Source organism: Benincasa hispida, chromosome 6 (assembly GCF_027475165.1).
Source record: "Benincasa hispida cultivar pf3 chromosome 6, pf3_genome.v1.1, whole genome shotgun sequence".
NCBI lineage: Eukaryota > Viridiplantae > Streptophyta > Magnoliopsida > Cucurbitales > Cucurbitaceae > Benincasa > Benincasa hispida.
The window spans coordinates 3,220,845-3,364,509 of NC_143483.1; the positions used below are offsets into that span (position 1 = coordinate 3,220,845).

At 34.4% G+C, this 143,665-nt stretch overlaps 2 protein-coding genes and 1 pseudogene across 3 annotated transcripts; all 3 read right to left on the minus strand.

The window, feature by feature from the left end:
* Positions 1-16,203: 16,203 nt before the first annotated feature.
* LOC120079314 (TMV resistance protein N-like) lies at positions 16,204-58,426 on the minus strand. Its single transcript, XM_039033466.2, is given in 9 exon segments — positions 16,204-17,019; positions 17,929-18,246; positions 18,249-18,653; positions 19,173-19,335; positions 19,887-20,497; positions 37,968-39,077; positions 39,849-40,124; positions 40,673-41,762; positions 56,164-58,426. Coding segments are annotated over 9 exon segments (5,028 nt in total). The 5' UTR covers positions 56,709-58,426; the 3' UTR covers positions 16,204-16,509.
* LOC120079315 (uncharacterized) lies at positions 42,898-54,837 on the minus strand (annotated as a pseudogene). Its single transcript, XR_016530113.1, has 2 exons — positions 49,753-54,837; positions 42,898-49,512 (listed from the first exon to the last, which is right to left on the minus strand). The product of XR_016530113.1 is annotated as an uncharacterized LOC120079315 (transcript).
* A 47,458-nt stretch (positions 58,427-105,884) lies between the features above and the next one.
* Positions 105,885-132,546, minus strand: LOC120079909 (TMV resistance protein N-like). Its single transcript, XM_090314693.1, has 8 exons — positions 131,920-132,546; positions 123,731-124,820; positions 123,171-123,446; positions 121,904-123,013; positions 115,477-116,087; positions 109,237-109,402; positions 107,528-108,250; positions 105,885-106,563 (listed from the first exon to the last, which is right to left on the minus strand). Exons 1-8 carry the CDS (start codon positions 132,456-132,458, stop codon positions 106,054-106,056), a joined length of 5,025 nt encoding a protein of 1,674 aa, XP_090170819.1. The 5' UTR covers positions 132,459-132,546; the 3' UTR covers positions 105,885-106,053.
* Between the last annotated feature and the right edge of the window lie 11,119 nt (positions 132,547-143,665).

The window sequence follows — 143,665 nt, forward strand, 5'->3', positions numbered from 1 at the left end:
TCATACTAGCTGTTCCGAGCCCAAACTTCTTGACAATATTCTTGGCATATTTACTCTGGGGGATAAAACTACCTTAATTCAATTGTTTAATCTGAAACCCCTAGAAAATAGGACAATTCTCCTACCATGCTCATTTTGAATTTCGTCTGCATTTGTTTCACAAAGAGTTCTGCTATCTCTTTTGACATTCCTCCAACCAAAATGTCATCAACATAAACCTGGACAATGACAAACTTATCTTGGGATTTTTATTTATTTATTTATTTATTTATTTTACAAACAAGGTCTTATCAACGCCTCATCTACTATAACCATTGTTCACAAGGAAATTAGTTAAATGTTCATATTAGGTTATATGTGCCTATTTGATGGAATACATAAGCATGAATGGAAGCAAACAGAATCAATAAGCACTCTAATTACATTTAATTTGAGTTCTAAAGCATGCTATTTTAGAGAATAGAAGAGAGTTTCAAGATGAACATACATTTGATGATATCTCTCAAATCCAAGCTACTCTTTACTACAAATCAGCTCCAAATTGACAATGAACACTAAGAGATCTTCTCTACTATTCCCAGCCTCGAATTTGAGTGGCAAAACTCAAGTTTGGGTGAATTTGGTGAAGGAAACTGAAAGAGTTAGTGAGGAAGAAATTGAAGTAGTAGAAAACTACTTTCAGCACAAGTTACACATTTTCTTCTTTAAATTTGAGAGTTTTTATTGAATCTCAGCATGCAACCACATTCAATCTAATTGATGGCCAGCAACTACTTCCCAATTCAAGTGGGAATTGTGTGCACAAGCACCTCATGCTTGAGAAATATGGGAAAAACTCACTTTCTCAAATTTAAAATTTAATTTCAAAAAATCTAATTAATTCTAAATTAATTAAATTTAATTTGATTTATACCTAATTGAAAAAATTCAACATGTCAATATTTTATTTCTCAAATTGAATATTAAAATTTAAATTAATTTTATTTTTAATTAATTAAACATATTTAATTATATTTAATTAATTAATAATTTAATATCAAATATCAAATTAATCACACATCTAATTTTCAACATGAATCCTATTCATACAATTAATATTTAAACCAATATTTAAATATTATAAACTCTCAAATTTTGTTTAATTTCAATAAATTATACGTTAATTGTATCGAATATAATTAAACAAACCCTAATTTGATTTTGAACTTATTCAAATTCAAACCTTAATTCAATTTGAACAATTCAAATTGATATCATTCTAAAACCACTCAATTTATTAATTCAAGGTGTACATGTTTTACGAGCTAGTAAAGTGACCTTATGGACCTACAAATCATGAACTCCAACGATTAAGATTAATTGGTAAAAATCTTTAGACCTACAAATCATGAACTCCAACAATTCAAATTGGTCTAAAGATTTTTAGCCAATTAATCAGTATTCGTTAAATATTAAGTCACACTACAATAGCTTGATAGTTGCACTCTCCTCACTGTAGATATAATTGTGTCCATATGATTTAACCATAACCAGTAAATCGACCATTCATATGTTATTCGTAATAACGGCTAGGTCAATATGTTGTTTTACCCCCAATATTACGTCTTGTTCTTTAAATTCCTATTGATTCTCTAATGAACATTTGGTTTATGATCTAATCACTAAATCGGATCCCTCTTGGGCCAGAGAGAGGATGGGACCCCTTGTTCAAAACCTGGATTCAGTACTTAAGAAAACAACCTTTCACCTATTCTTCAATTGGGTAGGCATGAATTTCGTCTTGCATCCTATATCCTCAACTATCTACCCAGTCTTACCCCTGAAATGGGAAGCTTATTGAGCCGACCCCGTTGAGCCAACCCTTACCCTTGAAAATCTAAGGATAATCCTGAATAGACAGGAGTTCGTAGTTAGCTCAGGATTAAGATCGAGTTACCTAGGTCATCTAAGCAAAATAGTCAGTCTTAAACAGTAAACAACATTATAAAGTAAGAGTGACTTATTTCTTGGTCCGATCTTTGCTGATCCATTTACAAAGGCCCATCGAGCGGAAGTACATATTAGGCCCTCTCGGCTTGATACTGTTTACTGTTTAAAACAGTAAACAACAAATGGGCCTTTGGAAGTAGTTCCTAATACTTTAGCGGAGAGGGCTACATATTTGGCAAAATAGTCTGTTGTCACAATAGAGGGTGATAGGTAAGTGCATATTAGGAACTACTTCTAGGTCAATCAAAAACTTTGTGAGCCATATAGCTTATTTTGCTGCTTCACTTACAGCTACATACTTAGCTTCCATTGTGGAGTCAGCAATACAGCTTTGCTTGATGCTTCTTCATACAACTGCTCCTCCATTCAGAGTGAATACTGACCCCGAAGTTGATTTCCTAGAATCAATATCGGTTTGAAAGTAAGAATCAATGTATCTAGTAAGGAACAAATCCTCAGCACTATACACGAGCATATAATCTCTTGTTCTCTAAAGATGTTTGAGAATATTCTTAACGGTAGTCCAATGATTATATCCAGGATTGGACTAAAACCTACTGACTATTCTAACTGCATAGCATATATCGGGACTAGTACATAACATTGTATACATTAAACTCCCTACTTCTGATGCATATGGAATATGTTTCATATCCTCAACCTCTTGAGGTGTCTTAAGACTTTGTTCCTTAGACAGAAGAATTCAATGTCTGAAAGAAAACATTCCTTTCTTTGAATTTTGCATTTTATATCTAGACAACATTTTTTCTATATAAGATGCTTGAGATAGTGCTAAAGTTTTTTTTTTTTGTGGTTCCGAACTATTTGGATCCCGAGAACATACTGTGCTTCTCCTAAATCTTTCATTTTAAATTGTGTAGCTAGTCATCTCTTAACATTAGCTAGAAATTCTACTTCATTTCCAATGTGTAGAATATCATCAACACAAAACACCAGAAAGGCGACAGTTTTGTTAACGATTTTATTGTAAACACAAGGTTCATCAACATTTTTTTTGAAGTTATAAGATTTGATCGCAGTGTCAAATCTCATATTCTAGGATCTAGATGCTTGTTTCAACCCATAAATGGAACGATTAAGCTTGCAAACCTTTTTCTCTTGACCCTATTCAATAAACTCTTCTGGTTGAGACATATAGATAATCTCTTCAAAATAGCCATTCAGAAAGGCTGTCTTGACAACCATTTACCGTATTTCATAATCATAAAATGCAGATATGGACAAGAGTATTCTAATCGACCTTATCATGGCAATCGGAGAGAAGGTTTCTTTGGGTAAACCCTTTTACCACAAGTCTAGCTTTATAGCTTTGTACCTTTCCAGCTTGGTCTCGTTTTCTCTTGTAGATCTATTTGCAATAGATGGGTCTTATCCCTCTAGGTTGATCTACAATATCCCATAAAAAATTTAAATATATAGATTCTATTTCAAGGTTCATGACTTAATCCATTGGTCTTTATCCACATCATTTATTGCTTGTTTAAAAGTGAATTGATCCTTTAAGCCATCATTTGGTATGATGACTTAAGTTTCAATTAAACCCATGTACTGATCAAGTTGTTGCACAACCCTCACACTATGACGAGGCATTCTCAACTCTTGAAAAGGATGTGAAGTACCGGTTTCATCAACAACTCTTATTGATGGACCTGCACATTCAACAACTCTTGTTGATGCATTTTTCGTTTCTCTAGACATTTCTTCTATTGCTATCTCACTGCGAGGTTGATGATCATTGATGTGGTCTTCCTTCAGGAAGGTTGCATTTATCGATATAACTACCTTGTCTTCCCGAGGATCATAAAAGAAACCACCCTTCGTTTCTTTAGGGTACCCTACAAATAGGCATACTTTTGAATGACGTTCCAACATCTTAGGATTTTGCACCAACACGTGTGCTAGAAAACTCCAGATTCTGAAGTGATGTAAACTTCCTTTACGTCCTCTCCAAAGCTCGTAAGGTGTTCCAAAAAAACTTTTCGATGGTACTATGTTCAAAATATACAATGTTGTCTGAATCACATAAACCCAAAAAGAATTGCGTATAACTTATCATGGAACGAACCATATCCAACAAAGTTCTGTTTCTCCTTTCTTCCACACCGTTTTGCTGAGGTGTGCCAGGGGATGTGAGTTGAGACTGGATTCCATTTTTATCAAATAGTTTTGGAATTCCAAGACCACATATTCACAACCTCGATCTGATAGGAGTATTTTAAGCTTTTTACCTAATTGGTTTTCAACCTCAACCTTATATTCTTTGAACTTTTCAAATGTTTCAGACTTTTTTGCATTAGGTAAATACGCCCATACCTAGAATAGTCATCAACGAAGCTAATGAAATATTCATACCCTCCTCTAGCTTTAATATTTATAGGACCACAAAGATCTGAATGTATGAGTTATAAGGGTTCTTTGGCTCTAAGAACTTTTCTAGAAAAAGATCTTTTAGTCATTTTACCCTTAAGACAGGATTCGCCTTATTCTTGAGACTGGGTTACATAAATCTCAAGATGAATTGTCTTCTAAATCATTTAAATGACCTTTCTTAACCAATCTCTCAATCTTCTTGAGAATTATGTGACCCAGTCTCAATAGCCAAAGATACGCATCTAGAGAGACTTTCCTTCTCTTATTATGAGTTTAAACTGTTTTAAATACATCTATGTTCAAACGGCCTTAACCTCAATCGGTTTTAACAAATACAAGTTATTTTCTAATTTTGCAGAACAAATTTGTTTTCTTCTTGTCTTGATGAGCACTTCATCATTTTCATTTTTTTTTTTTTTTTAATTTTGTTCTAGCAAACAAGAGATAGATATTAGATTCATTTTCATAGAATGAATGTAATAAAAAATTTTCAGACAAATATACTTATCTCCTATAAATAACTTCATATCTCCCACTACTTTAGCTGAAACAACCACCTGGATCCCTACCTTAAAGATTGTTTTGCCTTTTGTCAACTGTCTCTAGGAACTTGTTTCATGTGAGAAAGTACATACATGATTAGCGGCACCTGAATCAATTATCCAGGTTTTATCATTTTCCACTAAATATGCTTCGATAACAAGTAAATCATATTTATCTTATTGTTCGAATTTTGCATTCTCATCTATATTGTTCAAAACTTTAGATGAGATGTGAGATAGAGGACAATCCACTATTAAAACTCTTTTACAACCATTAACAGCTAGTAATTTGTACGTTGATTCGATTTTTCCGTTAGTTAATTTGAAAGTAAGTATTTTAGAAGAATTCAACATACTGAAAAATTTAAACAAATTCTAATTAGAAAATTGCAACTAAATCCAATGTCAAGTTTCAGTAAAACATGTAGCAATGTACCTATAATCATTATTTATTTACAACGATACTATAGTGAGTCAGATTATGTGCTACCGAGGGGCATTCAGATACTCCTTCACGAAAGTAAAACAATTTTGACAAAACACTATCTCCATAATAACTCTTATTCCTGTAGTCGTCTAGTTATCGTTTTCGGTAAAAAATTACTAACACTTTAGTAATTCTGTAAGTGTAACCCTTCATTTTCAGACGTCAGAGATCGGCCCCAACTATGCTACCAAAATGGAAAGTCAAGGCTAGGAATGAACTTAAGAAATCTTATCCATTTATGGAGTTTGAGTCTTGATCTTATGTTACAACCCTCCAAGGGGATAGTCATCGCTAAACGACTAACGAGGGCCGCCTAAAACAAACCAGCAGGCTCAACATAGGAATCTCACGGTCCAAACTAATGGAAGAGATTGCAAGATATGTTGACATATATCCTTCACCCACTTACTATGAACTACTTCCCTCGTTCACCTTGTTATTGACTCATATAAACACTTTCCGAATGGAGCAGTCGAGGTAGAATCGACATGAAGCATTGTATGACTCTCACAGTGTGAATTTTGTAAGAACGTGAAGGTTGTAATCAATATATCTTATATTTGATTTTATATTTGAACAACTTCCCTTTATTCACCTAAATCTTGATTTATGCAAATACTTTTCGAATGGAATAGTCGAGGTATAATCAACACAAAATATCGCATGAATCTCGATTGTGAACTCTTAGGAACACGGGAGATAAGAATAACGTATGGTATATGTTATTGACCTCCCACTGAAGTGTTCTACTATTAATTTGGGTATATTTATACTTAGATTTATTTCGGCTAATTTAAACAACCCTAAGTCTGTGGTTTATCGAAGTAAAACACTTATAAATGGATTTAAACCTACGATGTCTAGGTGATAAATCGTTTTATTACCTCACAAAGCTCACGTATGCTTATAAAATCGGTTAACAACGCTCAATTATTCGGTCATAATCTCCAGGTAGGAGGTGTTCCGTAGACCGTCAACTTAAGTACCTTCTGCCTTAGACAGGATTATATACTGGTTGAGTTTCGAACCACGTTTTATAAGATGTTGACCTATTTTAACCTATTTAAAATGGGTGATTAATTTACGTGAGCATGCAACTTATCTTAGTCATGAATTTTAACAGTTATATTAAATAACTAAAACGCTAAACATACATTTTATACATTATAACAAATTATAGCATATACATAATTCATGTAACATGTTTCCTATGGTGGGTTTTAAAATCTAAATGGCATACTATATGGACAAACATGTTTAAATTTAAATACAACATACATCACATGCATAATTATTTAAATAATACTGATATGGTTAACATTTGGCATCCTAGGCAAGCATAATAACTAAATTATTACATAACTCGTTCAGAAACAACTTCAAAATGGGGTAGAATAGCTTGAACCGACCCAAACATGACTGAACCGCTCGAACCGGACCTCCAACACATCAAAATTGGTGGAACTAGTCCAAAGATGGTTGAATCGAACCAGATTGGGGCTGAACTAGATAAGAACTAAAGAAAACCAGTCGAATCGACCCTCTTAGATTGTCCTCGCTCAGTCAAACCATTCAAACTTGCTAATCGACCAAAACCTCGCTCGTTGTTCGAAATCTCGCTGGCTCGCTCGAAATCTGGCTGACTCGCTTGATAACTCGCTCGAAATCTCGCTAGAAACTTGAAATCTCGCTGGCCCACTTGAAAACTCGCTCCTCGACAGTGGGTTGAAGGAAAACTTGATCCTCACTTCCTCGACGATACTTGATCCTCGCTCAACTATGAACAGCTTCACGCGTCTCAAGGGCAACGTTGCAACGCTGACTGGACAAAAGCTCACGATCCAATTTTCTTTGACTTGACCTTCTTCACTTCTTTCTTCAATTACAACTTAATTTTCGACTCTAATGACTCGAAATAAATTACAGATTATTGAACACACATACAAGTTCATCAAACAAGAGCCAATAACAAATTTAACTTGGAAATCAAAGAGGAATCTAATGCCAAAACTAGAAAACCATGAATATCAGTCCAAAACATGCAATATCAGAAATACACCCACAAAAACTCAATTTAACATTAATTGAGTGTTTAAATCACGCTCTGATACTAATTGATGGAATACATAAACATGCAACAGAAGCAAACGAAATCAATAAGCACTCTAATTACATTTAATTTGAGTTCTAAAGCATGATATTTCAGAAAATTGAAGAGGGTTTCAAGATGAACATACCTTTGATGATATCTCCCAAATCCAAGTTGCTATTCACTCCACATCAGCTCCAAATTGACAGTGAACTACCAAGAGATATTCTATACTATTTTCAGCCTTGAATTTGACTGGTGAAACTCAAATTTGTGTGAATTTGGTGAAGGAAATTGAGAGAGTTTAAGAGGAAGAAGATGAAGTAGCAAAAAACTATTTTCAGCTCAAGTTCCACACTTTCTTCTTTAAATCTGAGAGTTTTTATTGAATCTTAGTATGCAACCACATTCAATCTAATTGATGGCCAACAACTACTTTCCAATTCAAGTGAGAATTGTGTGATTGTGCATGAGAAGCACCTCATGTTTGAGAAAAATGGAAAAAACCCACTTTCTCAAATTTAAAATTTAATTTCAAAAAACCAAATTATATCTAAATTAATTAAATTAAATTTGATTAATTCATAATTAAACAAATTCAACATTTCAATATTCGATTTCTGAAATTTAAATTTAAAATTGAAATTAATTTGATTTTTAATAATTAATTTAATATCAAATATCAAATTAATCACACATCTAATTTTAAATATGAATCATATTCATGCAATTAATACTCAAATCAATATTTAAATATTATAAACACTCAAATTTCATTTAATTTCAATAAATTAAATGTTAATTATATCAAATATAATTAAACAAACTATAATTTGATTTTGAACTTATTCAAATTCAAACCATAATTCAATTTGAACAATTCAAATTGATATCATTCTAAAATCACTCCATTTATTAATTAATGGTGTTCATGATTTATGAGCTAGTAGAGGGACCTTATGGACTATAGATCATGAGCTTTAACGATTAAGATTAACTGGCTAAAACTCTTTAGACCAAATTAATCAATATTCGTTAACTATCAAGTCACACCATTATAGCTCGATAGTTGCACTCTCTTTACTATAGATATATTTGTGTCCACATTATTTAACCACAACTAGCAAGTCGACCCTTCACAGGTTGCTCGTAATAACGACTGGGTCAACATGCTGTTTTACCTCGATATTACATCTTGTTCCTTAAGATTCTACTAATCCTCTAATGAAAAATTGGCTTATGATCTAATTACTAAACTGGATCCCTCTCGGACCAAAGAGAGGGTAGAGCCCCTTGTTCAAGACTTGGATTCAGTACTTAAGAGAACAACCTTTCTCCTATCCCTAAATCGGGTAGGCGTGAATTCTTTCTTGCACCATATGTCTCCAGCTATCTATTCGGTCTTACCCCTGAAATGGGAGGCTTATTGAGCTGGCACTATTAAGTCAACCCTCACCCATGAAAATATAAGGATATCTCAAATAGACAGGAGTTAATAGTTAGCTCAGGATTAAGATCGAGTTACCTAGGTCATCTAAGTGAAATAGTCAGTTTTAAACAGTAAACAACGTTATAAAGTAAGAGTGACTTATTTCTTGGTCCGATCTTATGTAAACTCATTGCAGGATGCCCCTACTCTTCATGTCAATACATGAGCGAATCTGGATCACTTCGTTTGTACTATCTTTACAATAACTTGTAACAGTTACAGAGTAGGCCGCATCCAATAGTGTTACTAGAATAAGGTACCCAACTTTAATCATATACTATAGACTGTTTTGGCTATTTACTCGAACTTGATCCATCTCTATGTCTCTACATAAAGTTCAAGTATTCAATAATAACCATGGATCTTAGTTTATTAAATTTAGACTTTATGAATGTAATTAATAGATCCAATACCTTTATTGAAGAAATGTTGAATAGCATCTTTATTGATAATAAAATATGTTTAATTTTTTACAAATTGCGAGTTTTAGGACATAAAACCCAACACTATTTGAGTCCATAAAAGGCCTTGTTGAGTCTGTATACATAATCAGGATGTTAAGGATTCAAAAATCCTTCGGGCTGCTCAAATACACTTCGTCATTCACCGTTCAAAAATGCACTCTTTACAACAATTTGATACAATTCTTATTTCAGAAGACAAGATATTCAAAGAAGAAGTTTGATAAACTCTAGGCTTGCAACTAGAGAAAAACTTTAATTAAAATCCACAACTTTTGTTTGGGTATACCCTTGAACAACTAATCTGGCTTTATTTTTAGTGTCAATGCCATTGTCTTTAGATTTGTTCTTGAATATCCATTTTATGCCAATCACTTTAACAGACTCTGGCCAATGGATAAAAGTCCAGACATTATTTCTCACAAATTGCCAAACACTTCTTGCACAACATTGACTCAACATTTATCCTCAAGAGCTTCTTTGACATTTCTTGGTTCAATAGGAGAGGTGAAGCAAATATTACTGATAATTTCTAGATAACAACCTTTATCTTTCTTTCTGGTAGTCACCACTTCTTCAAGCTTACCAACGATGTCACGAAGGGATGATTCTTACGAATTCCATTAGATGGATGCTTGTTACTTCTTTCAGCCTCTTCAGAAGCTGACTTGCTATCTTCCACAGGGATTTCTTTCCACAGAGATTTAAGAAATTATATCAGATGAGATGTAAGATTAGACCTCAAAGACATCTGTATTGACAAATGGAAGTACACTGGTATCTTATTCTTCCTCATTGGTAGAAACTAATAGATCAACAACATCATCAATCACAACATTGTTCAATTCCATGACACAATAAATTCGTTTATTGTAGACACGGTATGCTCGACTATTTATGAATATCCAAGAAATATGCCTTCATCTGTCTTTGAATCCCATTTTCGCCTAGCTTCTCTATCAGTCAGGATGTAACACGCGTTGTCGAAGATATGAAAGTATTTAACATTTGGTTTTTTCCCTCTACATATTTCATAAATAATGCTCGAGGAACCTAGTTGTAGAACAACTCTGTTGTATATATGACATGTTGTGTTTAGAGCTTCTGCCCAAAAATGAATAAATGTTTGGCATGTAACTCCGTTTTGCTGGGGAGAGATAGAAGCTAAAAATTCATGATGAATCCCACCTGTATTACAAAAACCAATAAATTGAGAGTTTTCAAACTCCCTACCATGATTGCTCGTAATTTGTATCACATTTCGATCTTTCTCACGTTATAATTGGAGACAAAGAGATTGAAAAGTAGGAAATGCATCTAATTTTTCATGAAGAAACCCAACCCAGGTGTATTTGGAAAGGTCATCAACAATAACTAAAACACACCATTTACCTCCCAGACTTTGATTGCATAGGGCTCATAAGGTCTAGGTGCAAAAGTTCGAGGATACATGTTAAGCAGTGTGAGATATGTTGGGATTGGTGTCCTGATTCTCCCAGAGTTTCATTGTTTTGTAAAGATACACATTGTTTAATGAATAAAATAAGTGTTATTTAATTCTAGCATTTACTCATATCCAATATACAAAGCTCCTTGGTTATCTTATGTGAACTTAAGCATGTATATGTGATATACAAGTGGATCATAACTTAAATAGGTATGTAGTATAAGGATTAAGGTGGGATACCTAATCCTTGTGACATTACGGATACGGCTCGCTTTGTAGAGATTTGCAAGTGTTGTAAACTATTGCAGATGGTAGATCTTAACCATTCACGTTGAAACGTGCGAGCGGGGAGGGGGGGTTCTATATAAAGAGTTTTATAAGACCTCGACCACGAGATGACTAGACTTTGTATATAACATTGTTGTTAATAGAGATTTGCATCTCACCTAAACGACCATAGGTGACACGATCTCAATCCTGAGTGTTTTGAGAACTCCTGCCTTTGAGGGTTGTCCTTTGATTAGTATGAGTGAGAGTGGCCAGATTGCCAACTCAACATGCCTACCTTTTTAGGGACTTGTCTGATCTGGGAGTTGGGAACTGAATCCACAAGATGAAATTTATTCATTTCCCAAAGCAGGGATAAGTAGAGAGATTGCTCTCTTAAAGGCTGATTCTAGGACTTGAACATAGTGGCAACAACTTCTCTTTGGAAGAGAGGACTCAGTCATAGTAGGACTATGATTTATGTTCATTAGAGGGATCAGTGGTACTTAAGGAAACAGATGTAACTACAAGGGCATAACGGTTATTGGCCCAACTGTACTTACGAGCAATCTGTGAAGGGTTGTTGCACTGTTGATTAGTTAAGACGGACACATAATATATATGTGGTAAGGAGAGTTCAGCTGACAGTCTTTAGTGGAGTTCCTGGCAGTTAACGAATGGTAGATCCCGTGATTAAAGATTTTAGTCAGTTATTCACATACCATTGGAGCTTCGAGATACAGGTCCATAAGGTCCCCTTGGTAGCTCAACGGATTCAGTTGAGGATCAGTTATTTGTGTTGATTTGAAATGTTCAAATAGACAAGAGGTATTTTGGTTATATATGATATAACGATATGATGTATGAGATACATCTAGTGGAGGATTGATGTAAATGAGATTTACATTAAGTACCATGGATTAGAAAAAGAACTATGGTTTATATGTTTCATAAGATGAAATATTAAAACTATAGGTTAAAAATATAATAAGATAAGTTGGTTATCATTTATATTTATAATAATATTGATTGTTGGATAACTAATTCTTTTTCTTTAATAGCCAATTGAGTGGGTGGTTATTGGATTTTCATGGTAATCGTGAGATAAAAGAAAAATGGTTTTCCTAATTTTTAGTAACTGTTGAAATTTTTTTTTGAGATTTATCTCTTGGAAAAAAAATGATCTCACCGAGTTTTCAAGTAAATACAGATTTACTAAACGACAGCTTGGGCGAGCTAAACGATCGTGCAGTGGCGAGCTAAACAATCGTGCAGTATTTCCTAAACAATCGTATAATTTTTGCTAGACGATCGCTTGCCCAAAGAAGACGATCGTGTAGGGTTTGTAGGCGACAGACACCAAGCTAAACAATTAGCTAAATGATCATTCAGTTTTTGCTAGACGATCATATAGCTTTAGTAATATGATTGGGCATCGACCTATATGATAGGTCTCCGCCATCTCCTACTTGCCCAGTCGTGTACACGATCCTTGTTTCCTCCTTCATCAGCCTCATTTCAAGTCCGAACAGAGCCCACCCTCTGGATTCTCACACCGAAAATACCAAGGTAGCCTTCTTGGTGGTGTCAAACTCAACTCGACACCGTCGAGGTTCTGTGGAGGCCGTTCGTGTTGTGCGGAGTTCGTGACCGAAGCGATCGTTGAGGACGAGCGTGAAGTGTTCGTGCTATGTTGTGGTCGTGTAGATCGAGCGTTCGAGGTTGTTGTTGTTTGAGTGGCCATGTGCGAAGGAGCATGGAGACGCATCTTCAAATATTCGTAGAGTTTTCCCTTCGTGCATTTTTAGTTATTCATGCTGTAATTTCTATATTAATTGTATAACCGCTTGTTTTTGTTCGACTGTAAATGTGTTGTTCATTCATGATTGTGATTTAGAATAATCTTGTTTCCACTGCTCATGAAAATCTTGAGTCCGATTTCTTTTAGGATATCTATTTATGTAGAATATGAGTTTGTTTTTTTTATTGACAATCACCACAAATAATTTTAGTCGAAGAAGAAAAATATGGAAGTCCAGATATAGCATTTTTGGCTAATGCCTTTTGATTAGTCTTCATGCTCACATGGCTTAGGCGTTTATGCCATAGGCTAGCTTCATTTTGATGAGAGAGATAGCAAAGCATTGTCAACATTTCATAGGTAACAATTATTAAATGTGTGCATACCTGTCATAATAAGAGCCTTAACATCGTCTGTGATAATACACTTGTTTTTGGTAAAACTCACGTTTAGACCTTGATCACATAATTGACTGATTCTAATAAGGTTGACAGTGACCCCTTCAACTAACATAACATCATTTAAAGATGGAGAGCCTAGTAATTAAGTTTGCATTTCCCAATGATCTTTCAAGAGGTACCATCTCCAAATGTGACCTTTCCCGAGCTTGAGGTCTGACAAATAGTTCTTTTCACCAGTTATATGTTAAGAGCTTTGACTATCAAAGTATTAATCTTTCTTGGCAAAAGATATGAGGGACGACAGTACAACATTGCACCTATTCTGAATATTCTTCACTCTCCAAAACCGTTTTACTTTTGATTCTCTTTGAAAGCTGTTTTCGAGAGAAGCAAGAAGACTTTCTAAAGAGTACTCAGCAATTAATAGCAAAATGGTCTTTTATGGCCCACTCTTCCACAATAGTGAAAAATCCATATTGGTCTATAAATTCGGTTGACTTCCCTTGTTGGATAGTTGGAGGATGTACCTAGAAAACTATAAGATACTGGATTCTAAGCTCTAAAAACTCAATCTTTTGCTTCCCTTTTGAGTTTAGATTGTTTATTATGCTGATTTTCACCTTTTGAAAAACCTACCTAAATTTTTCACTAGCTGTCTTTCCCTTTGTAAATATTTTATTTAGAGGCTCAGTACCAATATTCAACATTCTGACATTTTTTCATACAGAGACTTTTTCAGCTCTAACTTGATTAAGTTCTCACTTCAGATCTGCAGTAGTAGACATTAGTCTGTGATTGTTAGTCATCAAAGTCTTAATCGTTTTGCACATCGAGGACTTTCAGATCATCTTGAAATTTAATAAAAAGTGCTTGATATGAGGGATCGATAGAACCATGTTTAGTAGTGTTGTGAACATTTTCTACATACACATCATACCCAGAAATTTCACAAGACGAGGTGTCAGATGAGATGTTACTAACAAGTGCTTTGACATCCTCTTCTATGTCACTATTGTCTTCAGACTCGTCATCAGATAGAGTTAAAACATAACTTTTACCTTTATTCTTCAATAAATTAGGACATTCTTATTGAAAGTGTCCATAGCCTTCACAATCTCTACTTTTGAAGGATTTTTCTTTTTGAAAATTTAAAGCCCCTAACTTGTCAGCTTCTTTCCTACTACTTTGAATTTTGACTTGCTTGAGAGGATGAGAGCCACCTAACTTATTATTTTTAGAATTAAAATTTCAAGGCTTCATTTTAAATCGTTTGAGAAAACGATGGAATTATCTTGAGAGCAATGAAATAGATTCACAATGGAATCCTACGACTCACTGTCAGGATCATCATGCTCATCATCAACTAAGGACTATAAAGCAATTCCCTCATTCTTCTCAAACTTTCGATCCACAAGGAGCCAAATAGTTCATATAATTTTAAGGATATTATGTCTTAAGCCTCCCCGATGGCAGTAACTTTCACATCAAATTTCTTAGGTAGAGACCTAAGCACCTTCCAGATAAGTCATTCTTCTAAAATATTCTTTCCTAGAGTAGATTATTCATTTGCAATATCCAACAATCGTACATTGAATTCAACAATTGATTCATCATCATGCATTTTCAGATTCTCGAAGTTCGAAATTAACAACTGTAGCCTTGACATTTTAACTTTGAAGTTCCTTCATGAGCTACGGATGCCACCTTAGTAGAGACACACGTATTAGACGGACTGAATATATTGTAATCAACTGTATTAAATATGACATTCAATGCTCAAGAATTCCCTAATGATGCTTCATCTTTAGCTTTAGACCACTATAATTCTGGTTTCAAGACTTCCTTTCCATCATCAATTTTGGTGGTTTGATGAGACCAGCTAATTACTACAACCTTCCATGTTTTACTATCAATTGACTTCAGAAAGATAGTCATTCAACCTTTTCAGTATGAATAGTTTATTCCATCTAGACTAGGGGACGAGTGGTGGAGTCACCTTCCGTCTATGATCGAAGCATTTGAGATAAAGGTGACTCGGTCTAATACAAATTGAAAAAGCGATAGGATGGCTCGTCATTCGAAATATGGATGTTAAATCGAAAGCACTAACAAACACTGTTAGAACAAAATACTAACAACAAGAAACCAAATAAAGGTACACAGGAGTTGATAACTCAGTTCAATGATAAACCACCTACATCGGCGGGGTAGTGTGCCCAGGAAAGATAATCCACTAATATAAAGAGTTAAATAATAACAACGTAGTATTTATCTGTAATACACCGACTACTACAATGATTCAGGTAGAGCTCAATTCATAAGTCATCTAGCCTCCCCTAAATGTGATACTCCCTCTCAATTGTATTTAAGCTCCCCCTAAGTGTGATAATACTAGTGTTCAACACTTCAGCATCTAACAATGTATGAGCCTCCTATCCACTTGATTCTCTTCCTTGTAACTCAGTGGACTCCCTTCACTGAAGAATCTTAGGTCCTCTCTAAGATGGAGAAATCCTTATCGAGTATGAAGTCTTAAGCTCCCCCTAAGATTAGAAATCCATTCTATTCAACAATGCCTTAGGCTCCCCCTATGATAGAAGTTATTGAATGATTCAACCAAAGAAGTTATGCAGTGGAATAACATGAGCAAAGATCAAAACACCATGTTGTAGAAATTAACCAACAAGAAGAAAAACACTCTCCTATGATGAACAAACGTGGTAGCCCTAAATGAGAGTCATTATTCTCCTTTTAAAGACCGTGTCCAATTAAGGAAAAAAATTTCAGAAAATATTTCCCTTTTTGTCAAAACAAGGTTGCACCATAAATAAGGAAAAGATTGAACAATATACATCTGCTGAGAATTTCTAGATTCAGAAATAAAAATATTCTCGCAGATAAATTCCAGATTAGTAAAATAAAATATACTGCAGGAATTAGTCATTTCTGAGGTAGATGTTAAGATTTCTTTTGTGACAACTGCAAGACCACCAGAAACTGCTTTAGAAAAATATAGAGACAATCAACAAATCTCCTAGAAATACAAACATAATCTACATTCATGAAGTTATACAATCCATGAATGGAAGTTTCAACTGACAAACTAAAGTATTAGTACTTAATTTTGTTGCTGTCAGTTGTTTGTTTAAGAGGATGATGATTGAATGACTTCCATCAATATCTTGTCAATTATTTGCACATTTTTCTTGTATACTAATTGAAGTCCACAACATTTTGCCATCAAGTCTGGGGAATCAGCTTCAATAATAGCCCAAACATGAGACCTGTGGCGAAAAATTTCACCATATTTCTTTCTTGGGCTGTAATAGAGCCAAACAAACTGGCGTTCGTGTAGCCAAATCACTGTGTCCTCAATGATAGTATGAATGTGTAATGGGTTAATTAGTCCATTTTCAATTCCAAATTGACAAATGAGTTCATGCCTTGAAACTGAGCCAACATTGTTGAGAATTGCTGTTGGATGTTTGTTGATTTGGAAAAGTGTCCAAACTGCAAATCCCATCCAATCAGTATTAGTATACAAATTTGGAGGCAATTGGATGCTTGTATAACTCTTTGGAGATAGTTGATTAATCAGCTGAGGCCGAACGTTTCTCCTTGGAATAACGAAGTCAAATGGGGCTTCAAATCGATCCTGTGGTAAAGATAACTAATTTGATTACATAATGTATATAACAACAATATATAATTATGCACCATAATAACATCATCATCATTTGTTGATTTTTACGAAGCCTATTTTATCTCCATTTCGATCCTACAATATTTTTCATTTTTTTTTTTTTTTTACTAAAAGCTAAGAGTTGAATTCCTAACCCAAATTCCAAAATAAAAAACAAAGTTTTAAATTCTATTTTTTTTTTTTAACTTTTCAAGACTTAATTATTTTTTAAAACATTGGTGGAAAAATAGATAACAAAACAAGAATTTATATAGTGGTGGAAGAGGTATTTATAGGCTTAATTTTCAAAATCCAAAAATAAAAAACCAAATGAGATGTTATCAAACCGGACCTTAATGATTGAATGTATAAAAGTAAGAGAGAAAATAGTAATGTTCACACGAGCATAGTTCAACAACTGACTTAAGAGGGTCATGAATTTGAACATCCACTCTCGAAAAGGTATGAAATAAAAATATAAAGTGTGAAAAAAATATTTAAATAGGATTCGAAACTTTTAAATTTATGTCTAGCTACTATGTCTTTAAGCTTTAAAAAAGTGTAGATAATATAATCTGTAAACTTCCAAAATGTTGTTTATGGACCACAAAAAATAGAATATATGTAGGATCTTAAACTTTCAATTTTATCTTATGCAAAATTGAAAGTTTAGAAGGTCGAACTAATTAACCATTAAATACGGTTTAAAGTTCGATAACACAAAATGAAAATTAAAAAACTTAAATTATATTTCATCAAGATATTGACCAATGATCGAATGCATTAAGCATAAGAGAGAGAATGGTAACTAACAATGAACTGATGCATAAGAAAATATTAACTAACTAGTGAGTTACTGAAGGGAGAGAGAGAGACATGGACCTTTGAATCCTTTTGAACGAAAGAAGAAATGCTTTCCTTGAGTTGCAAAATGTGGTTCCTTTCAATATTTGAACTAGAAGTTGATGATGAATCTGCTTGAGAATTAGCATTTGAACTTTGTTCCTCTACCCACTCTTGTATTCGCAAATCTTGTCTTCTTTCCTCTTCCTTTTGCTTTGGATCATACTTATGAGAATGTACATTCTTTAACATGCCTCCAACATAAATTTGGTCATAAAATTCATACAATTCAACTGGAGAACTCAATACATTATTTACAATTGTATCCACAAATCCTTCAAGATCTTGCTTATATAAACAAGACGTGCACCACAAACAACAACCTTAAAATATGAGTTATTACATATGACCGAAAAACGAAGATGCCTCCATTGATTTAATCTATATGGATAAACAGCTCGAGGCTCGAAAAACAACCAAAGTTGATGAGAATCATGCAACAACTCTGCATTCAAGTAAAGAATTGATTCTCTTCGCATTGTATATTCATCATTGTCCACTTTGTAAGAGAAGGAATGAGATTTTGGTGAATTTTCATCAACTGAAAATACTACAAAAAAGGCCAACCCCATCCACTTCTTATCTTTATGCAAATTTGGAGGTATCTTGATTGTGATTTTAGGCTCGTTTACTTGGAAATTGAACCAACATCTTGAGATTTCTTTTTGAGGAAAAATGTAGTACTCACCATACAGCTTCAGTTCCTACATGAAGTTATATGGCAAGTTAATTTAATGAACATATGTGTAATAATTTATAGGTTTTTTCCCCTCAACTAATTAGCAATCTTTATGAGACACATGGATTATTCTTCACAATGCTTTGAGATGGAAGACGTGTTAATCGAAGATAATATCAGAGATCATAAAACCAAAACAATCATTCATTAAAAAAAAAAAAAGAGTTTGATTGAAAGAATGATAAACCCAGAGGGGAATCCCAAATATTATAATCTTATATTTGAATTACAAATATACATCCCTATATTTATCTAATAATAATCACAATCATAAAAAAAAAATCATTTTTATTTAAACTCTTTTGATAAAAACGATTTAGAATAAACTTTAAAATCGTTTCAAAAGCTTAGTTTTAAGACTTTAAAAAAATTATAGTAATTATTAAACACTTCAATCTTTTTCTAAATGATTTAATTTTAAAATTTAATACTAGAAAAATTAAACAAAACACACTATATAAAAGGTATAGCAAAGAAAGAAAACCTCGAAAGTCCTTATAAGTGTTGCCTTGAGGTTTCGTTTTAACGTGATTGAGTAGCCACTTTCAATTTCTTCACCCTCAAAAGTTGCATTCATGGTGGAACAATCCTCCATAACCTCACGTGGTGGTTTACTAGGTCGAAGTCTTGGAAATGACCCAATTGTCCTAAAACAATGCATTAATAATGTATATATTTTTAGTCGAAAAGAAGAAAGAGTAATAATAATCCTTTACTCAATGTAAAATATGATAAAAGACAACAAAACGTCTAACCATCTCAACAATGATACGATATTGTTCACTTCAAGAATTAATTTCTCATCATTTTGTTTTTGGTTTCATTTTAAAGGTTTCATATTAATATAAAGATAATTGTTCTATATTTACTAATTCTTTAGGTCTAATTGTTATATTTGTAAATGTCACATTTCCTTATTTAGAAAAACAAGCCAACAAAACCAAATTATAATTAAAAAAAAAAGAATTGAGAGTTGTGTCCAATTTGACTTATTTGAGAAAAATGAAGTAACCTAAAGTATTAGGGAGGGGAGATAGCAAAGTTTCTTTCTTTTTTCTTTGATTCAACAACATACAAAAAAAAAAGAGATTAAACTTTTGACTTTTCGTCGATAATATATATAACTTAATTAGTTGAGTTATATTCAAGTTGACAAGAACGTAAAAAAAATATATAGAAAGAGGTTTAATTGAATTACCTTTGAAATGCATTAAACCAAGAAGTCTTGTAACGAGCTCCATCATCCATCAAAGTAGAAACATTTACACGATTCCGACGATTCAAAAGATGATTGACAATGGATGTATGGTATTTTCCAGGAGATCCAAACAAGGCTTTGATAATCTTCCCAATAAAACCCCCTGCATTTTGTTCATACAATATTGAAGCACCACACCATTTGACCTTCACAAATGGGTTATCAGTCATTATTGAAACATCAATGCAGCAACATTGGTTTAACCACCTTGATATCCTTTTCATTGGAATGTAAAAAACTGTTAGTCCGATTGGGCTTTCCAATTCCACTTTGTTGTCATCAATTATAAGGGGTGATTTTAGAGGGCATTCATCTGTTTCCATTTTCACAATGAACTCACAACAAATTTTTGATTTATTATTGCTAATTTCATGTTTTTGGACTTCAAATGCAGCACCTAAAGCAATTCCAATCCTTGGATTTTCTTCACTTATGTAATCTGGAGGACAATGGGCTGTGATTGAGAATCCATATCTTTTTTCATCAAAGCATGCTATGAAGTTAGGATAGGGAATCACAAAAAAGTATTCTTCTTGTTGCCATGTCGGTACCTGCCAAATAAAAACTGGTTACTTTTTGAGTTTAAACTAATAATATAAGAGTATATTTACTATATCCCTAACTATCATGTGCTTTTGGATTTTGTGGTAATTTAACCTTATATCAAAGAACTAGAGGTCTTGTATTTAAACTTATATAGACAATGACCATCCACATGCATATCTTGATCACTATTGTATGGTATTTTTTCTAGGATAATTGAATCAGTAGCATTTTTAAAGATAATAACCCAGTGTATAACAATATTTAAAAAAAAATTGTAAATATAGTACAATCTATTAGCTATAGACATCTATCTTTGATTGACTCTTACCAATAATATGGTAAAATGTTATAATGTTATAATATATAGTATGCATGTATAGGTTTTCAAATGTTTTAATATAAAGGTTCTGTTACATGTTGAATGTCTTTGATGTATGTTATGGATGCATTGCATGTCTATTTTTGTAAGTTGTTATAAAATTGAACTAGACATTAAAATACAGAACAAAGATAAACAACATGCTCACATAGGTTAACAACTTGTTTTATTAGTTAAAGTAGACCGTTATCTTATAAAATTTGGTTACAAATTCAATCAGTTCACAATCCTGTGTAAGGCTAGAGTTATTTAAGTTGACAGTTTACGTAACACCTCCTACCTGGGGATTATGATCGAAATAACGAGCATTGTTAACCAATTTTTATGAGTTTGCGTAAGCGGTGTGAGGTTTAAAAATAGTTTTAACACTTAGACATCGTAGATTAAAATCCAAATATAAACGTGATACTTGGATAATAAACACATAGACTTAGATTGTTTACAATTAGCCATAATAAACCCAAGTTAAAGAGTACCAAAACATTTAGAACACTTTAGTTGAAGATTAACAATATATACGATATGTCATTTTTTAGCTCTCATGTCCTCAAGAGTTCACACCGTGAGATCCATGCTCAACTTCATGTCGATTTTACCTCGAGTTCTCCATTTGAATAGTGTTCGCATAAGTCAATAACAAGGTGAAGGAGGGAAGTAGTTCATAGTAAGTAGATGAAGGAAATGTGTCAATGTATCCTACGGTCTCCTCCATTAGTTTGAATCAGGAGATTCCTATGTTGAGCCTGTTGTCATTTTCAGGCGGAAATAGCTAGTCGTTAACAGCGGCGATCCCTTCAGAGGGTTGTAACATAGGATTCGGAACAACCCAAGCTTAAAAAATGAATAGGGCCTTATAGTTCCATCTTGCACATTGTCTTCCAATTCGGGGGCATGTTCATACCATTTTATAAGATATGAAAATGGCAAATCACACTTACAGAATTACTAAGTGTTAATAGATTCTTGACCAAAAACGGTAGCTGAATGACTGTCAAAATATGAGTTATTCTAGAGATAGTATTTAGTCAACAATGTCTTGCTTTGGTGAAGGAGTATTTGACTGCCTCAGGTAGTACTTATTCTAACTCACTTTAGTATCATTGCAAATAAATAAATATATATGGGTACTTTATTAGTTTTTGCTAAAACTTGATTAAGATGCATTTGATAATAGAATTTGTTTAAATTTTTCCAGCAATGTCAAACTCAATAATACAACTTCTTGCTTCTGACAAAATTAATGGAGAAGGTTGGTCCAGCTGGAAGTCAAATTTAAATATAATATTAGTAGTTGATGATATGAGGTTCGTGTTAATAGAGGAATGTCCTCTTATTCCCAGTTTGACTGCAAACTGAAGCGTTAGGGATGCTTATGATAGGTGGGTAAGGGCAAATGAAAAGGCAAGGGCCTATATCTTAGCAAGCATATCTGGTGTGCTCAACAAGAAACATGAAACCATTCCCACTACCCTTGGAATTATGGTGTCGTTACAGGAAATGTTCAGGCAATAATCATCTTCTATAGGACATGAGGCTATGAAGTATGTTTATAATTCGCACATGAAAGATGGAACCAATGTCAAGGAACATGTCCTAGAAATGATGGTTCATTTTAATGTTGCAGAAGCTCACAGGGCTACCATGAACGAAACTAGTCAAGTTAGCATGATATTAGAGTCTCTTCCTAAGAGCTACCTAACCTTCCGTACTAATGTCGTAATGAATAAAATTAATTACAATTTGACTACTTTATTAAATGAACTACATACTTATCAATCAATGATGAAATTGATAGAAAGTGAAGCGAATATTGTTTAACGACAAAAGAAATTTCTGAAGGCTTCATCATCATGAATGTTCTAAACTCGCAGTTCGTAAATGTTGTTAACGTATTCTATTTATCAATAAAAATTAATGACTATTTTATTCAATAAATTATTATTGATATTCCATTCTTTTATGAAAATCCATGGCTATAACATGAATACTTTAATTTTATCTGGCAACATAAAAGGGGATCAAGTTTTAGTATGTAGCCAAAATGGTCTATAAGTATATGGATGAGATTGGGTACCTCATCCTGGTGATACTATTGGATGCGACCCATTTTGTATATTGATACAAATGATGTGATTCGAAAATCATTCTTGTGAAGACATGAGAGTGGGGGCATCCTGTGCAATGAGTTTGCATAAGACTGGACCTCGAAATAGTCATTTTTCTCTAACAACTGTTTATTGTTAAAACTGACTATCTCAAACTTAATGACCTAAGGTAACTCGATCTTAATCCTGAGCTAACTATGAACTTTTGTTTATTTAGGATTATCCTTTAATCTGCATAGGTGAGAGTAGTTCAACAACACTGCTCAATAATCATCCCATTTTGGGAATAAGACCGGATAGATAGCTGGAGACATAGTTGTGCAATATGGAATTCACTTCTACCCAATTTAAGGTTAGCAAATAGGTTGTTCTCTTAAGCATTGATGCCTTGTCTTGAACAACGAGGGCCCACCCTCTCATGAAAGAAAGGGTGATGGTTTATAAGTTGGACTATAAATCAATTGTTCAATGAAGGACCAGTGGGATAAAACGATATTTTTTGTCCTTGATGTAAATACGAACAACTTGTGAAGGATTGACATATCGATTATGGTTAAAATGGACAGAAATATATCTACAGTGAGGAGAGTGCAACTATCGAGCAATAGTGGAATGTCTTGGTAGTTAACGAAAGCGATTAATTCAATTTAAAGAGTTTAACCAATGAATTGCAAATCTTTGGACCTCATGATCTGTACGTCTATAAGGCCCCCCTACTAGCTCATAATTTGGATTAGTAAATTGAGTAATCTTGTTGAGATTTAAAATTAGGGTTTAGAATTTGAAATTTTCAAATTCAATTAGGGTTTCTATTAATTGTATATGATACAACTAAAATTTGGATTTTAACCCTTGGAATTAAGTGTCACGCATAAGGTTGAGTTTATGGTTGAACAATTGAGAGTTTTTAAGGGTCACTACATATTGGGTAGTTGAATTGAACAATTTTGGATATTTATTTTGTATGGGATATAGCCTTAAAATTCAAATGGATTGTGGTCCAGGTAGTGGTGTTTGTGTCGAGGTCTCTTAAAGCAGAGAGGGAAGATGAAATTATTTATGGTAGATGTTGTTGAGGTGAACTACTTACTACTGGTTAGCCCTCGAGCCCAAGATGGAGTTAAGTATAAAATTGCATTTTTAAATGTCAGATTAAAATGTTTTGCCATGTCTGTTGGGTTGTTGGTGGAATTATGGAAGCTTATGTTGATACCATGGAAATTTTTATATTGTGTTGTGGCGATGTTTGATTGATGGATGGATTTTGAGACTTTTTTGAAACCTCTAAAGCATCATTTAAGACTATATTTGTACGCTTATGATTATGTTAGACTGATTGTGGTTATTAGCATTTTTATCGGGCTATGCACATCGTATGTTGTGAGCCTTCGGGTTCACACCTTATGCCTATGTTGCGGTATGTCACGGACATACTTCTCCAACCGTGCGGCACCATGATTCATCCGTGATCATAGTCAGCCTTAAAGGATGCTAAAGTCCCAATTAACCTTTTGCTAAACTCTTTGGAGCTTCGCCAGACTTTAGGCGAGGTTATTCCATCCTTAACCGAACTGAACTCATGCGGAATTGAACTTCATTTGGCCATATACGTTGCCAGTACGTGTAATTTCCCTCATATGCGACTCTAGCTAACTTGCCTCCACTCTAGGCCAAGTTCTGGGCTCGACCTTACCTATATATGAGGCTAAGGTCATCACAATGCAACATCACAACTCTCTTCGTCATCTTGCTTCCAACAACACGTCCCTTATACTTCTACATCGCTTTGAAACTTCACCAATATGAGTTCTAACACTTCCTTGGGCTAAAACAGGCTTATAACTCTTTACCTAGGCTTATTAGGTGTTTCGGACACTTATCGGGGCTTTCCAAAACATAAAAATGCTGATCGGGCTCTACCGGCCTACTTCGGCACCTATTGGGCTTCTACCAGTCTAATGGTCACCTAACGAGCTTTATCAGGCCATTACAATGCTTACTAGGGTAACTCAGTCAAGTAACGAGCCAACAGGGAACTATCTAGTCCCACTGTTGCTTTAGGATGCCATCCCGATTGTCGGAATGTCATCAGATGTCTCTCACCTACTTGGGCACGCTTATCGGGAACCATCAACAATTTACCCATGGGCAACAATCCAACTCGGGACATCTCGGACATCTATCCATCCGGACATAATCTAGACTTAGGCCCTTACAAGCACTTTTCCAATAAAAACGACATATCGATGCTACATCGAACCTCTGGCCCATGGGAAGGGGCACAATGTCGGGCATCCGTGCCGTCTGACACTGTCTATGATATCCCATTCTCGATGGAAAACACCCAAGACACTTGTCTTCTAATGCTCGCCCATGCCATGACACACACATGTGTCATGGAGTAGCTCACTTAGGCCAAAAGGCTTAAGAATGGTGGAGAGCTGACACCATACCTCTCTCTATAATGTATTCTGAACATTTTCCTATTTGCCACCATGCATATCAAATATGGTAAGTTGTCACTCACAAACGTAGAGCGCCCATCTAAACTCCGATTAATATGAAATTCAATGTGCTTGCATATCTTATCAATATACATTTAACTTTAAAGTCGCTCATCCAAACTCGCGACGGAAACCCACCTTCCTAGGTCATGGCTCGGGGCCCCATCAGGCCCCCACAAAGCTTGTCACTTACACCACCGATGACATGGTTGCTTGTCTTTCTACTTAATATTCAACATGGCATGCTGGCCCACTTATGTCGGTGTGTTTGATGATGCACCGTCCTCCTCGATCACATCATAGAACTTCTCTTGGCCCTTTGTCTTTGCCAGATATGTCGACACTCACATATTACCATTGCACTGTCTGCACAAGTGGGTCCACAATCTACTATCTCAAAGTTATATTCTGATATCCTATCCCACTTAAACTATCATTGTCCTCGATAACAAACTTGGGGGTGCAATTCACATTCATTCTCATTAGATTGCGACACTATCCCCCACTTAATCTCAGCATTATCCCGATGACGATCCAAACTCAGGTTGGCTACATAAAGAACTCGACGAAAATGTTGTGCGTCAGACCAAGTACGGAAAGTGCAACTACGTATGAGCTATCCCACATACAGGCCTCCTCGTGCCCCATTGTAGGACTTGTCCTCTTAGACTCGCAACATACACATGGCCAACCAAGTACAAATGGTATTTTCCCTCATGTGCGAATCTAGCCAACTTGCCTTTACTCTAGGCCAAGTCCTGAGGCTCGACCTTGCTTATATACGAGGCTAAGGTCACCACAATGCAATGTTGCATCTCTCTTCGTCATCTTGGTTCCCAACAACACGTCCTTCATACTTCTACATCGCTTTTGAACTTCACCATATGAGTTCTGACCCTTCCTTAGGCCAAAATAAACTGTTAAACCTTTGTCGGGGCTTACTAGGTGATTCAGATATTTAGCGGGGCTTTTCGGGACATAACAATGCTTACTGAGCTCTATCAGCCTACTTGGGCGCCTATGGGCTTCTACCGGCCTAATGATCGCCTATCGGGCTTTACCCAGCGATTAAAATGTTTATCGAGACAACTCGGGCAAGTATCGAGCCAATCAGAAACTATCGACTCCCACTAATGCTTTAGGATGCCATCCCGAATGTAGAATGTCATCAACTTTCTCTTCTGTTTGGGCACACTTATCGAGAACCATCATCAATTGACCCATGGGCAAAGGTCCAACTCGAGACTTCCCGGACATCCATCCATCCGTCATAATCGAGACTTAGGCCCTTCCGAGCCTGGTCAAATCAAAATGACATATCAAGTGCTACATCGAACCTCTGTCTCATGGGAAGGGCCGCAATACCGGTACACTCGTGCCATCCGACACTGTCCATGAGATCCCATTCTCGATGGAAGACACACAAGACACTTATCTTGTAACGCTCGCCCACGCCATGACACAAGTATGTGCCATGGGTAGCTCACTTAGGCCACAGGGCCCAAGGGTGGTAGAGAGTTGACACCATATCTCCCCCTATAGTGCATTTTGAAGATTTTCGTCTTTGCCACCCATGTATATTAAATGTGGCAAATTGTCTCTCACCAACGTATAGCACCCGTCTGAACTTTAGTTGACATGAAATTTGACGTGCTTGCATATCATATCAATATGCATATAACTCTAGAGCTGCTCGTCCAAACTTACGATGGAACCTCATCTTCCGAGGTCACGGCCCAAGGCCCCATCTAGCCCCCACGGAGTTTATCCTTAACACCACCGATGACATAGTTGTTTGTTTTTCTGCTTAATGTTCAACATGGCATGCTTGCCCACTTATTTTGGTGTGTTGGATGATGCACCGTCCTCCTCGGTCGTATCATGGCACTTCTCTTGGCCCTTTGTCTTTGCCAGATATGTAGATTGACTACATTTACCCTTCTTTATAGAAGATGTGCAATTTTTACTCTTAAGGTATAAGATGATCATTCCTATACCCAAAAGTCCAGGGGAGTTTTTCTATTCCCTCTTTCCCATTTTTCTTTTTGTACTTAGCATGAAATATACATTGAGGACAATGCATAGATTTTAAGTTGGGGGTGGGCAAAGCATGCTTCGTGTGATTGAAAATTAAATTGATTCTGTCATGGTGGATGCCTATTTTTGTTTGTTCTATTTGCTGTCTCCTTTCAATGACATATTGATGATGCACTCAACGGGTTGCTTGTTCTTAAAAAGGGTAATTTTCACAATCTTGAGCTTTTTATAAACAATTATTTTTCATGAGATCCATGTAAAATGAACCTAAGTTAAAAAAAAAAATCTGTTTTAAATCCCTTAAAGTCTTAAAAACGGATTATCTATCTCAGATTTTGTCACCTCGAAATGCCCCCTATTGGCTTAGGAGTAAATTTTAGTGTCGGAGAGTAAAACAAGATAGTATGAAAAAAAAAAAAGGCTAGTGTATCTTAAAAATAAATGAGAAATATACCAGTTGCTTTTCTCTGCTATAAAAAAAAAAAAAAAAAAAAAAAAAAAAAAAAAACTGAGGCATTAGTCGACATGCGTGCAAAGCAATTGTGTATGTATATGCATGAATAGAGGTGAAAAGAGCTACCTCTACCGTGTCTACTTAGGGCCCACGAGAAAAGAGCGATATGTTCCCGATGGTTGAGTGTGAAAGCTAACCTTCAAGGAAAAATAAATGCCTTTTATTTTGTGTGCATGAGTTTTTGGGCTTTCCTTGATAATGTTACTTTTTTATTAGCAATATCAGTATGTCTCCAACTGATGATCGTATCAAAGTAGAGGGAAGATGAATTGGAGATGGATAAAACTTTTCTAGGCACTTTAAAATTTACGGAAAAAAAATTGTGTCTTATTGTTTCATTTGTACATAGCTTTGATTGAAAAATGACCTTTTATAAAAAGTCTCAATTGAGTGATTATTTGGTTTGATTTATTATCCGACTCTATAGACTGTTGAGATTGGAGAAAGGGTTCATTAAATAGAGTGAACATCTTCTTATTAAAATACATGATTGAATTTTATCTTGCTCGAGACGATCAAGTCTTAAGTTCTGCGTGTTTGTTAGTTCTCAAAAAGAGCTAAATTTATGGCCTTAACTTCCTATATTTGGGTAATTCTTGGATTTTATTGTCTTATTTTGTAGGAGAATTAACCCTATAGAGAAAACACGTGGAAAAAACAAAGAATCGACCCAAAAGAGTGGAAAAACTTGAGTCTAAACATACAAAATCGAGTTGAGATGAAAAAGAACAATTTTTCCCTGCGCGAGTGTTGCAACGCTCATATTAAGCCTAAGTCCAACACTCATTCGACGTTGTAAGGCAGTAGCATTAGGAATAGCACAGCATCGCAACGCTGCCTCAGCGTCACAATGCTCTAGAGTTAAGACACCGCCATCGTCGCAACGCCCCCTGACATTGGAAGACAAAAGCGCAGTGTCACAACACTCCTCCAGAGCATCGCAACGCTACGAACTTTAACGGAGAATCAGAGGTGTGTGCGGCGCAACCGAGCGTCACACCCACAGTCACAACGCTTGCCTGACGCTTCCTAGAGAACGTCGTAGCCTTAAAGAATAACCACTACTCATTCAAGAACAAGCTCGAATATAGAGAAATTTGAGAGTTCTGTCCAGTTTTTTATGTTTTGAGTCATGTTGCTGAGCAATTATTGGTATCGCCAGCCTCGATTCCCTTTTCGATCATTGTATTCTAAATATGTCTTTTTTAGGCTAAATTATTTTCTTGGGATAGTTTGTATGTCTTGATTATTGAAGGTCAACTAGTTTATTTTATTCATTTGTTGTGAACCCTTTAGGGGATTTATTTAGATTTTTATCAAAAATTGGCTAACTAGGTTATTAGAATTTCTAATAGGTTGAGAGGTTTACATAATTGGAAAAAAAATTAACCAGTACCTAAAGATAGAAAATAAAAAGCATACAAACTAATCCCAAGATTTTTCCTTAATTTGATTCAAACCCTTTTTATACACTTGCTCTTGTTTTTATGCACTTGCTCTTGTTTCTTTTCTCTATTTATTTAATTTTCCTTATCAAAACTAAAACCATTAAAACCCCTTTTACTTGGAATTCATAAATTATCCTAGATTGATTCAACAGTCTCCCTGTGGATTTGACCCCGATCTTACCACTTTACTACCTTTATGGTATAAGTTTTAGACCGGTGAAAACAAATTACTTTTGTTCTATTTTGGAGTTGAGTAACGACATCGATCCCGAATCTCAAATAGTAGTATGGTAGAAAGTTGGATCGTTACAGTTGGTATTAAAGCCTAAATATTAGGTTTTGTAGACTAATTTACTAGGTGAGTCTAACTTGTCCCATCAACCATAAACAGATTCTTCGCCATCGCTAGGTATGTCTCTGAAAGGAAAGTCCTTTAGGATCATATGCATGAAACTTTACCTAAACAATAGTCGTAATTGACGAGATTTCTTATAAAGGTTTTTGTTAAAGTTGATTATGTGTGGTTATCAGAAGATGGCACCATGGACAAGAGGAATGGGCGGTCAAGGTAAGAATGTTAGTAAGAAGTAGGACCCTGAAGTACAAGACCCTCAGGTGCGAAACCCAGAAGCATAGGACCCGCCACCTCTTGACCCTTATAGGTCAATCTAGTAAAGGGTTAGAAGAATAATCGGGCCCCAAAATCTTACTATACCCCTACAAGGGTAGACAACCGTAGAGATCCTGGTCGAGTATACTGCCATGGCTGTGACAATTGGAGAAGTTGTTACGAAGGTCGTGGTACTCCCCTGCAGATTCTGTTGCCGTAAGTGTAGAATTAAGACTAGGCTTCGAACCAAGTTATGGCAGGCATTTCAGAGGAAGTTAGGCACATGCGAGACTTTAAGAAGTATGACCCCCTGACATTCGATGGATCACTAAAGGACCCTACTAATGCGTAGTTGCGGATATCTTCCATAGAAGTTATCTTTTGGTACATGAGGTGCCTGAAAGATTAGAAATTTCAATGTGTCGTATTTATGCTCGTTCATAATGCGAAACATGGTGGCTCTCAACGGAGATGATAGATGCCTGTGGTGGCTAGGCAATGTGGGACCAATTCAAAAAACGATTCTATGAAAAGTACTTCTCTACCCACGTGAGGTACAATAAACAGGCCGAGTTTATGAGCCTAAAGCATAGGACTATTACATGGAAGACTACGAGGAGGAGTTTGATAGGTTATCTTGTTTCAACCTCGACTTGGTGTCTATCAAAGCAAAAAGATCTTAAATATTTGTTCAAGGGCTTCGAGATGCGTTGTGGGGCATTATGCAAGCATTTGAGCCTACCACTTATGCAGCAACATTTTGTGTGGCAGTGCGAGTAGGCTATCCATCAGGGCTAGAGTTTTTGAAGTCCTTGGCAGTAGAACCCACCTTGAGTCAAAAGAGAAAAGCTGATCAAAGAGCTCCAGAGCCTACGAAGAAGGTTTAGAACATGGACAGAACGCTAGGGCACAATAAGCAACATGCTTCTAATTCAAGAGGAGTCTGGAGGGACAGGCCTGTGTGCAAATCGTGTGGGAAGCGTCATTGGGGACGTTGTTTAATTGGTACAAAGACTTGCTTCAAGTGTAGCAGATAGGACATATAGCCGATCAATGTCGTAGTAGTGGTTCTAGAAGAGATAGGGGTCTGTGAAACCCAGATTTCCATTTTTCCTACTTAAGCAGGTGATTAAGGGATTAACTAGGAGAAAGTTAAATCCTATGTTGAAGAAAAGGAAATTTCTAAGTGTTGAATAGATTTTCCTTGAGTAGCTTTGAGTTAAGCTTAAAATCCCTGAAAATTGACTAAGTGTGGGATTAGGCATTGCTATGTGAGTAGCTTTGAGTTAAGCTTAAATCCTTGAAAATTGACTAAGTGTTGGACTAGGCATTGCTATATGAGTAGCTTTGAGTTAAGCTTAAATCCCTGAAAATTTACTAAGTGTTGGACTAGGCATTGCTATGTGAGTAGCTTTAAGTTAAGCTTAAATCCCTGAAAATTTACTAAGTGTTGGACTAGGCATTGTTATGCATTGGCCACAAGATCTTGGAAAGAGTATTTGGGCAAAGGGAAAATTTGGAAATTTGGCTAAGTATAGAAGTTGTGTTGATGCGTTGAAAGGGACCAATGCGTCGGAAGAAGTTGTGTTGATGCGTTGGAAAGGACCAATGCATTGGAAGAAGTTGTGTTGATGCGTTGGAAGGGACCAACGCATTGGAATAAGTTGTGTTGATGCGTTAGAAGGGACCAATGCGTTGGAAAAAGTTTTGTTGATGCGTTGGAAGGGACCAATGCATTGGAAGAAGTTGTGTTGATGGCCTACTATGTATTGATAGCTTAATATGCGTTGAACATCCAAGAGTTTGTGACCGCATATGAAGGATGAACTCATGAAGGATGTCATCCGGACATGTGGCTTATTAGGAAGAATTCTTAAGCCTCAAGTAAAAGAGATGGCAGCATAAGAAAACATACAAAGTTAAGGGCCATGCGTTGGTGAAAGGATAAGAAGACACATTGGGTTGTGCTGATGCAAGATTGCGTTGATGGTGTAAGGAAGAGACACTTGGTCATGCGGCCAAGTAGGAGGTGTCGACCATGGAGCAATCTTGGACGCCTATAAATAGGACCAAAGACTTCATTCTTCAGATCACAACTCAAAATACATTTAAGAAGAGTGGGAAAGTTGAGGAAACCTTGCGTTAGAGCAAAATCCATGCACTGGACATAGAAGTTCAAAGAGGACGCATTGGACAGTGAAGTCTGGAAAGTAGCATCAACTTAAAATGAGGAGTTCTTCGAAAATACTCGTGCGTTTGATGTGATTCTAGAGCCATATGAAAGCTAAAATAGTCTAGTTTTCATGGTGGGGCTGCCAGAGAAGAATCTCCAAGGAATCGGGCTGGAGAAAGAGGAAAAGACAGAAGGGTCGAGCTGTCAGGTAAGCTGGGCCAGCCTTAATGTTTTGATGATTCCGAACCAACCACGAAGAGTTATGAGCTAATGTTTTATGGTAAACTTTCTGAGACATTTTAGAACATGTTTGCAGAAGGAAGTAGCTTAAAATAAGATCTGAAACTATGTGTAATCTAAGCTGATATTTGAATCTGGAATTTAGGATTCAAGAGGGAAACCAAGGAAACATAAGGAACTTCAGAAATGAAAGTTCCTAACCAACCAAGGTGAGTGATTATTGTGTGTTGTATTGTTGATATGAATTATATATATAGGTAAATATATATAAGGGATAATTTTAAATTGGCATGATCAGGGATATGTGTTTATCTGATTACTATGCTTGTTAAGATATTGCTTGTATATTTGTATTGGAAACTGGAATTGTACCTGGGATATATAGTTAGCATGCTTGAAAAGGTACTTGGTGGAAAAATATAGTCGACTTCGGTCGACGAAAAATTATAGTCGATGACGACCGGTGGGAAATATAGTCAAGTTACCTAAGCATAGCTAGCGGCAAAATAGTCGATGTGCACATTGGCGGGATAATAGGGTACATGGAAAGTCCACAAGAATTGTTGTTGTCTTAGTATACGTGTGAAAGTACTGGGGATGTTTATATTATGTGATAACCAGCGATCAAGCTGGGGTTGGTTGTTTTAACCAACGGTCGAGCTGGGGATTGTCCAGCGGTTGGGCTGGAAAATAATAATGAACTTATGGTAATGTTCTTATTGACTATGCATTGCTTTCCCAAAAATATATTTATGTTGATAAAGTTATTTGTTTATCTAAAGGCACCACTCACTGGGCTTTATAGCTCATGTTTTCTATGTTTTATGTTTTACACCCCCCCCCCCCTAGGTAGCGGAAAGTGAGAAGTTTCAGGCTGCTAAGGTCAAGGTCTACCACATGCCACAATTATACTTTCAGAGGGTTTTACAGTTGTTGTTGTAAACTTTATTGTTAAGTCTTTGAGTTGTATAAACGTTACATTGTTGTAATATAAGATAGGCCTACTCAATCAGTTGGTTGTTGAATTTATTCATTGGTATCAGAGTTATTTCCGCAAGAGTTATTAGGCAGTAAGTGTCAACCAAAAGGTTAATAACTGCTGTCAGTCACGCCTTTTCCTAGGTGCGGAGGGTGGTCTGGGGCGGGGTGTGACAGGGTCAGTCCCCGAATTCACAACAAGGGAGTTCAAACTGATAGCATTAGTAGGGTCGAGTTTACGACATGACTCAACGTGAGACAGAAAAGTCAGTCTCAATGGTGACAGGTATACTCCATATTCTAGGACATTATGCCCTTGTATTATTTGACTCTGGTTCAACGCATTCATTCATATCGTCTGTGTTTGTGAAGCATACTAGTATAGAAGTAGAGTCATTGTGTTATGTATCGTCAATTTATACTCCATTTGGAGATGTTATTCATGTCACATAGAGGGTAAAAACATGTCAGCTTGTGATAGAAGAACATACATTATATGTGACTTTCTTAGTCATGGGTATGACAGATTTTGATGCGATTTTAGGCATGGATTTTTTAGCTATCAACCATGGTATCATAGAGTGTTTTTGTTAAAAGGTTGTCTTTAGCACGTGTACGGGAGCTAGCTTCAAGTTTAGAGGGGCTAAGATTGAAGTCTTACTTAGGATAGCCTCAACTGTAAGAGCTAGGAGGATCGTTAGCAAGGGTGCTTGAGACCTCTTGGCCAGTGTAGTTGATACCAAAGACCCTGGAGTCACCTTGTTGTCCGAGCTAGTTGTGAGGATTGTCCAGACGTTTTTTCGAAGGATCTCTCAGGATTTCACCATTCAATTGGAACAAGGCACTACCCCGATCTCTAAGGCCCCTTATAGAATGGCTCCAGCAGAACTGAACGAGCTTAAGGCACAGTCATAAGAGCTGCTTGACAATAGTTTCATATATCCAACTGTGTCACCTTGGGGTGCACCAGTGTTGTTCATGAAGAAAAAGGATGGTTCGTTACGCCTATGCATAGACTACACGGTATTAAATAAGGTGACCATAAAAACCAAGTACCTACTCCCAAGAATTGATGATTTGTTTGATCAACTATAGAGAGCTACAATATTCTCCAAAATTGAACTCCTGTCAGGTAATCACCAACTGAGGATAAAGAATAGTGGCATCCCTAAGACCGTGTTCCGTTCTAAATATGGACATTACGAGTTCATTGTAATTTCATTTGGTTTGACCAACGCTCATGCTGTGTTTATGGACCTGATGAACAGAGTATTCAAGGATTTTCTTGACGCTTTTGTGATAGTTTCTATTGATTATATTTTAGTCTATTCCAAGATAGAGGCAGAGCATCAGAAACATCTTAGGAAGATGTTTAGAACGCTGAGGGAAAATAAGTTGTATGTCAAATTCTCCATGTGTGAATTCTTGCTTCATAAAGTGTCCTTTCTTTAGCATGGTGGTGTCGAAGGATTGTGTAACTGTGGACCCAACTAAGATTGAGGTGGATATGACTTGACGCCTCCCCACGACAGTTGGAGAGGTCTGCATCTTTGGTTGGTAGGTTACTACCATCGGTTTGTAGAGAATTTCTCTCACATAGCCACCCACTTGACTCAGTTGGAGCATCATTTTTTTGGAACAAGGCTTGTGAGAACAGTTTCCAGAACCTTAAGCAGAAACTAGTCTTTGCACCGATTCTTACAGTACTAAATGATTCCGGAAGTTTTGTGATATACAATGATGCTTTTAAGAAGGGGCTAGGTTGTGTGCTTCTGAAACACAATAAAATGGTGGCCTATGCCTCCTACCAGTTCAAGAACCATGAGCGGAACTATCCTAAGCATGACTTAGAGCTAGTGGTGGTGGTTTTTGGGTTGAAGATTTGAAGACACTATTTGTACGAGGAATAGATATAAATTTTCTTCGATCATAAGAGTTTAAAATATTTCTTCATTCAGAAGGAGTTGAATATAAGGCAACACTGGTGGCTCGAGTTGGTAAAGGATTATGGTTGTCTGATTTTGTACAACCCTAGCAAGGAAAATGTAGTGGTCATTACTCTCAGTAGGAAGACGGCTCAATCAACGACCTTAGTCACGACTCAGGTTCAACTATGTAAGGATTTTGAACGAGCTGATATCATAGTAGCTGTAAGAGAAGTCACCTTGCAACGAACACAGTTGACAGTACAAGCGACTTTGAGGTAAAGAATTATAGATGCAAAGTAGGGATATTTGTTCCTTGTATAGAATTTTTTTCAGGTGGAGTTAGGACAGGAAAATGAATTTTCGGTTTCCCCAGATCATGGTCCTTTTTATCAGGGATGATTATGCGTACTGGCAGATAATAGTCTTAAAAATGGATTGTTGGTAGAAGCTTATAGATGCCCCTTCTTGATAAGTCTTGGTAATACCAAGATGTATCAAGACTTGTAATAGGACTATTAATGGTTGGATATGAAAATAAAGATAGCTGATTATGTCAGTAAATGTTTAGTATATCACCAGGTAAAGGTCGCGAGGTAGTAGCTAGAAGGTTTGTTACAACTTTTGATTATACTGGAATGGAAGTGGGAGAGTGTGTCCATGGATTTCATTGTGTATTTACGAAGAACAAAGAAGAGTTATACAGTAAGTTGGATATTAGTAGACAGGCTCACTAAAGTGGCACATTTCATTCCAGGGAAGCCCACGTATCTTGTGAGTAAGTGGGTGCAACTATATATGAAAGAGGTGTTGAGGTTGCATGGGGTGTCAGTGTCGATTGTGTCCGAGAGAAACTCTCTATTTATCTCTAGCATTTCAAAGAGCATCCAGGCAGCATTGGTGACTCGGCTAAATTTTAGTACAGCCTTCCACTCTCAGACTAATGGGCAAACGGAGTGCTTGAACCAGATCTTGGAAGACATGTTGCGCGCCTTTGCATTGATGTTTTCAGGGAGTTGGGATACTCACCTTCATTCGATAGAGTTTGCATATAATAACAGTTATCAGGCTACTATTGGCATGTCACCATTTGAGGTCCTGTATGGTAAGGGTTGTAGGTCTCCCACTTGTTGGGGTGAGGTTTATGAGTGGAAGTTGGTGAGAATTGAGTTGGTGTAGATGACAAATGAAGCCATGCAGAAGATTAGGGCCCTAATGCTAAGAATATAGCAGACAAAAGAGTTACACTAATGTTAGACATAGTGATCTTGAGTTCGAAGTGAGGGATAAAGTATTTCTGAAGGTAGCACCTATGAAAGGTGTACTAAGATTTAGAAGGAAGGAGAAGATCAGTTCACATTTTGTGGGGCTATTTGAGGTTTTGGAGTGAATTGGCCCTGGGGCCTATCGATCAGTAATTCCACTGTCCCTCTTTATAGTACATAATGTTTTCCATCTCTCAATGTTGAGGAAGTACATGACGGATCAATCTCATGTGAGTCCTTGCAGTTGAATGAGAACCTAAGTTATGAGGAGAAGCCTATAAATATTATTGCAAGGGAAGTGAAAGTTTAACGCAACAGGGAGGTAACACTGATGAAGGTTTTGTAGCGGAACCATCAACTCGAGGAAGCAACATGGGAAAGAGAAGACAAAATGAGAGTCCAGTATCTATAACTTTTTCAAGACTAGAACTTTCGAGGACAAAACTTTCTTAAGGAGGGTAGATTGTGACAAGCCAAATTCAAGGAGATTGCATGTATTTATCTTGACTATTTAGTTTTGGATGTCGAAATTTAGAGATATTTATTTTTAATCAATTTAAATTAATCTTGGTCATGATATGGAATTAATTCAATTATTGAAAATAGAATTTAATTTTGGTTTTGGATTGGATTTTAATTGGAGATGGTGGAGATTTAAAATTCTATTGAAATTTTAAATTTTTGAGTTGAAGTGAAATTAAAGAAATTAAAGAAAATAAATTAATTTGTTCTAAATCAGAGTCAGGAGTGCCCCAAACAGTGTTTTATGATTTTATTAAATTTTAAATAAAAATCTCATTCATTTATTTAAAATTTATCTTTTTTTAAAATATGTATTGCCAAGCTTATGCATGCATGTAATAGCGTCTTGGTAGCAGGTAGAAAGTCGGGTCATTACAAACCTAGTTGGGATAATAATTAAGTCTTAAAAAAAATTACAAATATAGTAAAATGTATTAGTGATAGACTATATCGCTCATAAACTTCTATGAGCCGTAGACTCTATCGTCAATAGATTCATACCAGTGCTATGGTCTATCATTAGTAGACTTCAAGAACTTGATCTAAATTATGCTATATCTGAAAATTCTTTTGTATTGAGATCTAATATTTACAGCATGGATACTATATTTGCAGCTGCATCTTTAATTGAATGAAAGAACTTTCACAAGAGAAACAATTAATCACAAGGCAAAAGATGCTAGAATATATTTATGTGTTTGCCCTGAAAAGTAAAAAAATTATTATTATTATTATCATTATTATTATAATGAGAAAAAAAAATTAGAGAAATTACCTCAATGTATCGTTGAGTCGTTGTCCTTCGGTGAATGGCAGAAAGGCTAAGCTGATCAATTTTGTAGCTTTGAGCTGGTTCAGTGGATATAGGACAACGAATAAAAGTCATTCCCATCTCACTTGAAGGAATTTGTTTCTCTTGATTGTAATATTCTTTTAGTGAAACACAATCTCTTGCTTCCACTTCTCTAACACTTAGTGGAAGCTTTGGTAAACTTAAAAGATGAAAACATTCCACCAGAAATAGATCCCTCAAATTAACAAGATGACAAATGCTTTCAGGCAATTTGGTAAAATGATTTTTGCTTAGATGAAGAATTTGTATTGAAGCTAAGCTATGAAGGTCATTGGGTAAATCCCCATCCCACAAATTGCAGTCACTCAAATTCAAAACCCTCAAAGAAGAACCAAAATTAAACCAATTGGTCACTTTCAACCCTTGAGAATGGGCGAATTTTCTAGTGAAATTCCAAGTGGGGAATAATGAATGAAGAAATTTACGAGATAGTCTTTGACAATTTAGTATTTCAAGTTTGGTCAAAAGTTGAAGTGACATTGGAGCTTGATTTACATAAGTGCCAGTAATATCAAGCTTCTCCAAGGAAGAAATATTTCCTAAACTCTCTGGAAGGCTATCAAATTTTGAGCAGCCATTTAAATTGAGGGTTTTTAAAGATCTTAAACAGCCAATAGTGGAAGGAAGTTTTAGAAGATTTGTGCAATTTTTGAGATTTAATAAAACAAGTGCTGTTAAATGTCCTATTGATGAATGCAAAATTTTTATGGAAGTTTCATCTAAATGAAGCTCTAATAAATGGCTCATATTTCCTGAGATTTTTGGGAAATGGGTGAGATTTGAACAGCCTGAAAGAACCAAAATGTTGAGAGATTCTAAGCAAATATTGAAAGGAATGGTTGTTAATTTCTTACAATTTTTGAGGTCCAATTGAATTAGATGCTTTAGATTTCCCAAAGAGTGGTGAAGTTCGTGTAATTCTACACAACCACTCAAAACCAATCTTTCAAGATTTGGAACACCTGAAAAATCAGGGGTCTTGGATAAGCATTGAGAATCACTTAGGTTTATCACTTTCAATGTTTTCAAGCTCTGCAAAAAAATAATAGTAAAAAAAAAAGCAGTTGTTAGGATATTAGTTTCGACAATGATTTAAAATCCGTCAAAATATCATTTCTTTTTAAGACAAAATACTAGAAGAAAGTAGGATTAGAAGGTACAGCAAAATATCTCAACTAGGTGGATATATCATTAATACCTTCATTGCACCTTAGATCATATAGAGAGGCATTCATTCAAAATGGTATAAAATTCAACATGTACACAAAGGGCTAGAGAAAATCTCAACACAAAAAGATGATAGAAACAAGGCTAGAGAAAGATCTTGTGAAGAGCTAATGCAGAGGCATCATAATTATAAAAAAGATCGAATTTTTGTGCTTCGGAGAGCTGCCAACGAAACAATATCATCCCATAAATGGCTAGCTATGTGCCTATGGTTAAAGTTTCATTTTGGATTCTAAACTTTCATAATTGTTTTGCACTCCCATCTCTATAATTTTAAATTTCTAAATTTTAGTTCTCTATCTAATTTCAATAAATCTTAAAAATTAGATCTTATTGTTAATTTGAAGTTGAATTTTATTAAAATTCTTAAAGTTCTATTAATAATTTTCTCAATATCTTTTCAAAGTTTATAGGGAGAAAGCTAATGAAGATTAAATTTATTTTTAAAAAGACTATAAAAGAACAATGGAGATCGATATTATAATTTATTGAAAGCACGAGGACTAAAGTGTTTAAAGAGGCAAAATTGAAAAATATATTGAAAGCATGAGGAATTTAATATTATTGTTGATATACCTTTGAAGCAGTCCAGAGATGTTGAATAGAGCTACGAGGCAACTCAAGCTCCAATAGGTTAGTGGGATTGAAATTTGATGGTAAACACTTTAAAGGGTAACCATGCCAATTGAGAAACCTTAGCTGATCAGAGAGATATTGAAGTTCTTCAGAAAGATAAACATTGTTTACTTTCAATACTCTTAGATTTGTCATTGTCGAAAAAGATTTGGCATTCAAATGTGACTCTCCCTCCTCATCCATATCCATCATTATCCCTTCAATTGCTTCTGTTCCCTGACAAATATACTTAGTTCATGATACACATATATATCATATACCAATGTCAAGTTTCTCAATGAGAGACACAAGATTAATAATATCATGGAGGAGTAGGAAGGAAAGAGGAACATGTAGGTACAACAGAATATCTAAACTAGGTTGACACGATCGTTCATGCCCTAGACCCACAGTCGATGCATTCCAAAGAAGACGGAATGTATTAGACACCTTTGTAAGTGAATATAGACCTATTAGATATTCGTTGATATATATATATTTTTTTTATCTCTACTTTTTGGGACAAACTTTTCTATTAAATTTTGGGTTTCAAAATGCTACACTTTTACCTATGAAATTTGATTTTAATTTCTATTTTGATACAAAGGGACCACATAGAAACTAGACTGCTATAGGGTACGGAAATAGTTTTTTTTTTTTTTTCTTAAAAAAAAAAAAAAAAAAAAACTATATGAAGCTATGAAACACAGTTTTAAAAGTTTGACCAAACTTTCAAACTTTACATATACTATAGATAGCTTAAAAGTATCAATTTAGAAACGTACCTCATCACGACTTAGAGCAACATTTATATCTTCTCGAAGCCACAACCTGCTTCGTTTTTCAGGTTCATTCGGGAAGTTTTGGCGAACAATTTCTTGACCCATTTCTTGTATTAAATCATGCATCTGTAGCTTATCATGTGGTGTAGTAATAAGAGATTTCTCCTCCAATATTTCAAGTCCAAGAACAGCAGGAAATTGAAAGCTTTGAAGAATTTCTATTGCTTGTTTCTTACTCTTCTTCTTGAAAAAACATGCAATGTCAAGAAAAATTTTCTGTTCAGATTCCTCTAACATATAATAACTAATTTTCAACTTTTCAAGAATTTCCTTATCACGAACTTCCCACAACTTTTCCACTGCATTTGTCCAATCCTTCATTGGTTTGTTACGTAAAGAGGATCCAAGAACCTCAATTGCTAATGGAAGGCCACCAGCATAGCTTACTACTTGGCTAGAAAGATCATAATAGCCTTTCTTTGGATGGTCTTCTCCAAATGCCTTCTGTGAAAAAAGCTGAAGAGCTTCTTCAATTTTTAGCCCTTCGACATTGTATCTTCTTTCGATTCCGTGAGAAATAAGGAGATGTTCGTCTCTCGTCGTAACGATGACTCAACTTTCCGAACCAAACCAATCCAAACCTCCAGCTAATTTTTGAAGTTGGATTAGATGGTTGACGTCGTCAAGAATTATAAGAGCCTTAAGATTACTTATTCTTCTCTTGATCAACGTAGCTCCATCAGCATTTGGGATGTCAATGTTTCGTTTCATTAAAGCTCCTGTTAGAAGTTTTTCTTGTAATGAAGCTAAGCCTTCTTTCTTCAAAGCTTCTTTGACATTGTCCAAAAAGTAACATCCTTCAAATAAATAGGAAACACTTTTGTAAATGATTCTAGCGAGGGTAGTTTTGCCACTTCCACCCATTCCCCATATTCCAACAAAGCGTACGTCATCTAAACCTATTCCCATAAGCATATTAATTTGGTGTAATCTTGGGCTAATTCCAACCAATTTATCATCATACCGAAACAAATCAGGACGCAATTTGTTGAATATATGTTTCACAATTTCATTGATGGCTCCCACTTCAGACCTACATAATTTTCATTTTTAGTAATGTTCTCAAAATCATGGGGGTGGAAAGTTTTAAAACCGTCATTTTTTTTTTTTGGAACTTGGCAAAAAATTTAAATGTAACAATAGGAAAGATAGAAAATGATCGGAAAGAACTGTGAGAAGAAAAAACATAATTTTCACAAAAAGAAATTAAAAATCCAATGATTATGAACCAAGTCTTTTAACTTTTTGGATTTTTTATTTTTGAAAATTAAGTTTATTAATTTTAGGGGCAATTGCAACTTTAGTAAAAAGAAATTGAAAATTGGGCATATGACCCTAGGTTTTACTTTTTTGCACATCCGTCTGAAATTTGATTGCTATATGATTTCTATGTGATTGTTATGTGATTGCCATATCTGTTTTTTAAAATGTATTTTTCATATAATGCAATTTTCCCTTTTAACTTTATATTCTTCTTTTTTGTTTTTAGTCTACACTTTAGATATGTTATCAAAATTAAAGCGATATTTTGAAAACTAAAAAGACTAAGTTTAACTATTTGTTCTAGAGGAAGGTGATCTTATTCTAAGGAAGAAGCAAATGGAGAAGCTTAGGGAGGTTTTGAACCATTGTACTTTAAAGGCATTGGCTTTAGAAGGGATCATTTCACTTGGACTAACAAGGATAGCAATGGGCACCTGATTTGGAAAAGGTTGGACAAAATTCTAGCTAATCAGGAATTGGTTGAGCTTATCCCGTCTATCAACGTGGATCATGCCAATTCTCGGAGGTCAGACCATCAACCAATTGTGGCTCGATGGGATCTTGGCCAGAAATTAATTCTGTTTGACCATAGATGGAGTAGATTTAACGCTTGCAAGGAATTATTGAGAAGAGACATGGAGCGTTAGAGATTCTAATAAAGAGATTGAAGGGTTCCAATGGAAGATTTTGAGTTGTCTAAAAAATTTAAAGGCATGGGATAAATAGTTTGAGTGATTTTCGTCCAATCAGCCTTCGTAATGTGCTCTATGTTGAAACGTTTGTCATTATTAAGTTTTATTTGTGGCATTTAGTGTGACTTTTGGGTTTTGTAACTTTTAGTTTTTTGTAACCAATAGTGATTTTTAAGTTATAGGAGTTATGTGAGTTATGAGCATTTGATGACATTTTTAAGTTATAGGAGTTATGTGAGTTATGAGATTTTTGTAACCATTGCCATTCCTATGGTTATGTTTGTAAACCTATATAAAGGCATACTTAGTTGAATGGAAAATACATCTCTCATTTTTCATATTTGAACTCCATGTTTTTTTTCTAACATAGTGGTATCAGAGTAATAGAAAATATTGAGAAAAATGGCCAACGGTGGGATAGGTTCACTTCAACTACCAATACTTACCAAGCACAACTATGACAATTGGAGCATCAAAATAAAAGCGTTACTAGGAGCACAAGACTTGTGAGAGATCATGGAGAACGGTTTCCAAGAGGCTGAAGCTGGAGCCAATCAAGCGCAAAGAGATGCGTTAAAGAAGATAAGAAAGAAGGACAAGAAGGCCCTTTATATTTTGTATCAATTGGTGGACGAAGATATGTTTGAGACCATCACCAATGCGGAGATGTCAAAAGCGGCATGGGAAAAGCTCCAATCGACTCATAGAGGAGCCGATCGTGTGAAAAAGGTACAGTTGCAACCTTACGTGGTGAGTTTGAATCTTTATAAATGAAGGAGACAGAGGTGATAGCGGAATATCACACAGAAGTAATGGTTGTCGTCAACAAATTGAGACGGAATGGTGAAGAAATCACCGATGTTCGTGTCATGGAAAAGGTTCTATGAAGCCTAAATACAAAGTTCGAGATTATCGCCACGACGATCGAGGAGACACAGAATCTCGAGAACATGACAATTGAACAATTGATAGGCTCGTTACAATCCTATGAGGAGAAAAAGAAAAGGAGGATGGAGCAAACAAAGACCGCTGAACAATTTCTCCAACTCAAAATCAAGGAGGAGAATAGTCGTGGACGTAGAAGAGGTCGTGGTGGTCGAGGACATGGTGGAAGAGGTGAAGCCAACACCGATGTTTCTCAAAACTCGTCTGAATCCTCAAGAGGAAGAGGAGGTCGTGGTCGTGGAAGACGTGGTGGAAGGTCCGGGAGAGACAAATCTCATGTAAAATGTTATAATTGTAACAAATATGGACATTATGCGAATGAGTGTTACTCATCTCAAACAGAGTCGATTGATCGAAAGCATCAGGACCGATCAACTGCTAGCACATCAGAAGCCCATTAAGGGCAATCCAATTATGCAGAGGAGAATGGAACCTTATTTATGGTTTCAAAGGGAGAATAAGATAGTCAAGATAGTATTTGGTATCTTGACACAGGAGCCTCGAATCACATGTGTGGAAAATGCGAAATGTTTGTGGAGTTGAACGAGATGGAGAAAGGTAATATTGCCTTTGGAGACAATTCTTTGGTCCCCATCAAAGGAATAGGTAAAATTCTCATTTGATTAAAAAATGGAAAAAATCAATATATCACAAATGTTTATTACATTCCCAATGTAAAAAATAATATATTAAATGAAGGACAATTGTTAGATAAATGTTTTAAAGTTTAAATGAAAAATAATTGTTTGTATTTAAGGGATAATCATGAGAGACTTATTGCTAAAGTCTCAATAACCAAAAACCGAATGTTTCTTTTGAATATATGTAATGATATTCCAAAATGCTTGAAGACGTGTTATGAAGATCTCTCTTGGCTATGGCATCTACAGTTCGGGCACCTCAATTTTGGAAGTCTAGAAGATTTGTCAAAGAAGAAGATCGTGCGAGGTTTATCACACATTTACAAGGCAAACCAAGTGTGTGAAGGGTGTTTGCTTGGCAAACATCATCGAAGTAGTTTTCCGAAGGAGTCTATGACAAGAGCAAAGAAGCCTCTAGAACTCATCCATGCCGATGTACGTGGAATGATCAAACCAGAGTCTCATGGTAAAGTAAATATTTCCTTCTCTTTATTGATGATTTTTCTAGAAAAACATGGGTATACTTTTTGAAGGAAAAATCAGAAGTGTTTGAAATCTTCAACAGATTTAAGGCACGTGTGGAGAATGAAAGCAACCTTACAATCAAGGCCATGAGAACCGATCGAGGTGGTGAATTCACATCAAATGAGTTCAAACAATTTTGTGATGAAAAAGGCATCTGACATCTGTTAACAGCCCCAAGGACACCGCAACAAAATGGCGTGGTGGAGAGGAAGAATTGGACAATCTTGAACATGGCAAGAAGCATGCTAAAGACAAAGAAGATGTTGAGGGAAATTTGGGCGGAGGCTGTAGCTTTTGCGGTTTATTTGACAAATTGAGCACCAAACAAAAGTATACTTGAAAAGACGCCTCAAGAAGCATGGAACGGAAGAAAGCCTGGGATTGGTCACTTTAAAGTGTTTGGGAGTATTGCATATGCTCATGTGTCGGAAGAAAAAAGAACCAAGCTCGATGACCGAAGCGAGAAACTCATATTCATCGGCTATGATGCCAGTTCAAAGGGTTATCGTCTTTAAAATCCTTTGAGTGGGAAGGTAATGATTAGTCGTGATGTTGTTTTTTATGAGGAAGCCTCTTGGGATTGGAATATACAAGAGGAGGAATATGATTTCCTTACATATTTTGAAAAAGACGATGAAAATGAGCCGACCAGGGTTGAAATGGGTGAAGGTTTGCCCATTCCAGTGCCACCTCATTCGACCGATCGATCATCATCTGAAGATTCATCCAGTGATTCGGAGAACAAAATTGGCCCAAGAGGAACTCGAAGTCTACAGGAACTTAATGAGGTAAATGAAAATCAAAATGACATAATTCTCTATTGTCTTTTTGGTGATTGTAAGCCTATTAGTTTCCAAGAAGCCATTGCAAGCAAGAAATGGAATGAAGCAATGGATGAAGAAATTCGAGCGATAGAGAAAATGACACATGGGAGTTAACCAAGCTTTCAAAAGGGCACAAACCGATCAGAGTGAAGTGGGTATACAAGACAAAGAGAAAAGTCAATGGCGATGTTGAGAGGCACAAGGCGAGATTAGTGGTGAAAGGTTATAGCCAACGACATGGCATCGACTATGATGAGGTATTTGCCCCTGTTATTCGCCTTGAAACTATTCGTTTGATTATTGCTTTTGCAACCCATAATCATTGAAAGATACATCAAATGGATGTCAAATTGGCATTCTTGAATGGAATTCTTGAGGAAGAGGTCTATGTAGAACAACCATTAGGTTATGAAGTCAAGGGTGAAGAAGATAAAGTGCTTCGATTGAAGAAGGCACTTTATGGTTTAAAGCAAGCACCAAGAGCATGGAAATCGAAGATTGAAAAATACTTTCAAGAGAAGAAGTATATGAAGTATCCTTATGAGCATATCCTCTACATCAAAATGCAAGGTGAAAACATACTAATCATTTGTTTATATGTTGATGCTTTAGTATTTACCGGAAACAATCCTAGCATGTTTGATGAGTTCAAAAGAGAGATTGCAAAGGAGTTTGAAATGACGGGCATTAGTCTTATGAGTTACTATCTTGGGATCGAGGTCAAACAAGGTGAATATGGGATTTTTATATCCCAAGAGGGTTATGTTAAATAAGTGCTCAAGAAGTTCAATATGAATGATGCTAATTCAGTTGGAACACCAATTGAATGTGGAGTCGAAATCACCAAGCAAGATGGAGGAGAGAAAGTAAATTCTACATATTTCAAAAGCTTTGTTAGAAGTTTGAGATATTTGACATGTACAAGACTAGATATTATTTATTCGGTTGGAATTATTAGTCGATTTATGGAGGAACCGACAACAACACATTGTAAAATGGCAAAAAGGATTCTTCGCTACATCAAAGGGACGATTGGGTATGGTCTTTCCTATGTCTCTTCTAGCAATTTTGATATTTTTGGTTATTGTGATAGTGATTGGTGTAGTGATTTGGATGATCGATAGAGTACTATGGGGTTTGTGTTTTTTATTGGTGAAACGGTGTTCACATGGATGTCAAAAAAGAAACTCATAGTCACACTATCAACATACGAGGCAGAGTATGCCGCAGCAACTTCATGTGTATGTCATGAAATTTGGCTAAGAAACTTAGTGAAGGAGTTGATGTTTCAAATGGAAGGTCTAGTGAAGATTTTTGTGGACAACAAATCGGCCATTGCCTTAGAAAAAAATATGGTATTTCATGAGAGGAGCAAGCACATTGATACCTGATTTCACTACATTCAGGATTGCATTACAAAGAAAGAAGTGGAACTCAAATATATCAAGTCACAAGACCAAACAGCGGACATTTTCATAAAGCCCCTCAAGTTGGAGACTTTTATCAAAATGAGGAGTTTACTTGGTGTAACAAATCAAGTTTAAGGGGGGGTGTTGAAACGTTTGTTATTATTAAGCGTTATTTATGGCATTTAGTGTGACTTATGGGTTTTGTAACTTTTATTTTTTTGTAACCAATAATTATTTTTAAGTTATAGGAGTTATGTGAGTTGTGAGCATTTGATGGTATTTTTAAGTTATAGGAGTTATGTGAGTTATGAGATTTTTGTAACCATTGGCATTCCTATGGTTATGTTTGTAAGCTTATATAAAGGCATGCTTAGTTGAATGGAAAATACATCTCTCATTTTTCATATTTGTCCTCCACGTTTTTTTTCTAACATTCTACAAGATTATTTCAAAAGCGCTGGCTAACAGGCTTAAACAAGTTCTAGACGAAATCATATCTCCCCTTCAATCTACATTTGTCCTAGGTCGTCACATTACCAACAATGTCCTTATCTAATTTGAACTCTACCATGCAATTAATTTTAGAAGAAAAGATTGGGAAGGCTAGGTAGCTATGAAAATAGATATCAGTAAAGCATATGATCGAGTTGAATGACCCTTCATTTGCGATGTTTTGAATAAGCTAGGTTTCAGATAAGATTGGATATCTCTAATTATGAGCTGTTAGGATTCAAATTGTTTTGAAGTGTTGTTTAACGAAATTTCAAGAGAGATGTTTACACCTTCGAGAGGTGTAAGGCAATGGACCTCCTCTCCCCTTAATTTTTTCACTTTTGTGTAGAAGGTCTCTCAGCTAGGATTGTTTCTAGATGTTGATTTGGGATCAAACCCCTCCCTTCACTAGGAGAAGTATTTTGTGGGGGAGGAGTTTGTTTAAGAAAGGATATAGGTAGAGAATGGGATTGAGTATACAAATCTATGTGTCTGAGGACCCTTCGATTCCTAATGGCAGACATATTAGACCTTGTTTGATTCACGACTCATTTAAGTTGAAAAGGGTCTCAAACTTTATTATGTGGAAGGCAATTGGAATGAGGAGTTTTCAAATAAGCATTTATTTCTCACAGTGTGGTTGACATTCTCAAAATATTATTAAGTGGGTAGTGGTTTTCTGATGAAATTATATGAGATTGGATTCTAAAGGAAAGTTTTAGATGAGGAATGCTTAACAATTAGGGAGACACATAAGCAAGACTCTCAAAGGCTGCTAGTCTAATGAGGCTGACTACACGAACATGTGGGACGCTCTATAAGGTTTAGAGGGCCACCCAAATTCCAAATTCATGAAATGGAAAATTATTGAGGGTTTTATTCCTAATGCTTCTAATTTAATGAAAAAAAGGAATTTCAACTAATTTGAGTTGTTCTTTCTGTAGGACTCACTTGGAAACCACCAACCATTTGATTTGGGATCATAAAATGGCTAGAAGCTTATGCTTTTCTTTCCCTCTAATGTTGATGTGTTGGCTTTGGGCAGGGGTTGCTGGAAGCCGATTGAGTACTGGGTCTGTCTTTGTAAAACCAACAACAAATAAAACTGAGGTATTTGGAATTATTGCAATGCCATGCGTTTTAGAAACGCCCCTCCTGATCCTCAAGCTATCATTCTTGCTGTGGAAAAGACTTTAGAGATTCTTTCATTAAAGAGAAGCAACCTTGTCTAGAATCAGTTTAAGCATCAATCCACTTGTTAGTCGTTGGAAGCTTCCAAGAGAGGGTTGTTGGAAAATGAATGTTGATGCCGCCTAGTCAAAGAACACTCAGAGCAGTGAAACTGTTGGAAACACTAGGCCCTCACAATACAACTCAATAGATAAGAGAAGAAGATTGTTCTCTTACTCACACAAGATTGGAGAAACTAGAACTTAAATATTATTTTATTTTCTTGGCTTGCTTACAAATGACAAATCTTACACATATTTATACTAGTAAGAAAATATATCAAAATACATCAATGATAAATGCAAATACATGTGACTTTTCACCAATACATGAACATTGGCCAATGTATCTTGTAATTCATGTATTCAACTATTCCTTGAATCTCAACTATTTATGTACCTAAATGAATTTAATGCATGCACCTTGAATATAAGTCTAGATTAATTCTATCATTCTCCCTTAATCTAGACTTGAGCAACTCCAATCTTTTTGAACTTAACAAATAAGTTAAACTTCATGCCTTCGTAAAAATATCCGCCACCTGATCTTGAGACTTGCAATGCTTCACTATCACTTCTCCATCTTTAACCAAGTCTCTAATAAAATGATACTTGATTCTAATATGCTTGCTTCTTCGATGGAAGACTAGATTTTTTGATAATGCAATGGCAGAACCATTATCACAATATAAAGTAGTCTGACTTCTTTGTGTACACTTCAATTCTTTCAACATCCATCTAAGCCATAAAGCTAGATATCCAGCTGCAGATAAAGAGATGTATTCTGCTTCAGTGGTAGGAAAAGCAACAACAGGTTTTTTTTTTTAAGTCCATGAAAAAACACTCGAAGCAATGCTAAAAACACAACTAGATGTGCTTTTATGATCATCAACATTACCACCCCAATCACTATAACAAAAACAAACTAACACTTATTTTGGAAATTTCTTGTGATAAATTCCAAAATTAATAGTGCCAAGAATGTAATGAAGCACTCGCTTACCTGCTTCCCAATGACTACTTTTTCAGGCTTGAAATGAATCTGCTTAACATACTTATAGCAAATCGAATCTCAGGTCTTGTTGCAATCAAGTATATCAAGCTTCCAACTAAGCTTCGATATAAGCTTGTATCAGCATCTTCTCCAATATCATTCTTGCTCAATTTCAAATTTGCATCCATAGGCGTGTTACAAGGAAAAGCATTTTGCATTATGAATTTTTTCAGCAAATCACAAGTATACTTTTGTTGTGAGATGACAATCTCTCCATATTTTTTATTGACTTCAATCCCCAAAAAATAATGGATGAAACCCATATCACTCATCTCAAATCTTTTTTCATGGAATTCTTAAAATCATCACACAACAGTTCATCATTTCCAGTAAAAAACAAATCATCGACATATAATGAAACAATAAGAAATTTTCCATACTTATCTTATTTGACATAGAGTGCATGCTCATATAGACATATTTGAAAACCTGTCTTTATAAAGAAATTGTCAATGCGACTATACCAAGCTCGCAGAGCTTGCTTCAATCCATACAAGGCCTTTTTCAACTTGTACACTTTGTCTTCTTCTCCCTTTTTTACATAACCCAAAGGTTGTTCAACAAATATCTCTTCCTTCAAGTGTCCATTTAAAAAAAGTGGTTTTTACATCCATTTGATAAACTTTGCACTCATTTTGAGCAACTAAAGACAAAATCAATCGAACTGTCTCAATTCTTACCACAGGAGGAAAGATCTCTTCATAATTCACACCATATTCCTACTTGTAGTCTTTTACAATAAATCTTACTTTGTATTTTTCAACTTTGACAATTGACTTCAATTTTGTTCTATACACCCATTTTACTCAAAGAACTTATTTGTTTACTTGAAGATCCATCAACTCTCATGTTTTCATTTCTTTTTATTGCATTAATTTCTTGATCCATTGCAATCTTCCATTTTTCATCTTGGATTGCCTCATCAAAATTTATAGGATCAACACCGGAAAATAATCCAAAATTAGCAACATCATCATCAATTCTACTGGTAGCATTATAAATTTCTTGAATATTTCTCATTCTCTTTGGTGACATATCACACTTATGGAAGATGGCGATGCAGATGAAGATGACACCACTGCCTGAATCTCTACTTGCTCTGAGTCTTGAGCATCTCCATTCCCATCCATGCTAACATGATATGGACTATCTGCTTCTCTAACGACATCCTAATTCAAAGGTTCATCTTCATTGAAAATCACATCCCGACTGACAATAATCTTTTTCGACAAAGGATTATACAACTGATAAGCTTTAGAATTTTCACTATCGCCTACCATAATACATTTTTCTGATTTATCATATAATTTGCCCCTTAGCTTATCTGGTATATGAGAATAAGCTATACTCCCAAAAACTCTCAAGTGACGAACACATGGTTTCTCACCACATCATGCTTCATAAGGAGTCATACCTGGAACACTTTTTGAAGGAGCTCGATTCAAAACATAAGCAGTACATGCAACATCTCCCCAAAACTCATTGGCATCTTTTTTGCTTTTACCATACTTGTTGCTATCTCTATGATTGTTCCGTTCTTTCTCTCTGCAACTCTTGTGGAGTCATTCGAGTTGTCTGTTGATGATGAATACGTTGTTCCTCGAAAAATTTATCAAAAACGATATATTTTCCACCACGGTCAGATCCCAAAGTTTTTATCTTATGGCCATTTTGATTCTCAGCTAAAGCTTTAAAGATTTAAAACATTCAAATGCTTCACTTTTTTCTTTCAAAAGATAAATCCATAACTTTCTACTGAAATCATAAGTGAAGGTTATGAAATATCGATTACCTCCATTTGATATTGTACGCATGGGACCACACAAATCTGTATGAATCAACTCAAGAGGTTTGGAGTTTCTCCAAGCTTTACTAGTTGGAAATGGATCTCGATCATGTTTTGAAAGTATACACACTTCACAAATATTTGTCTCATGGTTGATATTTTGAATGCCTCTCACCATATGATTTTTGCATAAATATAATAGTGATCCAAAGTTCAAGTGACCATATCAAAAATGCCAAAACCAGGATGGATCCTTCAATATGCTGCTAAAACAAGAGATTTGACCATATGTAAATTTAAGAGGAAACATCTTATTAGCAGTCATCTTTACCTTGGCAATAAGAACACCAGTCTGATCTTTGATGGCACACGCACCACCTTCAAATAAAACTTTTAGACCTCGTTGAAGCAATTGGCCAACACTCAAAAGATTATGCTTTAGACCTGGAACATAGAATATATCTAGAACTCGTTTTGTGCCTTTCTTCATCTTAATAAGAATATCACCTCGGCCTTTGACTTGCAATATGTTATTATCGCCGGTTCTCACTTCACTTTGGAAAAATTCATCCAATGTAACAAATATACTTCTATTTCCTGTCATGTGGTTACTACAACTACTATCAAGATACCATGTAGATTCTATAACATCATCTTGAGCACTACATGCAAGAAATAGAACACCTTCATCATTTTTCTCCTCTTTATGCATCATGGTGGAATTTCCATCTCGATTTTTGGATGCCCAACAAGCTACTTGAAAATGACCATACTTTTTGCAATTAAAACATTGAATGTGAGAAAAATTACCACGACCACTTCCTTGATTCCTGCCAAATCCTTTTCCTATTCCACCTCCTACTTTTCAAGATGAAAAAGAGCTTTCTTGTTGATTTTCAGAATTCATATCATTTCTATTATCATAGTTTCTTCCACCTCCTCGTTTTCCACGGCCACCACGTCATCCACGAGAATCGCCTCTGAATGAAATTTGCATCTGAAATTCTTTCTCGGGATTAATATCAAATTGTTTCAATCTAAGCTCATGAGATTGAAGAGAACCCACCAAGCTATTTACTGATAGTGTACATAAATCTTTTGATTCTTCAATTGCAGCAACAATATGCTCAAACTTTCTTGGCATACTTCGAATCTTTTCAACAATTCTTTCATCACCCAATTCTTCTCCATTTGTTCTCAAACTGTTGACAATCGCAAGAACACGATTGAAAAGCTCTTTAACAGTTTTGGTCTCTTTCATCTTAATGCAATCAAATTCAAATCCGAGAGCTTGTAATCTTACCATCCTTACCTTATTTTCTCCTTGATAGGTGGATTATAAAATATCCCAAGCGGCCTTTGCAGAAGTAACTGTTGAAATTCTTTCAAAGAAATATTCATCAACAACTTGATAAATGAAGAACACAGCCTTCTTGCCTTTCTTACGAGTTTTTCTCAACTAAGCAAGTTGTTGATTAGTGAGCTGGTTCTGATTCTCAACATCAGTGTATCTCTTTCAACAATATCTCACAGTTCTTGTGAGCCATAAAGCACTTTCATTTGAATAATCCACTGATTAAAATTCTTTCCACTGAATCTTAGAAGTTGGGGTTGCAACATGTTACCACTTGAAGTCATTTCTGATCTTAGCTCTAATATCACTTGTTGGAAACAAAGTAGGCCCTCACAATACAATTCAATAGATAAGAGAAGGAGATTGTTCTCTTACTCACACAAGATTGGAGAAATTCGAACTTGAATATTACTTTATTTTCATGGCTTGCTTACAAATGAAAAACCTTACACATATTTATACTAGTAGGAAAATACATCAAAACACATCAATGATAAATGCAAATACATGTGACTTTACTCCAATATATAAACATTCATCAATGCATCTTGTAATTCATGTATTCAACTATTCCTTAAATCTCAACTATTCATGTAACTAATTACATGTAATTCATGTACCTCAAATATAAGTCTAGATTAATTCTGTCAGAGACTAGTTTGATTATTCGTGATTGAAATGGCTGACCTATTGGGGGTGGTTGCATCACAATATCTACCAGTTGGTCGACTAAAGTCTTAGAAGCTAAAGTCATTGTCAATAGTTTAAGGTCCTCCTAGTTTCTAGGAATGGGCAGAACCTCCTGATAGAAGTAGAGTCGGATTCAATCAAAGTCATAAAACTTTTGAATCATCTGATTTCCAACTTACCTGAGTTTTTTTTTTAATGATGAGACTCTCTTTCTAGCTTCTTATGTAAATATTTCTCATTTTTGTAAAATTCTTAGAGAGACGAACAAAGTTGCTCATAATCTAACAATTTTAGCTTCTTCTTCTAGGCCTACATCTTTTTGGAGAGAGCTTTTTTCTTCCTCTGTTTTATCATCATCTTCAAGATGGATTGATGTTTGGTTGTTGGTTTGTTTGTTGGTTTTAATGGATCTCAATTTCAAAAGAAAAAGTAAACTACTTGTTCTAAATCTCTAAAAAGAAAAAAATGAAAATCACAATAAATAAATTATTAGAAAACAGCCCCATTTTTAGGGAAAGAAAAGTAAATGGTTATCAAATACAATCTTAATTTTTAGTTTTTAGTTTTTTATTATATTTTTTTAATATTGTACTTATTTTCTAACTGTTTCTTTACAACTATTTTACTTTTTGTAAAAGATTCATCTAATTTGAATCTTGGCAAAAAGTCCAAACAGAGGGTCAGACTATTTCTTTTTAGTTCTCAGACTTTTGCTCATATGTTTTCAACGTATTTATATGAAAAAATTTAGATAATTAAAGGATGGAAAATACTTCTAGTCCATAAACTTTTATTACAAATAGCAATTTAGCCATTGAAATTTAGATAATTAAAGGATGGTAAAGATTTTTAATCTCTAAACTTTTAAAATTATAACAATTTAGCCATTGAAATTTAGCATGGAACAATTTTAGTTCTTATACTTTCAAACTTGTAATAACTTTAAGTCTCTTACATTCCTGCATATATCATCACACTAAAATTAAGTGTCACCTTTTATCATATAGCAAATTTGATCTGGAATGAATTTATTAATTTACACATGTAATAAATTTCATTAAACTTTGATACTTTTTTGAATTATGAAAACTAAATTGTTACTATTTATAAAGTACAAAGAGATAGAATGATCAGTGAGTGTACCCTCATATCTAAACTAAATTGACATATCTAAATACTTAAATTATTACTTATTAATGTTCATAGATTCAATTGTTACAAAATTATTTTTAATATATCTAGTATTTGAAATTTCAAAATGCAAAATCATGCTTAAAATATATATTTTTATATAAATATAACATTTCAAGTAAATGCATTTCATTGATTTTTTGTTCAGAGTAAATTTGGATATTATAATATATAATAAAATATATGATCTTGTAAAATATTGATGGTAATAAATTTATAACATAAAACATGTTCTGAATATTTAGTCGATAACCATATCTATTTTATGGCTTTTAAATATATTATTAAGCTCATTTTGAACTATTATTTAAATTGAGATTCAAATTTGAAATATACTACCAAAACTTCTTTTACATTGAACTGTTGTTTTCATATTAATTTTTATTTTGACTTCACGAACCATATGAATCCTCAATCAAAATAACTCTTTTTTCAAAAGAAATAATAAAAAAATGTTTTTGGAAAAAGATTAGTTATTTTTAAAATATTGATTACACATATTTTGCAAGTAAAAAAATAAAATAAAAAATTGCTTACAAGCAAAAATTATTATAGTTTTGCTTTCTATTCTTTTATTATTTATTTTCATTTGGATTTTTATAGGTGAGAACTGAGAAGATTCCTCTTATTTTCTCTCTCCTACCTCCCTTTCCCTTTTTCTAATTTATTATTCTTTGTCTAACTTAAAATATCACTAGCCCTCTTAATTAATTTACTCCATCTTTTAGCTTCTCTCTCTAAACTTCTTTTTTTTTTTTTAATCACCTCTCACTCAAACATCTCTTCCTTCCTTCAACCTTTGTTTTAATAGATCTTTTGGTCTCAAACTCTTCTCCCATGCTTTTCAGGAAAAAAAGAAAAAAGAAAAAAGAAAAAATTTCTCCCTTTCCCTCCAAAAGAGATTACAATGAAAAATTCTCCATCATATCCGCTTACGTACACCTCGACTAAATTCACAGGATAATCGACTGCTAGATCCTATAAAATTTGGATATCAAGAAAACTCGTAAGATATTAAATCCTAGGTAGGTGACTATCATAAATTGAATTCACTACCTCTTTGCCCATCATTCCCTTTTCTATCTATTTTACAAAATATATATAATCAACTTAAAAGAATAGAAAACATACAAATGGTTACCAAATATGTTTTTTTTTATTCTAAAAGAAAAACTATAAGATTTGTGACCACTTTTAGTAAATATTTTTGATATCCTTCATAGATCTTATAATTATGAACTCTACAAAACATAATATTATATAAACATTATTGAACTACAAATTCACACCAAAGAACAGAAGAAAAGAAAAAGTTGAAGAGAGTGAATAATTACTTAACTGGAAATCTTGGATATGCCATCCAGAGAGATGCCCAACTTGGTTCATTGAATATCTCCAGCTTTCAACTTCTTCAATATCAATTTCAGGATTTGCTTCATGTTCATTAAAGTGCTTCTCAAAGTTCCCCTTTTGCTTCCTCGCATTCGCTGGATCTATTTGGTAAAATATTGGAAGAACCAATTGATCCCTCAACTCCTTACACATTACAATCTTTTCTATTTCCTTCATGCAAACCAAATTCCCATAGTTCTCTGAAAAAACCACGATCGATGACCTCGATTCTTCCACCGCTTTCATCTTCTCCACTAACGGTTTCCCTCCGTCTTCTTCGTCCTCGTCGTCTCTGAAAACTACAATTCCTTGAGTTGTCAGAGCTTCATGGAGATCGGCTGCAAAACTACGTCCGGTGTCCTTCGCCCTGTGCCTGAGGAAAACGTCGTAGTTTCGTAAGGGAGGAAGAGGAAGAGATATAGAATAAGGAGGAGAAGGAGAAGATAAGGATGTTATTGAAGCTCTTCTCTCCATTATTGCTGGAGACGCCATTGAAAACTGGTTAGAGCTTCTGTGATACAAAAAAATGGATACTAATGGTTTAGAGAAGAAAACTAAAGTGATTTTTCTTCTAATAATCAACTCTCCAAGTGGGTGGCCAAATGATTCTCTCTCTTTCTCTCATTTGGAATTTCATTAGGTGGCCTCAATGGTTTTCAAATCTATTATTATGTTTAAATTTTATATTCGTTTCATCTTTTGAGGCTTTATACTTTTTTAAATAAACAGTTTTGATGGCCCCATTTTTTCTTTGGAAATTTATGGAATCCATGTTTGACTAATATGACATCAAGGTCCATGGAGTTCAAATGGTTTTTCAACATATATTTTTTATTGTTGGTGTTCATATATCTATATTTCTATATGAATATTTATTTTACCTTTTATTATCTTTATTCATTCCATATTTGCAAAAGGTCTTTCTTCTATATATCGAGATCTAATGTGCACATATTCAATATGAAAACGAGATTAATATTCCTATTCCTCCAATTTTGTATATAATTTTGGGTTTTAAACAAAACCCTAGCCGCTACCACCACCACAAAAAAACCCTAGTTGCTGCTCCGGAATTCGAGTCGCCGATGTCAAACGACGACCACAACCACCACAAAACCCGCCGCACCTTTTCTTCCTCTGTAATAAAATCCTAGTGGCCCCTAAAAAATCCTAGTCGTCACCTAATTATCACCATTGCTAGAACCCTAGCTGCCAAATGAAATGGCACACTCAACTTCCAACAATCTCGGGTTAACTTTACTAGGGTCTTGTCATTGTAGTCCTTGGGTACCACTACCATTGCTGGTCAATCTTACAACAACCGTCGTCGCTGCCGATTTGCCTTAAAATAGCCACCATCCTTAATTGTGTTGAAGCGTCACTGCTAGTGGAAGAAGAAGTGTTTGATGTGAGTTTTGTGCTCGTGTGATCCTCCATCATTGACGTCGTCGTCCGTGTCTTATGCCATCATTGTCGGTGCCTTTCTCTATATTGTCGAGTTCATGCTCATGTTGTCCATCGTTGCTCGTTGTTGTCTTCCGTCAAATTAGCTGCTCATGATCGTGTCTTTAGTTTTTTTTTTCTTTTGTTATGGTCCAGTTCACCTTTCCAGTTTGGTTCACTCTTTATTTGAATCGGTCCAATCAAAAAATTGGGTTCGACATCTGATTTGGTCCAACATTTAGTTTTGCTTGGTCTATTGGTTTTTTATTTAAAATCTAGTTCATTTGGTTTGGTTCACGTGTGGTATGGTTCAATTTTTTATTTTGGTTGGTTTAAAACTGGTTTGGGTTGCTTCTATTGGATCTGGTATAAAAACTCTTTCTTTTTTTGGTTGAATTCTACTATTTGTTAAATTTTCTACAATCTTACGAGAGAAAATTCATTAAATCCTAGAACTGCCACCCACCAATATTCCATCTAATAATTCATGTGTATCTTTGACTCATACAGGTCCGAAGACATTCTCATATAGTAATTCATCTCCGTCAGTTATTTACTTCGAAGCTTCATATCACATGACTATTTCTTCCTCTTTCTTAATTCGTGCTCTCCATCATATTGCAATGAGAAAATTAGAGTCGTTGATGGTTGTTTTTCTTCTATTGCAAGAAAAGAAACTATTAAATTGACTGAAAATATTTCTCTCGAATCTGTCTTACATTTTCTAAAATTAGCCCATAATATTTTATCTATTTCTAAACTTTCCAAAGATTCTAATTGTCGTGTTACATTCTTTGAATCTCATTGCATTTTCTAGGATCAGGATTCGGGGAGTATGATTGGGAGTGCTAGGATGCTTGACGGTCTCTACTACTTTGATGAAGATTCTTTAAGCAATAAAATAACTCATAGTCTTAGTAGTATCAGTTCTCTTTCTGTTTAAGAACGAATTATACTTTGATATCATATACAAGGACATCCCATTTTTTTCTTATCTCAAATATTTACTTCTAATTTTATTTAAGGGAGTTGATTGTTCATCTTTTGATGGTGAAAGTTACATTTTCTTGCAAACAAATTCATCAGGCACATATTTTCCAAAACCTTATAAGGCTTCAAAACCTCTTTATTTAATTCATGTCGATGTTTGGGATCCTTCTAAGATTACGACTCATAGTGGAAAAATATTGTTTTTTAGTTTTATTGATGATCATACTTGTTTATCTTGTGTTTATTTAATGCAAAAAAAGATTTGTGGTGAAAGACATTTTAAAACATTTTTACAATATGATTAAAACCCAATTTCAAACCAAAATTTGCATTTTGCACTAGGATAATGGAACTGAGTACTTCAATGAGCTTTTTGGTGAATTTTTTAAAGACAAAGGAATTCATCAATCTATATGTCAATACTCCTCAATAAAACGAGATTGTTAAAAGGAAAAAATAGGCCTTTACTTGAAGTGACACGTGCTATAGTGTTTTCTATACATGTTTCAAAATATCTATGGGGGAAGCAATTCACACAGCTACCTACCTAATAAATAGAATGCCTAGTAAGATCTTGAATTTTAAAACTTTCATCGACTGCCTTAAAAAAGATTTATTAACATCCCGCATATATTCTGAATTACCCCTCAAAGTTTTTGTGTGTGCTACTTGTGTTCACATACTCGATCAATTCTTGTCCAAACTTGATCATATGGCTGATAAATGCATTTTTGTGGGTTACTCTTCAAATAGAAAAGGTAATAAATATTTTGATCTTCTGACGAAAAAACTGTTTGTGAGTATGGATGTGTCTTTTTTAGAAAATAAACTCTATTTTCCCCCAAAATATTCTTCAGAGGGAGAAATCAAATCTGAAAGAAAATTTTTGGGATGTTTGTATTCCTTTTCTCATTCCTATTGTTCAGATGTTACTAGTTCTATAATATCAAGTATAAAAACTTCTCAATCAGGGCAAGAAATACTACGAAATGATCATGTTGATCAAGTGCCTGAGTTTAAGTTTTATAGTAGAAGATCATTCAAGGGAACCAAGACAAGATAGTTGGTCCTTCAGAAAACCAATCAGAGACTCCGACGATTGAAACTAGTAATTCTTCTTCTATTCCTACTCCTTCAACTATTCAAAGTACTTTTCTAGTACTATCTGATCTCGATGTTTTCATTGCTCTTAAAAAAGGTATTCAAAGTTGTACCAAATATCCTATTGCAAACTTTATGTCATATAAAAAATTATCAAATAGTCATAGATCTTTCACATCCAAGATTAATGACTTGTTTGTTCCAAAGATTATACATGAGACTTTAGATGATCCAAATTGAAAATTAGCACTTATGGAGTAGATGAATGCTCTAAAACCAAATGACACTTGGGAAATAGTAGAATTACCTAAGAATAAGAAATCAGTGGGGTGTAAATGGCTATTTGCCATAAAGTGTCATGCTGATGGTAGTGTTGAAAGATACAAAGCCAGACTAGTAGCTAATGATTCACCAGACATATGGAATCGATTATCACGAAACATTTTCCTCTGTTGTAAAAATTAACTTTATTAGAGTTCTTTTGTCTCTTGCAGTTAATTTAGATTGGTCCCTTTACCAAATTGAAGTAAAAAATGCTTTTCTGAATGGTAATCTGGAGGAAGAGGTCTTTATGAGCTTACCATTAGGTTTTGAGAAGGAGCTTGGCTGTAGTAAAATTTACAATTTTTTTTTTAGAAAAAAAAAACTCTCTATGGCCTTAAACGGTCTCCAAGCATTTTGAAAAAGTTGTGTCCAGTTATGGATTTCTTTCGAGTCAAACAGATCATACATTATTTTATAAACACTCAGAGAATAATAAGATCTCAATTTTGATTGATTATGTAGATGATATTATTCTCATAGGTGATGATCAAGAAGGCTTAGTTGATCTCAAGAAAAAACTGCATGTAAATTTCAAATTAAGGACTTAGAAACGTTGAAATATTTCCTTGTAAGATCAATGAAGAGGATCTTTGTTAACCAAAGAAAGTATGTTCTTGACTTACTTAAAGAAACAGGCTTACTTGATTACAAGGTTGCAAAAATTCCTATTGAACTTAACCTAAAGCGTCTATTAGCAAAAGTATAAGAAGTAAAGGACAAGGAACGATATTAGAGACTTTTTCTTAGATTAATTTATTTGTCTCATACACGTGCTGATATTGCATATGTTGTGAGCATGTTTAGTCAGTTTCTTTGAAAGGATCTCTTGAAAAAGGTATTTGATTCAAAAGGAATAATCACTTCCAAATAGAAGTTTGCACTGATGCAGATTAGGTAGGAAGTACAATAGATAGAAGATCTATCTCTAGTTACTTTTCATTCATTGGAGGAAATTTGGTTCCTTGGAGAAGTAAAAAACAAAATTTGGTGGCCAGAAGTAGTGTTGAAGTAGAAATTAGAGTCTTGGCTCATAGAATTTGTGAGGGCATGTTGTAAGGTTTTTAAAGGATATATATTTTGTATGTTAACTCCCTCAAAATCGTGTTGATTGTTTTCTTTTAATGCTAATTTTGTAGGTAAAACGGTCCCCGAGATGATTAGGAATTATTAAGAGAAAATTGGGCCTAAAGGATAAAAAAATGACCAAGAAAATCAACTAAATAGAAGAGAATCAGAAAAGTTACCAAATTCCATCGAGTAACGAGTAATGCCATCGAATTTCAGCATCATGACCTTAGGAAAAGCATCGACCAACGCTTGAAGATAAAATGCTCACTTCTACTGCAAAACAGAGCCGTGTTGCAATGCTCCTCATAGCATTGCAACGTTCCCCACAGCATTGCAACGCTCCGAATTTTGATGCGATTCATCCTACACGCGTGCTTCACGCAATGCAGCGTCAATCACCAACGTTACGTCTCAAGCACAATGCTTCTTGGCCTTTTTGTAATTTATCGTTCCAACGCTAGCCTTAGCATCACGACACTACACTGCAAGTATAAATAATTTTTCTTTCATTTTTGCTGAAAGAGGGAGCACGATTTCAATGGAGGCTGGAATTTATCTCTATATCAATTAGTCTCCTATGGTAATTTTGTTTCCTACTTAGTGTAGATTTTGATTTCTTTTTGGATTGTAATCAATAACTTGTAATTCTTCATAAATTTGTCTATGGATTTGTGAAGTAATTGAATCTTATTTCTAATTCAAAAGTTCTTGCAAATTCTTTTGAGTTTTTTACTTGTTATTATCATTAGCAATACGATTTGAGCTTTTTTTAATCCGTTTTAATTCTTGAACTATGTTGAATTATCTATATCTTGAACATGATTAGCCTAGATGCTTGATTTTGTCACATTCACTCATGATTAAATACGTTCATTTTAATGTATTCGATAGAATGTCTAGCCAAGATCTTCAAGAGGCAATAGTAATTATATGTTGAATCGCTATCCTAGGATGCATTAATTACTAGATTTGAAGAAAATTCAGTTAATTGAGTAAGCTATCTTAACAATTAATCGACGCAATTGAATCCTAGAACTTAATGCATGTGTTTTCTCTTCTATATGGCCGCTATCGAACCCAATAGGTGTAGAACTATATAGATTGATTATGCTTAGGGCTATCCTACCTTAATTGTTGATTAGGACGCTTTCTTGACTTGGTTATGCTAGTTTCTCGCCTTTGTAGAGACTAATTTAATATATTTAAGTAAGTAGTTACGAGCTTAATCCGATTGTGAATTAAATTTGTAGAATTCAATGATAGGAATTGCATTGAACATCTAATCTTGCTTAGAATTGCATTGAACGTCTAACTCTGATTAGAAGCAAGATTGTTCTAAATTTGGTTACAACCATCCTTTATCTTTTGATTTTTAACATTACCTTCTGCTGACGGTTCTTTTTAGCGTTGACATAAATCCTCCATCTTTTTTTCGTCGTGAAATCTTTTTTTCCTGGCGATAAGGCTTTTTGGGACGGGAAAGGTTTTCCTGGCAATAATGCCAATGGTCAAAATTCTGTCGGAAAAGGTTTTCCCTGATGATTTTTTGACTTTTTCCGACGGTTTCATCTATCGGAAAAAGTCGAATTTCTTGTAATGTAGGTTGTTAAATTACTATTTGAATAAGAATAAACATACGTATCATAATTATTAAGGTTCTCTTTGATAATTATTTTCGTCCCGTTTGGTAATCAATTGGTTTTTTACTTTTGTTTTTGAAAATTAAACCTATAGATATTACTTCTACATCCAAATTTCTTCATTTTTTATCTACTTTCTACCAGAGGTTTAAAAAACCTCACCAACTTTTAAAAACTAAAAAAGTAGCTTTTAAAAATTTTCTTTTGTTTTTGGAAATTGTCTAAGAATTGAATCATTGTACTTAAGAAAGATACAAATCATTTGTAAGAAATAGGCTTAATTTTCAAAAATAAAAAATAAATAATGAAATGGTTACTAAACGAGACTTTTACTTTTCGTTTTTATTTTTAAAAATTAATCACATTTTATCACATTTTCTTATAAGAGTTTGCAACTTTCTTAAGTACGAAAATTGAATTTTTAACCAAAATTCAAAAACAATAATAAGTTTTAAAAACTATTTTTTTTTAGTTTTCATTATTTAGCTTGATTTTTAAAATATATTGGTAAAAGGTAGATGACAAAACAAGATGTTAAAGGTAGAAGGAATGTTTATGAATTTAGTTTTGAAAAAATTAAAAACGAAATATTCAAACGTCATTTGATAACTATTTTTTTTTTTTTTTTTTTTTTTTTGAAAATTAAGTCTTATGGACATTACTTCCATCTCCAAATTTCTTGTTATCTAATCTACACCATTTGTTTAAGAAATCAAGTAAAATTTTGAGAACTAAAAAAAGTAGCATTCAAAAAGTTGTTTTTGTTTTTAGAATTTGGCTAAGAATTCAACCATTATACTTAAAAACATGCAAATCATTATAAAAATTTGGATGAAATAGACATAGTTTTTAAAAAATAAAAACGAAAAAATCAAATAATTATGAAACAGGACCTCAAATGTTCATGGATTTGACCATAGACAATTTTCATGGATTTGACCATAGACAGTTAATCTTACATATATGTGTATTAGTTACAATTTTTTGAATTTTAAAATTAAAAATGTCTAAAGAAAATAAAAGAGAATGTAAAATCTTAATTAGATATATTATTGAGAATTAACATAGGTTTAGGAGCATATGGGTTTTAATTAATATTTGTAGGTATTGTCGGTGGGCAATGCCTCCTCTTTTGGCTCGCCTTTTTTTCCTCTCTAAAGATGATGATGAGGTAGGTACAAGGAAAATATTTTTTTTTTATTTTTCGAAAAGGAGAAGGAAAATACTGTAAACAAGTTATCATGTTTGTCTTATTTTATTATTTCAAATTGTCATGATAGCGACAACCCTACAAAGTTTAAGGCTTTTTTTTTTTAATGTTTTACTTTTATACTTGGTCCTTGTTCTATAAATCTCAAAACTCTGACATCTTATCTTTATGGTTTCGAAAAATTAATGTACACTCTTTATTTAATTATTTCTTGCCAAGCCTATATATATATATATATATAAAAGAAAAGGTGAAAAAAGCTTTATTTGTTTCCTTTGATACAATTTCATCCTAGTTTGTGATAAAAATTCCCATTTTTTTTCATGTGACAACTTATTTTCAAATGACTAAAATTATTTTGTTATTTTTATATTTACTAAAAATATATTTTTAATCATGCCAAATCAATTTTAGTTATACTATAAAAATTATTTTTAAAAGTGTAAAAAAATTAAACATTCAATTAATTTCAAGTAATTAAAGATGTGTTTTAAATAAGAAAAAAAATATTGTAAACAATAATTCAAAATAACTCCTAAACATGTATCTAAATAGCAAAAGAATTGTAATTGAAACTAAATACTAGCATCTAAATTAATCTTTATGGTTTCATTAGGTGTGTCCTAGTTGTAAATGTACCAAAAGTATAAAATAATATAATCTCTAATACATTGTCCAATGGAGAATATGTTCGATGGAATACTTTCTTAGATGTATTGCCATATCCCAAGGATTAGGACTACTTTTTATAGGTCGGTGAAATCTTTATGTTCAAAACCCCGATTCAAATAATCATTTATTTGGTGCTTCTGAATGAGAAGGAAGTGCCATTCTAACCCTTCTCAAGGGGATTCCATCTGTAAATGGCTAACTGATATAGCTAGCACAATTTAGCTATTGCATTTTTTTTTTTTGTTGGTCATATGTATAGAACTAACGTTGGGATTGGACACATTATAAAAGTTCTTTTAGAAGCACATACTCCGCCGGGGGAACGATTGGGGCGTGGACATAAAGGTCTTTATGACACAATCAATAAGTCAATTCATTTTAAATTAGGTCTTGTTTTAGTCTTTTTAGGAGTTATTACTTTCTTAGTAGCTCAGCATATGTACGTTTTACCTACTTATGCGTTCATAGAACAAGACCTTACCACTCAAGCTTTGTTATATACCCATCACCAATACATAGCATGATACATTATGACAGGAGCTTTTGCTCATGGAACTATATTTTATATTCGAGATTACAATCCAGAACAGAATGAGGATAATGTATTGGCAAGAATGTTAGACCATAAAGAAGCTATCATATCCCATATAAGTTGGGCCAACCTTTTTATAAGGTTCCATACTTTGGGGCTTTATGTTCATAATGATATCATGTTTACTTTTCGTACTTTGGAAAAACAAATCTTAATTGAATCCATGTTTGCCCAATGAATTCAATACGCTCATGATAAAACTTCATATGGCTTTGATGTACTTTTATCTTCAACAAGTAGCCTGACATTCAATGCGAGTTGAAGCATATGGTTGTCAGGTTGGTTAAATGTTGTTAATGAGAATAGTAATTCAGTATTCTTAACAATAGGACTTGGAGACTTCTTGGTTGATCATGCTATTGCTTTAGGTTTACATACAACTACATTGATCTTAGTAAAAGCTACTTTAGATGCGTGTGGTTCTAAATTAATGCCAGATAAAAAAGATTTTGGTTATAGTTTTCCTTGCGATGGTCCGGGATGAGGTGATATTTATGATATTTCGGCTTGGAACGCCTTTTATTTGGTAGTTTTCTTGATGTTAAATGCGATTGGATGAGTAACTTTTTATTGGCACTAGAAGCACATCACATTATGATAGGGTAACATTTCACAGTTTAATAAATCTTTCACTTATTTGATGGGATGGTTAAGCGATTATCTATGATTAAACTCTTCAGAACTTATCAATGGATATAATTCTTTTTGTATAAATAGTTTATCAGTCTGGGCGTGGATGTTTTTATTTGAACATCTTGTTTGGGCTACTAGATTTATGTTCTTAATTTCCTGGTGCGGATATTGGCAAGAATTGATTGAAACTTTAGCATGGGCTCATGAACACACACCTTTGGCTAATTTGATTCGATTGAGAGATAAATAAGTTGCTTTTTCCACTGTGCAAGCAAGATTAGTTCGATTTAGCCCACATTTACTTATGCGACTTTCTTGATTGCCTCTACATAAGGAAAATTTAGTTAATTTTGCATGTGTTGTATCCACGAAAATATCATTTCTTTCGATGGAGAAGGGGATCTTCCTTCTTATATTTCAACATCTAGGATCCGGCTTGTATCATTGATACTACTAGGAACTGAGCCATTATGGCAAGGAAAAAGTTTAATTCAGATAGAGAAGAAGAGGTAAAAATTGGAACAAAAATATCATTTGATTTGTCGATCTTTAAAAAATAAATAAGCAAAGTTCCATCATTGAGTGAGAAATGAAAAATTCATGGAAAGTTACAATCCCTACCGTGTAATAGTGCATCTACACATCTTCATCAACGTTGTTTTTTAACCAGAAGATCGAAAGCCAACTATCGAGACTTTGGGTTCTTTGACACATGCTTCGTGAAATTGTTCATGCATGCTTGTTGCCTAGGACAAGAAGATCAAGTTGGTAAGGATTCAAATGTCCCTTTCTATTAATTTCTATGATTATAGAGGGACCTCTTTATTATTATGTATAAATGGATAATTATATTTATACAGATGTGGTATATGGGAGCATTCAATCTTTGTTTTTCTATTAGTTCATTGTTTTTCTGTTTATTACGAGGTAGAGCAGCTGGGTAGCTCGCAAGGCTCATAACCTTGAAGTCATGGGTTCAAATCCTGTCTTCACAAAACTTTTATGTTTAAAAAATTGATGTTTGATCTTGATAACTATTAATTAATTAATTACAATTAATATTAGCTTTTTTTGTTCCAATATGGGTGGAAAAGAAAAAAGGGAGGATAGAACCACCATATTATCATGATCAACTATACTTAACAGTTTATCCTATTAAATGAAAAACATTAACCTATTATCCTCATGTTTGATGGATAGCCGGAATTAAACCTGCATCTTCTCCTTAGCAAGGAGAAATTTTACCATTCAACTATATCCACATTTTTATTATCTGCAACGTATAGTATATATCAATGCAAAGCTAGCTTATTATACTAGGCTATTAATACTAGGCTAGAGTATACTAGGCTATTTTATATACTTTATATATAGATTTAACCAATTATATATTATATAATATTTATTTATATAAAGGATATATTATACTATCCTATTTGATTATACTATCCTATTTGTTTTTCTAATATTTAGAATTAATCTTTATAGCTAAGTTAAGATAATTATCTATTTTTTTTATATAATCATATATAATATATAGTTTCTCTATTATCAATATCTAAGTATTATTATATACTTTAAGATATATTATTTTTATGTGAATTATGTGAGATATATTAAATTTTGACAATACAAGCAAGAGACCCCTCCTTTTAATCTTTTTCTTTATTTGAATTTTTCATTTTTAAGACTTATATTGCATGTTACTGTGTCTCACGATTTGAAAGAATTAGGGGAGGGTCGCTTAATTTTTGTATCGAGAATGAAGATGTTTAAGAGATAATAGAATTAAGGATACCCCAAAATAAGACTAATGCCATCGATAATGATGTACCGGCAAATACAACATTTTTGTTACCTGAACAACCATAAGGAGAAGCAAATATAACAGGCACACTAATCACTAAAATTGAGTGAAGTAACAATTAATGTAAAAATATCATGTTTCTGATCCTCCAATCTACTAACAAAATATACCATTTGATCCCTTTACCAGCGAACCAAAATTTTGATAAAATGTATCAGGGAGGGATTTTACCATAAATTCATTAATTCTATATTACTTCTTACATTTTTAATACTTTAGCATGCATGGGATTGAGGGTAGTCTTTTTTTTACTTCATAGTAAGGGGTACACTGAATTATATAAATATATCTATATACATTCACATAAACTTATAGATTCACGCCAAATATTTGTCTATAGTATAGACAGTAATGGTAGCAACTTATATGTGAATGTTCTATTCAATGAGATGAAATATAAATCACACAAAAATTATTTTTAAGAGAGATAGTCAAGTGGTTGATAACTCCAATCTTAAAACTAATATAGTTCGAAACAAAGAACTATCGAGGGTTCAAATCCCTTTCTCTCTCCTTTTACCTGGCGAATAAATTTGTTTCCTTATTTATTGGTTTTACCCGGCTCAGTATCATAAAAGGGAATGTCTTGGCTAGGTGTGATAACTGAGCCAAAATAGAAAAAAAAATTGATAAAAATGAAGAAAGGACAAAGGAAGACTTTTAAAATATAATTCGATCCGTCCAGCTTGATATGTATGGTGGAATCAATTTGATTTTGACTTCAAGCATTAGATCGTTTGTCTTAGTTAAGAGGAGACATGAACAGAACATGTTCAAAATCACGATCAATTCTTTTTTCAAATCTTGCGACAGCTGCACGAGCCCTTTCTACAGCCATAAATGACCTACGAATAGAGAGAATCCTAGAAAAAAATGAGAGGTAGCTAACCAACTTATAGAGAGACATAATTTACTGCATTAATTTTGGTAGGTATGCCCCCCACGAAATTTAAGGAACCTAAAGGAGCATGGGCCATATATTCCATGGAACGTCATTCTTGCTAAGGTTTGATGTCTTATTTTTGTCTACTAAGTCCAAACCATTAGTCATTCTTGGCAAGGAGCCCGTAGATCCCAAAAACGCATAGTCTCTCCCCCCAAAATGACTTCTCCAATCGGAGAACGCATTAGATATTTGCCTAAGCCAATAGGTCCTTGAGTGGATCCAACGTTAGCTCCAAGACGTTGGTCTATAACTAGAAAAGTAAATGCTTGAGCTTGAGAAGCTTCTAGTCCAGTCGGCCGTAAAACTCACTTGGATAAGAAAATGTTATTGAACCACACAAAATAACAAGCAATAAAACAAAAAATAGATAAAGCACATAAACTATAAGACAAGTAAGCTTCTCTAGACCATACAAGTGCGTGGCGAGCCCATGCAAAGGGTTTAGTTAAGATATGCCAAATACCACCAAGTATACAAATGGATCCAAACCATATATGTATCCTAATTATATCTTCTAAAATCGTCCACACTAACAATCCACCCTTCTCCGCCAAAATAAAGAGCTTTGAATACTAGATGAAAATCATTTATACCTAACAAAATTAAGTGAATATCTACAACGGTAGTCTTTTTATTTCTATCTTTCCACACATAACCGGGAAAAATTAAATAGAAATTTTAAATTCATTGAATTTGTTCACTACTTATGTAATAAATCGAAAAGAAGGTTACGATAAACCTAAAAAAATTGCAACTAAGAATAGAGAACTTTGACGAACGGGATTAAGAATAATTAATTTATTTATTATTTCGGCACAAGAAGAAGAAAAGGAGTTTATCTGCTATCGAATACTAGGAAGATGAATTATTCCTTATAGAATCCTTTATTCTCCTCATTTTTTTTCTATTCTCTATTTACTTATATTATTTTTAATATCTAATCCATTTTTAATCTATTAGAAAAAATAGATACATTCAATGACATTTGAATCTGGCACTAGTGACATAATAATACCGCATAGTCGAATGGACAGAGGATTCAATAGAAAAGGCGAATCCCTTATAATACATTAGATCTGGAGACCTACCAAAGCACGGAAGCCAAAATCTTTCAGAAAATGGATTCCTATTGGAATAGTGCATAACCACATGGATACGCTCACACTAATCTGTCAGTTTTGGATCCAATTCGGAATTTTCCTTGGGAGGTTTCAACAAGGAATTCGAATGTAATAATATTGATTCATACAAATATAGAATGAAATGTTCTCTATTGATCCAAACGTTGTACCCATGGGAAAGGAATATAGAAAAAGAATAAAAAATGAAGATTTTATTAGTACTTTTGATTATCAATTTGATTTATTTTGTCTGTTTTGCTCAATTAAAAAATGGGTCAAATTCTACCGAATCAACTCTATGGGACTTAAGGAATAATCGAAGGGAATAAAAAAAGAAAAAAAAAAAGAGAGACAGTAAATAAAAATAACATAGAAGAGCCCAAATTCCAAATGAATGATAACATCACTGAATTGGTCCCGGTCACTCTTCGGGACATAATGGAAGAATGAAGGAGAGTCTCGAACGAGGAAAAGTGTAATATCCCAAATTTTTTAGGTAATTTTCATTAAATTATCTTGAAATATTTGGGCGTTATTTTGATAAATTGGGACTAAAAATTTATTTGGGAGACAAGATAATTAATTTAAATGATATTTGTAAAGATTTGAAATTTTATTCAGTTTAAGAGAAAAATGGATTAATTTACTTGGGGTAAAGTGTGTTCTTAAATTGATTAAATATTTGGAATGATGTAATTTATCTCAACTATTGGATTGTATGTTCCTTCCCTTTAATTTTGGTTTTGGAGCACAAATTAAGTTAATTTGAGAAGTTAATTGGTTTGAGATTAGTTTGATAAGAGATTTGAAATTTTTGGATTATTTTGCATAAAGATTTGAAAATAAAGAAAAGGAAAAGAATTAGGATTTTGGAAATTAAATGGAATTTGAAGTTTAAGAAGCAAAAGGGAAAATTGTAGTCTTAAATTTTATCCTCTCTAACTTTGAAGTTTGGATCCAAATGAACGAAGATAATTAATTTAAATTGAGTTGATAAGAGAAATTTGGATTCCATTTCAATTAATTAGTTTATGGAATTTCTAATATAGTTAGATTATGAAATTTCTAATTCAATTACAATATAGATTCCCAAATTAATTAGATTATGGATTTTCTAATTAATTAATATATATAAATTTCTTAATTAGAGAAATGTCTTATACAAAAAGGAATTTTAATCTATCTACTATTTCAATGGAATCCCAAATAATTTAGGATTAAGAGTATTTTTTCTGTATAAATACAACCATTCACTCCATTCCAAACCATTCAATTCATTCCAAAGGGAGGTCAATTAGAGAGAAAAATCTTTGTAACTTTCATATTTTTTTTAGTCGTTTGCCATTGTGCGTCTGCCAGTCACTGCCGTTCGTCAGATTTTTATTTGATTTGGAGCATCGATTCAAGTTTTTTTAATGTCATTAGTGTACTATTCAACAAGTTTCGAAGCTTTGGAGCACATAATTGGTGAGTATTAAGAATATGGATCTTTCTGGATTAGTTATAAATGTTGAAAATTGGATTTTAAATCCTCAATTATGGTTGATGTATATATTTGAATCTTTGAGCAAAGTTTGGAATAAATTTGGAGTAAACAAAGTGTTTGAGACATTCATCAAGTTTTTGTTGGAGATTGGTTTCTTAGATTAATTTTGGAATTTCAATTCGAGGTACTACTGGAATCGCCTTTGTGCCAGGCGATAAATTTAAGAATAATTTTGAGGATTCTAAGACTGTTTGCATCGAGATGCATATGAAAAAATAAACTTATCTTAATTATGTTTTGAAACATGTTAGGAGTGCAAGCATGGATTAAATTTTTTATATGATTTGCTTGAAGAATATTGAGCATGATGATATGTATTTTCATGATTGTGGGACTTTAATTTTGAAGGAAACCAAATACGAGGATTTCCATGAGCAGCGGAAAGATCATTCCAAATTACAATCGTATATGAACTTTACAATTACAATCGCAAACAGAAACATACGGTTATGTAAAATACAACATGCTATACAAATGATTAAGGATAAGAGTAACACACATTTTTCGACTCATCTGCAAGCTCCTTGATCACGAATGGTCGATCACAGCAATATAGCAACACACGAACGCTCGTCCAACATGATCGTTACACAGCACAAATATCGCACACTTGAACTAAGCGATCGCCTTGGTCACGAATAACCTCCATAGAACCTTGATAGTGTCGAATTGAGGATTTCGCCACCAAGAAGGCTACCTTGGTATTCTCGGTGTGAGAATCCAGAGGGTGAGCTCTGTGTGGAATTGGTTTGAGGTAGAAAGCATGAGGAAACACAATTGTGTAAACGATTGAGCAAGTAGGAGATGGAAGAACCTATCATATAGGTAGATGTCCAATCGTTTAGGAAAAGCTATGCGATCGTCTAGAAAAAGCTATGCGATTGTCTAGCAAAAGCTATGCGATCGCTTAGCTGAGTGTCTGTCGCCTACTAACATCCATGATCGTTTAGCTCACTCCAAGTTGTCGCTTAGTAAATCCAATTTACTTGACAACTTTCCTGAGAATATTTCTGAGATTGAAAATCTTAAATTCAACAAAATTCTTGATTACTAAAATTAGGAAAACATTTTTCCTTTTATCTCACGATTATCATGAAACCACAAATAACCTCCCACTCAATTGGTTATTAGATAAAAAGAGATAATTATCCAATAATTAATATTATTAAAAATATAAATGATAACCAACTTATCATACTATATTTATAACCTATAGTTTTAATATTTCATCTCATCAAACAAACAAACCATAGCTCTTTTTCTATTCCATGGTACTTAATGTAAATCTCATTTACATTAATCCTCCACTTGATGTATTTTATACACCACAATGATCATTTCAAATATAATCGAATTACCTCTTGTCAATTTAAATATTTCAAATAAAGACAAAAAATTGATTCTCAACTAAATCCATTGAGCTATTAAGGGGACCTTGTGGACTTGTAGCTCGAAGCTCCAAGATACGTGAATTATTGACTAAACTCTTTAGTCATGGAACCCACCATCTGTTAACTGCTAGGCACTCCACTAAAGACCGACTGTTGAACTCTCCTTACTAAAGATATATTATATGTCCATCTTAACCAATCAACAGTATGACAACCCTTCGTAAATCGCTCATAAGTATAGATTAGCCAATAACCATTATGCCCATGTAGTTACATCTAATTCATTAAGTACCACTGATCCCTCTAACGTACATAAGTCATAATCCTACTATGACTGAGTCCTCTCTTCCAAACAGAAGCTGTGACCACTATGTTCAAGTCCCGAAATTAGCCCTTAAGGGAGTAATCTATCTACTTATCCCTGCTTCGGGAAAGAAGTGAATTCCATCATATGTATTGAGTTCTCAGCTCCCAAATTAGACAAGTCCCTAAAAAGGTAGGCATATTGAGTTGGCAATCTAGCCATTCTCACCCATACTAATCAAAAGACTACCCTCAAAGGCAGGAGTTCCCATAACACTCAGGATTGAGGTCGTGTCACCTATGATCGTTTAGGTGAGATGTAAGTCTCTAGTATCAACGATGTTATATATAAAGTCTAGTTCTTCGTGGTCCAGTCTTATACAAAGTCTTTGTATAGGACACCCCCGCTCGCATGTCTCCACATGAATGGACAGGATCTACCATTGAACTTTGTTTATTGGATATGAGTAAATGCTAAAATGAAATAACATTTATTTTATTCATAATAAAATGTACATAATTACAAACAACGAGACTAAGGGAGAATTAGGACACCAATCTCAACAATCTCCGACTTGTCCTAATGCCTCAAGAGACTAATGTACAATACAATATCAAACATGTATAATATACAATAAACTAGGGCATACCCCAGTATCATCTCCCACTTGTCCTAGACAAGGTGCTGCATGTCTCGCAGACCCAGACTCTCTAGGATCCTCGAACACTTTAGCCGGTAGAGCTTTTGTAAAGGGATCAGCAACGTTGTGCTCTGACGCGATCTTCGTGACTATCACATCACCGTGATTCACAATCTCTCTAATTAAGTGGTATTTTCCCTCTATATGCTTACCTCGACGATGACTTTGAGGTTCCTTCGAATTTTCCACAGCCCCGCTGTTATCACAATAAAGAGTGATAGGCACATCCATGTTTGGAACAATTTTCAGATCTGAAAGGAATTTCCTCAGCCAAACAACCTCTTTAGCTGCTTCACAAGCTGCTATGTATTCGGCTTTGATAGTGGAGTCCGCAATACATCCTTGCTTGATGCTTCACAATACTACAACCTCTCCATTAAGAGTGAACACTGACCCCGATGTCGATTTGTGGGAATCTCTATCGGTCTAAAAGTCAGAGTCTGTGTATCCTATAAGGGTTAGATCCTTATCTACATATACGAGCATGTAGTCCCTCGTTCTCCGAATATACTTGAGGATCGTCTTGACCGCCATCCAGTGATCAAATCCTAGATTAGACTGATACCGACTAACAACCCATACTGCATAGCAAATGTCAAGTTTGGTACACAACATTACATACATTAAGCTTTCTACAGCTAAAGCAGAGGGAATCCGTCTCATCTTCTCGACATCTTAAGGTGTCTTAAGACATTGATCCTTAGACAAAACGATTCCATGCCTGAAGGTAACAAACCTCTCTTGGAATCCTGCGTCCTGTACTTGATCAACATTTGATCAACGTACGATGCCTGAGATAGGACTAACCATTTGTTCTTACAATCCCGAAAGATCTAGATCCCTAGAACAACTGTGCCTCAACCAAATCTTTCATTTGGAACTGGGCAGCTAGTTATTTCTTAATGTCAGTCAGATACCCTACATCATTCCCAATGAGTAGGACATCATCCACATACAGTACCAGGAAAGCTATTAAGTTGTTAATGATCTTTTTGTAAACATAAGGCTGATCAATGTTTTGATCAAAGCCAAACGACTTGACCTCAGTGTCAAATCTTATGTTCCAAGATCAAGATGCTTGTTTTAGCCTATAAATGGATCTATCAAGCTTGCAAATTTTTTGCTCTTGATCTGGAACTATGAATCCCTCTGGTTGAGTTATATAGATGGTCTTCTCAAGATTACCATTAAGAAAGGCAGTCTTGACGTCCATTTGTCATATTTCATAATCATAAAATGTGGCTATGGACAGGAGAGTCCTAATAGACTTGAGCATGACAACAGGTGAGAAAGTTTCCTCATAGTCAACACCCTCAACCTAGGTATAACTCTTTGCCATGAGTCGAACCTTAAAGGTTTGTACCTTTCCATCTACACCTCTCTTTCGCTTATATATCCACTTACACCAAATAGATCTTACCCCATTAGGTGGATCAATAAGCTCCCAGACATTATTGAAGTACATAGACTCAATTTTATGGTTCATGGCTTTAACCCATTCATCTTTCTTAACATCCTCCATTGCTTTCTTAAAAGACAATGGATCCTCGACCCCATCATTCGAAATGATGTTTTGGGCTTCACTTAAATCCATGTAGCGATCGGATGGGTTCATAACCCTCCCACTACGTCAAGGCAATCTCAACTCTTTAGCTGATTGACTAGATACATCAACCTCAACAACTCTTGTTGATCTGTCAGCCTATTCAATAACTCTTGTTGAACCCTCAGTAGCCTCAGTCTCTAAAAATCTCACGGAAAACGAGCTTCTTCATGGCTAATGATCCCGGATTTGGTCTTCTTCCAAGAAGATAGCATTTGTAAAAACAAACACTTTGTTCTCACTCGAATCATAGGAATACCCACCTCTCGTTTCCTTGAGGTAGCCGACAAAGAGACAAACCTTCGAACGCGGTTCCAACTTCTTTAGGTTAGTCACTAGCACATGTGTCGGACAACCTCAAATCCTGAAGTGGCGTAAACTACCTTTACAGCCTCTTCATAGCTTAAAAGGTGTTTCCATAACACTTTTCGAGCAAACATTTTTCAAGATATAGCATGCAGTCTACTGCAAAACCCTAAAACAAGTCTAGAAGATGAGCATAACTCAGCATAGACCGAACCATGTTCAACAAGGTTCTGTTCCTTCTTTCCGATACACTATTCTGCTGAGTTGTACTAGGGACCAAGAGTAAGGGATGCAATCTCATGTTCTATCATATAGTTATGGAATTAGAGGTCTATATACTCTCTACACAATCAGATCGTAGTTTTTTTATCTTCTTACCTAACAAGTTTTCAACTTCAGCCTTATACTCTTTGAACTTGTCAAGGGCGTCAAACTTATGTTGCATTAGGTAAAGATACTCGTACCTTGAATAATCATCTATGAAAGAGATGAAATATTCATACCCACCCCGAGCTCTAAAATTCATCGGACCATAGAGGTCTGAATGTATAAGCTCCAAAGCTTCCTTGGCTATATAACCTTTTCCAGTAAAAGGTTGTTTGGTCATCTTGCCTTCGAGGTATGATTCACATACCGGAAAAGAGATCTTCGAAACTCTTTAGAAGTCAACTTTTTCACCAACTTCTCAATCATATTGAGGTTGAGTGACCTAATCTTAGATGCCAAAGATGGGCGTTTTCCTTAGGAGAAACCTTTGGTCTTTTAGCTGTTGTGGACGTACTGAACATTTCAGTATTAAACAAGGGTTTTATGACTAACGGCCTTAGTACATATAAGTTACTTTCCATTGAACCATAATCAATTTCCGTTCCATTCTTGGAAACAAACACTTTATTCTCAGAAAAGGAGACAAGAAATCGAGATTGAGTTCCTCTTCATATGAGGAACTACGAAAACATTATTCAGTAATAGATAACGTTTCTTGTCAACAAATAACTTCAGCCTGTACAGTAACAACTGAAACAACCTCGTCAGTGCCGACTTAAGTGTCATCTCTCTCTATGGCAACGTTTGCAAGGAACTAAATCCTTGGTAAGAGGAATTGACATGATTGACAGCACCGAATCAAGTATCCAGGCAGAATCATCATTCTTTATCAAACACGTTTCCAAGACCAATGAATCAGATTTACTGTCTTTCCTCCTTTTTTTAGAGAGTAGTGGGATCAGTGTCAGAAAAACTGACACTACTTGCTTTGTCATCCATCCATTTTTGCTCGAAAAGTAAGAACAGACGTTCAAACAAATCTTGCAATGAGTCCATGATCTCGCATGCAATGATCATGTGATCAACCCTTTTGGCCAAGACATTAGGTATATTAGCCAAAATTTGAAATCGGGCCAACGAATTAGCCTTCATCCACAACTCATATGCATTGCGAACACTTCGTGGTGCACCAAGGGTCGGTACTTGAGGACACTCCTCGACCATGACAAATTCGAGGTCGTTTGCCACGAAATACGTCTTATACAATTCTTTTCACTGTATGTAATCGATCATATTAAAAGCACTAAACAGAAATACTAAGGAGTTGCTGAAAAGAAAAACACATTGACTTATGTTATGTTTTAAGAAAATATTCGTTGTAAAACAAACAACATCCATCATTCAACAACGTTTGCTCTTATAATGACTAGTCATCACTGATTTGGCCAAAAGATCATTAACTCATTTAACAATCTCCCGTAAGTGTGACCCACCATTTTAGGCCCTAAAAATCTGCCCCAAGCAGCCAATTCGAATGGAAAAAATGCGATTGGAGCAAAACCTAAAGCGACCCTATCCATTTATGGAGTTCACCTTGATCTTGACTAACTGCACATCAGAAGGGGGACGCTCCTAAGGCGCCACGAGGGAGTACAAAATGATCTCACAATGTGAACAAATGATAGAGACCATAGGATGTGTTGATACACACCCTTCACCCACTTACTATAAACACTCTCTTTGTTCACCTTGATATTGACTCATGCAAACACCATCCGAAGGCGGATGCTCCCAGGGTACCACGAGGCCAAGCATGAATCTCATGGTGTGAACATTCAGGGAGAAATGTGAGTGGAATCATAGACATATCAGATACATCTCCTCCTCCCACTGAGTATTTTATAACATAGGGTTTAGTTTACTCAGAAAAAACATGACTAAGGATTTTAACTAAATGATTTTTAGGTTTTCCCAAGAGTAACTCAACTTTTTTATCATCATCCATTAAACTCTTTAATAGAGTCTTTGACCAAATTTTCGCTTGCTTATCGAAAATCTATCTAATTCACCTTTCTAGGTAGGTTCTAAGGTAGGAGTGTTTCATTTCCGTCAACTTAAGAACCCTAGCCTAGACAAAACCCGCCTAAGATAAAAGGTCCCTTATAGATAGATCTAAAACAAATTTAATCTTTTATGCTAATCAATTTAATCCTATTAAATCGATTTTAAAAGATTAATCTAGGTTACTAAATACTTTAGTACTAGTGAACTTAGGTCTATCTCAATCCAATTTTAAAACTCTTTTAAAAAAACTTGGGTTCACCCTAAGTCCACATGCAACTCTTTCTTATCGATTTTAGTTCTAGTTTCCTTTATAACACTTATAAACGGAAACAACCAAAATGACAATGCAAAGTTAAGACATGCAAGGCATTCATAACGATTATAAATAGCCTAAGTGTCATGCTCAATACATTGTTCATACATTGCTACCTTTTATATAATGCTTATACAAAACAACAATGAAACAAGCACAACATGTTTCCATTCACCCTTAGATTATTACACTTATTATAAAAGGATGATGCATGATAATACTCACTACATGCAAAATATAACTCTTATATGTCATGATGCATGTGCATGTTTTCGTGTAATTTCGTCATGCAATATCATAACATTTATAATACATGATGCATGAAAATTTCACAACCTAAGGTGGGTTATAAATCTATATGTCAAACACTATGCCATATAAGCACAATACATCACATGTATAATAAACAAAAAATTGATGAACCGAGAAGAATAGCCTTAAAACCACAAAAAAACAAGCTAACTATTACAAACAAGGAGTTTCTAGTTCAAACAGGCGAACCGGGTCTTGAACTATCCAAGCCAAAGAAACATGTCTCCAACCATCATGTACCAAATTCCCTGCGATCGTCTACAAGATAAAACAAATACTTTACTCTATCGCTTAACAACGCTCCCAGAGCTAAACGATTTTTTAGCAACGATCATATACCTTTTACTAATCGATGAAGCTTAAGTTACGTGATCGCCTAGCGCGTTCCACATAACGCACGCCTTACATGATTGTCTAAACGATTATGATGCGGCAAAGCACCATCGCCTAAACAATCGCTTAGTGAATGCCTTAGTCTCGTATGCCGCGCGACTGTGTAGGTAGTAACTAAACGATGAGGCTTGCTATTTACACGATCATCTAGCACGCGCCTTTTACTAAATGATGAGCATCAAATGCTCTCACTTCGATTATCTACCTCCAACGCCTACACGATCGGGCAACCAACGCTACGCGATAGAGTAAACGATTTATCCCATCATTTAGCATTAGCTAAACGATCGTTTAGTAAATACTACACAATCGTATAGAAAAATCTACATGATCGCTTAGATAAATCCCAACGATCGATTACCTTAGGCTACACGATCCGACCAACTATTGGTCTTTTTCTTTGTTGAGAATTGCATCACCATGCTTTGAAACTTCATCACGAACGACTTGACTAACTTAAACTCTTTGAATTACAGACTCGATAACATGTTAATTACTCCCAAAAACACAGGGGCCCTTACAAATTAACACTTTGTAATTAGAGAAAGTTTTAAACAGAGGCAATTAAACTTGTAAAATTCATCAACTCCATCCACAAATGCACTTAACAATTAAATACAATTGCAGAAAACCCACCAAGACTGTAAAAGAAGTTCAAAACATAATCAAAATTTGGAATATCAGAACAATCTGGCACTAATACCATTTGAAGGAAATCAAACACGAGGATTTCCATGAGCAGCGAAAGGATCATTCCAAATTACAATCGTATATGAACTTTACAATTACAATCGCAAACAGAAACATATGGTTATGCAAAATACATAAAATACAGCATGCTATACAAATGATCAAGGACAAGAGTAACACACATTTTTTGACTCATTTGCAAGCTCCTTGATCACAAATGCTCGATCACAGCAACACAGCAACACACGGACGCTCGTCCAACATGATCGTTACATAGCACAACACCACACACTTGAACTAAGTGATCGTCTTGGTCACAAACACCCCGAACAACACGAACGACCTCCACAGAACCTCGATAGTGTCGAGTTGAATATGACACCACCAAAAAGGCTACCTTGGTATTTTTAGTGTGAGAATTCAGAGGGTGGACTCTGTGTGGACTTGGTTTGAGGCAGAAAGCAGGAGGAAACAAAATCGTGTAAATGATAGAGTAAGTGGGAAATGGAAGAACCTATCGTATAGGTCGATGCCCAATCATTTAGGAAAAGCTATGCGATCGTCTAGCAAAAGTTATACGATTGTTTAGTTTATAGCTTAGCTGAGTGTCTGTCGCCTACTAACACTCCACGATCATTTAGCTCACTCCAAGATGTCACTTAGTAAATCCATTTTACTTGACAACTTCCTGTGAGAATATTTCTGAGATTGGAAATCTCAAATTCAACAAAATTCTTGATTACTAAAATTAGGAAAACAATTTTCCTTTTATCTCACTATTACCATGAAACCACCAATAACCTCACACTCAATTGGTTATTAGAGAAAAAGAGATAATTATCCAATAATTAATATTATCATAAATATAAATGATAACCCACTTATCATACTATATATATAACCTATAGTTTTAATATTTCATCTCATGAAATATACAAACCATAGCTCTTTTTCTATTCCATGGTACTTAATGTAAATCTCATTTACATTAATCCTCTACTTGATATATCTCATACATCACACCAATCATATCAAATATAATCGAATTACCTCTTGTCAATTTGAACATTTCAAATCAACACTAAAAATTGATCCTCAACTAAATCCATTGAGCTACCAAGGGGACCTTATGGACCTGTAGCTCAAAGCTCCAATGGTATGTTAATAACTGGCTAAACTCTTTAGCCATGGGATTCACCATCCGTTAACTGCCAGGCACTCCAATAAAGACCAATAACTAAACTCTTCTTACACAGATATATTATCTGTCCATCTTAACCAATCAATAATGCGACAACTCTTCACGAATTGCTCATAAGTATAGCTCAGCCAATAACCGTTATACCCTTGTAGTTACATCTAATTTCTTAAGTACCACTAATCCCTCTAATGAACATAAGTCATAGTCCTACTATGACTGAGTCTTCTCTTCTAAAGAGAAGCTGTGGGCACTATGTTCAAGCCCCGGAATCAGCCCTTAAGGGAGCAATCTATCTACTTATCCTTGCTTCGAGAAAGAAGTGAATCCCATCTTGTGTATTAAGTTACCAGCTCCCAAACCAGACAAGTCCCCAAAAAGGTAGGCATGTTGAGTTAGCAATCTGGCCACTCTCACCCATACTAATCAAATGACCGCCCTCAAAGGCAGGAGTTCCCAAAACACTCAGGATTGAGGTCGTGTCACCTATGGTCGTTTAGGTGAGATGTAAATCTCTAGTATCAACGGTATTATATACAAAGTCTAGTCATCTCGTCGTCTGGTCTTATACAAATTCTTTGTATAGGACACTCCCGCTCGCATGTCTCCACATGAATGGTTAGGATCTACTATCTGTAGTAGTTTACAATACTTGCAAACCTCTACAAATCGAGCCGAATTCGTATTGTCACCAGGATCAGGTATCCTACCCTAATCCTTATACTACTGAACTATTTAAATTATCACTTAAGGCATGATCTACTTGTATATCACATATATATCCTTAAGTTTACCTAAGATAACCATGGAGCTTTGTTTATTCGATATGAGTAAATTCCAGAATGAAATAACATTTATTTTATTTATAAAACAATGTGCATAATTATAAACAATGAGAATCCGAGAGAATTAAGACACTAATCCTAACAAGTTTATGATGTAAGTTATTTATGATAGTGATAGTTACCCCTACCCGTAATTAGATACCCACTAGAGGTTTATGTTTCCTTTGGGATTCACCAGAGGTGGTGATCTCTTTCAGGAATTCACCAGAGGTTTTTGTTTCTTTTAGGATTCACTAGAGGTTTGTGTTTCCTTCAAAACTCACCAGAAGTTAATGATCTCCTTTGGGACTTTACTAGAGGTTAGTGATCTTCTACAGTAGGATGAGTTCAATTATCCACTAGATGGCAATCCCATGGAAAGTATAGGTTTATGTATGTCCCACTAGAGAGTGACATCTAGTGGACATAAATTTTTAGCCTGACCCTGATAGTGAGGTTACTTACTGAGTATTTTACATTCATCCTTTTTTTTATGTTATGTTTTTCAGATAAGCGGAAGGATGTACTGGTGATTGGCAGAAGGAATCCATGATCACACCATTGGGACAAGAGAGATGCTTCTGCTCATGTTTTCATATTTTAGTGTTTAAAATTCTAGTCTTGATGTTTGAACTTAAAGTTCCATTTTTGAAATTTTTATTTATAAAACATCAAGAAATGTATTTTTGAACTTATATTTGAGGGGGATCCCAATCAAAGATTTTCAAATATTTAGATTTTACAAAAGTTGTTTATTTAATAAATTCATTGGATTTAGTTAAAAATTCTAGAGAGTCATTCTAAGATTTATGCATGCTTGTAGTAATGGCCTAGTATATATCCTTGAAAGTCAGGTCATTACGAAAAGGATTCAATGAATTCGAAAGAATTGAACGATGAGCCATATGAGGTGAAAATCTTATGCACGGTTTTGTCGAGTGGCAGTAAGGGTGACTTATCTATCAACTTTTCCACTATCACCCCCAAAAAATGAAACTCTGCCTTACATAAAGTTCCGAGAGTACGCTTAACGTCAGGATTTGAAATCATTACTTAGATACCTAATATTGACCATAATTTACAAGAATATTATGTAGTCTTAGTAAGAGGGGGAAGGGTTAAGGATTTACCCGGTGTGAGATATCACATTGTTCGAGGAACCCTGATGCTGTCAGAGTGAAGGATCGTCAACAACGATGTTCTAGTGCATTGTAAATTCTTATCCAAGTCTTGTATCATTTGATTATGCCATGTGAATTGCTAGAAACATGTGAAATGTATGGCTAACAAATATTGATAGTTTCATAAGGGAATTGGAACAGGTTACTATGAGACAAACAAAAGATCTTCTTTCTAAAGAGATTTGATTAGGAACTATTATATGTCCAAGGTCCAATATTGAAATAATTTCACCTTTGACTTTGTTTTTTTCAACAAAACAATTCGAAATGCCTCGAATTTTCTAGAACAAGCCCGAGTCAAATATTAATGATTCAAAGCACCACTTTTTACACTATTTCGGAAACCCAAGGACTCAATTGTATGGATATGTAAATTAGAAGATTTCTAATCCTGCAAGAAAGGGAGGGAGATGGATACTCAATTTAAAGTGAGTAAACAAAATTCCATACTCGATCTCATAGATACATATAGAATTCTGTGGAAAGTTGTATTCAATGAAAGTTGTATGTATGGCTTGGAGGGACATCTTTCATATCGTTCGAGATCCACCCTATAATATGGGGTCAAAGAGCCAAAATAAATTATTTTAGCCGTTATAAAAAGAAAATTTATTCTTGAACCCCTTTCACGCTCATGTCACGTTGAGGTATTGCAGAAGAAAAAATTGCAAAATCCAATCCAATTTGTCGTAATCAATTAGTTAACATGTTGGTTAACCATATTATGAAACACGGAAAAAGATCATTGGCTTATCAAATTATCTATCGAGCCATGAAAAAGATTCAATGAAAGACAGAAAAAAAATCCACTATCTATTTTACATAGAGCAATACGTGGAGTAACTCCCGATATAGCAGTAAAGGTAAGACATGTAGCAAATCAACTCATCAAGTTCCCATTGAAATAGGATCCATATAAGGAAAAGCACTTGCCATTCATTGGTTATTAAGGGCATTCTGAAAACGTCTGGATTGAAATATTGCTTTCAAATTATGTTTCGAATTAGTGGTTGCTGCCAAAGGGAGTGGCAATTCCATTCGTAAAAATGAAGAGACTTATTGAATGGCAGAGAGAAATAGAGCTTTTGCACATTTTTGTTAATCCATGAACGGGATCTATATAGACACATAGGCTAATGGATCCATACATCTCGATCTGAAAAGAATCAATAGAAAAAGAAAGAATCGTAATTGATCGATATATTTCTAGAAACAAACGAAAAGGAAACGAAATGAAAGACAAAACATAAATCATGGATCAACTAAGCCAAGCCCTCTCGAAGGCTTGCTTACGAATAAGAAAGAGGAATTTCATGAAAATACCATGGAATAATGTTTGATCCTATTCATGGGGATTCTGTAAATATTCCATTACAAAAAGAGAAAGTTCGAAACAAGTGGGATTTTTTTAGAGATTGGATGCGGTCACTAATTCATGATCTAACATGTACAAAATGAAAACTTCATTCTCGATTCTACAAGAATTTTTATGAAATTTCTTCATTTACTTCTCTTCGATGGAAGTTTTATTTTCCCATAGATTATCCTAATTTTTTGCTTAATTCTTCTTCCATTGATCGATTTAACCTTTGATAAAAAAGATATACCTTGGTTATATTTTATCTCTTGAACAAGTAAAGTAATGAGCATAATGACCCTATTGTTCAAATGGAGAGAAAAACCTATGATTAGCTTTTTGGAAATTTCTCAAACAAACAATTTCAATGAAATCTTTAAATTTCTTATTTTACTATGTTCAACTCTATGTATTCTTCTATCTGTAGAGTAGATTGAATGTACAGAAATGGCTATAACAGAGTTTTTTTTATTCGTATTAACAGATGCTTTAGTAGGATTGTTTAGCTCTAGATTGTTTCATTTTCTGCTCCTACCTATTATCTGGATATACCAAGAAAGATATACGGTCTAATAAGGCTAGTACAAAATATTTACTCATAGGTAGGGCAAGTTCTTCTATTCTGGTTTATGGTTTCTCTTGGCTTATATGGTTCGTTTGGGGGAGAGATCGAGTTGAAAGAAATAGTAAATGGCCTTCTCAATCCAAAAAATGACTTTAATAAAAAAAAATGCGTTGAAAAGGACTCAAACCTCCACGCTCTTTAGCACGAGATTTTGAGTCACGTGTGTCTACCATTTCACCACCAAGACATCTTGAAAGTGAATCATATTCCATGATTATGATATCTATCTAGTGTGATGTGTGGAATATATGACTAAGGTGGAGTGTTAGAATATTTCTATTGCTCGATCATGTCATATAGGTCGAGTCAGACATCCAATTGCTTCGATGTGAATTATTCGAAGGATGCCTTACTATTATATAAAAAATATGGACAGCCAAACCTATTTCTCGATTTAATAGAAGCTCAAAGAGATGAATAGAGTCCCAAATAACAAGAGATATGTAGAAACCTGTGCATGAGATTTTCATCTCGCACGACTCCTAAGCTAAGTGATAAAAGAAAGAAGAACTCATCTTCTTTCCTTTTTTGATTACCTTCCTCGTGTATGTATAAAACCAAATCCATTTGATTTATAAAAAGGATTACCAATCCTTAACTTTTCAAGGAATCCTTCATCGGTGGTTGTGAATGATTGATATTTCTCAATCTTTTTTACCTTAGTTTCGTAGGAGCATGTCAGAAAGATTAAGAAATAGAACCATCTGATTTGATTCACTCTCAATATCCATGTGATGGTCATCTTAGGGTGATCTTATTGTCGACATATGCTCCTATTGCACTTGTAGTCTCTGAAGGATGAGAACCAACTTTGAAGCATTTGCATAAAAAATTCAAGTTTTGTATACGTCATCAGTCCGATCCTTTGTAAGAACTACCCGTAATAATGAACTTGAAAAAAGAATCTATTTATCATAAAAAGATTCGTTGTTCCTGACCCTAATTCACCTTAATTGTTATGTGAATAAGTAAAAGTTATGTCTTGGTTCCTGTGGGGATAGTATTTCTCTTCTGCATGTCCATGAAGTTTTGAAAAATCCAAACATCTCAGAGATAGATAGAGAGGTAGGAATATATCGAATGAGTGGCACTTCTTCGTATACATCAGGAGTCCATTTATGAGAAAGGGTTGGGGAATACTTGAACCCAATTCCTACAGTGATGAATATAAATGCAATTGAAATTCCTGGTGAGATATACATTTGTGTATTAAGAAGACCATTTACTATTGCTTGAAGAATAGTGGCCAATTAAAAGAACTTACTTATAGTAATTAGTATCCACTTTTTTCTTTAATATTAGAGGTTTGATCTCTTATCTCATAATTATTGCTCTAAAAGTATAGTGGGCGTGATTTAAAATAAAAAAATTAGCATACAAAAATAGTTAAAAATATAGGGAATTGAACTGCCTACCTCATGGGAGGGAGAACATATGTCAAATACTGTTGAGCTAGACTTGAAACTAATTTTTAACTCTAAACTTTCGTCGAAGTAACAATTTTATTAAACTTTAGGTTGTAATGGTTTGGATCTTGTAGTTTTCATTATCAGTGAAGATTATAAGCTCATACATTCAACATTCAAGAACTATTTCACACTTCTTTAACTTTTACAGTTAGTTATTGTAACTACTTGTATCAGAAATTAGTATAAATACTGATCATTTACAAAGTTTTAGATACAATAACATATATAGCTTCAAGAAGAACTTGAAAGATTTGTAAAAGAAAAAAGAATTTGTGACTTAGCTTCAATAAAACTCTCTCCTTCCCGTGGACGTAGGCTTTAATAGTCGAACCACGTATATCACTGAGCATTACTTCTCCTTCTTCCATCGTCTACACGATTGCATGTTCGTTCACCATTTCCTTCTACCATCGTCTACATGATTGCATGACTCTTCCATCGTACACTCAAAGCAGTCGCACAGATCAAACAATATGGCATTAGGGTTAGAAGAAAGTAAAAGAACACAGAAGGCAAAGAACGAGAGAATCAGAGAGCAGAGAGAGAGAAAAATTAATTTTGCATTAATCATCCATCAACAAGAAAGTAATTCTTTCATTTTTCATCAGATAAAGAGCAGTGGTACAGACCATTGTAAGGCATCAACTGGAAAATTGTGGGCACATAATAGCCAAGTTTTCTACTAACCAAAACTTTAGGGGCAAAAGAACTAGGCTCTCAGTTTGGATAAGCAAAAAGGCCTCACAAATACTTTCCTCATTTAGGCTAAATCTTGTTAATTCATAGAAGCAGGCCCAACAGTCAATTTATTGTATTCATTTTAAAATTTATAATAATTTTATCTCTATTATGTGAAATATTGTTCAAATTAAATAAAACTTCTTACGTATATGATCAATAAAAATTGTTGTTGGTTCTAAAAAATGGATCAACCATAAATTTGTATTGCAGAAGAAAGTAATCCAAGTGCCAGCAAGACAAGAGAAATTTAGCACTAGTGCGGTGTCAAGCCACACACATTTTGATGCTCAAGTTAGTCCAGGGTTTGTGAGTAACTTAATAGTAGAAATAAGGAGAAAATATTAGGTATACTTTCAACCAAATTTAGGTATACTTTCAACCAAATTTCTTTGGTCACTTATATAGAATATTAATGGTGTAACAGATGTTTGAGCTCATCAGTCTTTAATTTTCTGAACCTTTGAGTTAATAATCAATGGGCGGTTACACTACCACCACTTATAAGGTTATAATCGATGCTTAAATTCATCATCCACTCAATTCCCTAACAATTCTTTTTTGGATTGTTTGTAGCAAATTTGAATGGTTTCAAACCCAATCACTCAAATATTTTCTATGGGTATTCTAAGGTCCTCTATAGGTCATGTAGAAGGCTTCCATGGGTCCTCTAAAGTTCCCCATGTGACTACTAAGTCATCCATGAGTCATATAGAGATCTTCCATGGATCTTCCAAGGTCCTCCGTGTGACTCCTAAGTCCTTCATGAGTAATTTAGAGTTCTTCCATAGGCTCTCCATGGGACTCCTTAGTCCTTCATGGATACTGCTAAGCTCCACCATGGCTCCTTTGAGCCTCCATAAGGTCCCTCATGGGTTTTCAAGTTCTTTCATGGGTCCTCTAAGTTATTACGAGGCTCGCCTTATGGGTCCTCTAAGCTACTACTTGGCTCCTTATTAGGTCTTTTGAGCTACCTCTAATCTCCCCATGTGTCTTTTGAGCTAGCTCTAGGCTTCTCCATACCTCCTCTGAGCTATCACTATGCTCCCCCATGGAGTCCTATAAGCTCCCTTTATGCTAGTACAGACCCATTAGTCTATTTCTAGGTTCCCTTATGAGCCATTTGAGCACCATCTAGGCTATGTCACAGGTCCGCTAGGCTACATTTGGATTCCCTCATGGTTCTTTCGAAGGAAATCAGACATGAGGATTTTCATGAGCAGCGAAAGGAATGTTCCAAATTCCATTCAAAATTGAACACTAACAATTACAGTCAAGAAACGGAAACTAACTGATCATGCACAACAAGAAATTACAGCATGTTTTAGGAGGAAATCAAGGGATAGATATGCATACCTTTGAAGAACCATTCTTCAAACTCCCTCAATCACTCCAAGCATCCAAGACAGCAATACACGAACACTCGAACACAACGACCGGTACAACAACACGAACTCAACGAATGATTAATGATCACGAACCCAACGAACGACCTCCAGAACCTTGAAATCAATCGAGTTGAGTGAGAACACCACCACAATGGTTACCTTGGTATTCTCAGTGTGAATCCAGGAGTTGTGGGCTCTTTATGGACTTGGTTAGAGGAAGAGACTAGAGGAATAACAATCGTGTAGATGATTGAGCAAGTGGGAGATTCGAAGCGTCTATCATATAGATGATGTGCTCAATTGTGTAAAAGATGGCAGCCTGTCATATAGACAATGCCACATGATCGTATAGCTATGACCAGCTGATAAACTATCGTATAGATAATGTCCATGATCATTTAGTCTCTCTACTAACTATCGCTTAGTGAAACAATTTCACTTGATAATTTCTCCGTGAGTTATTTCCGAAAGTAGTAACTCTCAATTTTAGGAAAACATTTTTTCTTTTATCTTACGGTTATCATAAAACTACCAATAACCTCCCACTCAATTGGTTATTAGAGAAAAATATATAATTATCAAATAATTAATATTATTATAAATAAATATGATAACCAACTTACCATATTATATTTATAATCTATAGTTTTAATATTTCATATCATGAAACATATAAACCATAGTTCTTTTTCTATTTTATGGTACTTAATGTAAATCATATTTACATTAATCCTCCACTTGATGTATCTCATACATCGCACCAATTACATCATATATAATTGAATTTCTTCTTGTCAATTTGAACACTTCAAATCAACCCCAAGAACTGATTCTCAACTTGAATCAATTGACCTTATGGACTTATAGCTTGAAGCTCCAACGGTACGTGAATAACTGACTAAACTCTTTAGTCACGGGATCTACCATCCGTTAATTGTCGGGCACTTCACTAAAGACCGACAACTGCATTCTCCTTACTAAAGATATATTTTTTGTCCATATCAACCAATCAACAGTGCAATAAACCTTCATAGATTGCTCATAAATGCAGTTGGTCCAATTTACTGTTTTGCCTCTGTAGTTACATCTAACCCCTTAAGTACCACTGATCCCTCTAATGAACATAAATCATAGTCCTACTATGACTGAGTTCTCTCTTCCAAAGAGAGGTTGTGACCACTATGTTCAAGATTCGGAATTAGCCCTTAAGAGAGCAACATCTACTTACCCTTACTTTTGGGAAGGAGTGAATTTTATTTGTGTAACTGAGTTCCTAACTCCCCAATATGACAAATCCCCAAAAAGGTAGGTTTGTTGAGTTGGTAATTTGGCCACTCTCACTCATACTAATCAAAGGATCGCCCCTAAATGCAGGAGTTCCCAAAATACTCAGGACTAAGATCATGTCACCTATGGTCATTTAGGTGAGATGTAAGTCTCAAGTATCAACGACATTATATAAAGAGACGAATCATCTCGTAGTCCGGTCTTATACAAACACTTTGTATTGGACACCCCCGTTCGCATATCTCCACACAAATGGTCAGGATCAACCATTTGTAGCAAGTCATAACACTTGTAACTATTCTATAAAGCGGGCCGCATCCGTAGCGTTACCAAGATAAGGTATCCCTCCTATACCCATATACTATAGACCCTTTTGGTTATCACTTAAGACATGATCCATCTGTATGTCTCCACATACATACTTAAGTTACAAACGACAACCAAGGATCTTAATTATTGGTTTGTGGTAAAGCAAATAAAACATCCAATGTTCATAGACAGAAGTGAAGAAAATATCATATATTATACATCACAAACAGTTGTTCAAAACTGTGTTTACAAACTACAAGACATGAGAGTTTAGGGCATCATCCCCAACAGAAACTCCATAGACAAAACTGAAACTATGAACATTAGGTTAGGGAGAAAAGTTGAGAGAATCATCCAAGTTATACAAATATGTCTGTAGAATTATATAAATTGCACAAGAATTTGAATTTACCAATGTTAACCTCTTTAATTTCTTTTCTTTTTTTTTTTTGGACAAAGTACTAATTTGGGAGGGATCAGTAGGTTGGTACATTGTCATCTCAACTAGGTTGATATAATTGTAACACCCTCATCATACCTCGAAAAAAGTATATATTCAAACAAAAGATAGTTTGTAGAATGAGGGCAAGGAAGGCCAACAAAGAATAAAGAGCTAGAGATAAGCTCAATACAAAAAATGATGAGACTATAAGAAGACTTTCCAATTTAAAGCGATAGAAGATACATCGTAATTACAAAATAAGTTCGATGTAGTAAACCAAAAAGCCGCCAACGATTGAATGTCTTCCCATAGGTGAGAGGGATGCTTTCCAATATTTTGGAATATATGCCTTTCCATTTCGAGCCATATACACCAAAGAGAGGTTGCAATAAGGTTACTTCAAAAACCCCAAATTTTGTACTGGTTTTCAAGTGGATGAGCTGACAAGAAGATCTAACAATAGAGGGAAAGAACCCATTTTCCACATCTTTGAGATGATTCGATATAAGGCCAGAAAAACAATATTGTATAAATATATGTCCAGTCTCCTCCGAGCGATCCCTGCATAAAACACACCAGTTAGGATTGGGTGCTTGGGAGGGAAACTGAGATTGACACTTTTCCACAGTGTTTCACCCTTTGTAGAGGATGAACCATATGAAGAATTTACACTTTTTCGGTGATAAGGAGGCCCACAAACATCCAACATTGACCGCATGCTGGACATGAGTAGCTTCAATAAGGTGTCTTTTGAGAGACTTCACACTGAACAAACCTGTTGCATCAAGCTGCCATTGTATCTCATCAACGGCTCTACTATCATCAGGATGGAACCATTCATTTGAGCAACTAGTCCATTGGCTAATTTCACATTGGAGGAGACTGTCTGGGAAAAGAAGACCAGCTCTGTGTATCTACTTGTCATGCATCTTTCACTGTCAGCAAAAAGTTGGTAGTCGGTGCAAAAAATCTTGGAAACTGATTGCAAAGAACTCCATTTTGAGTCCATTTGTGATGCCAGAACAGAGTGTTATTGCCACTATGAACCCTCCAGTTAATGTGTTCCAGAACCTTTCTCTGAAGTTTGGCAATATAGAACTAATGGGAATTAGAGGTCTTGTATTTGCAATGTATGGGAATGGAGCCAGGATAGTCCGCATCATATTTGGAATCTATAAGTTTCTTCCATAGGCTGCCCAGTTCAACATAGTATCTCCAAATCCACTTGCTTAGGAGAGCTTCATTGGATATTCTAATCTTATCGATGTCAACCCTTCCTTTTGGAAGAGTGACCAAGTCCCATCTGACCAGGTGAGTAGCTCTTTCTTTTTTAACCTTCCCAAAAGAAAATTTTGCATCATCTTCTCAATGATTTACAAATAGCAACAAGAGCCTTGAAAATAGAAAGATAGTACGTGGGAAGGTTGCTAAGAACCACCTGGTCAAGAGTCAGCTGACCCCCCTTGACTATATATGAAAGCTTCCATGAATCAAACTTATTATCAATGGTTTCAATAGGTTGAGAGCAAAAGAATTATTTTGGGTTTACCTCCTAGGGGCATGCGAAGATAGGTAATGGGCAGATGAGCAATCGGGCAAGTCCATATAACAGTAGCTTAAGCCATGAAAGTGTCTCCACATTAACACTCGAGATAGAAGTCTGTGTTGAGCATTGAACTTAAATTGTCAAGTTTTTGCGCGGTTTTTAGCAGGAATTTAGAACGTCAAAAATTGTTCAAATTAAATGTTTGACCTATTGATTTTGATGCCCGGGATGTGTACTTTCTGATGGTTCACGTCTCAAGTCGTTTAGTGTTTTCTATGGAAAGTTACGCAGTTTGAGTAAAGAAAGGTCAAGAATTACTGCAACTTTTGAAATTTAGTCTTAATTATTGTAATATATTTCATTTGCTTTTATTAGTGATTTATTGAAGAAATTTAGGGAGACACTTTGTGAGACTATGTATAATGGTATTGTAATCTTTGTCAAGACAAGATTGAGAAAGACATCAATAGAAGATTGAGTATTAGTGTTCATACTTTATTGTATTGATGTTCATACTTTATTCTTTCTCTCTTCAATAAAAGCTCCACCACTCAAACAATTTTTTTTTTCTTCAATTTGGTATTAGAGCAATGTCGAACCATGGGAGCACAATGTTGGGATAGATGTAGTTAGCATGACTCACTAAGATAAACTATGACAACTGGAGTATTCAAATGCGTGCCTTGCTCGGTGCTCAAGACACATGGGAAGTAGTCCAAGAAGGTCTTGATGAGGAGACTTGAATTGGAAATCCGACAACAAACCAACTGAGGGCACAAAAAGAGAAGCAAATGAAAGACAAAACTGCTCTCTATCTCATGTTCCAAGTTGTTGATGAGTCAGGTTTCGAGAAAATTGCAGGTGTAAAGACATCGAAGGAAGCGTGGGACACACTGGAGAAGGTTTTCAAGGGTGTTGATAAAGACAAACAAGTGTGGCTCCGAACTCTTCGAGGAAAATTGGAAACCATGACAATGAAGAAGTCAGAAGGAGTATCTAACTACATCACCCGAGTTCAAACGGTTGTGAACCAACTTAAACACAATGGAGAAACTCTTGAAGATGCCAGGGTTGTGGAGAAAATACTTCGATCATTGACAAATGATTTTTAGAATGTGGTATGTACTATCGAGGAATCAAAGAATTTGGAAGAAATGACTATTGATGATCTTGCAGGTTCCCTTGAAGCATATGAACAAAGAAAGAAGAAAAAGAAACAAGAGGTCTTGGAGGAGGCTTGACAAACAAAGATGACCATCAAAGAAGACAAGGCAATGTATGTGCAACAAAACTGAGGAAGAGGACATGGTCGTGGTGGTTGCAGTTTTGGTCGCAGCAGAGGTCGTGGTCGTGGAAACAACAATGAAGAGAAAGAAAAAACAAGCCAACTAAATTGGCATGGACCGGCCGAGGTCGTGGAAGAGTTGATCGCTCAAATTGTCCAAATGTCGAGTGTTACAATTGTAAAAAATATGGACGCTACACAAAAGATTGCTACGCCGAGAAGAAGGTGGAAAAAATGTGAACTTAGTCATAGAAGATGAGACCAAAGATGACTGTGTTCTCATGATGGCCCATGAAGGCATCACTTTGGACAGCAATATGGAGTTGTATCTTGACACCGGTGCAAGCAACCATATGTGTGGGCAGAAACATCTTTTTTTGATATGCAAGAGATAGAAGATGGACATGTGTCTTTTGGAGATGCATCAAAGGTTCAAGTCAAAGGTCGAAGAAAAATACGTTTTTTCCAAAGGAATGGAAAAGAAGGTACTATGGAAGATGTCTACTATGTACCTGACTTGAAGAGTAATATTCTAAGAATGGGGCAGTTATTGGAGAAAGAATATTCGGTCTTCAATGAATGTTGCACTTGAAGGACATAAATGATCGGGTGCTCGCACACGTTGAGATGGGAAAGAATTGGATGTTCAAACTGAACCTGAAGAGTGTAGAAGAGATGTGTTTACAAGTCAACATGGAGGACAAAGCATTCTAATGGCACTTACGGTTTGGACACTTACACTATAGCGAACTAAAAGAGTTATTAAAGAAGAACATGGTCCATGGGCTACCAAAAATGGACTACACCAAGAAGTTTTATGAAGGTTGTGTACTTGGTAAACTAGCAAGGACAACTTTCCAAAAGAAAGCAGAATACTATTCAAATGGACCTCTTGAGTTGATACACACAGATATATGTGGCTCAATCACTCCAAAATTTTTCTGTGAGAAAAGGTATTTTATTACATGTATTGATGACTATACAAGAAAGACTTCGGTTTATTATTTGAAGGAAAATTCATAAGCATTTGAAGTATTCAAAAAGTTCAAGGTGATGGTAGAGAAGACAACCAATCTTTACATCAAGACTTTACGGTCAGATAGAGGTGGGGAATACATATCAACCGCTTTCACAAATTATTGTAAGGAATAAGGTATCAAAAAATTTTTTACTGCACCATATTCATTTAAGCAAAATCGCGCCGTAGAAAGAAAAAATTGAACGATCCTTTGTATGGTTCGATAAATGTTGAAGAGTAAAGAAGCGTCAAAAGAATTCTGGGCGAAAGCAATACAATGCATTGTGTATGTGCAAAACTGATATCCACATAGAAAATTGACGAATCAAACACCATAAGAGGCTTGGAGTGGTCATAAACCAACCGTCTCACACATTAAAGTGTTTGGTAGTGTGGCCTATGCGCAAGTATCAGACCAAAGAAGAACCAAACTCGCTGATAAGAGTAAGGAATATGTGTTTATTCAGTATGACGAGAAGACGAAGGCTTATAAATTATTCGATCCAATTAAAAAGAAGGCGATTGTAAGTTGCAACGTTCAAGTGAATAAAGAAAGCACATGAGACTGGAAGAATCAAAATGAGGCATTACAAGGAGAGTCATTGAGAATTGCGCCAATAAACACTCCAATGACTTCTCAAATATCTGATGAAGTGGAAGAGTCGAGTCAACCTAGGATAAGGAGTCTACAAGATCTATACAGCTCAACCAATGAAGTACACCTAGTTTTCTTATTAGCAGACTCAGAGAACATTGCTTTTGAAGAGGCCATAAGAGATAATAAGTGGAAAGCCGCAATAGATTAAGAGATAGAAGCAATCAAAAGAAACAAAACTTGAAATTTGGTGGAATTGCCTGATGGATATAGACCCATTGGTGTAAAATGAGTGTATAGTACAAAATGAATGCCTAAGGTGAGATCGAAAGGTACAAGGCACGTCTAGTTACAAAAGGTTACAGACAAAAAGTAGGAATCAATTATGACGAAGTTTTTGCTCCAGTTGCAAGAATGAAGACAATTCGACTCCTTTTATCTCTAGCTGCACAATTCAAGTGGGCTATCTATCAAGTGGATGTAAAATCAGCATTTTTAAATGGATTTCTTGAAGAAGTCTATACGGAGCAACCCCTTGGATACATGAAATCTGGAAAGGAAAATGAAGCATTGAAACTAAAGAAGGCGCTCTATGGGTTAAAGCAAACACCACGACCATGAAACACTATAATTCATACTTACTTCAAAAAGAAGAAGTTCATACAACGCCCATATGAGTATACATTATGCGTAATGAAAAAATAAGGTATTCTACTTATCGTTGCCCTTTATGTTGATCTTATTTTCATGCGGAGCAATGAGAACTTGGTCGTAGATTTTAAAGATGCTATGATGCGGGAGTTTCAAATGACGGACTTAGGATTGATGAAATACTTTCTTGGTCTTGAAATTAGACAAGAAAACTTTGGAATTTTTATTTCACAGGAAGCATATACGAAGGCCGTGTTGAAGAGAAATAAGATGGAAGAATGCAAGCCTATAGCAACACCAATGGATCTTGGCACAAAACTCTCTAGATTTAAGGGAGGAGATCAAGTAAATGCACATGAACATCGTAGTTTGGTAGGGAGCCTACGATATCTCTCATGCACAAGACCGGATATTGCATACAGTGTTGGTGTAGTGAGTCGATACATGGAGGATCCAAGGCTCTCGAACCTCAAGGCCATTAAACAAATTCTTTGATACATTCGAGAGACGGAATCATTCGAGCTTCTCTAAATAAGGATGAGCAAATTCAAATTGATAGGATACTCTAATAGTGATTGGTGTGAAGTATAGATGATAGAAAAAGCACTGGAGGATATGTGTTCTACATGGGGAATATAGCATTCATATGGCTCTCAAAAAAGCAACCAATCATAACTTTGTTAACATGTGAGGCAGAATATGTGGCAACATCTTGGTGTGTGTGTCACAAAATTTGGCTAAGAAACTTACTATGTGAATTCAATCTTCCAACAGCTTTGTTTGAAATTTTGAAAAAGATCATCGGAATGAAGGACTTGAAAGATTTGAGTTTAAGAGAGGAATTTGTTGAGCATTAAACTTAAATTGTCAGGTTTTTGGGCGGTTTTTATCAAGTATTTAGAAGGTCAAACAATATACAAATTAAATGTGTGACCTATGGATTTTAATGCTCTGGATGTGTATTTTCTGATGGTTCAAGTCGCAAGTTGTTTGGTGTTTTCTATTGAATGTTATAGTGGTTTGAATAATCAAGAGTCAAGAATTACTGCAACTTTTGAAATTCTATCTTAATTATTGTAATCTCTTTCATTTACTTTTATTAGTGATTTATCGAAGGAATTTAGAAAACACTTTGTGAGACTATATATAGTGGTATTATAATCTTTGTCAAGACAAGGTTGAGAAAGAAACCAATAGAAGATTGAGTATTAGTGTCCATACTTTATTCATTCTCTCCACCACTCAAATAATTTTGTTTTCTTTTTCATTATGAAGGTTAACATTAGACCTGAACCTTGTTCAAGACTTTGATAATGTAGTTGAGATTATCCAAGGAAGATAAATCTGACATGAAAAACAATAGAATGTCATCCGCAAAAAAACAAGTGTGTGATTTCAACAGGTTTACCTCTGATGCAAAAGCCTTTGATCAGTTTTCTTTGTTGGGCTTCTTTAAGGAGACTGGTGAGATAATCCACATCAATAAAAAATAAGAAAGAAGACAATGGGTACCCCTGTATGATCCCCTGGTTGATTGTATATAGCCTTTGGGTTTGCCATTGAAAAGATAATATGCAATAGAGGATGTCATCCATTCAATCCATCTATTATGAAAGCCCTTTAGTTTAAGCATGGAAAGAAGAAAATTCCGGTTCATCTTATGAAATGCTTTTTCAATGTCAAATTTGATAATAAAGCCTTTCTATTTACTATATCTTCAATAGTCAATGATTTCATCTGCAATAAGAATATAATCAATCATCTGTCTGCTTTTTACAAAAGTTGCTAGTTGAATTACAATCATAGAAGGTAAAACCTGTTTGAGCTGCCCAGCCAAAACCTTGATGGCCAAGATTTTGTATATACTGGTGGTGAGGCTAATAGGTCTATAATCACCAACTCTTTGGCATTGAGCCTTCTTTGGAATTAGGGCAATGTGGGTAGCATTCACTGACTTATTCACAATTTTATTGGAGAAAAAATCTTGGAACAAGTTCATGACATCAACTTTGAAGATGTTCTAGTATTTTTTATAGAACTCTATGGTGAAACCGTTGGGGCCAAGAGTTTTGTCACAACCCATAAGCTTGATGCTACTATATACTTGAGCCTTAGAGAAAGGAGAAATAAGACTAGCAGCTTGCGTATTTGATATGGCTCTCCACTTTAAACCATCAATCAACCAGGCGCAGTTGTTATCCCCTTTGTAGACCTCAGTAAAGTTATCTAAAAAACCTTTACTATGATTCCATCAGTAAATTGACTTTCCCCTTGAGAGTTTATATCTCAACAATAAAGTTGAGTCGTCTACATGACATAAAAATCTTGTGAAAATAAGCTGTATTTTCTTCACCTTCAGTTAAACACTTTAATTTACATAGATGGCTACATTTCCTAGCTTCCAAGAGCTGAATATTTTGTGGATCGATCTTTAAAGTTGTCCGACGATGAATGTCACTTTCAGTTGTCAGGTTTTGTTTATCTCTAGCATCAATTTCTTCAATATCTTTTACAATATCATTAGCAACTTTTTCTTATTTTTTGAAGATATTTATATTCCAGGATTTTATGTGAGTAGTTAATTGTCAAGTCCTCTCGTAAGAACAAAGCCAGGGTTATCACTGCTATATGTTATGTTCCATTTGGATTCAATATTCTACTTAAATAGTTTGTGGTACAGCCAACAATTGCCCAATATAAATGGATAAGGGCCCCATCTTAACGATTTTGATTTAAGCAAGAGGGGCTAGTGATCAGAAGTGGTCCGGTTTAGTCTTTTTATTTGATGTACTTGGAATTTTTGTTGGATTTTATTTTTTTATTTTTTTATTTTATTTTATTTTTTTTAATGTAAAGATGGCCTCATTTGGGAGGCATAAATGCAAAATGACCACCTGTAGAGAAAGTAATGGAAAGTGGCTTTCTGTTTACGTTATAAGTATGTGATTTTATCGATTCGCCCTTAAGACGATGCACTTTTCACGCCTGCCAATACGAATTTACTCGATCCTCGATGGCTCATGACTCATTATCCGATGGCTTGTCACTCATTCCTTGATGCACGGTCACTCGATACCCAGTTTCATGGTCACTCAATACGGCTGCAATCAACACATGTATACTTGATCATATCTATGCCATACTTTATACTCGATTTTTTTGAATTCTTAACCCATTTGAAGGTGTTTGAAGTCAATTATTTCACCACTTCTATCAAGCTCAGACTATTCTCTCTATTCATCCGATAGTATATCCTTTGACGATGATACCTCTACATTCGAAACTAGACTATGTCTTCATCAGGTAACATTCTTCTTCTTGTTTGTATTTTGGCATCATTCACTTGAAACTCAACTATCTCTGAATCATGTTCCTCGATATGCGCTTGCAATCTGTTCAAATGCCTTGAATTTGTTTGTTGGCGCTTCGAACAACCAAGTACGGGGGTCTCTTTGTAGTTATTTACGATTATGACCCTAGGGTTTAGTGTAGTGCGCTATATAAACTCTCTAACCCTAGAGGCGTCGTTTGATGTAATTTTCTAAAAATATTCTCCCTAATAATACTGTTCTCTCTCTGCTCGTGGACGTAGCTAACACATCATTAGTGAACCACGTATATTTGTGTGTCGATCTTCTCTATCTCTGCGTTCCTTTTTGTATTCTTTAATTGTCAATTTTGTAACAAAGTGGTATCAGAGCCTTGTTAGGGTTTCTTCGAAATTTCGCATTTGTTTGACAATTGAAGATGTCTGCATGAACGTAAAGATCGACAAATTTACTGGGAGGAACAGTTTTGATTTATGGCAGATCAAGATGCGATCCCTGCTAAAGCAGGGGGGGTTGTGGGCGCCACTAACGAGTAAGTCAATGAAGGATGCCGTGGATGATGAAGAGTGGCAGACTATTAAGGAGAAGGCTCATTCGACGATCATGCTATGTTTGGCTGATAACGTCATCATCGAGATCGCAAATGAAGAAACTGCCGCTGGTCTTTGGTTGAAGTTGGAAAGTCTTTACATGACGAAATCTTTAACTAAGAAGTTGTTTATGAAGAAACGTCTATATCATCTACGTATGCAGGAAGGTACGTCTCTAGAGATATCTTGATCAATTAAATAAAATTTTATTAGATTTGTGTAATGTAAAGGTTAATGTTGATAATGAGGATGCTACCCTAATTTTATTAGAACTGTGTAACGTAGAGGATATCGTCATATGAGACTCTCGTTGGCTCGTGTATCGGAGGGAAAGAAACTCTAACCTTAGAAGATACAAAGTCGACGTTGCTTATGAGAGAGGTCCGTTAGAATGCAGGAAGTTCAGTTACAGAAAGTCAGGCATCTGGGTTAGCTGCTACAGGGAGCAAGGGACATAGGAATTCTGGTACGCAGAAGTCGAACCAGAATAAAAAGTCTTCAAAGTCAAAGGATTCTAGATCAGATGATATTTGTAAGTACTGTAAAGAAAAGGGGCATTGGAAAACCGAATGTCCTAAGATAAAAAGGAATAAGGAAAAGAAGGAAAAGTGTGACAAAAGGGAAGCATCCGCCTCTGTTGCACAAGTTGAGATTGATCATGAAGAAGTAGAGATCGATTCTGAAGGAGATCTAGCTTTAGTTGTGAATGAACATTCACATTCTGATGATGTGTGGGTTATTGATTCTGAGGCATCTTATCATATGTGCCCATATAGAGAGTGGGTCTCAACCTATTAGCAAATAGATGGAGGAAATGTTAGATGGCTAATGGTGTTGTGTGCAAGATAATTAGAATCAACTCAGTCAAGATACGAACACACAATGGTACCTTCTACACTTTAAAAGAGGTCAGACATATTCCATTAATGAAGAAGAGTTTGATATCCTTTAGTGTACTCAATAGCAAGGGTTACAGTTTTAAAGGTAAAGGTAGAGCAATGTATGTCTATAAAGGTTCTGACGTAGTTCTAAAAGGTATAAAGCATGAAACATTGTATTTTCTATTAGGTTCCACGATAACAGGTTATGTTGTTGTTGCATTGTTGATCGTTCACAAGGATGATATGACTAAGTTATGGCATATGAGACTTGGTCATATGGGTAAAAAAGGGATGCAAATTCTATCAAAAAGGGATCTTCTTTGTGGGCACAAGGTGTAGGATTTTAAATTCTGTGAACATTGTGTATTTTGGAAGCTTCATCGTAGCAAGTTTCCAAAAGGTGTTCATCATACAAAAGAGTCACTTATTATATTCAATCAGACTATTGGGAATCTTCCGAAGTTGAATCTATTGGAGGCTGTAGGTATTTTTTGTCTATAATTGATGATTACTCAAGAATGAATTGGGTTTCTATGATAAAACATAAAAGTGAAACCTTCAAAAATTTCAAGCAGTGGAAGATATTGATTGAAAATCAAACTGGGAAAAAGATCAAAAGGCTGCGAATTGATAATGGTCCTGAATTCTGTGGATTTGAATTTAGTGAGTTCTGTGAAGCTGAGGGGATTGTTCGCCATCACATTGTTAGGGATACTCCACAACAAAATGGGGTTGCAGAACGTATGAATCAGACCTTGTTGGAGAGAGCAAGATGCATGCTCTCTAATGCAGGGTTGACTAGAATGTTTTGGGCAGAAGCAGTAAATACATCATGTTATCTGATCAATCGTGGACCTCACACAGCTATTGATTGTATAACACTTTACGAGGTGTGGTCTGATAAGCCTAAATATTATTCTTTATTAAAAGTGTTTGGTTGTATTGTCTACTATCATGTTAATAAGGGTAAATTAGAACCGAGAGCTAAAAAGGGTATATTTGTGGTTTTTGGGGATGGAGTTAAGGGATATAGAGTCTGGTCACCTTTTGAAAATAGAGTCATACTTAGTAGGACTGTGATATTTGATGAAAATTCCATGCTTAACTCAATTGTAAAGCCTTTTGTGACATCTACTGATGTGGAAGAAAGTAGTAGTACTGATAAACAGGTGGAGATGCAATTCATTCAACTGTGAATGAATTACAACATCAAGGTGGAGAAGATAAATACGTTACTATAGGAACTGATGTGCAACCAGAAATTAATGTGCCTAAAACGTTAGAAGTTTCCTTGCTTGAGAATTCTAGACCACGAGTAGATCAATCGAGTATAGCTTGTGATAGAGCTCAAAGAGTTGGTGTTGGACCTCCTATGAGGTTTGGTTTTGAAGATATGGTTACATTTGCATTACAGGTTGCTGAAGAGGTGGATCCTCATGAGCCATCCACTTATAGAGAAGTTGTGTCATGTGGTGAGTCTGCTCAGTGGCTTGCTGCTATGGGGGATGAGATGGAATCTCTTGATAAAGATCAGACTTGGGAATTAGTTAAACGACCTAAGGAGAGAAAAATTGTCACTTGTAAATGGGTCTTCAAGAAAAAGGAGGGAATATCACCTTCAAAGGGCATTAAATATAAATGCTCGAGTTATTGCTAGAGGGTTCACACAAAGGGAAGGAGTTGATTATAATGAGATCTTCTCACCAGTAGTCAGACATACTTCTGTCAGAGTATTACTATCTATAGTAGCACATTAGAATTTGGAACTTGAACAACTAGATGTGAAGACAGCTTTCTTACATGGAGTGTTGGAGGAAGAGATTTATATGACCCAACCAGATGGGTTCCAGTGTCCAGATAAAGAAGATTATGTTTGCAAATTGAAGAAATCTTTGTATGGGTTAAAGCAGTCTCCAAGGAAGTGGTACAAACGATTTGACAGTTATATGATTGGACTTGGCTATAACAGGAGTCCGTATGATTGTTGTGTGCTGATGATGGTTTGATGATTTATCTACTTTTATATGTAGATGATATGCTCATAGCTGCAAAGTCCAAGTCTGACATTTTGAAATTGAAAAATCTTCTCAGTGCTGATTTTGATATGAAGGATTTGGGTGCTGCTCAGAAAATTCTTGGTATGGAGATTTATAGGGACAAAGATAAGAATAAGCTATTCTTGTCGTAGAAAGGATATATTTAGAAAATATTGTCTAGGTTTGGTATGTCATCAGCTAAGCCTATAGATACTTCTAGGCTGTGAATACTCGTTTGTCATCTGTGCTTTCACCATAGTCTGAAGCTGAGAAGGAGTACATGTCTCGAGTTCCTTATGCTAGTGCAGTAGGAAGTTTGATATATGCTATGGTTTGTACTAGGCTTGATCTTACCCATGCTGTTAGTGTTGTCAGCAGGTTCATGGGTCAACCTGGGAAGGAGCATTGGCAAGCTGTTAAAAGGATTTTTCGTTACCTTAGAGGTACGTCTGATGTTGGTCTCGTTGATGGAAATTACACAGAGTGTTTGGTGACCGGTTATTCTAATTCTAACTATGCTAGAGATGTTGACAGTAGGAGGTCTATGATTGGCTATGTGTTCACTCTGGGTGGTTCTGTTGTTAGTTGAAAGGCAACCTTACAGCCTACAGTTACTTTGTCTACAATTGAAGCAGAGTGCATGGTCTTGACATAAGCTGCTAAAGAGGGAATATGGCTGAGAGTGTTAGTTGGTGATCTTGGTTTGCATCATGACCAAGCTATTGTATATTGTGATAGTTTGAGTGCAATATGTCTAGCCAAGGATCAAGTTCAACATGAGAGAATTAAGCACATAGATGTAAGATATCACTTCTGAAAAGGTGAGCAGAGAGTTAAAGTGATGAAAATTGGTACTACTGATAACCCTGCTGATATGTTCACCAAACCGGTCCCACAAGACAAGTTCCAACATTGTTTGGACTTGCTGAATATTTTGAATTGTTAGTGATCTCCTTTATGGGAAACTTTGAGGCATGAAGGAGAAGTTTGGGTACGTCTGACAATATTGATTTATGTTGCATTTGGTACATCTATTATCTGGGAGAGAATTCAAGTCAAGGTAGAGATTTGTTGGAATGCCTTGAATTTATTTGTTGGCGATTTGAATAACCAAGTACAGGGGTCAGCGAACCGAGGTCCAGAGGCGGAGCGCCCTAGTGGGGGTTCAGAGGCAACACCCCCGAAACCTATTCAGAATTCGTATTTGGCTTATTTATTTATTTGTAATTATTTACGATTATGACCTTAGGGTTTAGAGTAGTGCGCTATATAAACTCTCTGACCATAGAGGCACCGTTTGATGTAATTTTTTGAAAATATTCTCCTTAATAATACTGTTCTCTCTCTGCCTGTGGACATAGCTAACACACCGTTAGTGGACGTAGCTAACGAACCTACGTTTTTTTTTTGTGTTCTTTAATTGTCGATTTCGTAACATGCATGTTACTCGATACTCAACTGACACAGTTTTCATTTCTGTTTCCATATCTTGCATGTTTGGCTGGATTTCGAGTTTGTTTCATTTTTTTTTCATATTTTTATTATTTCGGACTGTATAGAGTTTAGGGTTTGAGTTGGATAATGCATGAAGGTGGAAAATCAAACCAAATGCTCGATAATCAACCATCTAGTCACTTTTAATGTAGCGAGGAAGGGACACCATGTAACATGTATCTGGTATTGAGCAATCAAGTAGTGAGGAACGAGTATCTTGTATCGTGCATCAAATATCGTGCATCGTGTATCAAATATTGAAAAAAAAATCTTATTTACCCCTATTTATTGTTATTCTGTGCAGTATGGTTAGACACTTCAAGATTCCTCCCTAGGATCGTTTCCCAGCCCAAGCGACCAGCCTATCCTCTTACATTGGGACAACTAACAAGATAGTGAAAAATAAGTTTACTCCCACTCAGCTCACCCTCTTCAGAAAGACGGTATTTGGGCGATTCGTGGACATGGACATTATCTTCAATAGTCCATTGATCCATTACATTCTATTGATGGAGGTTGAATATTTTAGGAAGGATGCAATGACATTCGGTTTGAATGGTTCAGTTGTAACATTCACCAAGATTTCCTATTGATGATGGGATCGTGGCCGTCACCTAATCCACTAGTTGTGAGGAGGGTTAAAATAACTGGATCACTACGTCATACGTACTTCAAGAATGATTTCGCAGGGGACATTCATATTGATACCTTAGAGACAGTGTACAAAGAGATGAAGTTTGAGAACAACATGGATGTTGTGAAGATGAATTGGTCCATTACATTGAATTGGGTATGATGGGAAGGGAGAAGACGAGGACCAATGTCAATAAGACCTTATTAATTGATGTAGAGGATTTAGATTACTTCAATTCAATGGATTGAGGAAATGTGTTATGGGAGAGGACGTTACTTGGACTACAAAAAGGATTAAGTGGTCAGGCAGAGAACTACAAAAAAATGTTCAAGCACAATAAGATGAATGTCACATATAACTAACAAATTGTTCGTTGTTTTGTACAAATAAGGATCACACCTACACCATTGATCATGTCCGATAGGGAGAGGCTGTATAGGGACACTAGGGTTGATGAACGACCCATATACGAGTGCATTAATGCTGAGACAACCTCCTCAAAGACAAATAGATCACACCGTGATGTGGATGCTCATAGTAACTCCAATGAATACTAGAATCACGAACATCAGTTTCACGAGCCAGAAGTCCAAGAGCATTAGTCTTACGAGCTCCCTACCAATAAGTGCGAGATTCACGCACCTCATAATGAGTCTCACGAGCTCCCTATTGACGAGCATATGCTCCCAACTCAGGCGCGAGGTTGGCCATGGCCAGATACAACCCATTCTAAGCCCATGAGGGATGTGGGCATTCCCACATCACTCCGTGACATAGACCAAAAAGTGTTTATGATGGAGCATAAATTGGACGATGTACAATCAGACTTGAAAGATATGAAGTTTGACTTGTGTATCCTTCATCTTAGTGTACAAACAATCACCAGCCTACTACGGTCATTGTGTCGGGTAGGTAATATCATCTTAAACTTATTCCAATGTAAATCTATATCATGATGTGTTTGGCCTAAGATACTTCATAAATAATATAGGGTTTAAGCGTGGAGTCCACTGAGACTATTGATCTCATTCCTCCATATTTCACCGAGTCTCATGACCCAACCCCTCCATCAGCCACTGAGTCCCATGACCCCATTCCTCCACCTTCCACCTAATTCCAGGACCCCATTCCTCCACCCACCACTGAGACCAATGACCTCATTCCTCCACCTTCCACTTTAGTTTCGGAAATAAAAATATTCTCCATATAAATTCCAAATTAGTAAAATAAAATATCTTGCAGGAATTAGTCACATCTAAGGCAGATGTTAAAATTTCGTTTGTGACAACTGCAAATCCACTAGAAACTGTTTTAGAAAAATATAGAGACAATCGTCAAATCTCCTACAAATATAAAACATGATCTACATTCATGAAGTTATACCGTCCATGAATGGAAAGTAATAATTAACAGCTGAAAAACTAAAGTAATTAGTCCTTAATTTTGTTGGTGCCAGTTGTTTGTTTAAGAGGAGGATGATTGAATGGCTTCCATCAATATCTTGTCAATCATTTGCACATTTTGCTTGTATACTAATTGAAGTCCACAATATTTTGCCACCAAGTCTGGGGAATCAGCTTCAATAACAGCCCAAACATGAGACCTGTGGCGAAAAATTTGACCATATTTCTTTCTTGGGCTGTAATAGAGCCAAACAAACTGGCGTTCATGTAGCCAAATCACTGTGTCCTCAATGATAGTATGAATGTGGAATGGTTTAATTAGTCCATTCTGAACTCCAAATTGACAAATGAGTTCATGCCTTGAAACTGAGCCAACATTGTTGAGAATTGCTGTTGGATGTTTGTTGATGTGGAAAAGTGTCCAAACTGCAAATCCCATCCAATCATTATTAATATACAAATTTGGAGGCAATTCGATGCCTATATGACTCTTTGGAGATAGTTGATTATTCAGCTGGGGCCAAATGTTTCTACTTGGAATAACGAAGTCAAATTCAGTTTCAAATCGATCCTGTTGTAAAGAAAATGTTAATAACTAATTTGCTATTACATAATGCATAAGAACAACAACAATATAAAATTATCCACCATAATAACATCATCAACATTTGTTGACTTGTACATTTTCTCTCGATTTCAATCGTACCATGGATTTCATCTATCATAAGTAGAAGCTAAAAAATACAAAATTTTAAAACTATTTTCTCTTTACTTTTCAAAGTTTGCTTGACTATATTTGAAAACATCGATAGAAAAATAGATGTGGGAAAAGGTGTTTATAGACTTAATTTTTTAAATCTAAAAACTAATTGAAACGTTAGCAAATGAGATCTTAATGATTGAATGTATAAGAATGAGAGAGCAAGTAGTAATGTCATAGAACCTAAATATATTGAAAAACGATAACGAAAAATACAAAATAAATCAAGTGTTCGAGATACTTGGACCCTCCCAATCTTAAAATAACTCTCAAGCCCTAATTCATATACCAAATATTGCTTGTCTTCTCCATTCTTTACTCCCTCTATTTATAACCAACTACTTAACTAATGAATAATATATCCCTAATATTCCTCTCATACCAATCCTATCATAATGTCCACACGAGCATAGTTCAACAACTATCTTAAGTGAAAGGTCATGAATTTGAACATCCACCCTAAAAAAATTATCAAATAGGAATATAATGTTTTAAAAAATATCTAAATAGGATTCGAAAAACTTTCAAATTTATGTCTAACCAGTAAATACCCAAGCTTTAAAAAGTGTGTAGATAATATAAATCCGTAACCTTCCAAAATGTTATTTCTGGACAAAATATATATATAGAGGATATAAAACTCTCAATTTTTAGGTATAAAAAGTTGAAAGTTGAGAAGATGGAGAAAGAATAGTAACTAATAATGAACTAATGTATAAGAAAATAGGAATTAACTAATGAGTTACAAGAAGGAGAGAGAGAGAGAGAGATGGACCTTTAAATCCTTTTGAAGGAAAGAAGGAATGCTTTCTTTGAGTTGCAAAATGTGGTTCCTTTCAATATCTGAACTAGAAGTTGATGAATCTGCTTGAGAATTATCATTTGAACTTTGTTCCTCTACCCACTCTTGTATACGCAAATCTTGTCTTCTTTTCTCTTCCTTTTGTTTTGGATCATATTTATGAGAATGTACATTCTTTAACATTCCACGAACATAAATTTGGTCATAAAATTCATACAATTCAGCTGGAGAACTCAACACATTACTTACAATTGTATTCACAAATCCTTCAAGATCTTGCTTATAATAAACAAGACGTGCACCACAAAGAACAGGCTTAAAGTCCGAGTTATTGCATAGGATCGAAAAACGAAGATTCCTCCATTGATTTAATCTATATGGATAAACAGCTCGTGGCTCGAAAATTATCCAAAGTTGATGAGAATCAACTAACAAATCATTACTCAAGTAAAGAATTGATTCTCTTTCCATTGAATATTCATCATTGTCCACTTGGTAAGAGAAGGAATGAGATTTTTGTGAATTTTTATCAACAGAAAATACTACAAAAAAGGCCATCCCCATCCACTTCTTATCTTTATGCAAATTTGGAGGTATCTTGATTGTGATTTTAGGCTCTTCTAGTTGAAAATTGAAGAAACTTCTTGAAATTTCTTTTTGAGGAAAAATGTAGTATTCACCATACAGCTTCAGTTCCTAGACATGAAGAGAGTTGATTTGATGAAACATCCATGTAATTAACTTATAGCTTTTTTTCCCTTAACTAATTAAAAATATTTTTAAGACACGTGGATTATTCCTCTCATTGCTTTGAGATGGAACACGTGTTTATCTAAGATAATATTAGAGGTTATAAAATCGAAACAGTCATTCATTCAGAAAAAGAAAAAAAAAAAAGAAAGAAAGAGAGGTCGATTCCAAGAATGATAAATCCAATGAAGAATCCCAAATATCATAGACGAGACAAATCTTCCATCCAAATTTTAATATAATTTCAACTTGTTTTTCTCTAAATTCTCGTGACTTTTTACTAGATATGTTTTGTAACTTATCAACCATACATAAGAGACTATTATTTTATTCAATGATTTTCTAATCAAGACTTTTTTAGATGTAAGAATTATTGCAACACTTATTTGAATTTAAGATAACAATTAAGAAACCTATAAAAAAAAATGTAAGATTCAAGATGAATTGAAAATATATAATATAGATAAAAAATTGACATTATTCCTAGGAAAGGTTTAGGGCAGTAAACTTCAAATTACTTTTCCCTAAACCTACATTTCTAAAATATATATGAAGAGTTTAAGGAACTATTCAGATTCTTTCTTTTTTTAAAAAAAAAAAAAAAAATATATGGATTGTGGATGTATAGATGTACTAGATTATCCTAACTAGGTTGACACAATCTTAGCATCCTCATGATTTCCCACGTCTCTTTATTGATATAAAGTAATTTTTAGATTGATTAGATAAAAAAATATTTTTTAAAAAATCATTTTGATTTTAAACTCTTTTGATTAAGAAAAAAGTTTAAAATAAACTTTGAAATTGTTTCAAAAGTTCTGTTTTAAGATGATTCAAAAATTGAAATGTTGTTAAATACTTCAATTTTTTTCCTCTATAAAATGACTTAATTTAAAACACCCCATATAAAAGGTTTAGCATAGAAAGAAAACCTCGAAAGTCCTTAGAAGTGTTGCCTTGAGGTTTCGTTTTAAGATGATAGAGTAGTCACTTTCACTTTCTTCACCCTCAAAAGTTGCATTCATGGTGGAACAATTCTCTATAGCCTGATCAGGTGGTGGTTCACTAGGTTCAAGTCTTGGAAATGACCCAATTGTCCTGAAACAATCCATTAATAATGTAGATATTTTTAAAGAGAGACAAGAAGAAAGAAAACTAATAAAATAATCCATTAATTAATGTATGAATATGATAAAGACAACAAAACTTTTACATATCTCAATAACGATATGATATTGTTCACTTTAGGCATAAGCTTGTTGGAAGTGTTGATGAGCCCACTCTAAGATTCACTCTAAATCTCACAGATTTTGAAGAGAAGAAACTTATTCTCTTACAAAACTCAATAATACACGAGAAAAATATTGTTCTATTGAAACTCAATTTTCTTCTATTTATTTGATTTCCTTCCTTCACTTTATTATAAATGAGGGAAATGAACTCTTTATATAGTACTCAAGAGATATTTCCCAAAAGACATAAAAGACACTTGACATCCATTTGATGTACTTTCCTGTTATTTTGTGCTACGGCTAGAAGCAATTAAACAGTCACCAAGCGAATCATAGGTACAAAAACTTCTTCATAATCTACACTATAATTTTGTTTGTACCCTTTCATGACAAGTCTTGTCTTGTATTTCTTGACATCTCCATTTTGCTTCAACTTTTTTCTATAAATCCATTTGACTCCAAGAGCTTTTCTATTTTTTGGTAGTTTGACTAATTCCCATGTCTCGTTTTTTTTTATTGCATCAATCACTTGATCCATTGCATCTTTCCATTTTGCATCTTCAATTGCCTCCTCAAAGTATATAGGATCAACATCTACAAATAAAGCAAAACCAGCATGATCATCACCCAACATTCTTCTTAAAGTATTATAGATATCACGAATACTTCTTATCATCCTTGAAGTAGTTTCTTCATCACTTATGGAATGTGAAGATGAAGATGAAGCCACTAGTTGAGTCTCTTCAAGCTCCAAGTCTCGAGCATCTTCTTTACCACCCATCTCAATAAGTAATGGATTCCAATCTTTATTTTCTACACCCGATTTCTAGAATTCTGCTTCATTGAACTTGACATCTCAACTAATAATAACTTTCTTACTTACAGTGTTGTATAATTTGTAAGTCTTGAAGTTCTTACTGTACACAACAAAAATGCACTTTTCTGATTTATCATCTAGCTTACCTTTTTTCTCATCTGTAACATGAGAATAAGCAATGCATCAAAATAGTCTTAGGTGACTAACAGTTGGCTTTAAGCTGTTCCATGCTTCTTGAGGACTTATATCTTGCACACTTTTAGTTGAAGCTCGATTTAAGAGTTAAACAACACAAGTTACTACATCTCCACAAAATTGATCTGAGAGTTTCTTGGCTTTCAACATACTTCTTGCAAGCTCCATTATTATTCTGTTTTTTCTCTCTACAACTCCATTTTATTGAGAAGTTATTCAAACAATCTTCTGATGCTTAATTCCATTTTCTTTCAAGAAATTTGCAAACGCAATGTTTTCAATCTCACTTTACTTTCATTTTCAACCATTGCTTTGAAAGTCTTCAAACATTTGAAAGTATAGTTCTTTTCTTTTAGCAGATAAATCCATGTTTTCCAACTATAATCGTCAATAAACGTGAGAAAATAACGATTACCTCCATATGTAGTAGTTCTCATGGATCCACAGAAGTCTGTATGGATGAGCTCTTTTCTTTTAGCAGATAAATCCATGTTTTCCAACTATAATCGTCAATAAACGTGAGAAAATAACAATTACCTCCATATGTAGTAGTTCTCATAGATCCACAGAAGTCTATATGGATGAGCTCTAGAGGCTTTGATGCTCTCCAAGAACCTCTTGTCATAAATGAATTTCGATGATGCTTTCCAAAAATACATGCTTCACAAAGTTGATCTTCTTTTTTAATATTTGGCATTCCTCTCACCATATGTTGTTGACACATGTGATATAAAGTGTCAAAATTAAGATACCCATACCAACAATGCCAAAGCCACGAAGTGTCCTTTACTAAAGCCTCAAAACAAACAAGCTTCTAATAGTGCATTTTAATAGGAAACATTTTGTTGTGAGTCATTCACACCTTTGTTATGACACCTCCATTCTTGTGTAAACCCCATACTCCACTTTTCCTACATAAGTGAGTAACAAGCGTGTTAAGTAAAATTATGAAAGGAGGTAAAGAAGGTAGGCCGATGGAGGTAGAAAATTATAAGTGTTAGACAAGGGTGAGTTTTAGATAATAACAAGTGAAAATTTGCTAAGTATGGAAGCAAAGTGTAGGCATGCGTTGATGGAGAAGTGTGAACGCTTGGGGTTGCGTGGTAGCAACCAAGGCTTGTAGAGGTTAAGTGTTGAAGGCAAATGTGTTGGTACTAAGGATGAATGCATGGATTGAAAGGTATGATGCGTTGATAAGGCTTGCAGCAACCTCAAGTATGTGCGAACAAAGGCACTAGACGATCGTGTAGCAGATGAGCGGCACTATACGATTGGGTAAGCGATCGTCTAGTAAATGAACAGCAATACACGATAAGGTAGACAATCGTGTAGGTGGACGATGGGCGATCGTACAGTAAATGCATGGAGAGTTAAACGATGCAGTAGGCGATCGTGTAGTAATTTCGTGGAGTTGAACGATACGCTAGACGATGCGAAAGATCGCGCTAAATGATGGCATTACGCGTTGGATGATAGTGTAAGCGGCACTACACGATCGACATCAGTGCTAGAGATGAGCTGTACGAAAAGCGCTAGACGATAGATGTTGGATGCTAGACGATAGATGCTGAGCGCTAGACGATAGACGCTGGGTGCTAGACGATAGACGCTGGGTGCTAGACGATAGACGTTGGGCACTAGACAATAGACCTTGGGCACTAGACGATAAGTACTAGGCGTTTGACGATGGAGTATGCGATGCACACTAAATTTATATTATGAGGCGAAGCCTAACGTGGGTTATGAAGGAAGGGAAGGAAAAATAAATTAATTGAAGAAACTCACTAATGGGAATTGGCCGGAAGCACTAACTACTGGTAGAGGTGGCAGTTTGACCCTTGAACAGGGGAGGTGGAAGGAAGTATAAAAGAAAGAAGAACTTCAGAAGCTCGATTTTGGAAAATGACTTGAGCAAATTAAGTAAGATTGGTATCGTTCGAAAGCTGAGAGAATCTAGTTTTTGAGGTTGTTTTACCGGAGAAGATCTCACACAGAGAATAGTAAAAGTGAAGAATTTGCAGAAGGGGTAGATTCTCGGATTAATCAGAGACCGGAGTGAAGATTGGAAGCTCCAGGACAAACTACAAGAAATTTTCCGCTAATATTTTAAAGATAAGAAAGTTATCTCAATTCTAAATAAGTTTGTAGAAGAAGTTTCTTAAAAAGAATCTTGGATTTTAAGTTATGAATTTTTGAAGTTGGAACAGGGAATCGGTATGTAAGCAGGCAACTGCTTGGGAAGATTAAGCAAGCAGCTCACCATAATGAGCGAGAGCGAGCGAGAGATAAGAAAATGAGCGAGAGCGAGAGTGAGTTAGGGAAGAGGAGGATCTCGCTAAGGATGAAGATCTCACTGGTTTTGTGCTGAATCTCGCTAGAAGTCACAAATCTCGATAGAAGTGGTAAATCTCGCTCATAAGGGTGATCTCGCTCATAATGATCATCTTACTAGTAATGTTATTTTGTTGGTGAAAGTTTCATTAGTAAGTGAGCTACTTGAAGCTTTTCGCTGAGAATTCTAAGGGATCTAATCGAGATTGTGTTCTTTCAGGCCAAGAAGAGCTAAGAGAGGCATATAAACCGTTTAAGAGCCCCGACGAGATGTGAGTGACTATAAATGATTTATAAATGGTTTATAAATATTTTAATAATCCATGCTTTATTAATAGTTACTTTTATGTTGGTTATTTTACACGAAGTTCCAAGCAATGCATTTCTCTAAAGTTTATAAACGCATGCTAGTTACAAAGTTTATGAAAAATGCTTTGGTACAATGGTTGAACCATGGTAGTTTTCAAAAGGAGATTCTATGACATGTTTATGTTAGAAGTATTTGTATTATGTTTTAAAGCATATGTGCTCTTAACGTTGTTGATCATGCGTTAGGGTTAAAGCTAAAGTTGAATGAATCTTGATGTACTATGTTTTAAATACCTAAGGTTATCAAAGTATATGTGTTGGTATTCCTAAACACAATGAAAAAGGATACTGAAGGTAGGGAAGGTATCCTAAAGAGATTTCTATGCTATATTTGAAAACTATTTTTTTAATGCTTTTCGAGAACTTGATAGCTTAAGTGAGCCGGATGCTAAAGGTAAGGAATGTATTTGAGTAAATGTACCAAAGATGTTGACGGTACTTAGTAAACAAATGTGCACGTAGGTAGTTCAATAAAGAGATCGACGTAGGGGTCTCTCCTAGCCATAGTTTAGTATGAAGAGATTGAAGTAAGGGTTTTTTCTGGCCATGGATTGGCGTTAGGAATTAGAGCGATGGATGTTCATTCTCAACTAAGATTCAATTTTCAGATACAATGGTTTTAAAAGTTTTATGTACATGTTTGCTTGGCCTATTTTAGTTTCAGTAGTATGTTTTCGAGCTTTTAGTTTAAGCATGAGATTTTTATTTTTATTAAGTCACTCGCTGGGTGAGTAGCTCATTCTTTCAAATATTTTTCTTTTCCCAGGTAGTGGTCATCTCCCCAGAGGTTAGCTATCATCCTGCTCTGCCACTCAAGGACTCCAGTTAAAAGTCCAAAGTGTAGAGAGAAGTTTTAGGTGTTTACTCTGTAAATGTTTGTACATATGTGTTGCTCATATTAGGGACTAGTAAAGTATATTGGGATCGTTGAACTCTGTATGTATTAATATGATGTAATTACGTTGTTGTTGATCCCTGGTGTTCTGAGGTTATTTTTAAAGTTTCATTAGTTTGGTGAATGGTTATATATGTATTCCAGGGATCTAAGTAGGTTAAGGATGTTAGTTAGGCAATAAGTGCCACAAAAGGGTTGGTAACTACTGTCGTCACATTCACTTATGGATTAAGAAGGGTAATCTAGGAGGGTGTGTGACATCTTGCATATACTATCTTTAAAGATAATATCTTGTCCTTGCAGCAGAAACTGCCCAACACTTAAAAGATTGTGCTTGAGCCCTAAAACATTATAAATATCAGTGATTCTTTTTGCTCCATTCTTTGTCTTGACAAGAATATCTCATTTTTCTTTGACTTCAATTTTCTTGTTGTCACCGGTCTTTACTTCATTTTGATGAGATTCATCTAAAGATATAAAAATATCATTTCTTCTTGTCATATGGTTACTACAAGCACTATTAAGATACCATATATCTTCAGTGCTTGTTTCTTGGACATTGAATGTGAGGAAGAGAAGACATTGATCATTATCCTCCTACTCATGCATTAGAGTGATTTCAGCTTGATTTCAATTAGACTTCTTGGACCAATAGTGTACATTAAAATGCCCATAACGTCTACATTTGAAATATTGTGTGTGAGAAAAATATCCACGGCCTCCATTTTTGCTTTTTCCTCTACTTGAACTTGTCCCTATCCTCTATTTGAAGAAGTTTGATTGTCTCTGATCTCTAACTCACAATTTTTGAAGTTGTTGGACAGTCCATTTCCTCTACCACCACGTCGACCTCTTCTTCCACCAGACCTCCCTCTATAAGAGGTTTGTATATGAAAAGCTTCTTCTGAAGGAGTAGAATCAAACCACTTCATTCTGAGCTCATGGGATTGAAGAGATCCCCATTAAGCTATCGATGGAGAGAGTTGACAAATCTTTGGATTCTTCATTGCAACAACAATATCCTCATACCTTCGAGTCATACTTCTAAGGATATTTTCAACTACTCTTTGATCTTAATTTGTTTCTCCATTTGATCTCAATTGATTAACAATTAAGAGAACATGGTTGAAAAATTCATCAATAGTTTCAGCAATTGATTAACTAGCTTTGACAAAGAACATCAAAATATATATATTTATATATATGTATATATACACATATATATATGTGTGTATATATACATATATATGTGTGTGTATAAGGAGAGAGAGAATTGATGTATATATGTCAAATGGTGTGTATAAGGAGAGAGAGAATGATTTAATTGAATTACCTTTGAAATGCATTAAACCAAGAAGCCTTGTAACGAGCTCCACCATCCATCAAAGTAGAAACATTTACACGATTCCGACGCTTCAAAAGATGATCAACAATTGATGTATGGTATTTTTCAGGAGATCCAAACAAGGCTTTGATCATCTTCCCAATAAAACCCCCTACATTTTGTTCATACAATATTGAAGCTCCACACCATTTGACCTTCACAAATGGGTTATCAGTCATTATTGAAACATCAATGCAGCAACATTCGTTCAACCACCTTGATATCCTGTTCATTGGTATGTAAAAAACTGATAGTCCAATTGGGTTATCCAATTCAAGGTTGTTGCCATCAAACACTAGGGGTGATTTTAGAGGGCATTCATCTGTTTCCATTTTCACTATGAACTCACAAAAAAAATTTGAATTATTATTGCTAATTTCATGTTTTTGGACTTCAAATGCAGCAGCTAAAGCAATTCCAACCCTTGGATTTTCTTCACTTATGTAATCTGGTGGACAATGGGCTGTAATTGAGAATCCATATCTTTTTTCATCAAAGCATGCTATGAAACTAGGATAGGGGATCACAAAAGAGTATTTTTCTTGTTGCCATGTGAGGACCTGCCAAATCAAAAATAGTTACAATTTTCAGTTTATTCCTCTGTGTCTTATTCAACTAATAATATAAGATTAAATTTACTGTATCTCTAACTATCATGAGGTTTTGGATTCTGTGGTAGTTTAACTTGATATCAAAGAGCTAGACGTCTTGTATTTAAACTTATATAGGCAATGACCATCCACATATCTTGATCACTATGGTATGGTATCGTTTCTGCTTTCTTCTTTTTCTTTTCTTTTTTATTTTTTAATCACATTGGATATCACTTTTAGGGATAATAATTAAATGTATAGCAATATTTTTAAAAATTACAAATATAGCAAAATCTATAAGTGATAGACTGCATCACTGTTAGACTCCTACCAATAATATGGCCTATCACTTATTGACTTTGAAAACTAGATTTAAATTCTGCTATATCTACAAATTCTTTTGTATTATGTTTTATCTACAAATTTTGGGCTTGATTGCTATATTTCAAACTGTCTCTCTTCCTCTCCCTCTCTCTTTTTTTTTAACTATAGACAAAAGAAAAGAGCGGTCAGGAGGTGCTGGTGAAGAAGTTAGCATAAAAGGAAGATAAAATCTCTTTAGAAGAAAGAATCTTTTATTTAGATTTACAAAGATGGACACGTTTGAGAGAATCCTTTTTCACTCTCTCAAAATACACTCATTTACTTTTCACTCTAAATTTCTCTCTAACTCTCTTGCTTTTCTTTCTTCATTTCTTTGCTTTCTTTGCTTACAAATGGGGGGTATATCTCCTATTTATAGAAATGATATCTTTGGAGCCTATGTAAAAGGATTTTCTAGTCTTTTCTAAGATCAAGGTTATTCTAGATATTTCTATGAAGTTTGTCATTGTCTAGAGAGTTCCATGGATCCTAAATAAAGACTAAGATATTTCTAGATTCTTCTTATATATTTACATGCATTTTGAACATAATCTAGAGAAATCTATTGTAGATACTCCAAGAAGATTATAGAATAGTTGGTGTTTCTTCTTCTTCGACATTTCCACTCAATACTAACTATTCTAGCTCTTCCCATCATCTCAAGTTGTTATTGGAGCTCTACACGCTTAGATGCTCTTAGCCTTCTGGCACTAAGTCTCAATTTTGATTCCTTCTAATGTAACTACTTGTTCTTCCACGGTCTTTAATTCGATGTTTTGTGATACCTCTTCGTATGTTGTTGGTTTTTCAAATACTACTAATGTTGCATTTGCATATTTAGAATTTCATATTCTTTGTCTGATTGATTGCCTTAATTGTAGTTCTCAACCACTAAGACTCGATGTCCTTAGTTGCTCTTATTTTTTATCATTTTCCCCTTTGAAAGATCTTCTAATCTTTCTGTTGGAGCATGTTGCACTTGATTTAATTTTTCTTTTGATCCTTCTTGAAAGACCTCTGGTCCTTATGTGTATTTTTTTATTCGGGTGCCTGTCATGGCGATTTTTCATCTACTGTAACATTTCTTGATGTATAACATTATTCACCAGTAGAATCAATGCACTCTGCCCTTAGATGCCCTTGCTTATTCATATTAGCCCCATTCTACTAACATGATATGGATGAAGTCCCTTCGATGTCATTTTATCAAGCACGTACCACTGGCATTGAAATCTTAGTACATCTCAACACCATGAGGTCCTAACATGATGAAGTTTCCTATTGATGTCAACTGAGATACCGACACCAAATTCTTCTCATTTCGGACACATAAAGTATGTTATCTAGTTCCACTTGATTAAAGTTGGAATAGGGCATCATCCTAGTTGTGCCAAACATGAGCTATTGGCAACTCCGAGTTGTTTGTGGTTACAACAACTTGACTTCCTTTGTACGTTGATGTGTTTTTCAGCTTCCTCTTATCACCTGCCATGTGGTTAGAGCAGCCTGAATTGACATGCCAATCATTTTCCTAATTTATCTCTCTAGCATGGAGAGCCAACACATCGTTCTTCATTGCATTGGACAGACTATGGGTTAGGATCTATTGTTGCAAAGCATGACTCTACATCCAATTCTTCTTCACTAATGCTCTCAGCTTGGAAGGTGATTTCATTGCTTTCTGTTATCTTCTTCTCATGACGGTAGTCTCTAGCATAAAGACCTATCATTCAAAAATTATAACATTCACTCTTTTTTTTGTACTCCTGTTTTCGATTAGTTTTACTAGTTTCCTTTACTTAACTAATGCTTGTTGACTAGCAAGCATGTTTTCTAGGTCAATCAAAGAAGGTTGGACTATCCAACCTTGAATAGCAACAATAAAGCTTCTATATTCAGGTTTAAGTCCATGGATAATGAATCCCCTCATTCCTAATTCTGAAATAGTGGAAGTGCGATCTAATTTAGATATTTCGCGACAGTTTGATATTCATCTCCTTTTAAGCAATTGACAAGAGCTGATCATTCTTTAGAAATTGCAATCTCGCATCATTTTATTTTTAGAATAGAAAGGAAAACACATCCCATTCTACTTTCAAGTCTCCACAATACTGACGTGCTTAAACATTTCTTCATCAACTATAGTTTTAATTCCAAATATGGCCTTACCTGCCTTGATATTCCATTTCTTGGAAGCAACAACATTCTCAGGTGAATGGACTTCAATGCCTCCTGTAACATCCCACAAGTCTTGGCCTTGGAGATACAACTTCATAGATGTAGACCATTTTGTGATTTTGAGCATTGAGCTTCTCCTCCAACCAATTGAAGGTCTCCTATCATATTTTAGTGATGAATGCACTCTACAAGTAATTGTGTCCTAGACAACAAGCTTCACAGCCCCAAACAGTAGGCGATCTTTAGAAGCTCTACGACAATAAGCTAAGTTACCTTAGAATAAAGTATTGAGAGAATTTGAAATGTTCAAGTTCGAATAATGGCTTGACTTTGATGATAAGGTTCAAAATTGATAAATTTTCAACTCTAACAGTAACAATAGTGGTACTATGACACTAGTGGTAACATAGGACGTAATTCTCAGGTGCAATCGGATTGAGTACTCTTTATTCATCAATAAGATTGCATATATTATTACAGGTTTGGATGTCGGTCCCATGTGCCAATAAAAATTTAGAACACAAGTAAACAACACTAAAGGTAATCAAATAAGACCCACTTTTTTTTATTCCCATTGATCTATTACGTTTCCAATGGGGTGAACGTGGCCCTAATGTAGACAAAATACTATTATTTATATAACCATCAACAAACCTACAACATATTTAATAATCATCAATCTTATAATAGTCGGACGTGGTTGTCGAAGTTGATATCGAAGATGATTTTCATTGGAGTTTGTAATCAGAGGTGATTTTCGGAGCCCATAGTTGGTCGCGCAGAGTTGATCATCAAAGATGGTTTTCATCAGAGTTTTGTAGCCGGAGGTGGTTTTCAGAAGCCAAAGTTGATCGCATGAATGTGATATTAGAGTTGGTTGTCAAAGTTTTTCATTAGAGGTAGTTATCAAAGCCTCGAGTTTATCGTCGGAGTTGCCACTCAAAGGTAGTCATCAAAGTTGATCATCGAAAGTGATTTTTGTGGAAATTTATAGTTTGAGATGGTTGTCAGAGTTGGTCACCGGAGTTTGTTTGTCGAAGGTAGTTTTCGGAGCTTGAAATTGATAGTCAGAGTTGGTCATGCAAAAATGGCCATCAGATTAGGTCACAGGAGTTATCTTCGAAGGTGGTTGCCGGAGCCCAAAATTGGTCGAGCGAAGGTTATCAGAGATCAAAGTTGGTGTTCAGAGTTCAATAAGATGTGATTTCAGAGGCCAGAGTTGGTTGTCAAAGTTGTAATCGAGGTGGTTGTCGGAGCCTAGAATTGGTTGTAATTGTAGTTGTTGTGAGATCCTGGAATTGGTCGTCGAAATTGTAATCGGAGGTGATTGTTGGAGCCTAGATTTGTCATCAGAGGTAATCATTGAAGCAAAGTTATTTACCAGATTATGACAGCGATAGTCACCAACAATGGGCGATGCGTAAAGCCATTGAGAGCATTAGAAGAAGGTAGAGTTTAGGTGAGTTGGTAAAATATACCAACTCAACTCCACCAACATTTAAAGTTGGTGGGCCAAACATTGAGTAGGTATATTATACCAACTCAACTTAACTCATGTTGGTGAGCCAAATATCCCCTTAGTTTTTCTCTAACTCTCTTGTTTTTCTTTCTTTCTTTATTTGCTTGCTTTGCTTACAAATGGGGGCATATCTCCTATTTATAGAGATACAATCCTTGGAGCCCAAATAAAAAGATTTTCTAGCTTTTTTTTTTTCGGTATCTACGTCATTATATATATTTTTATGAAGCTTATCGTCGTCTAAAGAACTTTTTTAGAATTCCGTAGATCCTAAATAAAGACTAAGATATTTCTAGATATTTCTTCTTACATATTTACATGCATCTTCAACATAATTCTAAAGAAATCTATTGTAGATACTCCAAAATGCTTCTAGAATGTTAGTGTTGCTTCTACTTCAATAGATGCACCAAGATATTTCAACTACGTTGATGCACCCATAGCACCCTCATCATGCTTGGACCTAAATTCGATGTATTGCCAAGAAAAGATGAGTACATGAGTTTTTAAAGGAGCTAGGGAAAAGCCTAGAAGAAAATTAGTACGATAAGAAGACTAGAGGAAAGCTTTCCAATTTAAAGCAATAAAAGACCTCATTTGTTAATTAAATCAAAAGACCTCTGAATTTATTGAAAATAGTGTCCCTCTAAATTGGATGAAATTGAAACTTACTTAAGATTATATATAGAGGCTAAATTAAAACCAAAACCAGAACTTACCAGAACCAAATTGGAAACTTAATAAAAAAAAAAAAGAAAAGAAGGAAAAATCACTTATCGAAGAAGTATAAAAACACTAGACTAACTTCGACGAAATTAGCATAGCTCAAATCATAATTCGGAATTAAAATCAACCTACAAAATTAAACATTTAAAGAAAGAAAATTCACAGAAGAGAAACAATGGACAAAAGAAACTCAAGTATCTATATAAAAAATAATAATAAAAACAAGGCAAAAGTGATTGTTGCAATTCCTTTAACATGATATTAAAGGAGCTAGACGTCTCATCTTTAAATTTGTACAAAAATAATGATTATTCACATCCATGTATCTTCACTATAGTATAATATTGATACTTAGATAACTCAAAAGACCTCGTCCTAATTAAAATATTGTCCCTTATTTCAAACTTGTGAGATTTTATAGTCATGTAATAGCTACAAAGCATGTACATTAGAAGGTAACAACTTCTAATGACATTCGCAAACTTTAAGGTTAAAATAATCAAAGTGAAACTCAAAAAACCATAATTTTTTTAAAAGAAATTGAAGTTAATCTTAAATATTATGATCAAATTAAGAGACTAAAACCTAACTAGAGATTATAGAGTGCTAAGGATGTGTCACTCTAGTTGAGATAATAACTAAGTCTTGAAAGAATTACAAATATAGCAACATCTATCTGAGATAGCCTATATTGCTCATAAACTTCTATATATGAGCGATAAATTCTCTCATTGATAGATCTATCAGCGCTATGGTCTATTACTTCAAGAACTTTATCTAAATTTCACTATATTTGAAAATTCTTTTGCATTGTTCTCTATCTACTAATATTTTGGATATGATTGCTATATTTACAATTGTCTCTTTAATTCTGCAGAAGAAATACTTGATCTCAAGGCAAAAGATGCTAAAATATGTTTATGGGTTTGCCCTAAAAAGTAAACATGTACGAAAAATAACTATAAATATAATGAGAAAAGAAAAGTAGCGAAATTACCTCAAGGTATCGTTGAGTCATTGTCCTTAGGTGAAGGGCAGAAAGATGAGGTTGATCAATTTTGTATCTTTCAGCTGGTTCAGTGGATATTGGACAACGAATAAAAGTCATTCCCATCTCACTTGAAGGAATTTGTTTCTCTTGATTGTAATATTCTTTTAGTGAAACACAATCTCTTGCTTCCACTTCTCTAACACTTAGTGGAAGCTTTGGCAAACTCAAAAGATGAAAACATTTCACCAAAAATAGATCCCTCAAATTAACAAGATGACAAATGCTTTCAGGCAATTTGGTAAAATGATTTTTGCTCAGATGAAGAATTTGTAATGAAGCTAAGCTACGAAGGTCATTAGGTAAATCCCCATCCCACAAATTGCAGTTACTCAAATTCAAAACCCTCAAAGAACAACCAAAATTAAACCAATTTGTCACTTTCAACCCTTGAGAATGGGAGAATTTTCTAGTGAAATTCCAAGTGGGGAATAATGAATGAAGAAATTTGCGAGATAGTCCTTGACAATTTAGTATTTCAAGTTTGGTCAAAAGTTGAAGTGACATTGGAGCTTGATTTACACAAGTGCAAGTAATATCAAGCTTCTCTAAGGAAGAAATATTTCCTAAACTCTCTGGAAGACTATTAAGTTTTGAGCAGCCATTTAAATTCAGGGTTTTCAAAGATGTTAAACAGCCAATAGTGAAAGGAAGTTTTAGAAGATTTGTGCAATTTTTGAGATTTAATAAAACAAGTGCCGTTAAATGTCCTATTGATGAATGCAAAATTTTTATAGATGTTTCATCTAAATGAAGCTCTGATAAATGGTTCATGTTTCCTGAGATTTTTGGAAAATGGGTGAGATTTGAACAGCCTGAAAGAACCAAAATGTTGAGAGATTCTAAGCAAATATTGAAAGGAATAGTTGTTAATTTCTTGCAATTTCTGAGGTCCAATTGAATTAGATGCTTTAGATTTCCCAAAGAGTGGTGAAGTTGGTGTAATTCTACACAACCACTCAAAACCAATCTTTCAAGATTTGGAACACCTGAAAAATCAGGGGTCTTGGATAGGAATTGAGAATCACTTAGATTTATTACTTTCAATGTTTCCAAGCTCTGCAAAAAAACAAAAAAACAAACAAATAAATAAATAAACGTACTGAAAATAGGAATCAATACTACGATTTATTAAAAGTAAGAGGATGACATAGAGGAAATAAAACAAGTGTTAAAGTACAAAATGATGTAATATTTAATATTATTATTGATGTACCTTTGAAGCAGTCCAAAGATGTTGAATAGAGCTACTAGGCAACTCAAGCTCCAACAGGTTTGTGGGATTGAAATTTGATGGTAAACACTTTAAAGGGTAACCATGCCAATCGAGAAACCTTAGCTGATCAGAGAGATATTGAAGTTCTTCAGAAAGATAAACATTGTTCAGTTTCAATACTCTTAGATTTGTCATTGCTGAAAATGATTTGACATTCAAATGTGACTCTCCCTCTTCATCCATATCCATCATTATCCCTTCAATTGCTTCTGTTCCCTGTCAAAATTAATTCATCATCCATATATATGAATATATCATTTTACCAATGTCAAGCTTTCCTATGAAACACACAAAATTAATAATTTCATGGAATGTATTAGCCACCTTTACAAGTAAGTATACACCCATCAGATATTCTTTTAAGGAAAAAAAAATATCTTTTTGATGTCTACGTTTTGGGTTAGTTTTTCTATTAGACACAATTTTAAAAGTTGAAGGACCAAAATTCCAAACTTTACCTATATTATAAATGGCTTAAAAGTATCAATTTAGAAACGTACCTCATCAAGACTTAGAGCAAGATTTATATCTTCACGAAGCCACAACCTGCTTCTTTTTTCAGGCTCGTTCGGAAAGTTTTGGCGAACAATTTCTTGACCCATTTCTTGTATTAAATCATGCATTTGTAGCTTATCATGTGGTGTAGTAATAAGAGATTTCTCCTCCAATATTTCAAGCCCAAGAACAGCAGGAAATCCAAAGCTTTCAAGAATTTCAATTGCTTGTCTCTTACTCTTCCTCTTGAAAAAACATGCAATATCTAGAAAAATTTTCTGTTCAGACTTCTCTAACATATAATAACTAATTTTCAACTTTTCAAGAATTTCCTTATCACGAACTTCCTTCAACTTTTCCATTGCATTTTTCCATTGCTCCATTGGTTTATCACGTAAAGAGGATCCAAGAACCTCAATTGCTAATGGAAGCCCTCCAGCATAATCTACAACTTGGCTAGATAGATCAAAATACCCTGTCTTTGGATGGTCTTCACTAAATGCCTTTTGTGAAAAAAGTTGAAGAGCTTCTTCAATCTTTAGCCCTTCGACATTGTATCGTCTTTTGATTCCGTGTGAAATTAGGAGATGTTCGTCTCTTGTGGTAACGATGACTCGACTTCCTGAACCGAACCAATTTGAACCTCCGGCTAACTTTTGAAGTTGGCTTAGATGGTTGACGTCGTCAAGAATTATAAGAACTTTAAGATTACTTATTCTTCTCTTGATCAATGTAGCTCCATCAGCATTTGGGATGTCAATGTTTCGTTTCATTAAAGCTCCTGTTAGAAGTTTTTCTTGTAATGAAACTAAGCCTTCATTCTTGAAAGCTTCTTTGACATTGTCCAAAAAATAACATCCTTCAAATAAATGGGAAACACTTTTGTAAATAATTCTAGCGAGAGTAGTTTTGCCAATTCCACCCATTCCCCATATTCCAACAAAGCGTACGTCATCTAAACCTATTCCTAAAAGCATATTAATTTGGTATAATCTTGGGCCAATTCCAACCAATTTATCATCGTACCGAAACAAATCCGGACGCAATTTATTGAAAATATGCTTCACAATTTCATCGATGGCTCCTTCTTCAGACCTATACAAATTTTCATTTTTAGTAATGTTCTCAAAATTATCCAGGTGGAAATTAAAAAAAGCGTGGTTATTTATTTATTTATTTATTATTATTATTATTATTGGAATTTTACTAAAAATGTTTAAGGTTTTGGTAGGGAAGATGAAAAATGATTGGAAAGAAACCAAGAAGAAAACAAACATAATTTTCTAAAAAAAAAATACCGAAAAATCAATGGTTATCAATGAGGTCTTAACTTTTGTCATAGTAAAAGGAAGAAGAACATTGGATTGAAATGGAAAGGCTCAGTGAATAATGCTGAGACCTTGTGATAATATTTAAAAGCCACTTGTCAAGCATACATTAGTCATTACATAAGAAGTGTGTGATGGACACTCACAAATAAATTATTAACAAAGGAATATTAGAGAGAACAATTTCACTTGTAATTGAAAGACTCTTCCAACTTAGTTCTTTGTGTATTCTTCTCTACAAACTTTGATACTTTACAATACAAAACTATCCTATTTATAGAATTCTCACGAGTTCTAACTCTCATACTTAAATACATAAAACTCATTTTAACTCCAATACTTTAATTCATGAAACTCTCATACTTAAATAAATAAAACTCTTACATTAACTTAATTAACTTTCATCCTTTAATTTTGTCGACTCTCATAAATTAATTCATGTATAACTCATTTAAAAACATGTTTAATTTTCAAAATTCCCCTTTAAACATGTTTTCGGAAGACTCCAAGCAAAGTTTTCAACTTGTTAAATACATCAACTTCGAGTGATGTTGTGAAAATATCTACAATTTAATTTTCAGTTTTCAAATATTCAACTTGAACCTCCTTCCTTGAAATACAATCTCTGATAAAGTGAAATATTGTATCAATGTGTTTGCTATGATCGTAGAATACTAAATTCTTTGCTAGAGTAATTCTTGACTTATTGTCTACATGGGTCACAGTAGCATCATCTTGAAAAACTCCCACGGTCTTTAGCAAATTCCTTAACCCAAATACATGATAAATACTTGAGACTGCAGCAACATATTCTACCTTACAAATAGATAATGTCACAATAGGTTGCTTCTTAGAGCTCAAGGTAAATGTAGTATTACCAATAAAGAACACATATCCACTTGTACTTTTTCGGTCATTAACATCTACAGCCCAGTCACTATCACAATAACCTTCAAGCTTGAATTATTTAGATGAAGAATGAAATAATTCATAATCAAGCATACCTTTGATGTAACAAAGAATTCTCTTTCCTACTTTCAAACGAGTAATTTTAGGAGATTCCATAAATCAACTCACTAATCCAACACTGAAAAGAATATCTAGTCGTGTGCAAGTCAAATATCTCAAACTCCCACTTAAGAATATCTCCAAGATCATTACTCTTAATAAAAAAAAAAAAAAAGGAATGTTCATAAGGGCATTCTTAACTCTCAAAAAGAGCAAATATTTTGTTCTTAATTCCACCATATTGAGTATTTCGTATGCTTAAATTGTCTAATTTGTAGGTAAGTCGATCCCAAGGAGCAATTAATTCATTCGAGTGAAAATCGAGTAAAAAATGAGCTAAAATGGGAGTTGGATGCACCATGTTGAAAGAAGTAAGCAAAATTACCAAACTACACTCGAGGGCAATGTTGCAACCCTCCCTTGACACTGCCTCAATGCTGGATTTCACGCGATGTCTTTGGTCGGAATATTGCAACACTCGTGTAATGAAGGAACCTGGCGCTACCTTGGCGCAGGCAGTAGCTGCTGAACAGGGCAATGTTTCAACACTATCCAACAACATTGCAATGCTACAAAAAATGAAGGAGAATTTTGCTTTGTGTGTGTGCAACTAATCATTGCAATGCTCTTTCCAAGCATTGCGGCGCTGCGACCAACTTATGTAAACATCATCTATGATTCAGCTTAGGGAAGAACGAGTTGGAGCACCAATTGGGACGCTTTTTTAGGAGATTCCACCAATTTTTCATCATTCTTTCTTCCATCTTTCAGTTCTTTTCATTTTTGCTTTCAATTTCTCATTTATTGTTGCTGATTTGAAAAAGATGCTAGGCTAGGTAAACCCTTCTTCTTGGGTTATTTTGTTCAATTTCTTGAGTATGTTAAATTAATTTTCCTGAATTCTATGAACTCTTGGGTGTGATTTGTGTTTATTTAGAATTTGATAAAATTGATTTGATGAATCAAATTTATTGGATTCTTGTTTGCAAATTTTACATGACGACTTTGCATAATTGTAAATTAGGTTGCAAAAATTAGGAATGCTTGTGTCGGCTAAGACTTTTTTTTTTGAAGTCATTGTTTGCCCTAATTTTCAATGAATCATGCTATGAGTCTAGGCTTTTCAACTTATAGGATGTCACAAAAAAGTAACTCTAGTCTAAATGCGAACTAGTTTTAGCTTGGATCTCGCTAAGAAGAGAGAGTTTAATACTAATTTAGGGTCAATTTGATTGATCTCACAATTGGCTAATTGGGCTATTAGTTTTTACTAATAGGTTGTAGAATTCATGGAATTTGCATTATTTCTTTTATTGAAATTAAACATAACAAACAATTCCCAAGGGCTAGTTCGTTGTTTCCCCGTGGATTCAACGCAGTACTGCTTGGTACTACTCTTTTTAGTAATTTCTAGGCTCGATGAACAAATTTCATTTTTTTGGTTAGAAGATCGTAAGCGACAATGAATGTATAAAACCTGACAATAAACAGGCATCTCAAATACCCATTGTTAAGGAAATATTTGTTGATTCTGTTATTCCACATTCTAGGCACTTGTTTCAATTCGTACAATGTGTTCTTTGATTTCAAGACTTTATCTTCTTGACCTTTCACGGCATAGCCAATAAGTTGTTCTAACTAGACTTCTTCTTCCAAATATCCATTCAAGAATATTGATTTGATATCCATTTGAAAAATCTTCCATTTACTTTGAGTAGAATTTGTCAGCAACATCCTTGATTTGAGCAAGACATTGAGGTATAGCCAATCAATCCTTCTCGATCTTTTTGAGTTGAGAGCAAAGGCTCATGATACGGGCAATAGACTATGACTGACTCCTAATGCGTAGAGCCTCCCAAATTGCAATAGCAGGGTCATATCCCACAATTTTGCCCATTTTTCTTCATTAAAGAATGAGTAAAATCAGCTCATGATAGTTCGATTGCATTTTTTGCTAATATAAAAAATACAAATCCATCTGAGTTCATTGAGAATCCAAGAATTTTTTAGGTTGAGGAAACGTGCCATCAATGAAGCTTTCAACGCCATATTCCATAATCAAGTTAAGACACAGATTCTTCAAGAGCAAGTAGGAGTCAGTGAGCTTGTTAGTAAGAGATTGAGACATATGAGAAAAATTGGCAGCAGGTGACTGAGAAGTCGGAAGAAATGGAAGTTGATTATGGAAGGGTTGAATGAGGCGTTAGGACCATAAGGCAAAATTTGAGAAGAGTAAGAAAACTGGGTGGGCGCCATTGTAAATTGGTGGATACTAGAAGCCGGATTGACTGTGAGTGAAGGAAAAGGGGTTGGGAATTTGAGAGACTGGTATCGATGGATATTGAACAAACGTGTGGGGAAGACATTGTGTTGTGGGAAGGGTAAAAGAAGGAGCGAAAATTGAGAGGGAAAACGGAGGAAGGGTCGTTGTCGTTGTCCATGGAAGAGTAGTCTCCGACTGAAGTAACACCTCTTCCGAGGTGCCTGAGCTTGATACTATAATTGAAAATCTAAGGCTCTGATACCATGTCAGAGTAAAAGGAAGAACATTGGATTGAAATGAAATGGCTCAGTGAATAATGCTGAGACCTCACAATGATATTTAATGAATAATAAAAGTCATTGGGCAAGCATACATTGGTTACTACATAAGATATAAAATGCAACAAGCAATAACCAAGATTAACGATAAAAAGGTAATTAAGCAAAAATAATAACATCATATAATCTATCTTATCAACTTTTTGGTTTTTAAAAATTAAGCTTATTTTAAACTCTATGTTCTTTGTTTTTTTTTTAATCTACATTTTAGCTATGTTAGCAAAATCCACACAAAATTTTGAGAATTGAAACGACTAAGTTTAACTAATTGGTTTTTTTTTTCAAAAGAAAAAAAAAAAAACTACATGCTTTTTGTTTTGAAACTTAGCTATAGACTAAAATATTTCTTTAGTAAAGAAAATCATAATATAGAAATTGTTAGGAAAAAACACAATTTAAAAAAAAAAATTGTTCCGAAATAAGATCTTAAATTTTTAGCTTTTAGTTTTTTGGTCATATATATTTTTTAATATTGTACTTATTTTCTCGTTTTAATTCTCTAAAACATTCATTTAATTTGAACCTTTAGCAAAAAGTCCAAAAATAGGGGAAAAAAAGAGTTATATAGACTAGTTTTAAATTTTCAAACTTTTGCTGGGATGTTTGAAAGTATTATGGGTAGATTCTGGAATCAAGGGTGAAATGGTTAAAGGAATGTAAGAGAAGATCAAAGGATGTGTCCAAAGACAAATTAGGCCTTGTTGGCCTTGACCTCTATCGATGCCAAGCCTTTTATGTTAGCTCAAAAGCCAAAGACCCAACAAAGTTAGGCCGTAAGAGATGAAACCTAACAAGGATGTTGGGCCAATCGGTTGAGACCAAGCCTTGGAGTTTGAAGAACAAGGCAAGCATGCCCAGACTCATATGGCTTTAGAGATAACCTAGCTCATTTAGGATTAGGAAACTCATACCCTAGTCTTAGTTAGATCAAGGTAAACCCTATATCAAATCCCCTATAAATACATCATTATAACTCCATATGAGATAACTTAAACTTTTAACTTTTTCCTTATTCTACAATCCTCTTACACTTAGGCATCAAAGCAATTTTTTATTTGTTTTGTAGGTTCTCTCTTCCCAAAAATTACAAATTTACCGTTGATGTCACATGGAAGTTAGGTGTGATTTTCCTTGGCTAAAATTTGGCATCAACAGAAGGTAATAATATGAAAAGATTTAGATAACTAAAAGCTAGAAAATACTTTTAGTCCATAAACTTTTATATATATATATATAAGTAACAGTTTAATCCTAAATTTTAGTTTGTAAAGATTTTTAATCTATATACTTTAAAAATTATAATAATTTAGTCATTAAGCACTTGGAACAATTTTAGTTTCTATACTTTCAAACTTGTAACAATTTAAAGCCCCTTATCTTGGTGCATTTATCATTAAACTAAAATTAAATGTTAACTTTTATCACGTAACAACTTATTAATTTACACATATAAGAAATTTTATTAAACTTCGATAAATTTTTAATTATAGGAACTAAATTGTTACAATTTATAAAGTATGAAGACTTAAATTACTTTTTATTAGACAAAGTACTAGAAGTCGAGAGATTAGTGAGTGCACTTGAATATCTCAACTAGGTTGAAACATCATAAAAACTTAAATTGTTGCTTATTAAAGTTTATAAACTAAATTGTTACATATTTATTTTTAATGTATCTAGATTTTGTATTCAAAATTTCATAATGCAAAATTCATTTAATATATATTTATAACATTTCTTGTAAATTCATTATTAAAGTTTATAGACTAAATTGTTACCTATATATTTTTAATGTATCTAGATTTTGTATTTGAAATTTCAAAATACAAAATTCATTTAATATATATATATATATATATATATATATATATAACATTTATTGTAAATTCCTTATTAAAATTTATAAACTAAATTGTTACATATATATTATTAATGTATCTAGATTTTGTATTCGAAATTTCAAAATTTCAAAATTCATTTAATATATATATATATATATATATATAACATTTCTTGTAAATTCATTTCATTAAGTTTTATTAAAAGTAAATATGTATATTATAACATATAATAAAATATATGATATTTTAAGATATTAATGATAAAAAAATTATAAAATACAACATGCTCATAAATTAGTTCCTAATTCAACTAAATCTTTATGGTTTTAAATATTATTTTTAACCACGTTTTGAACTATTGTTTGTATTGAGATCCACTTTCAAAGTATGCTACCAAAATCTTTTACATTTAACTCTTGTTTTCATATTAATTTTTATTCTCATATCACTAACCATATGAATCCTAAATTTTAAAGCAAAAATATTTTAGAAAAAAAATATATATTTTTTAAAAATATTTAGTACGCATATTTTACAAGTAAAAAAAAAATGCTTAGAAACAAAAATATTATAGTTTTGCTTTCTATTTAATTATTATTGATTTTCATTTGGATTTTTATAAGTGAGAAGATTCCTCTTATGTTCTCTCTATAATCTCCCTTTCCCTTTCTCTAGTTTATTCTTCTTTCCCTAACTTAACATATATAATTACCTCTCTTATTTTACTCCATCTTTTTAGCTTCTCACTCAAAAACTTCTTCTTTTTTTTTTTTTTTTTTTTTTTTTATCATCCCTCTCTAAAACATCTCTTCCTTCCTCTAACCTTTTTTCAACAGATCTTCAGGTCTCTAACTTTTCTCCCCAGCTTTTTTTTTCAAAAAAAAATATAATAATAAATAAATAACTCCTTTTATCTAAACAAAAATTAAAGAAAAACTCTCCATCTTAGTTTTTTCATGAACTTTCTCTCTTCAATTTTTTTTCTCTAAATATATATTAACTCCATGTTTTTCATATATACTGTTTTTAATATTGTTTGAGTCATCTTATACGTATCTTGACTAATCTTACAGGACAACTTAACTGACATTACAACATTTGGATGAAGGAAACTCATATGGTGTCAAATCCTAAGTAGGATGACATGATTGAACTCACAACCTCTTAACCCTATATTTTCTATTATATTTGTTTAACAATACATATACAAATATGTTTCTCTCCCTAAAAGAAAAACTATAAGACTTGTGAACACTTTTAAGAAACATTTGTGCTACCCTTTATAGATTTTATAATTATGAACTTTACAAAACATAAAATAATATAAAAATTGTTGAACTACGTACAAATTCATACCACGAAAAAATGAAAGGAAAAAAGAAAAAAAGTTGAAAAGAGAGTGAATAATTACTTAACTGGGAATCCTGGATATGCCATCCAGAGAGATGGCCAACTTGGTTCATTGAATATCTCCAGCTTTCAACTTCTTCAATATCAATCTCAGGATTTTCTTCGTGTTCATTAAAGTACTTTTCAAAGTTCCCCTTTTGCTTCCTCACGTTGCCTGGATCTATTTTGTAAAATATTGGAAGAACCAATTGTTTGCTCAACTCCTTACACATTACAATCTTTTCTATTTCCTTCATGCAAACCAAATTCCCATAGTTCTCCGAAAAAACCACGATCGAAGACCTCGATTCTTCCACGGCCTTCATCTTCTCCATTAACAGTTTCCCTCCATCTTCTTCGTCTTCATCGTCTCTGAAAACTACAATTCCTTGATTCGTGAGAGCTTCATGGAGATCGGCCGCAAAACTACGTCCGGTGTCCTTAGCTCTGTGGCTAAGGAAAACGTCGTAGTTTCGTAAGGGAGGAAGAGAGAGAGAATAACAAGGCGGAGGAGAAGATAAGGATGTTATTGAAGCTCTTCTCTCCATTATTACTGGAGAAGCCATTGAAGGCTAGGTGAGAGATGCTGTGATACTAACAAAATGGATTCTAATGGTTTAGAGAAGAAAACTAGAGTGTTTTTTTCCTTATAATAATCAACTCTCAAGTGGGTGGCCAAATGATTCTCTTTCTCTCATGTGGAATTTCATCGGGTGGCCTAAATTGTATTCAAATCTATTGTTGTGTGTTCAAATTTTATATTAATTTCATCTTTCGAGGTTTCATATACTTAAAGTTTTGATGCCCTATGTTTGACTAATTTGAAATCAAAGTCCAGGAAATCTAAAAAAATTGAGATCCAACCGAATAAAATTATGAACGGGTACCTTATTCAGGGACATGCGGATGATTCGATGGAAAAGATGGGATGATTAAATGAGATTTTTTGGATTTAATGACAAAACTTCGTCACCATTTACAAGTCTTGAGTTAAGTTGAGTTTTGACAAAACATTAGAAGTGCAATTGTCTATATTAGAAAAATACACTGAAACGATATACTCTAAGCACTATAAAAGAAGCCTATAATATTGGTTTCAAATCATTCCAATTAGAAACACTTTAAACTTGAGTGCGCTAATTTTAGTTAAATTTCTTTTTGAATTCTCTAGTTGAGAGTTGAGGAAAAGAGTGTGAGCAATACAAATACTTTGAGAGAATGTTTTCTTTGATAGAGATCTTCGTGTGTGGTTTTAATAATGTTTCACGTAGTGAAGTTTTTTTAGTTTGTGATTTTTTTTCTTCAGTTTGGAGTTTTTCCATATTAATTCTCCCATTTCCAGCTTTATTGTGTTTTTGTTTTTTTTAATTTCTCTATTATTTTTTTAAATTGTTAATGAGATAGTGGTGTGGGAGTTTTTATCCTAACAAGTGGTGTTAGAGCTTTAGGTTCGTAGTTTCTTAAATTTCTATGTAAGCTTTGTGGTTACAACATTACCTGAACTTCCACATGAAAAAAAATCTTGAAATAAGCCTGGATATTTGTGAATAGTGTGGGTTGTTCAAGTACTATTTGTTGATTTGCTATGAATGAAGCTGATGGTCAGACTTTATAAATTTAGCAAAAAGTTTAACGTTGAGATCATATTTAATGGAAGGATCAACTTTGATTTATGGCATATGCAAGTCAATGATGTTTTAACACAACATGGGTTAAACGAATGCAAGTTAAGCGATGATTGGGGCCCGATATAATCTGGAAGTGATTCCAGCAGAAGGTTCAAGAATGTCAGTCTTCGAGAAGAAGACCGGCTGCTGGGAATGCAAACAATCTGAGCATATGAAGAATATAGCATGTTTGTTAAAGGGCTTTAGATCAAATCTTGACATTGTCTTTCTTGGCAAGGAAGATAATGACTTCCTCCGAAGCAAACATAATTCGTCATTATGGTATGTTCGCTTTACCATGAAAGAGGATATGTGATATAATGCCCCAAGTTGAAGAGGGAGACATGAATGAATTGAGATAACATCCGAATGAGATGGATTCTAAGAATATAAAAGTATAGTTAAAAAAAGCTTAAAAGAATTGAAAGATACTATCTCTACCAATAAGGTGCACCTTCTTGTCACTCAATCATTGGAACTTCAATGTTAAGCATGCTTAGCTTGCAAGAATTCTATGTTAGGCGATATCATGGGAATTTTCCTACGAAGCATGTAAGTGAAAATAAAACATGCTGAAAGAACCCGTGTTGGTTTATGAGAATAGTTTTCACTCTTAAAGGTAATTAAATATAAGTAAAGATGACATAGTCAAGCCGTAGAGGATGCAGGGGAATATCGAGCCCATTAGGTGCCGAATCCAAATTTCAAATCCTAGGCCTGGGATGTTGCATGTGATGTTAGCAGTTTCACAAGTTTGCATGGTGGTTATGCAAGATGAGTGGTGGAAGTTGTGTTGATGCTAAAGAACTTCTAGGTGAGCTAAGTTATACCATATATATAACACAAGTTGTGAATTCTTCAAATATCTTACCACCGTGGAATTTTTTGAGTTTTGGCAAATTATTATAAGTGCAGTTGTCCTACACGAGAAGAGTTCAAGGTATTGATAGACTAAAGTACTAGAAAAAGAGTCCATACATTTAGTTTTAAATTACCTCAGTTATAAAACATTTTCAAGTTCCAGTGTGCTAGCTCTAGTTGAATTCATGTTTTGTATTCCCTAGGTGAGAGTGCGAAAAATGGTATGAGTGTACAAATCTTTGAGATGGTGTATTATTTGCAATTAGTGCAGGGGATAGATTTTTGTATGGTTGTAATAATTTTTTCCATGGTGAAAATTTTCTGGTATGTGGTCTTTTTAAATTTTTGTTGTCCATATTTTTTCTCCGATCTGGGGTTTTTTCACATTAATTCTCGTGTCTCCAATTTTATTACTTTCTTTTGACTTCTATACTATTTTTTTGTTTATTCATGCAACAGTGGCTAGTGAGAGCGGTTTTTCTCAACAAATGTTACATTGCAAAGATCATTTAGGTAAGTTTGATCAACTTCTTCACAGAGTGTTCAACCTTCGAGTGAGAGGAACTGCTTTTCTATTTATTGGTTTTCGAACAAAAGAAGTATTATTCATATTCAATAATTCCTTTTGAATTGAAACCAAAATTTTCTGAAAGTTTTACAATTTGATAATTATGGTTCGCATAACCAAATGATTTCTAATTTTGAATGTCGTTGAGGGTTTTCATATCACTATATTTGTACAACAAATATTTCTGTATTTTTTAAAATTGCAATATTATATTGTTATTTGTCGTCTTTCATTAGCATTTCAATCGTATCTTGGAAGTAAACAGCTCTCTTAGAATTTTTTATGAAAATTGGAATTTAAAATGGGTGACAATTATCTAAAATAGTTCCAAGTCACCACACACCTTTACATATTCCAACTTTAATTGATTTGAAATAATTTCTATACTTAGTTTTACTCTAGTATAGAAAAAATATATATTTTCATTTTTGTTTTTTTTTTCCCAAAAGTATACATTTTTGGTAGAAAAAAAACCTAATAACAAATTTTAGAGAGATTATAATTGGATATTTGTAATGCATAGTAGAATAAGAGAAAAAATCTAAAAATATATTACATTTTAAAAATATTTGTAAATATGGATGAGTTGACTAGTCAATTTTTGAATTTTTTTTAATTTCTAATTTCGCCCTCCATTGTCTTATTTTGTTGTACAACTTTTGTTTAGTCTTTTTATTTTATTTCTCTTCTTTGAGTTTTGCTTCTTCCCTCCGTATTTTCATTTTTTTCATGTTATTTTCTTTCTTAGTTTTTGCTTCTTCTCCTTTTTTTTTTCCTTTATCCGATTTTTCTTATTTTCTTTATTTTTTTATTTTCTTTCATTTCCTTCTTTTTTCCATTTTTTTTCAATTTTTTTATTTTCTTTTCTTTCTTCAGTTTTTTATTATTTTTTATTATTTTCTTTCTTCAGCTCTTACTTATTCCTTTTTTTAGTTTTTATTTTCTTCCATTTCTCCGATTTTTGCTTCTTCCCTTATCTTTTTTTATTATTTTATTTTCTTGTCTTTTTTCGATTTTTTGCTTCTTCTCTTTCTCTTTCTTTTTCTTTTTTAGTTTTTCTTTCATTTTTCCAGGTTTTGCTTCCTTTTTTCTATTTAATTTTCTTTTTTTTCTTCAGTTTTTGCTTCTTCTCTTTCTCTTATTTTTAAAATTTTTCTTTCCTTTATTTGAATTTTTTCTTCTTCCCTTTTTTTTCACAAGAATTATGAGGCTGAGTTCCATACGCATGACTTGAAAGTATTCAATTCATAAGTGACTTAACACATACAAGTCAATCAACAAGTTTGATTATTATAACAAATAATAAATATAAATAGCAAATGAAAGTCTATCAGTGATAGCCACTAATATTTTCTATCATTGATAGCTCTTTGATTATATTTTTGTAGTTAATATCTACTTGTAGAAATCTATCATTTATAATCAACTTAGTGAATTTAATTAATAAAGTTGAATCTCGAACTAAAATGTAAGTGGAATGTCTGGAAGTTATCACTAATAGAATATTTATCAGTGATAGAAGCTATCATCGAAAAGAAAAGAGACTTATAAATATTTGGGAAGGACAAGAAAGGGACAAAAAGGTGTTCAGTGGTTATGATTGATAGAAGCTACTACTAATAGCATGCTACCAATGATAGGAGCTAATACTAATAGCATGTTATCGATGATAGAAGTTATCCGATAACACGTTATCGGTGATAGAAACTACCATTGATAGCATGTTATCAGTGATAGAGAACTATCACTGATAGCATGATATCAGTGAGATCGTTGATAGCATCTTATTATTGATGTTATCAGTGAAAGAAGCTATCACTAATAACCATAATATGAGTGATGTTAGTGATATCGGTGATAAAATTTAAGTGATATCTATATATCGAGTGTCTTTCAAAGGTGATAACCAGTTATAGAAATCTATCATTAATAGCCTTAAGTGTTAATATTTCAAGGTTGATTCTAATTGATGAAAGTCTATCAGTGATAATGATTGATAGCTACTATCAGTGATAGTCATGATAAAAGATTATTAGTAATAACTACTATGGTAATCAAAGTTGTTGGTCTTCTTTCAAAGTTGATCACTATTTATAAATCTATCATTGATAGCCACTGATAGCCTTGAGTACTAATATTTCAACGTTGATTCCAATTGATGAAAGTGAATCAATGATAGCTAATAATAATTGATAGCAAATTAAAAGTTAATATTTCAAGATTGTATTAACTTTTCTAAAATTGAAAGTTATCACTGATAGTAACTATCATCGATAGCAATTGATAGAAGTTATCAACAATAGCAGCTGATAACAGCTATCGGTGGTTATCACTGATAGTTGCTATCAGTGATAGCTTTTAATTTGAGAAAACCGAGAAGAAGCGAAAAAAATGGTGGCTAGGCATGAGTTTCTTAGTCTTTTACCATTTTTTGATCTATATATGCAATTATTTTATCCTTGTACTATATATTCTATTATTTTGGGCTTAAATTCTATTTATGCAACTAGCCCATTATAATTTAGTCTCGAACCTATAAAAAAAAATTAATATCTTAATTATGTCACTCTAAAGTAAATATATAATTAATTTTTCATTCAATTTTTAGTGTATTAATACACATTTGATCATGTGAGAATGCAAATTTAAAAAGAAAAATGGAGTTTTGAAGATGGTGGACCAACTTTTGTTATGGGGTGCGTGGAGATTTGGAGATTAAAACTTGATAATTATAATAGATAATATTTTTAAGGTTAATAGTTAGATGTATAGTAATATTTTTCAAAGAATTACATATTTAGCAAAATCTATCCATATATCGTAAATAAACTTTTTCATTTTATCTATAAATTATTTTATATTATTGTATTATATCAACTAATATTTTTTATTTGATCACTATGTTTCTGCTTTATTATTTTGGTTTTGAATATTAATTTGGTTCATATGTTGCCAGTATCTCAAAACCCATGCTTCACTAAAAAAAAAAAAAAGAAGGATGAATTAATTATGATATGTATTAAAATGAGAGTGTTATTCATTTGATATTTGTTATTAAAAGTATTCAATTGAGAACTTATTGGTGTTATTTTCTAGACTCTCCATTAACAAGAATAGGAATAAGCATACTTTTAAAAATTAACTACACTTTCTTTCAATTTTTTCTTTTTATGATTATGCGAATTCTTAATTGCAAAACTTGAATTTTTAGCCAAACTTTTTTTTAAAAATATGTATTTATTTAAAAATATATATGTTTTTTAAAGATTTTATTGTTTAGCTTGATTTTTTTAAATATTGATAAAGAGTAGATGACAAAACAAAAAATTTAAAGGTATAAAGAATGTTTGTAGACTTTGTATTCAAAAGATAAAAAACTACGACTCAAAGGATGGATCTAAAATACCTAATTTGTAGAAAAATTTGAACAAAAATTTACATTATAATTCTTGAATTCTAGATTTTTTTTTATAACAATTATGAGGATGAGATTGGAGCTCTACATGTAAGATAGAAGGTTTTCATGTTAATAATAGTTGAATTCTAAAATTAAAGGTGGCGGAAATTATATAAAAGAGAATTTAAAATCTTAATCAGCTATATAATTGAGATTTAAGATAAGTTTGGGGGCAATTGGTTACACGTAGTGATAGGAGGATATGGGTTTTAATTAATATTTGTAGGTAATGTCGTTATTGTGGTGGGCAATGACTCCACTTTTGGCTCTCTCTGCCTTTGAAATTTTTGTTTCTCTCAAGACAATGATCTAAGGACAAAGGAGGCAGGTACGAGGAAAATACTAAACTAACTTTTCATGTTTGTTTTATTTTATTATTTAATATTATCAGATAGCGACAACCCTTCGAAATATTTTAGATTTTTTCCTCTTTCCATTTTTTATTGACAGATTTTAATATTTGAACTTTGCTCTTTAAATCATGAACCTCTGACATCCTTCTCTATAAGGTTTAGAAAAATTAAACAAACTATATTTATTTCCTTTTTGAAAAAAAACATTATTTATTTTTTACTATCTTAAAAAAAAAAAATAACAATTACAAATATAGACAATAAACCTAAAATATTAACAGATATAACATAATGTAAAAAAATTGCAAATACGACCAAATTTAAATAGTCTATCAATGATGTTATATATTTGGTTATTATTCTTAAAAATGATGTTATATATTTGGTTATTATTCTTAAAAATACTACCAATTATAATTATCCAACAAACAATGTATGTGAACCCCCAATCCCAATTTCTCTACTTGAGTATGTTCCCTATTGAGATTAGTGTGATGAGTAGGTTGATGTGGAAACTAGGGTGAAATGGTAGAGAAAAAAGTGGAAATTAGAAAAAAAATAGGAAATTTGGAAGGTTAACTTTTGGGGAAAATTTTGGAAATTTGGTAAGTATAGAATTTTGTGTTAAACTGATGTTGATGCGTTGGAAGAGTTGTTTGATGCATTGGATGCGTTGGATGATGGATGCATTGGAAGCATTGGATGCGTTGGATGCATTGGATGCGTTGGATGATGGATGCATTGGAAGCGTTGGATGCGTTGGATGCATTGGATGCGTTGGATGATGAATGCATTGGATGCGTTGGATGATGGATGCATTGGATTCGTAGGTGAAGGAAGGAAAATGGAACTGAGGCATTGGGATGGCACGAGGGCTGGAGGGTGGCATGCATCGAGCAACCTCGACCAAATGCTCAGCCATGTGTCGAGCATCCTCAGCCAGCACCCAGGCCATGCGTCGAGCAGCCTCGAACAGCGCCCAGGCTATGTGTCGAACAGCCTCGGCCAGCGCTTAGACCATGCGTTGAGTGGCCTCGGCCAAGGCCCAGGCCATGTGCCGAGTAGCCCCGGCCGGACGCATGCGTCGAGTGGATATGCCTGTGCATTGAGCGCACTGCCGAGCGGCCACGGCCATGTGGTGAGCACCCTGCCAAGCAGCCATGCCATGCGTCGAGGTGCCCTGCCCTGCAGCTAACCGCGCAGCCCATGTCATGCGGCCATGCAAGCGAGCGAGCGATGGCCAACACACACCGCACGCTCATGCGTCGAAGCAGCACGCCCATGCGCCTAAGCACCTAGCCAAGCATCAAGGCACCGCGCGCAGCCCATGTGGCCAAGCACGCCCATGCGTCGAGCGGCCAGCCTATGCAGCATGCCTATGCGTTGGTGGCCAGCACCATGCGCCCACGCCAAGCAAGTCGGGTGAGTGAGCCATACGTCAAGAATGGACGGTCACCCTATGTGTTGGTGATTGTTAGCTCCTTGCGATGGCTAAGTTGAATTGTCATGATAGTGAATTGGCTTTCCATGCGTTGAGTAGAGGCTATGCGTTGCTCATGGACTAGGCATTGAGCAACCAAGAGTTGGACGCATACAAGGATGTAATCATCAGGATAACATCATCAAAATCATGTGTCTTCTTGGGAGGAAAGCCTTAAACATTAAGAATTTGAGGTGGTGGCATCAGATTGGAGGCCCATGTGTTGGCAAGGTGGGAAGAAGACACTTAGCTTGTGATGATCACAGCATTGCGTTGATGGGGTAAGAAGAAGACACTTGGCCATGCAGCCAAGTGGGTGGTGTCAACTCCGGAGAAGGTTTGGACGCCTATAAATAGAGCCAGGAGACTTCATTTTTAGTTCACAATTCGGAAATACCATAAAAAATAGTGGAAAAGTTGAGCAAACCTTGCGTAAAGAGATTTGTAACCCGTCTGTTAGGTGGTTACTATTAATATTATATACATGTTACTGTTGTTCATATAAGGACTAGGGTTCGTGGGTTTTAGGACTTGTAAATCTAATGTTGTAATAACTCTAAATATGTTATGTTTCTAAATTAATAAATTGTGGGCCTAAAGGCATTCCGCTGTACTTAAGTTATATTTTGGTATTAGAGTTATTCCGCAAGAGTTATTAGGCAGTAAGTGTCAGCCATAGGGTCGATAACTGCTGCAGTCACGCCCTTCTCTAGGCTAAGAAGGTGGTCTGAGGCAGGGTGTGACAATGTATTCATTTCCTTTACTCGGATTTCATCATAGTCTTTGATTAGGAAAAAAAAACTTTATTTATTTCTTGTACTAGGATTTCATCCTAGTTTGTGATTAAAAAAAAAAAAAATACCAACTGACATGTTTGAAATCATTTTTGATATTTTTGAATTTAATAAAAAAATATTTTTAACCATTGAAAATTAATTTTGATCTTACTTTTAAAAGTGAAAAATTAAACATTAAATAATTAATTTTGAATTATTAAAGATATGTTTCAAAGTAGTTTTGAACCTAAAAAAAGTTATTTTAAAAATTATTAATTCTAAAATAACTCCCAAACATGGAGTTAAATAGCAAAATAGTTATAATTGAAACTCAATAGTACCGTTGATTTTTTCTTTTTACAACATATGGGATGAGGGATTAAACCTCTAATCTTGAGGTTATCGTGTATACTTGATACTAGTTGAACTATTCTCATTTTGGCTAAATACTCTGTTTGCACGAGATTTTTGGAGATACTTGTGTTCATGGAGCTAAACTTGTGTTGATGTAGATTTGATACAGATGTAGTTTGAGATCTAGAACTTGATCCTCTGATTCTCTTTCAGTTGAATGTGTATGCTTGACTTATGGAAGCAGAGCGTGTGATGTTCTCGACTTAATCTTCAAGGAGTGGGTTAGTCGTCAAGAGTCGAGGAGTCTTCTGATCATAGTGAATTTTCTTTGAAGTCTCTGAAATATAAAATTGTTGACCCTCACAAATAAAGAAAACTCCTCTATTTATAAAGTTCTCCGATGGGCTTCTTGGACTTGGGCTTGGTTGAACGATAGACCTAACTCTTTGGCCCAATTAATTGGATTTGGGTCTAATTTGGCATTAAGACCTTTTTTCTTTTTTTTGCTCAGTTGAACTTTAGCCAAAATTATAATACCAAATTAGACCAAATTAATTTTATTCAATTCAATGGTCATGATGAAAACACGTGGTATCATTGAACTTTGCCAATTTTATGTCTTCAATTTCAATTTGGGACACATGTCAATCTTCAATTCGTCCCATATTCAATTATTTGTAATTTTGTCATTGATTTGATAAATGACGTGACAATTTGTGATTGATCTAAAAATTCTCCTTCAATAAATGTCATTTTTTCAAGATTTATGCACATATATGAGTGGATGTCGAAAAAGATAAAATTGGAATCAAAATTCTTTTTTTTTTAAAAAAAATTTCCTATTTGATATGTCAGTCAAATTGTGAATCTAATGCATAAGTTAAGCTAGAATTTTGGGATAAACTTTGGAATACGACCATAGTTTGAGGTTTTACCCCCAATTTGATTTGGATTGATGATAAAAGCTAAACTTAATTTGAATTTGAGATAAAATTTGGAATATGCCGAAATTTTCATTTGAGATTTTTTTTTTCACAATTTAATCTCAAAGTTGAACAATTTGAATTTAGGATAAAATTTGGAATATGCCTAATTTTAATTTGAGATTTTACCCCCAATTTGATTTGGATTGAGGATAAAAGCTAAACTTGATTTGAATTTGTGATAAAATTTTGAATATGACCAAGTTTTAATTTGAGATTTTATTCACAATTTAATCTCAAAGTTGAACAATTTAAACTCAAAGGTTCGGCCTACTTTCTATATGATACAAATGATGTGATCCTAAATCATTCATGTAGAGACATGCGAGTAAGGATATCCTATGCAAAAAATGTTTGCATAAGACCGAACAACGAAATAGTCACTTTTTCTTTATAACACCGTTTACTATTAAAGCCGACTACGTCAATTAGATGATCTAAGATAACTTGACCTTAATCCTGCACTAACTACGAACTCCTATTTATTCCGGATTATCCTTTAATCTGCATGGGTGAAAGTAGCTCAATAGCGCCGACTCAAAAGTCTCCAATTTTAGGGGTAAGACTAGGTTGATAGAGAGGGACATAGTCCTACAAGATGAAATTCACGAGACTGATGTTGGAAGTTTAATAGAAATTGTTGAAGTTGATCACGAGGAATATTCAAGAGATCCGAATGGATTTGAGAAGTTGTTTAATGATGCTGAAAAACCATTATACGAAGGATGCAAAAAATACACTAAGTTGTCTACATTAGTCAAATTGTATAACTCAAAAGTTAGATATGGATGGAGTGATACTAGTTTTTCAGAACTACTCAAAATCTTAGAGGAAATCTTGTCCACTAGCAATGAGCTCCCAAATTCAATGTATGAAACAAAGAAAACTTTAGGAGCACTAGGAATGGAATATGAAAGATTCACGCATGCCCTAATGATTGTTGTTTATGTAGAAAAGAATATACAGATGCAATTGAATGTCCTGAATGTGGTGAATGAAGGTGGAAAAACGGGAAGGATACAAAATGTGGGAGAAAACAAATACCTTCAAGAGTGATATGGTACTTTCCACTAATTCCACGATTCAAAAGGTTTTTTAGAAGTATTGATTGTGCTAAAAACTTAACTTGCCACGTTGATCAAAGAATTGTAGATGGTAAGTTATGACAACTAGCAGACTTTTTGGCTTGGAAGTTAGTAGACTCTAAATGGCCAGACTTTGGTTCTGAACTTAAAAATCTTCGTTTAGCATTGGCAGCCGATGGAGTAAATCCA

Coding starts and splice junctions, on each gene's coding strand:
- LOC120079909 (XM_090314693.1), bottom strand. CDS start 132,458: ATGGCTTCTCCAGTAATAATGGAGAGAAGAGCTTCAATAACATCCTTA. Junction 116,088..121,903: donor TGACTCAACGATACCTTGAG/GTAATTTCGCTA, acceptor TTGATTTGGCAG/GTCCTCACATGGCAACAAGA. Junction 106,564..107,527: donor TCCTTCAAAAGGATTTAAAG/GTCCATCTCTCT, acceptor TCTTTACAACAG/GATCGATTTGAAACTGAATT.